This window comes from Manis javanica, chromosome 3, assembly GCF_040802235.1.
Source record: "Manis javanica isolate MJ-LG chromosome 3, MJ_LKY, whole genome shotgun sequence".
Classification (NCBI taxonomy): Eukaryota; Metazoa; Chordata; class Mammalia; order Pholidota; family Manidae; genus Manis; species Manis javanica.
The window spans coordinates 57658750-57780645 of record NC_133158.1 but is presented as its reverse complement, the minus strand read 5'-3'; the positions used below and the strand labels follow the sequence as shown (position 1 = coordinate 57780645).

General features: G+C 38.3%; 2 protein-coding genes and 1 long non-coding RNA gene across 9 annotated transcripts; 1 reads left to right on the top strand and 2 right to left on the bottom strand.

The window, feature by feature from the left end:
• Positions 1-3137: 3137 nt before the first annotated feature.
• Positions 3138-42807, bottom strand: CCDC14 (coiled-coil domain containing 14). 4 transcript variants are annotated; one of them, XM_017662398.3, is made up of 13 exons: positions 42682-42807; positions 36429-36475; positions 36038-36110; positions 35713-35782; positions 35497-35619; positions 28440-28661; positions 28234-28328; positions 26752-27250; positions 24750-24888; positions 17443-17525; positions 15166-15384; positions 14958-15090; positions 3138-4875 (listed from the first exon to the last, which is right to left on the bottom strand). In XM_017662398.3, the coding sequence occupies exons 1-13, from the start codon at positions 42709-42711 to the stop codon at positions 3954-3956; spliced, it is 2655 nt and encodes an 884-aa protein (XP_017517887.3). In that variant the 5' UTR covers positions 42712-42807; the 3' UTR covers positions 3138-3953. The 4 variants fall into 4 exon arrangements, with proteins under 4 accessions (XP_017517887.3, XP_036868999.2, XP_073087630.1 ...); XM_037013104.2 differs by having other exon boundaries at positions 15244-15384; XM_073231529.1 differs by having other exon boundaries at positions 24750-24825.
• A 31-nt stretch (positions 42808-42838) lies between these two features.
• LOC108398414 (uncharacterized) lies at positions 42839-72111 on the top strand. Its single transcript, XR_001853411.3, has 4 exons — positions 42839-42978; positions 46215-46281; positions 64119-64201; positions 71821-72111. It is a non-coding gene; the product is annotated as an uncharacterized lncRNA (long non-coding RNA).
• ROPN1 (rhophilin associated tail protein 1) lies at positions 62877-101359 on the bottom strand. 4 transcript variants are annotated; one of them, XM_073231531.1, is made up of 7 exons: positions 101158-101359; positions 92751-92859; positions 81118-81242; positions 77398-77515; positions 75932-76093; positions 64469-64644; positions 62893-63976 (listed from the first exon to the last, which is right to left on the bottom strand). In XM_073231531.1, the coding sequence occupies exons 3-7, from the start codon at positions 81228-81230 to the stop codon at positions 63910-63912; spliced, it is 636 nt and encodes a 211-aa protein (XP_073087632.1). In that variant the 5' UTR covers positions 81231-81242; positions 92751-92859; positions 101158-101359; the 3' UTR covers positions 62893-63909. The 4 variants fall into 4 exon arrangements, with proteins under 4 accessions (XP_073087633.1, XP_017517889.2, XP_073087632.1 ...); XM_017662400.3 differs by lacking the exon at positions 92751-92859 and having other exon boundaries at positions 62890-63976; positions 101143-101290; XM_017662399.3 differs by lacking the exon at positions 92751-92859 and having other exon boundaries at positions 63052-63976.
• Between the last annotated feature and the right edge of the window lie 20537 nt (positions 101360-121896).

The window sequence follows — 121896 nt, the reverse complement described above, 5'->3', positions numbered from 1 at the left end:
ATATTTGTCTTTAAATGCTCAGTATGTCGCACACAGTAGAGACATAATAAATTATAAATGAAGATTACAGAGAATATGAACACAGACTCACATGGACATCTGTTTGCTGATCCAGAGTTCTGGCTCTGGAGTTATTGAAATGAACTTTCCCACAGAATTAATGTCACTGACTGTTTAAGTGTCTTATATTCATCAATGGTTATCATGACCTCTTCTCAAACTTAGGCCAAAGATACAAAACTACAACTTAAATTCTTATACTCTTTATGGGTAAGGTAGGGGTGAAGAAGGGTTGCTTTATTTGTTAGTTGTCCATTATTACAGAAATCTGACTAGTCAGATTTTTAGGCTGGTTGGGATGGAGGAGGGAAGAGGTGGTGACAGTGGTTTGAGTCTCTGATGAAAAAAATGATCATTAGCTTTGTGATGGTGGAGGGTGATGTGGTGGCATCTAGGCCACTGCTCTAGTGAAGACCTACTTATTCAAATATTCATTTATTCACTTGCTCTAGCTTGTGTCTCTTCTTCACCAATCTATCTCCTTATCCTCAGATTGCAATGCTGTAATACTGACCTTAAAAAAAAAAAAAAAAAGAATTTGCTCCCGATCTATTGAGGCTCTTGGTTTGAAATTTTGTTTTTCCTTCACTCCTTTCTTCTCACCAAACCACAAGCAAACTACTCTCCAACCTCCAAGAAGGTCTGTTCTGCTTGTTTTGGAGCTGCTGACTTAAAATATTTAATTCTGGTCTCCTACCCCATTCTGAGCCTAGAGCTCACAGCCAAGTGCAGAATAATCTGGAAGGGATGGTGGAGTAGACATACCTTGGCTGTGTTCTTCCTACTGAGCAGTGGACAACATTCCCTGTTATAGATTTGAACAAATCTGCAAGTTTCCAGCTCCAAAGGGGGCCAAAATTTCCTCCAGAATAGCATGTGATACCTCTGCAGTCTCCTGAAGATCTCCATGGAGAAATGAGCTCTCTAACCCTCTGTGCTGAGCAGAAGACAGTACTCGGGTCCTGGAAATGTCAGAACTCACTGTGACTGTCAGTGTTGATAGGAGAAACACTCATGTAACTTCCTCAGTGTACTTTAAAGACAACTTTAAATGACTTTTGACAGAATTGGCCAAAATTGTTCTACTAGCATTGTACCACTGTGCTAAACAGAGATTTTAAGAACATTTGTATGCCTTTCACAAAAGTAAAACCTTGAGTGTCCAGTACAATACACACACCCACACCCATACCCACACACACACGTAGATCAATGATATGTAATCAGTGATCATTATCATCTATTTGGTGCTCATAGTTCACAAGACATTTTCACTTATTTAATCCTCAAAATAATCCCTTGTTATTAGACATGGTAGTAGAGAAAGAATGGCACACAGCTAGATTCTGGTGACAGACTTAAGCAATTCTGAACAGCAGGAAATCAAGAATGAACATATTTGAAAAATGATTGAGGGTTAGCTTGCAAATCAAATCCAGCTTTACGGTGGTACGCTTAAGTTCTGGACTCCTAAACATAATTTCTGAGAAAGAGCCTCTTGCCCTAATAATTAAAACTTAAGCCAATTCTGTCATTCTTTATTCCCTTACCGTTTACTGCATATAGCATCTATGTTCCTTGCTGTCCCACTGCAATGCAAGCTCTTTGAAGGCAGAGAGTGTGTCTTGTTGTATTCAGAGCCCATAATAGGAATTGACACCTATTGGAGATTTTATTAATTCATTGAATGAGTTAATGAATCTTTAGCTGAAGGGACAGCCCCACAATGTGAGCACGTGATACGTATTTGGCAGGTTACGATTTGGCTACATTCCCTTTCTAAACAGGCTTTGCAATTCTGCTCTACTTTCCATGGAGCTGAAGCAGGATTTTATAACTTCTAAGGCCCTTGACATAAAATGCCACCATTAGGGAAAAGAAAAGATTTCTGGAAGATTTACTAAAACTCCAGAGGTGGTAGGAATAAAGGAAAAATGTGTACTAAGCACTTCTTTGGCCCTTAGGATCTCTGCACTTGGTCAAACAGAATCAGATTCTTTCAGTCTGTCTTCAATGGTATTCACAAATATTGAATCCATTATAAAGTTTGTACATTACCTCCATACAGACAAGAAAAATCAGAATAGTGATAAAATGCTAAAGGATGGTTCTTTCCTGTTCTACACTCAGTATCATCAAGCAGGAGATACTAAATTCACTGTCAGGTTAGGGTGTAGTTTACTAATATGCTTTTCACACCCAGGGACATATGAAAAGGCTTTGTGAGAGGGCTGGAATTTGGAGCCTGACTGACCTTCTGAGACTATGATGAGGCAGTTATATTGACTTCTGGGGTGAATATTAAAGAGGACTACTGCAGTAGCTTTCTAAGTAATCTCTAGTTTCTCCCTCTCTAATCCTTCTTATGTACATTATGCTATGCAATTTTAAGTACCACTCACTATCATCTGGAGATCCTCAATTAAAAAAAACAAAAACACCACCAACAAAAATACCCAAACACCAAATAACTTCATTATGCTTACTGTTTATTCCTAAGCCTGGAGCTCAAGACATTCCACAGTTTGACTCTGATCTTGCATGTGACCATCTATTATTACTATTCTCCTGTAACAATCTTGACCTGTCTACTTGAGTCAGGTTGGTGTACCTACCATCCTCTAAACACACCACTCAACCTCTATGTTTTAGGACACTTTCTATGGTGTACACAGAATTTTTTTGTTAGAGGGTATTCAGAGGATAATTCAAATCCTATACATCTTTCCTTAAGATCCAACTGAAGTTTCTTCTTCTCTAGGTCTATTCCATCAATTTTTCTAGGTCATATTCCACCTTGAAATTTAACTTAATTCTTTCATGTTTCTATGTCATATGTGTGTCTTGTATCAAATAGTAAGCTCCTGGTAAAGGTACCCTAAGAATTATCCAGTTTCATTTGTTCTTCAAACTGTTAATCGTTTATTGAACCCCTATGTATTTAAAATTTTTCTTTGCACACAAGATGCCAGTCCTGTATCAACAGCAAAATAGTATAATCTTCTTGTATTGTCATATAATAATTTTAATAATTTACTTCTGCATATGAATCACAATTAAATATTTGGGAACAGAGATGACACAATCTTTTTCCTTGCTTTATTATTTTGTATTTCTGAACTGTACTTCTGAAGTCTTGAAAGGCAGAATTACAACCAGTTCAAGATTTGCAAACTCAATCATGTTCAAACATAACAAGGAAAAAAACCAAATAAACATTTCTTATTTATTAAAAAAACAAATTTCTAAAACTAGAACTCTCTGTTAGCATTTCTTTATCAGTCTGCCTTTATTTTTTAAAGATCTTAAACATGCATTTGGGATACAAATAATTAAAAATGCCCACATTTTAAGAAACCATATATTGATTTAAGGTGTTATCTATATTTTCTTGGACAAATCAATGTTTTCTTAAAAGGTGGAGATATTGGCTTAGAAGTTTACCAACACCACAGAGCATCCCATATAAAAACACATGCCATTAAGAAACAAACAGGAATCTTGAAAGAGAAAAGAAACTCTAGCCTGAATATAATAAATTGTATCCAGAAATTCCCTTCCCATTATCCTTTAGGACAACCACAGAATCCTTCTGACCTGCAACTTTAGCCTAAGTAGAGTAAGATAAGAACTCTAATTGCTAAGTACTAAAATAAAAATATGATTTACAAGACTTTCCTAGCTATCTACAACTTTATTAGCAAATGTCAATTTCATAAGATGCCTTGTTTTTATAAGCTCTTGTGTCAACATAGTTTAATAATAAATTTATTATTCATATAATTTTTTGACCCATAATTAGTATAAAACATTTCTCTAAAGAAACTAAAAATACGCATTCAAATGTAGCCAAGTTATTTTCTTAGAAAGAAGCTCTCAGTCCCCTTTGGAATTCACTTCTCCAGAAGACCTATCCTTAAGGACTTCTGGAGTCTAGCAATGTTGGCATCCAGTGCTGCAAGGCCATTACGGAAGTCTTGTTCATCATGGGAAGTGAAGGTTGAAAAAGAAGAGATGCTCCAGTCGGATATCAAGTCAGAATGTAAAAAGCTGCCATCGGAGACAACACTACTGTTCACTTGAATGCTGCTCCTCGGACAAAGGGAGGGGCCGGGAGGCTCAGCCAGTTCCGGTGGCTGCTCAGTGGCTGCGGGAATCTTGCAGATGGCTTCCTTTATTTTCTTGAGGAGCTTCCTGTCCTCTGTGTCGGGTGTTCGGGAATGTTTTTCAGGTGCATCTTCTGCTTCCTTTTTGGAAGGGCAACAAACTCCGGATGCACACAATTTATTTTCCTTTTCAGAGATGAGTCCATTGTTGCTGACCAGCTGTGGTGGAGCTACACTAACCTGTGGCTGGGGAGATAATCTCTTGGATAGTGGTGATTTCTTTTTACAAGTGCTTCTAGCAAACGGAATGTAAATTGTAGTATCCAAATTACACTCATCTTCTATTAATGTTGTCATTTCATTCTCATCAGAATCTTGTTTTGAAAGGGCAGAAGTGATTCCAGGGGCTACTGTTTCCTCCATGCTCCCAGTGTTACTATGTTGAGGGCCTTTGGAAGGCAGAGCATTTTCATAGGGTCTGCCTGGCACTATGTTTTCCTCATTGTTAATTGCAGAAAGTGTAAATATGTCATCTGTTTCTAACTTATTTAGGTAGCTCATTATGGAAGTGTGAGCAGGGATTGGGTCATGTTGAGGTTGTTTTTCATGAATGTTCAGAAGTGATTTGGTAAGATTATTCCCAGGCTTGCAGCGAGCATTGTCCATACTAAGATCTGAAAGAAGCTTTGCCATACTGTTCTGTAAAGTTCTGTTAAGAAGAATTTAGTACACTAATATTTTTTACTTCTTTTTCATTTATTTATATACACCTCATCTTTAAAAGAAAGGATTTGAGGCAAGTGCCTGGTTCTCAATACAGAAAAAAGAAACTGAAAGCACAAACTCACAGAATACACTCTGGAATGAGTAAATTAAAGTAACAAATGATAAAAAACTTTGGTCTGTATTAAATCTAATATTACATCTAAAAATAGAGGCTCATAAATTTTTTCTCTTAAGGTATAGAGATGCTTTTTCTTGAGCAACATTGAAAAATGATAAGTATAATTTATTTGTTAGGGGATTCTGTTCATAATTATTTCTCTCTACTCAAAACATATGTAAAGGACACTGGAACAATACTGGTAAAAAAAAGGATGGTCAGAAATAATCACCTGGCATAATTAAGTGTAGGCAACAGCTAGGAACCAAGAAAAGTGTGGATATAAGGAAAACCACACAGGATTTGAAGTCAGACAGAAATGGAATAAAACCTTAGCCTATTACTAGCTGTGATCTTGGGCAAGTCACTCATCCTTTCTGAAACTCAAGTTCCTCAGTTGCTAAATGAAGATACCTACTTCAGAATTAAAACAAACATTACATATAATAAAATAATAAAACATAAGGAAAAAATGCTTAGCCTGGCTTCAGGCTAACTGGGTAATCATTTGATGGCAGCTTTTATTGGTAGTCCTATTAAGGTCATTGTAAACCAAGCCTTAGTCTACTTCAATTGAATCATGTACGTTCTCACATATTGATAAGAAAAAGAATCACACCAATTTTTAAAAAGACATTAACATAACTTTAAAAGATTACAACTAGCCAATCAGAAAAATTCAAATTGTTAAAATGTGATTTTTTTTCCCTTATCAAAAAAATAATAATACACATTGCTAGAGAAGCTTGGAGAGGCAGGTTGCTAGTAGGACTGTGTACTGGTATAACTCTTCTGGAGAGCAAACTGGCAGTACATCTGAAGCCTTGAAGACCTATATTCCCACATGTTCTGACCCACCCTACTGATACAGAGGCTGTACCAAAAGATATATTTACAAAGATAAATTTACAATAGAAAATAGATAGACTCAGTATATTTATCTTCAAATACAGTGGATTGATTTAGGTAAATTATAGTATAATTACATTATAGCCACTTATGGTTATGTTGTAAAGAATATTTATTAATGGAGAAACGTTCATTATATAAGGTAAATTTAAAAGAATAGGCCATAAGTAACATTGATAAAATACTATTTTTGTAAAAACAGTCACACATATTCAAATAACACACTAAAAGGACATCTCTATACTAAACAGTGGTTATTGTAACTCTGGATACAGAATGATTTTTTCCTACAAAAAGGAAAATTTTTTTTTTCCAACCTGGCTTACACTATCATCTTAAACATGCTCTACTTTGAGTTCTGATTGCTCTTAAACAGCCATAGCTTCCTGCCACTTTTACTCATACCTCTTTCAGGAATCTACTGATATAATATTGTATATCAACTATATATATATATATTTTAAAAAGCTAATGAGCTATTAATAGACAAAAAGTACATTATCAGAAAATATTTTTGAAAAATTGCTCTAATGAATAATGACCCTGTTAATTAATTTGATCAGACTGCATACTGGAATTTTTATTTATTTTTAGAAAAGGAGTATTTATGTTGATATTTCTTTCCAATCTTAAATAAAAATATCTTTGCTGTGGAAAAAAATCAGTTACAAAGAAAAGAAGGGATAATGACATTATCTCTGGAAATTAATAGCAATCACTAGGCTTCTGATGTATAAAACAAAATGTGACTCATCATTATTGCCTCTGAAAAAAAAAAATCTCTGTAAGTAAAGAGACAAGAAGAAAATACAAAGTTGAGACAGTTTGCCAAAATTTAAAAGGAAGCAATACAAGCAACTAAATAGCTACAAAGTGGATGTATTTGTGTTTCAATTATATGGGATACAGCTAAACACATTGATATTTAATGCTTAGAAAACTGGCACACTTTCATAATAAAAATGCAAGATTCTTTCTGAGCTACTTTTAAAAATGTACTTATTTAACTATCTGTACTTTTAAGAGTGCTCTGGGAAGCTATTAGAAGAATATTTATCACTTATTTACTGAAAATATATTAATTCTCCACACATTAATGGTTTTATAATGTGTTGTAATAAAATCTGAAAAAAGTGATAAACATGTGTTTCAAAACTATTGAAGGTTGGAGAAGGGGGCAAGAGAGAGAGTCTAGGCTATTTACAGCTTGCATGTATACCTTCTAGTTGTTATCCCTCCTCCATAGTGTGAGAAAGGCATTCAGAAATTTTGTGCCATTTCTTCTAAGAGATTATTTTAAATGCATACAAAAAAACCTGACTGAGGTGTATGACTACAGGGAAGAGGGCCGGGTGGATGAACACGAAGATTTATCTGATGTTGTGGTTCTTCTACCATCAAGAGTAAAATGAAGGTGGTCATGATAGCCCAACTATAGTACTGGAGATGTTCCAAACACCATAAATCACCAACATGGGTGAATTTAGATACAATCAAGCTCAAAGACTATTTTGTTTTGTTTTGCTTTTTAATTTAAAGGATAAAACAAAAACTGCCATCAGTGGGTATACTTAGCATTTTGAAGCTGTTACTGAGGATTCAGGAAACATACACATAGTATTAAACCCTGTTACGTACGACTGTGCTAACTGCCCACTATGTTCCTAAAATCATTTAAAAAGACCAGTTAATCATACAAGAAGATATGTCAAAGAAATAATCAATCCTCCCATGTTTCCTTCATATGCTACATCTATAGCTTTTCTTCTTCCTTCCTAATTACAACCCTTAAATAGAATTCGTGCCTCATATCGAATTTACCGAGTATCATAATTCCTCCAGGTGGTAAAGATACCTCGAGACAAGTGCTGGGCATAGAAGCCACAGGGCATAAATCTGCAAAGAAGTAAAAAGCTAACCTTTGCAAACAATATGGCTTCTCTCTCACTTACCAACTTTACATTTCCCTGTATGGCCCCGGAAGATGACTGGTTAGCCAGAGACGGGTAAGATTCCTCAAGGGAGGAACAACCTAAGACAGGCACAGTCGCAGGGGGGCCATCAGGTGAGAATTTGGGGATCAACAGAGGTGAGGCTCAGAACCTCACCCCCCCTGCTTTGAGAGAAATCTTCTGCATCCGTGGATGTCTTGCTGCCCTTGTCTAGCCTGGATTAATACTTAGTCCATAGGCACACACCTGATCATCTGATCATCTACATTTGCCTTCTTACAGCACTAAACTATGTTTTCTACCTTTATCTTGCATCTACCTACCACTTCAGCATTTTATTAAAAATAAAAATAATAATAATAATAGGAGAAATGTGGGATCAATATATAAATCAAGTACAAAAATCAAACGAATATTCATATTTGACCTGATTGTTTATAGGTCATAATGCATGATCAAAACCGAAAGTTTCTGTGATGAATGCCCTTGTACTGTTCACCATGTAAGAATTTATTCACTATGTAAGAATTCGTTCACCATGTAAGAACTTGTTCGTTATGCTTCAGAAGATTGGAGACTGACGAGAATTAGGCTTGAGATGGATTAATGATTGTACATTGAGCGTTGACCCCCCTATACTGAATTTTATTGTTGTTAACAACCATTTGATCAATAAATATGAGAGATGCCCTCTCAAAAAAAAAAAAAGACCAGTTAATCTAACAGGTGAGCTAGTAGTCATGAGGCAGGATTTATGCCCAGCATAAAAGAGAGAAGATCCTTGACAACAATGGGAAAAAAACTGACAGGAAAATTCTTGAAAGTCTTAAGAAAAGGAGAAAACATCTATAGCTAATATTTTAGACATAGTCTTTTCAAAAAGCAAATGGTAGACAAGAATTAATAACCCTTTTCAGTTCCCATGCTTCTAGGTTAGGGTAAATGTTAAGAAAAGGCTCCACTTGCAAGTGAATCCCTTTTCATGCCTAATAAACCCTGAAAAAGGAAGACTGTGTGTTTTTTGAAAGAATGAGCAGGTACAACGGTATCTTCTAGAAGGGTAGAAAAATGTTTCAATAATGGGTCACCTTGTCTCTAATACAAGCTGTCTTCTATCTTTTTCCTAACAGAAAGGAAGCAAGGCTGAAGAGGGAATCCACAATCTTGGCTCAGTTCCCAGCAGAGGCACCAACTAGCTATGAAAGCCAAGCAAGTCCCTTCATTTCTTAGGGTCTCCAGGAATGGCAATTTCTAGATTTATACTGTTACTTACTCTGAAAACTGCTCTTACATTTTTGTTATCAATTTTCTTTGCAAATGCACCACACACGTTAGATAGATTTTAATGTAGTTTATCTTTTAACAAAGAAAGATTTATCTCCCTACATACATCATCAAAGCACTAGAATAAGCTTTTTGCTTGACAATGTATTTAGCAATTAAAATGATTAAATATTTTTGTGTTACTCTCTCACACACACACACATATTTTCTTGTAATGACTTTTTACCAACATCATATCAACTATTGACATTCCTGCATCCAAGGGGAGAAGATAAAAATTGCCATCCAAAATGCCCACTCAAGTGTGGTGAAAGATTTTATTTCTTCATTTATCACAGTGTTGAGTCCTTTGAGTACAGATGAGGCCTCAGAGCCAGATGTATGGATACTCAGCAGTGTAGAGGGTAGAATTTAGACACAGGGTATCGTAAAGAGGCCAGAGAAAACAAACTTCACACATTCTGCATCTCAAACTTGGTTCTGGGTGGCTGTCTGGAGTGCTCTCTGCCTGAGAAGCTTGAGAATACAGTAATTTAAGAACTGGGCCCAAAATAGAGATGTACAGGCTGAATTTAAAGCTGCTACAGGGTTCTAGTAGCAGATAGGTTTTTATGTAAAATAATAAAAAGTAAATTTAGTTTTTATACTGGAAGGTAACTTGGAAATTATCTGATTCAAGCTTGTATTTTTCAGGTGACTAACTCAAGGCCACACAGTAACTTAATGGCAGAACTGGGACTAGATCTGGGATTTCTAGGTCAAACTCAGGCCCTCTCTAGGCTGCTGCTTATGCTGTGTTGGGGCTCATTTGCTGGTGTATTAGGGTCTAGAATGTATGATTTGTTCTCTTTGGGCTGCCCCAGGTAGGAGTCCTGCTGCCTGGGACATTGCATCCTTGATAAGCTATTCTTGTTCAGCATTATATCTTCTTTGGGGGTGAGTTTACTCTGTTAAACTGAGAGTTTGCCTGACTCTACCAGCCAGCTCCGTGACAGGTGACATTGGTGAACGGACAAAACCATGGTTCTGGTTGTCAAATTACCCATTATCAATTAGTCTGGTAAAATCTTTCTCCTCAGAAAAGTTCATAAGTTAAAGTTATAACAAAAGATTGTACGTTTAAGGCTACCCTCCCTTGTTTTGTTTTGTTTTGTTTTTTAATTCTTAAAAATTTCCTATGCTATACTTTCACACATATACTTGGAACATAATGTAACAAAAATGTTTGTTGAATAAATGACTAAGTAAATGAGTCCATCCATTTATTCACCCATTTCCCAGGTAAAAAAAAATGCTAAGTCAAAAATACATCAAAAAGATCATCCATCATGATCAAGTAGGATTTATTCCAGGGATGCAAGGATGGTACAATATTCGAAAATTTATCAACATCATCCACCACATCAACAAAAAGAAAGACAAAAACCACATGATCATCTCCATAGATGCTGAAAAAGCATTTGACAAAATTCAACATCCATTCATGATAAAAAACTCTCAACAAAATGGGTATAGAGGGCAAGTACCTCAACATAATAAAGGCCATACATGACAAACCCACAATCAACATTATACTTAATAGCGAGGAGCTGAAAGCTTTTCCTTTAAGATCAGGAACAAGACAAGGATGCCCACTCTCCCCACTTTTATTCAACATAGTACTGGAGGTCCTAGCCACAGCAATCTGACAGCACAATGAAATAAAAGGTATCCAGATTGGCAACGAAGAAGTTAAACTGTCCCTGTTTGCAGATGACATGATGTTGTACATAGAAAACCCTAAAGAATCCACTCCAAAACTACTAGGTCTAATATCTGAATTCAGCAAAGTTGTACGATACAAAATTAATACACAGAAATCTGCTACATTCCTATGCACTAACGATGAACTAGCAGGAAGAGAAATCAGGAAAACAATTCCATTCACAATTGCATCAAAAAGAATAAAATACCTATAAATAAACCTAACCAAGGAAGTGAAAGCCCTATACTCTGAAAACTATAAGACACTCATGAGAGAAATTAAAGAAGATACCAATAAATGGAAACACATCCCGTGCTCATAGACAGGAAGAATTAATATTGTCAAAATGGCCATCTGGCCTAAAGCCATCTACAGATTTAGCGCAACCCCTATCAAACTACCAACAGCATTCTTCAACAAACTAGAGCTAATACTTCTAAAATTCATATGGAACCACAAAAGACCCCAAATAGCCAAAGCAATCCTGAGAAGGAAGAATAAAGCTGGAGGGATTATGCTCCCAGACTTCAAGCTCTACTACAAAGCCACAGTAATCAAGATAATTTGGTACTGGCACAAGAACAGACCCACAGACCAGTGGAACAGACCTGAGAGCCCAGATATAAACCCAAGCATATATGGTCAATTAGTATAAAATAAAGGAGCCATGGATATACAATGGGGAAATAACAGACTCTTCAACAACTTGTATTGGCAAAACTGGACAGCTACATGTAAGAGAATGAAACCAGATTGTTGTCTAAGCCCATACACAAAAATAAACTCAAAAATGGATCAAAGACCTGAATGTAAGTCATGAAACCATAAAACTCTTAGAAGACAACACAGGCAAAAATCTCCTGAATATAAACATGAGCAACTTTTTTCTGAATGCATCTCCTTGACCAAGAGAAACAAAAGGAAAATTGAACACATGAGACTATACCATGATAAAAAGCTTCTGTATACAGCAAAGGACACCATCAGCAGAACAAAAAGACATCCTATGGTATGGGAGAATATATTTGAAACGACATATCCAATAATGGGTTAACATCCAAAACACATAAAGAACTCACATGCCTCAACACCCAAAAGGCAAATAACCCTATTAAAAAATGGGCGGAGGATATGAACAGACACTTCTCCAAAGAAGAAATTCAGATGGCCAACAGGCACATGAAAAGATTCTCCACATAGCTAATTATCAGGGAATTGCAAATTAAAACCACAATGAGATATCACCTCACACCAGTTAAGATGGCCAACATAGAAAAGACTAGATACAACTAATGCTGATGAGGATGCAAAGAAAGGGGAACCCTCCTACACTGCTGGTGGGAATGTAAAATAGTTGATCCATTGTGGAAAGCAGTAGGGAAGTTCCTCAAAAAACTAAATATAGAAATACCACTTGACCCAGAAATCCCAGTCCTAGGAATTTATCCTAAAAATGCAGGATCCCAGTTTCAAAGAGACCTATGCACCTCTAGGTTTATTGCAGCACTATTTACAATAGCCAAGATATGGAAACAACCTAAGTGTCCATCAGTGGATGAATGGATAAAGAAGAAGTGGTACATATACACAATACAATATTATTCAGTCATAAGAAGAAACAAATCCTACCATTTGCAACAACATGGATGGAGCTAGAGGGTATTATGCTCTGTGAAATAAGCCAGGCGGAGAAAGACAAGTACCAAATGATTTCACTCATCTGTGGAGTATAGGAACAAAGAAAAATACTGAAGGAACAAAACAGCAGCAGACACACAGAACCCAAGAATGGACTAACAGTTGCCAAAGGGAATGGATTGGGGAGGGTGGGTGGGAAGGGAGGGATAAGAGGAATAAGGGGCGTTATGATTAGCACACATAACATGGGGGGGCACAGGGAAGGCAGTATAGCACAGAGTAGATAAGTAGTGACTCCATAGCATCTTACTAGGCTGATGGACAGTGACTGTAATGGGGTATGTGGTGGGGGCTTGATAATGGGGGAATCTAGTAAACACAATGTTGCTATGTGATTATATGTTAATGATACCAAAAAAAAATGCTAAGGTTTGCTCAAGACTAAATTAGACATGGAGTTGTTACCAGGAATAAACTATTTTAGCTAGGGCTATGCCATGTGTAACAGCAAAGAAAACTGGGCTAGGAATTAAGAGATATGAGTTCTAGTCCCAACTCTTTTAGGAACTTTCTATTACTATTTAACTTGCATGGCCCCAGTTTCCCTATTTATGAAAATGCAGGTATTAAAATCTTTCCTCCAAAGATGAAAATAAGTAAAATTACAGACATGGGAGAGAGAAGACTGAAAATAAATCAAAGTACTTTATAAATAAAAAATAACATCAGTTTCTGATTTCATGCTCATAAAGAAACTGGACTTAGTGGTAAAAAGAAAAATATTGTGAGAAAAAAGGTAAACTCCAGGGGAACTAGATCATTTGCTTCATTTCCTGCTTGAGGCAGAGAACTATGCCCCTCAGAATGAGGAGATATTACCAGTGACACCTAAGCAACTGCTTACGGAACTCAACCATGCTGACTACCTCTTTTATTTTTCAAATGGACTGTACACCATTTGTACTTAAAAGAAAAAAAGTTTATTGGGATATAACTTATATAAAATTCACTCTTTTAGATGTATAATTTAGTGGTTTTAGTATCCCCAGAGCTGCACCATCCTCACCTCTATCTAATTTCAGAACATTTCTGTCATCCTGAAAAGAAACTTTAGCACTCACTCCCCATTCTTCTTCCCCCAGGCCTTGGCAACCACTAATCTAACTTTTATTTCCGTGGGTTTGCCTATTCTGGACATTTCATATAAATAGAATCATATAGCATGTGGCCTTTGTGACTGCCTTCTTTTACCATAAATACTTGATAATAACAGTTTTCACCCCAAAATTATGCCTCCAAAATAACTTTACTTTGAATGACTGGTATATGCCAACATTTTAGAAATTCTGACTAGAGCATAAATTGTAACACTTCAATAATACAATAAGTGTATTTTGCTTTTCTCACCAGTTAATATGTTTGAATGAAATTGTTCCATGAAATATGAATGTGGTAAAAAAGCAGTATTTTTATATTAACATGGTTTATATAGTCATTTCAAATACTTATAAAACTAAACTAAATAAAATACTATGTATATATGCTATAAATATTATAAATATATATATGTAACTATTTCATCTATTTCCCTAAAAGTTTATAATTCAAAATGGGGGAAAAAGCAGTTTATAATTCAAACTGATTCTTCTTATTTGGAATCAAAGGAGATTGACTGATTGTTTTATATTCAGATTGTTTCATATTTGGAACTATGAACTTCTAAGATCATTGAAAGGAATAGTCAGATCAAATGATACTCAGGTTTAAGATAACTGACTTCTCTAGGATTTAAGGAAATAGTTGAAAATCTAAGTCTTAGCAAATGCCTCAAGAGAAAACTGAACTTCTTGAGTCAGGTGATTTTATTTGAGAGCAGATGTTTGAGGGAAAAAAGAGGTCTTAGGGGTTGTGGTCGGCTCCCTCACTTCACTGATGAAATAAATGAGGCTCAGAGGCTGAATGACTTACCCAAGATCACATAGCATGAGGGCTTACTGTGTTAAGTGCTTCTCATCAATTATTTCTTAGTGTTCCCATCAACAGTAATCATGTCTCCACTTTACTGCTGAGGCTTACAGAGGTTAAGTAACCTGCTCAGTTATACAGCTAATATGTGGCAGAGCTGGGATTTTATTTAGGTGTCTCCAGCTCATTTCGGCTCCTTTTCTGAGCCCTCTTCTTGGAAGCATATGGTTTAAACAAGCATTTAGTCAGGTTTGGAATTTCTGAACTTAATTGAAATAGAAGAAAACATTACAAATTAGCAAAAACACTGACAAAATAAAAGAAAAAGATAGGGGTAAGTGCAGGTCTGATATTATTTTGAAGTCTACAGTATATCTAATAAAAGGCCTAAGTTATTCAAATGAAGCCAATATTACCTGGTTAATTCTCTTAGTCGAGTCACCTCGGCATCTCGCTGTCGTAATGTTATTCCCAATATCTGATTTTCCTTTTCAGCAGCTTCTAACTTAAATCGGGAGCTTTTCACATTGACTAAGGCTTCCTCCAATTCTAAACAACAAAAAAACTTCAGTTTCCTTATTCCTTTGTACAAAATGTGACTATAACTACAGTTCAAATACATACCAATTTTTATTCTTGTTGTCTCAATGTCAAATTGCTGTTTGTTTTCAAGTAAACTTTGATCTTTCTCTTTAAACATACCAGCAAATTTTTTGTTTTCATCTTTCTGATTTTCAATCACTTGTAAAAGCTCTTCATTTTTACTCTGTAGTAATTCCTGGTTCTTTAGTGACTCCTGTAATTGATTTTGCAGTGACTTATTCAATGACTGAAGAGAAAACACTGTAAGACAAGACAGATTAAATAATTGTATCCCTAATTTAAAAAGCACAAGCTGGGAAAAAAATACTTATAAAAAAAAGAAAAGTCCCCAAATTTTTTGATTCTGCTTATAATCATATGCTTGAGCAGTTCTCTGTGAATACTAAATGTATTTTTTAAGTTTGACTGGCAGAAGTCATAGCTTTCTTCTCCAATTGATATCTTAGGCATTACATTTTTGTAAACCCTTTTTAATAGAAGAATATATGCACAAAGTAAAAAAAAATTCAAACACCACAGAATACCAATGACACCAAATGATTCTCAATTCCCATCTTTCTACTTGCCCTGCCCCTGCCAGAAGCAATCACTACACTATTATCTTCAGTATCTTTCTGGAAAATATTTTTGCATGTAACATCTATATTTAAATATAAAAGCCAATCATACTAATCCCCTAGTTTCTTACCTTGCCTCCCTCCTCCCCACGATTGTTAATGTATCAGCACATAGATTTATCATATCCTTTTTAATGACTATAAAAGTATATGGCACCATTTGTTTAACAAATGCAGTCCTGAGTGAAGGCTTATTAAGTGTGAAGCTCTGTATTAGAACCTGGGCATACAATGGTGAGAAAGAGATATGGTACCTGCTCTCAGGGAGCTGATAACAAGTAATTATAAATAGCAATAAATGCTCTTAAGGAAACAATAACATAAATGGGCAAAGACTGAAAGCATAACCTACTTAGAATGGCAATGCCAGGTCTCCCCACTTCTTGTCTTGGCCTCCTCTCTCCCACCCATCACCAGCTCCATTGTTTATTCATAGTGGAATCAGAGTGATCTTTTCCAAAATTACTCTGGTGAAGTTGAATACTTTTATGAAGTGTGTGTTCTGTTGGGTGCTCATATTTTTCTTATTGCTTTGTTAAGAGACATTTATATATTTAAAAAATTAAGCCTTTCAGTACAGCATGGAGAAGACAATGACTCTAAAGCAACTTACTGTGCTGATAGATAGTGACTGCAATGGGGTGAGAGGGCTTGATAATGTGGGTGAATGTTAAAACCACAATGTTACTTATGTGAAACCTTTGTAAGATTGTGTGTATCAATGATAGCTTAATAAAAAAAAATTAAGCCTTTGCTATATCATGTATTACAAAATATTTCCCCATTTTGTTGATGTATTTATCTATAATTTTGCTGTAGACAATGAAAACAAAAATTTCTGGGAATACTATGTATCAATCTTCTCCTTGGTGGCATCTGAGTTTTTGTCAAGCTTAGGAAAAGTTCCCAGAAATACAAAAAAACAGTTCTCATCTTTTCCTATGATACTATTAGTTTTTTTCCCTGTCCTTTTACTGTAAGCTCTGTGTTCCATAAGGACAATTTGGCACTATCTGTCAAAACTGCAACTATATATATATACCCTTTGACTCCTTAATTCTACTGTTATAATCTACAATAATGTTCACACATGTGCACAAAGACATGTACAAGATTTTCATTCCAGCAGTGTTTGCTTGGGAAAATGAGGAAAGTATCTAGGTATCTACTAGCAGAGAACTTTAAATACATTGTGCTAGAACTGCATAAGCAAAATATCTAAGTAGTTCTTAAATAGAAAGACACGTATTTATGTATTTTGATAGAGAAAAATGTCCACTACATGTTAAGTGAATAAATGAAAGCTGCAGAGAAGTAAATACAGTAAAATCTCATTTTTAAAAAAGAAAAAAATTATATAGCTCTATTAGTGTCTGGCACATAGTAGTAGCTTAGTAGGTGTCTGTGAAATAAATCAATTATATATGAACAGAAGATATGTGAAGGACATATAGCCTTTTTTTTCAAAAATGGGGCATATTATTGGGAAGTGATAGCATGATCTTTTATTTTTATGTTTCTGCATTATTTTTCAATTTTAATAAGGAGTATTCTTATTTTTTAATGTCAATTATAAAAAAAGTCCACTCAAGACAAAGTAATTAAGAAAGCTCAGTTCTATTATCAACATTTCCAGAGCCACAAAGAATTTATCATCAGTTCTTAAAGTTCTTTTACCTACATTCAAGGTTGCATTCCAGAGAACCAGATGCATTTTGAGTTTTTTTTTGTTCTCTACGTTGCTGGTTCAAAATTCTCAATTGCCTAAGGGAGATAATAAAGAGTAATGTAAAAATCTCAAGCTCATTTAACAGTGTATATGGGGACAGCCTATTAAAAAATAACATAAAAAGTGGCACCTACTAGGACAGAAGTTCATCTCAACCCCAAAAGACTAAAACCAAATAAAACAAAAACAAAATCATACTATTGCTATTATATACAGGGCCTGAGATAATTTTTAAAGGATTGCCTCAAACAGTGTAAAATCTCTCCTCCAGAAAAAGGTCAACTACTCTTATTTCTCCTCCTTCCTTTTTTGTTCTCTTTTCAGTAATTTCTGCATTTTTTTCTATTTCTTTCATTTCCTATCTCCTTGTACTATTTTTCTTCTGTCTTCCTTCTCTGTATTTCATAACTGTAGTAATGATTTACTGTTAAAAAGGTCTGTCATAACTATGAACTAGATTATCTGCAGGAACTGCTATCAGACATACACATGCTTGGTTTGCCATATGCTGAAAAAAACTGGGAAATGCGTATCTATGCTTCTAATAATTCTTTATTAGATGGAAAAGTTAATGGCCTTATTTAACTAAAGAGAACACTAATAAGCAGCAACTCTGTCCTACAATAAACTTCACAATACGTAGCTGCTTCACAAGCAGGAACATACAAAAGGAACGGCAGAAGTATTTTATTTTTATGAAGTTAATGCTAAAAAAAGCTACCTCTGGTATCTTTTCAGAATTACTTACCTGAAAATACTCTGCATTGAAGTATTTATTCTTGTTACTGAATCTAAATGATAGTTCCCTACCGCACATCATTTATGTTTTAATTCCAGATGAATTAAAGAGTTAACATAAAATATATAAACGAGATCAACCATGAAAGTTTTAGGTGGAAATCTACCTAAAGTGAAGTAGGGAAGGTATTCCTAAGCAAGACTCAAAATTCAGTAATCATTAAGGAAAAGAATGAAGGATTTAACTATATTAAAATCTGAAACTTGTTCTAGAATTAACAGTCTGGAAGAAAATGCCTACTACTTATTTAACAGGTAAAAGATCCATAACATTTAAAGAGCTCCTACAAATCAGTAAGAAAGGCAGTAAAAGGTGGCCAAGGATAAAAATGGGCAATTCATATAAGAAACAAAAATGGCCTAATAAACAGATATAAAATACTCAATCTCAATAACATGAAGAAATGCATATTTAAGAGAGGAGATATTTTATGGCACAGAATTGACAAAAATAAAAGGAAATATTATTTGTTTGCTGAGGGAAATGTGGTATAGGGAGATGAATGATCTTAATTGGTGGGAGTCAACATTTCCTTTCCCATGTGGCTGGCTTTTCTTTCTTTTCCCTATTGTACTAGTTAGAAACTCTAGCATAATACTGGCTTGAAATAATATAATCATTATTTGCTAGATACCATTCAGATAATTTTCTAGCACATACAAAGAGAAAAAATTAAACAGAACTTTAAAATAATGGGATGATATTACAAATACTATTTAGAAATATTAGAATTAAATTTAGAATTACATTAAATTAGAATTTTAACTGAACGAAAAATAACAAGTGAAACCAGAACTAATGAACTTTAGGCAAACATTTCTCTACTTAAAAAAATATTACTCCTAAGTAACCTAAAATAAAGGAAAAAGATATGAAAAACATAATTAAAATTTATACTGTCAAGATTACTAACATATTCTATTCTGTAACCATAATTCCCACCATTGTCTTAGATCTATGTACAGATTCAATGCTTATCTCTAAATCACGCCTTTATTTGAATTCATATCGTGGTCGAATGGACCCTGGAGTCCAAGGGTGCTATATTTCCTTAATTTTTGCACACTTGAGAATATGAGTGCTGCCTTTACACTGAAAGGACAGCTGAACCACATATGAGATTCTTGAGGCACACTTTCTTTCCCTTAGAACTTTGTAAATTATGTTCTATGATATTCAGGCAGAGAATATCAATGTGAAAAAGCTGACGCCATCCTGCTATTTTTTAATACATGATTTACTTTATCTTTTGAGTGTGTATGAAAGTTAATTTTATTTTGTCATTAAGGTGTAGTAACTTGACCAGCATTATGTCTTAGTGTTGATCATTGTATGCTGTTTTGTTCTTCTGACACAGATCTTTAGATTAGTAAATTTCCCTTTATTTAGCCAATTAAAAAATGGCAGAGGAGCTGAACAGACACTTCTCCAAAGAAGAAATTCAGATAGCCAACAGGCACATGAAAAGATGCTCCACATCATGCAAATTAAAACCACAATGAGGTATCACTTCACACCAGTTAGGATGGCCAACATCCAAAAGACAAACAACAACAAATATTGGGGAGGATATGGAGAAAGGGGAACGCTCTTACACTGCTGGTGGGAATGTAAATTAGTTCAACCATTGTGGAAAGCAGTATGGAGGTTCATCAAAATGCTCAAAATAGGAATACCATTTGACCCAGGAATTCCACTCCTAGGAATTTACCCTAAGAATGCAGCAGCCCAGTTTGAAAAAGATATATGCACCCCTATGTTTATTGCAGCACTATTTACAATAGCCAAGAAATGGAAGCAACTTAACTGTCGATCAGTAGATGAATGGATAAAGAAGTGGTACATATACACAATGGAATATTATTCAGCCATAAGAAGAAAACAAATCCTACCATTTGCAACAACATGGATGGAGCTAGAGGGTATTATGCTCAGTGAAAAAAGCCAGGCAGATAAAGACAAGTATCAAATGATTTCACTCATCTGTGGAGTATAGGAACAAAGCAAAAACTGAAGGAACAAAACAGCAGCAGACTCACAGAACCCAAGAATGGACTAACAGTTACCAAAGGGAAAGGGACTGGGGAGGATGTGTGGGAAGAGAGGGATAAGGGGGAAAAAGGGGCATTACGATTAGCACACATAATGTAGTGGGGGGCGGAGAGGGGGACACGGGAAAGGCAGTATATACAGAGAAGACAAGTAATGATTCTATAGCATCTTACTACACTGATGGACAGTGACTGTAATGGGGTCTGTGGGGGAGTCTTGATAATAGGGGGTCTAGTAACCATAATGTTGTTCAAGTAATTGTACATTAATGATAACAAAATTAAAAAAATAAAATACAAAATTTCCCTTTATTTTTATATCCTTCAATATCATCTTTAATCCATTCTGTTCTCTTTTTTTAGGAATACTAATTATGTGCATTGTTTGTTTCCACATGCATCCTCTTTGTAATTTTTAGATTATTCTCTTTCTATTCTGTATTATTTCTTCAAGCTTATCCACCATGCATTCAGACATTTAACAAAACTAATTAGTGAGTGGTAGGCATAATTCTCAGCACTGAAAATACAGTAGGAAATAAAAGAGACAAAAATTCAGCTTTTCAAATTATGGTGAAATATATATGACATACTGTTTATCATTTCAACCATTTGTAAGTACAGTTATCAGGGGCTAGAAGGAAGGGAGAAGGGGAATTACTGCTTAATGAGTAGAGTTCCTGTTGATAACTACTGAAATGTACACTTACAAATGGTTAAAATGATAAACAGTATGTCATATATATTTCACCATAATAAAAATAAATAATTTTTTTAAAGGGTTTGGGAAGAGAAATAGCTAAGGCTGGCAGAAGACACTGAATTATGAATTTAGTAGCAACTGAAAACAGGAAGATTTTGGGGAAAAAAGCAAAACCTAAAAGAACGACAAAGTTCAGCCTTCATATTGCTAAATTCTGATGGAATATTATAACCTAATGAAATGTAATATACCTGGCTTCAGGTTTGTTCATTTTTTTTATTTGTTTCTAACTGGGCTTTCATTTTTTGTAAATTTTGTGCTTTTTTATTTTCCTAAGCTCATCTAATTCACTTTTTACCTCCTTTTACTGTCTTTTCTTTTTAAAGCACTCTCACTATCTTTTTTTCTGCCTCTAAGAGGAAATTCTGTCTTTAATTTCCCTTCAGACCGTGGAGTGCTATTTCACATTTTCCTGGGTTTTCTTTGGGTGAGTCAACTTGGGATGCTTATTCCTGACCTACCTTGCTCCCTCTTGTCAGTCTGTTTATTGTGAATGCTATGCAAAGATCTCTCCTAAAATTTTTTCTTCCCTTAGCTTTTACGACAATAGCTCTCCCAGATTTCCTGCTACTTCCCTACTTGCTCCTTTACATATTTCTTTCACAGGCTCCTCTTACTGTGTTCTTTCCTTAAAAAGCTGTTATTCCCCAGCAAGTCACCCTGGCTGTGTTCACACTGTATACTTTCTTGGTGAATTTACCACTTAAATGCTGGTAACAAATCACTTGCTTTTAATCACCATTGATTGTCTCCAGTGCCTACACCAGTGCCAAATCTATAGTAAAAGCTCAATAAAAATGTGTTCAGTGAATTAATTCCCAAGTCTACATTTCTATCCTGGATCTTGTTTCTATTCTCCACTTATACCATACACATCTCCAGATTGTCTAAATGACACATTCAGCATGCTAAATCTTAATTCACTAGTTCTCCCATTACATCTTCTCACTAAAAAATAAAATGAAATAAAAAACAAATAATCTGTTCTTCCTCTAGTAGCTTCCAAATGGAAGAATTATCGTACCATCTGTCAAACTATCAAGCCAAAAGACTGAATGCCACCCCGGCTCCTCCCACTTACTCCCATTTCATTTTTTTGTTCTGCGTGAGTTCAATAATGACCTCCTGTTTGAGTCCAAAATCAGGAAGTGGTCATGAATTCTAAATTGTCTCATAAATATTAAGGACCTCTATAGCTTGATGGTTCCTAACTTGGAAGTAGTACCTCCTAATCCTCATCCAGGAAATCTGGGAATGTTCCAGGGTTTTTAGTGGTCACAGTGGATGGGGTACTATAGACATTTCATGGATAGTGACCAGGAAGGCTAAGTGTTGAATAATGCGGGAGGAGTCTCAAAACTGTCCAGTCCAAAATGCCAAAAATACCAAATGCCATAGAAACATTGCACCTAGTGATTTTTCTTTAAGCCACAAGATGGCAATAAACTCCAGGAAAGTCCGAAAGATCACTTTTCTGGCTAAAAAGAAACATGCAGTCTCTAAACATCCAAACAGGAGAAAAAATTTTTCAATCAAATATGCTGAAAAACAATTTCAAATGAACCTATGCATTCCAATTTTCGCTTGTAATGTAGATTATGGAGGTTTTCCCTCCAAATAAAGAGGCAAAATTTCCTAATAGTTTGCTGGAAACCTCATTCTGTTAAAAAGACATACTGACAAATTTTTCATGTTTCAATAATTTTATTTTTAGGTCAACTAAACAGATTACAATATCATACTATGTAATCTTTGTCATCCATGGACATAGATCCAAAAGCTCTGGTGCCATGTCTGAAGAATTAGGTTAGAGATCAAACTAATACCTTTTAAAAAATTAATCAATGACCAATAAAGTCTCATTTTCTTGAGTGCCTTATAAATTACCTTCAAAAGCAATTCTGAAATGTTTTAAGGAATGAAAATAAGTAAGAGCCACTGATATTTCCCATGGTCACAATGTTAAAATAGATATTTTGAGACTAAGTTCTGGTATGCTTATTTAAGAAACCAATTTTTTTTGATAGGCCTTTACAAATAGGCTTGCTTATTCCACACAGCTTAAATATATTCTTCGTTTCACAAAATACACCTAAATATTAAGGTACAAATAGGTTAGTTTCTATTTCCTAGCAGAGGCAATGCAGAAGTGTAGAAATTAAGAGCATTGTGTGTAGAAATCAAACTGTCTGTGTTTAGTCTCATCTTGTCACACATTTCATGGGTATATGACCCTGGGCAAGTTACAGAACCTCGCTGTGCCTTGGTTTCCTTATCTGTAAATGAGGATAATGTAACACCTACTTCATAGCGCTCTTATGATAATTTAAAGAGATGACACATATAAAGGACAATGGCCTGGCATATTAGTAAATGCTGGTAGCAATACTGCTTTTATCATTACTATTATTTATACTTGATTTTGACTTTGAAAAGCTAATGCTATTATAGGGATCCCTTAGGTCAGGACTGAAGACAGTATTATTAGTACCATCTTATATCACAGTATCTAGAGACTATTGATCTTTAGAGAAATAAGCCTAACCAAGTAAATCTTGGTAGGTATTGTGCCTTGGCTCCAGATCCATGAATTTAAGCTACTCCCCAAACAGGAATCCTATTTTATTGCTTTTCAGTTTCTTGAAAATGTTTGTGCAGGTCCTTGTAGTTCTTATCTGGTACAACTTCTGGAGCGTGTGCAACTGTAATACCCTCTCAGGGCACATTCACAATGCAGTGCTGCAGAAGCTCTGAAAATGGGCTCCACTGCTCTGCAGGAATACTGATAAATATACACCACTGGAGTGATGGCCTTGGTGGTCATCAGCGAAACATTCAAAGTTAAGATATTACAGATAACATGTAAGTGATTTCTACATTTCAAGATTAGACCTCCTGTTTATATCTTTCCTAAACAAATTAAGACTTCAATTTAAGATGAGCAAAAGAAAAAAATGCCTAAGAATTTAAGTGGGTTTTTTCCTGTGTCTGAGTATGGTGAAGTGTTCACCCACATTAGGTTCTTCTTTCTTTCTTTCCAGGGTGTCTGGGAAAGGTTTTGGCCCAGCTCTTTACATAAGGCAGGGCCATATGCCTCGACTTAGCTTAAAAAATGTAAGCAGAAGTGAGACTGTCACTTCTGGGCCAGGGAATGTAAGAGTTGGTATGCTATATCCATGTTCTCTTTTCCCTGAAAAAGATATGAAACAGTGACCTCATAAGATGGAGGGAACCTAAATCTTCAGGCACAGGATGAGAGCCTCAGATGACCCATGTTGGTCTTGGCATGACGGAGAAATAAACTTTTGCTGTGCTATGCTACAGAGATTTTAAGAGTTTGTTATTGCAGCACAGCCTAGACTAGCCTGCTAAATATCCCAAGGTACTTCATTTTCCTCTCTAGACACTACCAACCAAGCAACAACAGAGGTGTAAGAGGTGGGAGAAAATATGTACTAGTGGGCAGATGTAATGGAAGCGTTAAGTGAAGGCTGGCAATGTTTGGAGAATGGAGGAAAAAAGCAGAAACACAGTAAGAGAGTGAATCTATTTTCCTTGTGAATCCTAGATATTTCATCTGGCATCTTTGTTCTGGCCACGGAACATCTTTGCATAGAGACAAAAATATTCAAAGACCAATTCTTACCTGCGTAACTGAGCATTTTCACTTCTTAGTGGTTGCATGGCCAGTGCTATCTCAACTTGAATATTTGTGTTTCCACCTGTTGGAAGCAGAGATATACATGCCTCCAATTCTGTAATCAACCTCTGAATTTCTGAATCCTCTATAAAAAGCAGAAGAAATGAGTAAAAGTGATACTGTAAATTGTTTTTGGGTGAGATTATTCATGTTTATTATTAAAAAAGAAAAATGTTCAGTTATGAGATATGTATATAAACAATTCAATTATTTATAAATATACAAATTCTTTTTTTCCTCTTTCCTGTTGCCTGCATTTGTTAATTCAGAAAAATTCTAAAGAAATTAAATTCAGAAAACTGAGGACTGATCTTAAATCACAGGATTATTAGTGGTTTTTTTCAGTTAAAGAGTCTAGAAGGAAGAGAGTTCATGTTTCCTAGTTCATATTAACAAAGGGCTATTGGACTCCGATAACTGCTAAAGGTTTCCTATAATTGATTATATTATTACCACTTATAACACAACCCTTCAGCTTGCATAAGCAAATAATTCACTTTAAGTGATTCAATTTGGTAAAATATTAAGAAGTATATACTAAAATAAGGTTTTATTATTTAACTTTATAGATTTCATATAACCAGCCACACCTCATTTGATATAGCATCAAAAGCAGCACAATTTTTGCTATTAATTTTTGGGAGTGGTTGGTTTTGGAGGCAGCCAGACAGGTAGAAGATAGATTTTAGATGTGCTGTCCTTTCATTTTTGTCCCCTCATTTCCATTCAAATTTTCTGTAGACTGAAAACATTTAATAATTATAGTATTAACTGATAGCCAAAAGAGGTAAAAAGTATACTCTAAATTATAAAAATTCATTTAATCCCATGGGTATTTGAACCCCTTGATGAAAAGTACATATAACTGCTCCCAATTACTGAGCTGCCCTCTACCCATCGTTCATAAGTATTGGAGGCAGAGACCTGGGCTCTGCCATTTTCTAGCAACAGAACCTTAGTCAAATAACTCTTGATGCCTAGATTTCTTCATGATTAAATGGAGATAACAGTACCTCATAGGGTTTCTGAGAGGATTAAATAAGATAATACATACAAACACTTAACAGTGCCAGGTATGTGATAAGTGTTCAATAAATGATAGCTAATACTGTTACTGCTATTATTATTGCTACCATGAGAAAGCACTTTGTTAAAAATAGTAAGCTGAAGATCTGAAAACACAAGAGATTATAATATACTAAGCGTTTGGATCAAGAGTGCTATATTCACATAGACATATTTTAAGTTTGGTCAGTCTGCAAATATTAGGTATTCAATCAGTGCTTCCACAACCAATTACTGTGTTAAGATGACAAATCTGTAGCTCAGTCCAAGTGAAAGCCATTATTAAGAATATATACACATAATGAAAACTAATGAATACAATCTGGCTCAAATATCTCTTAACCCCACCTGAGACATTTTTCTTGATTTAATTTTAAAGAACAAAACAAAAGTAAACTGAAAAGGGCATAAAAAGGTTTGGGTTACTTCTCAAAGGGAGGTTTATTAGACACTGTTACAGTTGGTTATTAAAGAAATGACAGGAAAAAAAAAATCCCAGCATCTTTTTAAAGAAAGAAAAATTATCATCTATTCTAGGGAGTTTATCATCAATAGGAGTCCTCTACCCCCAAAAATTTATCTCTATGCATTCTCTTTAGTCGAATCTTTTCAAGGTCCCTTTGGATCAAGCAGAATGAATACACACTCACAAGAAAAAGACTGTTTGATATTCCCTAGCCTATTTCAAGTCCATAGGAAACAGGAAGGCTAAAAACCTACATAAGAATAAAACAGGCAGAACTCATTTCCTTGGTAGCTCAAGACATATTTCTATGGAAAATATCACAAATTTAATGTTGAATATTCTAAATCTAAATGATTGAATAATATGACACTGATATTTAGCATTAGTATCATGCTTAAGAAAATTATACTCATCTACCTTGCTCTGCTACTAGGGCCTTGAGCTCTCCCAACAAATATTTCATAGTTCTAACTTTTTCAGCACTCTGATTCACATTTTTTGCCCTCTGCACATCTTTTATTCTTGAATCTTCCACGTGTATGTTTAAATCCTTTCCTTCACTTGTGACCAATCCAATTTTTTCTTTGGCACATTTTTCTTCCTTGGTGGCCAAGAAAGCTGGCTGTGGTAGAGTGGGGTTTTCATGTGTCCGACCATCCAGAGGAGAATGTAACAGATTGATATATGTTTGGAAACACTTTAGGAGGTCTGGTTCCTTAGTAACTCCCTCCTGTGGCAGAATCCCATTAGCAAGACCCAGCTGCTGAAATGTCGGAAGAGCTGGTTTGTCAGTTTTGGGCAGGCTACATGTGACTCCAAGACCAGCCCTGAAGGAATTCCTTAGAACATCAGCACAGTTCACAGGAACTGTTTCAGCCTGTGATGCAAACTGGTTGTCAACATCAGTCTGAACTTCCTAAAGAAAGAAAAAATAAGTTAAGCCTTCACAAATGTGAAAGCTGACTTGAAGGCATTAACCATAATAAATTCTAACCAGAAATATTAGAAAATGACTTCTGAAGAATGGAGTTACAGATAGCTAGTGAGCGAGCTGCATTTCCCCTCAGCACAATATTCTAATTTTTTAAAGCTTAATTAGTTCACTATGCAATATGGGAACATTAGAAAGCCATGACTAAAATAGACGGTTTACAAGCATCACACATCTGTGTAGAGGCACCAAAAATTAGTCTACTTTGGGACTGAAACAAACCTTTACTTTGGGAAACTGCATTGTAAGAAAAAAAGATCAAACATACAAAAAGCTTTTATATAAACATATGCATTTATATATTTATAGAAATGTTGTAGTGGTAAAAAATTCTTACTTAAATGTCTAACTACAGCGGAGCAGTTACACAGACTATGGTATATCCACTAAATAGAGTATTAACAACTTATTAGAAATTTACCAAATGTATATATTAATAGAGAAACATGTTCACAATAAAATGTAAAGTGAAAGAAAATATTATATAAAACTGTATGAAATTTAATTGTATTTTTAAAAGAAAGCAAACTTAACAAATAAAATCAAAAACCAAACCTACACAGAGAATTCATTGACTGGCAAGCCCTCTATCGATGTGTTAACAGTAACTGTGCTTAGATGCTGGGTATGCAAGATTATTTTTTCTACTGAGTTCTCCCTCTTTTTCCCCTTCACCATTGTCCTTAATAAATATGTAAAACTTTTCTAATAAAAAATAACATGAAAAAATAATCAGTCTTTATATCCTAGGGTGTTAAGATATAATTAGTACATTCAATTTTCTCTCTCTCTTTTTTAAAATTTTATTTTGGTATCATTAATCTACAATTACATGAAGGCAATTTTCTCTTAAGATGGTAATTACTAAGAGCAAATAACTACTTTTATAGTGTATAAACTGTACCTACAGAATGAACCACTGGAGGGCAGGATGGCTGCTCAAGTAACTGGACTGGGGTTGAGGCAGATAAGCCATAAGTAGAATGTGTAACTGCCTGAGATTCTAAAAGGTAAAAGGGAGAAAAAGTTGTCATGTCTCATACAGCTTATACAATAACCAGGAAACTTAATTAAAGCTTATATTCATACTTTAAAAAATATCAATCATACTAACCAGAATCAGACATGGTGTGGCAAGGTACAGTAGGAATTCTATTAGGGCTGTTCTTTGAAGTCAAGTTATTCATCAGTGACATCTGAGTCTGCACATGCTCACAGAGGGCTTGGTATATTATGGGTGAATACATTCTGTAATGATCTTGCAATGACCAAGTTTGTGGTATGTCTCTTTCACTTCCAGCAGATTTATTAGATATCTGTTTCTTATCTGAAGATACTAATGTGGAAGAAGAAAAAAAAAGGTTCTTGATACACGATTTTTCAAAAACTTTTAAGATATTAGGATACTCAGAAGTAGCTCAGTTCATCATATACTTTACAGAAGGGCTTTACCATTCTCACTCCTAAAATAAAATCACATCAAATTCCTTTTTTAAAGTAGTTAATTAAGTTCTCCAGTCAAAAATTACTTATACTACATCTTTACAATCTATTAAATGCTGTTTGTAAAATCACTTTTTCAAATATAAGACCTCTCTTAAGGGCATTAGTTGCAAAATCCAATAAAACTCTTTCACCTTACTCTTTGTCCAGTTCATGCTCTGGTGGGGGACTGGAATAGGAAAGATAGAATATTTTGTAACAATGCTGATACTTTGAACATTAAAAAAAAATCAGAGTTTTGAGAGCAAGAATAAAAGTGGATATAATCTACACACTGGGCCGTCATACAAAATGTTACCTTGCGATTTAGTCTCCAAAGTTTGGTTACAATCTACTTTTCCAGATATTTTCCTATCAGCCCCAATCCAAACTTTTCATGCCTGTCAGGCCTATTTAGACACCCAAAAATCTTTCCTTACTTTCCTATAACATTACTCATGATGAACCATTCCTTACAGCTGAATTCTACCCACTAACCAAGGCTCATCTGAAGCCTTCCCTCTTTCATGAAGCCTTTTCCAATCATCCCAGTCCAGTGACTGGTCTTCATCATCCCAGTGTACACAGCCTACACAAATCATATGTCACGTGCACATTGCACACAACTTATCTTTCATTCTCTTGTCTATCTAACTAAACCCTAAGGTTCTTCAGGCAGGGTTGTACTTTACACTTCATTATTTTCTCCCATAGTCTCTTATAAGTCTACCTATAAAGTAGTATGTACTGTATAGAAAAAAGTAGAAACCTGGTATTAATAAACGAATACATGAAAAACATTTTCTACATAGCACTTTTCTATGGATCAGTATAAATATCTTTTCCCTGTCTAGTAAGATACCCTTACCAAATGTTCTTTAAAGACTATTGACAGAAATGACAATGTTCTTGGTAGGTCACTTGGTAGGTTATCAAAAACAAATATAGAAGAATATATAGCTTTTGGCAGTACCTACCAAAGGTCAATATATATTCTATGACACAGCAATTGTACTCCCAGGTATATATCTAATAGAAATGAGTGTTCATGTCTACGAAAAGATGTACACAGTAATATTCACAACAGCTTTATATGTAGTAGCCAAAAACTGAAAACACCCAAATAGCCATGAATAGCAGAAATGGATAAATTGTGGTATACTCATATGATGGAACACTATACAGCAATGGAAAAGAACAGATTATTGATAAACTCAACTACCTATATGAATTTAACAGACATGGTGTTGTGTGAAAGATGTTAGGCACAAGACTCTAGAGTGTACAACTGTATTTATATGAAGTTCAAAAATAGGTAAAACTATCCAAAGGAGACAAAAGTCAGAAAAGCAGTTACTTGAGGATGAGGGGATAGGGGTTGATGAAAATACTGATGGGGCAGGAACATAAAGTGCTGAAAATGCTATGTATCTTCATCTGGGTGGTGACTATATGGGTGTACACATATATAAAAGCTTATCAAGATTTATGTATTTCCTTTATGGAAGTTATTCCTTGTATTGTTTAAAAAGTGAAAACAGTAAAATTTTTTTAAATGATATGCAATTTCCAAAATATATAGATACACAGTTTATTAAAAATAAAAACATTGCTAAAAGCATAAAATATACATGTAAAAGCAAAAAGTTAAATATATAACCAATGAAAACAGAAAAAAAAATCTAAAGAAAATGACTACTAAGTTAATATTTGACTATGAAAATATTAGAGATATTAGATGCTTCCATTTTGATCTGGGTATGGTTCCCTTTGAGAGAATCTACTCCTATGAACCTACTTCCCAGGTCTGAATACAAGCTCTAACAGTTATTCGCTGAGCAACTTTTAGTAGATTACTTAACCTCTCTTGGCCTCCCCTTTCTCATCAAAAAATGATGAAAAGAGTATCACGCACTTCATGAGACTGTTATGAGAATGTATATGACATTTTTAACACTTGTAAAGTATCAATGACTAGCACATAGTAAGAACTCAATAAATGTTACATTTGTTACCAAATGGCTGCAAAGTCTTAAGAAAGATTTCACATTCACAAATCTTCCCATCGAATGTAAGTAATATACTTCTAAGCATGTCCCTTCTGAGACAATTAAAACCAAACACAGTAAGTCTTCACTATCTGAACAGATGAGCTACAACAAACTGGTTAATAAACATTCTGTAAAAAAAATATTTCTTATTGGAATACAAGCTTATAATAAATCAAATGGGAAAGTATTCTCTAAAAATTTAACCTTGTGATCCAAAATGATGAAAGGCAAGATCATGGGCAGCCATGGGCAGCCAGCACCTTGCTCTTCTTTTCCTCCCGATTCCTGCATCTCTTTTGCTCTTGCTTTTCTTTTGGTCCCATTAGGTAAGAATTATCTGATTTGAGGAATTTTGATTTTAAACTGACAGTCCCAAGTACTGGCTGTCATTCACCTTCTTTTCAAGGGATGTTTTTCACAATTTCTTATAAAGCTGAGCTATAATACTATGCCTTTGCCAGTAAATGTCATCATCTAACATAAATAAACCTCAAACATACTTCTTAAAAAAACATGAAAACCTTGGAATTAAAATGACTTACTGTGCTCCTTTATTAACAGTCTAAATAAAACTCTATTGATAATGTTGAGAAAAAAATCTTAAAGCAGATTATCCAAGTTAAAAGCCATAAATGTATATTAAAGACTGTATTTACATTACTATATAATTTAAAAACAAAACAAAAACCAAACCAATAAAATGAGGCTATTACTACATAAACACAAATAAAGTATGTATTTTCTTATTCGTGTTCTTTATACCAAAGTACCCTATATGAAAATGTTACCTAACAGATTAGGATGACAGTATGTCTAAGGCATGTCAGCTGATACATAGAATTCATGAAAGGAATGTATTCATTTATTCAGCTCACAAAACTTTTTCAGCCCTTGAATTCTAGCTGCTGTACAAACACTGCTACAAGTATTGCCTGACAAGTAAGATAATTTCTACCACCCAAATACAGGTTTACTGCAAGTTAGAGCTGCTGGATGCCTACTATAATTTGAAATATGTAAAAGAACAGCCTTGACAGGGGCAATCAATGCTCTGAATATTCTGCCTTAATGGTTTATTTCCCCTGGGTGAGGGCAGCAATATATGTATGTTACTGAGAGCAGAGTCATGTGCTCACAGCAATCAACACAGCTATCAATATAAAAAGTTGCTTATTAAAAAAATATTTCCCCCATAAATGTCAAGAGCACTCTTAAATAAGCTCAATGTACTCCTGGAACTGCCTATCTGCCTCCTTTCTGCCAATATGTATCAGAGTGAGTGAGCTCGACTCCACAGACACTCCGTGATAGGCAGATCCCAGACAGAAATTACATAAGGAAACCGTGCTCCAGAACACAGTTAATACAAAACAGTATGATAAGGTGTGTTAAAATTAAAATAATACATAATTATTATGTATTGTATAATATATAACAAATAGTTAACATGCTGTAATAGATTCCTTAAAGTTCTATTTATGATTACCTCACTTGTGAAGAGATGGAAAAGAGAACAAATGCTGAGCATGGTTTTTGTGCACTGCTGAGCCCTATCATAACACCAAACACCTTGTACTGGTTAAGAGCTGCCAACCACATACAAGAAAGGATGTCCTTTCTAGGTAGTGCTAAAATTGGATAAACTAAAAAAGATAGAGTAATTCAAACAAAGGGAAGGTGGCTTTTGATTCTATTGTCAACCTTAGGAGTAAATAATTCAACAAGAACCAATTTCTAATATTGCAACCCCAAAGGAAATGGTCCTGTGGGAAGTAAGTCCTTTCTTCTAATGACTGTGTAGAAGAAAGGACAGTAAGAATATTGTATCCTGACAACAGGCCAGAACTACTGGTCTGACTCTAACCCAACTAAGAATTAATGCTAGGGACCTTGAATACCAAATATCTCTCATCTGCTCCTCCAAATCCACCTACTGGTCTCTTCCCTGCTCTCCCTGTGATGTTGATCTACATGAACTACACAGTTAAGAGAGTCCTTCCTGGGTCTCTCCTGCTGCTACATGTCTTGCTGGGTATACCAAGAAAGTTAAGGCCTTGACCTAAGCTCTTTACCTGGGCCATTTCTCAGGACTGTGTTTATACTGAATAACCCTGATGGATAAGGTTAATATTTCCCCGAGGCAAGTACAGGCTCATTTACAGCTCACTACCGAAGTGATGGATTCTCCAGGCTCAGTGCTCCTCAGCGGAAACTTAAACATACATATAGCATGAGCAGCATCCACCTGGGTCCAACACAAATGTGCTGATGTACATGCTGCTTGCTTTATTACTGTCTGAGTAATAAACTCCTTTGTCTCTCACCTAGAACTTGTAAGAATAAAAATGAAATCCTAGAACTGATATACATCAACAGGGTTCCAGTGGAGTCCAATGCAATGGGAGTCTTGGCATTATCAGGAAAGAAAGCAGTATGTTCATCCCCAGCTCCTCTGAGGCAACCTTGGGCTGGCTTTGTTCCTTAAATGAGGCTCACTGCGCTTCTCAGGGTGGCCTACTCTACACAGCAGTATGAGTCCCTAACCTCTCTCAGGCCTCATCCCTCAAGGCCCAGGGATGATAACAGCTCTGTGCTAGCACTGGGCTAGCACAATCCCTTGGGGTTTTCCTATACCTCACTCACACCTTTGTAATGAGTTTCTCTGCAACCAGACCCTTCTTGAATTATATCTTAGTGCTGCCATCACTTTCCTGTTGGAACTGACTAACAAGCAGTTAAGCTGGGATCCAACAAGCTGCTACCACCACACCATTGTCAGCCATGTCCATGACAAAGGAGAGTTCCTTGAGAAAGGGTACCCTCAACAAGAAATAACCTGCCTTGAGAGAAAAGGTAGGAAACTAGAGGAAAAGGCAGCTGGTGCCACCACTCCTTTATTTCTTCATTGCGCCTCAGTAAACAGGCCTCTGCCTTCAGAGTGTAGACCAGAAGTTACCATGCTTTTTAAAAATAGGCTGAAGAATTTTAGGCTTAGCAGCATGATGGTCTCTGTTAATACTCAACTTTGCTGCTGTACTGCAAAAGCAGCCATAGAAAATACACTAATGAATTAGTACCGCTGTGCTCCGATACACTTTATTTACAAAATGAATAAAATAGCCAAACATTATTTAAAAAATAAAACTGGCTGTAGTATGCTGACACCTGGTTTAGACCAATGTTATCCAACAAAAATATAATGTAAACCATATATGCAATTAAAAATTTCCAGTAACCATACTAAAGAAGTAAACATAGGTAAAATTAATTTTCATGTTTTATTCAATTAACATATCCAAGAATTAACATTTCAACATGTAACTAATATAAAAAATCAAGATATTTTATTTTTTGTATTAAATCTTCTAAACCTAGTATATATTATACAAAGCACATCTCACTTTAATGTGAAATTTTCATCAGAAATACTTGACTTATATTTAGATTTAATAAAATTAACAGTTGAAAAAGTAGATTCCACCCAATTTATTCCAAACATATTTAAGTTTTCTAACAACTGGATCAAGTATCAATTTTCAAATTGAAATTTAAATCAATTAAAATTAATTAACACAATTCAGGACCTTGGTTCCACTAGTTATACTTAACAGTAAGTGCTCAATGGCCACACAAGTGGCTAGTGACTACCTTTTTACACAGCACAGGTCGGGATAACCTGAGGCTAAATGTGACTGGCTTCCAAGATGGGTTAGTAAGTTGTTTTCTCTGCCTTATTTTTCTAACTCAGGACCAAATGGAATATCAACCTCTGGTCCTACAAATGCTCTAAGCTTGTTTCCTTAGCCTCTTTGCCTGGATCCTGATCTGTTCATATCAAGGGCTACTGCTGTAGATGAATTTCTAGATTCACCCCTTGCCTAAGCTGAATCTAAGCATGTACCGCTATACTGACATTTTTGGCCCACCTGAAATGTCTTGTTCTGTGGAACTAGCTGGTCCCATTCTTGTCCATCTGAAATCCTACTGTGGACTTTTTCATCCCCATTTTGGGATATCTTGTATAAGCCTTCAAGGGACAACATAATAAAAACTTGCTTGTTCTAAACTGTCTGAATTATTATCACTAATGAAGTCAGCAACGTTAACTATTAGGGCATAAAATATCCTTGGCTACATTCACCTTCGTCAGTGGCAGGCCTTTTCCCCTTATCTATCCAACTTGGAATTTTACCTTCTTATGCACCATGTATTCTAATTGTGCAGCTCAAGAAGCTGAGCTACTGAACCTACTTAGGATATATACATATAAAATAATTTAAAAACAATTACTATCTATAGGTTCACACAAGAAATATAATCTATTAGTGATTATCTATGGAAGCAAGGAGAACAAAGATAATTCTATATACCTCCCAAATATCATTCAGAATTTGAAGATTTTCCTACAAAATCCAGTCAGTCAGTTTTCTTCTTTTTCTTCTTGGGAAAGTGATAGTAATCAAAGCAACTATTCAGCAATTAGAAGCTGAATAGAAGAAGAGAAGTATGAGCACACACATACACACCTCAATAACCAATATTTATTAAAGTGAAAGACAAACTGCATAATCCTTATAATTTATCAAAACTCTCAGAATTAAAGATTTTGCTTAAACAAATAAGAGAAAAAATACTTACAAATTTCTTTCCGGACGACTGAAGGAACAGGATGTTTTCCATGTCCTTTTTTTTTAGCTCTGTATCTTTTGGCTTCTAAAGGTCTGGGATTATATCTCTTTTCTGAATATGTTATTTCTGAACCTATTAATAATTAGAACAAAAATTCATCAGTATTAAGAGAACTACTTACTTGAGAAATGGTGATCAGCAATGAAGTGTTAAAAATTTTTAAACCTGAATCTTCATTTTTCATAATGTTCCGCAGCAAAGAAGCACAACCATCAAGTCCCTGTACAGTTTCTGTCTGTAAGGAGAAAGTCATTTAGAAATTCATGTATACAATTTTTGTGTAGGAAAAGTAAACAAACTACATAGTTTCAAAATTCCTTTATTTAGAGGCAATATATTCTTGGTAGTAAACATGTTTTAAAGCAAAAAGCTTTCATGCTTCCTTAGGGCAATTAATAATTTACCTCTGGATTTTTATTCTCACTTCTTAACTTTTACCTGAAGACTAATTAAGACAGCATATATTTTATCTATTCAGTTTTAATCTTACCTGACTTTCTAAATCAGAATGGGTGGGACAGCCAGAATCTGCATTAAGACAGGATATCTTTCTTAATGTGGTCCTAAAAAACAAATTAATATTTTTACAAATAACAGAAACATTTTTTCTCCAAAATGTATCATTAAGTATCATTTTTTTTCCAGAAGGTTGTGTAAGAAAGCTTGTCCAGCCATGTATAAGATGGATTTATACAGGACTTTATGAAGATTGTAAAGATTATTAAACACTAAAATGATCAACATGGGTAAACAAGCTCACCAGAGTTTGTGCAGGTAGGGACCCATCTAGTTTCCTGGGGTAGGCTAAACTCAGTCTAGCCCAAACACCTGAAAAACCTGTTGAGATTTTTCTGAAGTTAGAGATATCTGTAGGTACTTACCCTTTCTTTAATTTAGCAGGTCCAGTGTGCTTTCCTGAAGATAACATCTATAACAGAATGCATTATGTTATAGTAAATATACAAATATTTTTCTAGTACAGTCTCAGTATGCTGTCTTGACAAAACCTGATTGTTTCCTTTTTTGTTGCTGCTGTGGTAAAACATACATAAAATTTACCACTTTAGCTATTTTTAAGTGTATGATTCTGTAGCATAAAGTACATTCACAATGTTGTTCAACCATCACCATCCATCACCAGAACATTTTCATCATTCAAACTGAAATTCTGTACCCATTAAACATTAGCTTTCTATCCCCTTCTTCCTCCAACCCCTGGCAAACACTGTTCTACTTTCTGTCTCTATGAATCTGATTACTCTAGGAACCCCAAAATCTAAGTGGAATCATACAGTACTTGTCCTTTTGTGACTGGCTTATTATTTCACTAAGTGTAATCTTCAAGCTTCATCCATGTTGTAGCATGTGTCAAAATTTCCTTCCTTTTTAAGACTAATATTCCATTTTATGTATGTACCATGTTATTTTTTTTATAAATGCCACATATCCTAAAAATCTACAATTACAACTGAGCTCTTACAAATGTTCTACATAAATGCCAAGCAATTCATACAAGTTTATCTATTTAAGATCCTTGTCTACTTAAGATGAAAATGAAGTTGATATGTCAACCAAAAGTACTTAAATTTGGACTATACTCAAAAATCTCTGATAATGTTCTACATTCCCCAAATCTTCAAAACATGTAAGTTAATTGAAGGTATAGCATAGAGTTCAAAACTCTGATTGTATCTATCCACATTCTTTAGAATGCCTGACAAGACCAGCACATGAAAACTCTACCATTCCTCTTTATCTACATTTTATTCTCTCAATCTCTCTTTTTAGAAACTCACATAACAATGCTATTTTAAAAAAATTATATTAAAAGTAAAGTAAGTGGGCTATGATTTGTGTAGAAGGAAGAAAAATCACGCATTTAACATGCACCCAGTATCTTGAGTTATGCAAGAAACAGTTAACTGTAGTCTCTGGGGAGGGAAACTGAGAATCTGGGGTCAGAGCCAGAAGGGAAACTTACCATGGTACATCTTTTTATATCTTGGTATATTATTTATATCAGATAAGTACTGGCATACACTTTTATGTCAGAAGTATAATCTCTCCTTTAACTGTAAATTTTAGAAGACATGAGTTTTCCCCTACTCACTCCCACACTGCACCCTTAAGTAGTCGTCACTGTTGGCAGTTACAGTTATGATTATTCTCAACATGTTTACATATTTCATCCCAAGGTAACTTTGAGCAGTAACTATTAAACTTTCTGGAATTATATAATACTGTACTATTTGCTTGAATAGTCCCTCTTCCTAAAAATGCTGAAATACATTTTAAAAAAATGGCTTGACAGAATTAGACTTCTCCACTTGGAATATGAAGTCTTGAAGCCAGCAATGAGAACCGGTATCTCAGGAAATAGGATCCCACGGAATGTAGCTCTGCTGGACCCTGCATAGCATCTTCAGTCTTTCCCTTCAGTATATATATGTTGGTGTTCAGTCTAGAACCCTAATAAATACCAAACTGTAGTGCTGCTATGCCCTGGACCAAGTCCAAAACAACTACCATAATTATTCTCTTTCAAAATTAAAAAAGTATACTATCTGAGATAAATGTATGGCCTAATTGGAAGATTATATATGATATTTCTCCAAAAAATACATGTGGCCATATACAGAAAATCATAAAATTACCCAGGAAAAAAGCACCCTGCTCCAGTAACTATCATATTGCCACACTTCCTTTTTTTTCTATTTTTTATTTTGAAATAATATTACAAAGAACTTCTAAAGATACATCACCCAGATTCCCCAACTATTCACATTTTATTACATATGCCATGTTCTCTTCCAGAATATATACATAATATTATTTTTTTGTCTGAATCACTTTAGGATAAGTTACAGATATGGTACCCCTTTGTATTTAAATATTCACTCCTAAATACTTCCTAAAACAAGCCACTCTCTCACATAACCATGGTATAATGATCAAAATCAGAAAATTGACATTCATACTATACGATAACCTTATCTACAAGGCCTTATTCACATTGTACAATTATCTGAATGTCCTTTATAGAAAAAAAATTCTGACCCATGTCCAATTTGGGATCATGTTGCATTAAGTTGTCCTATCTCTTCAGTCTCTAATCTGAAACAGTTCCTCCGGTTGTCTATCACTCATTGTCTTTTATAACCTTGACAAATTTAAAGAGTGCAACCAGTTGTTGTAGAATGTCCCACTGGCCATTTAGACTTGTCTGATGTTTCCTCCTGATTAGATTCAGGTTGTGCATTTTTGGCAAGAATACCACAAAAGGGGAGTTGTTGTGCTCTCAATGAGTAAGCACATGGTATCAGTTTGTCCCATTACTAGTAATTTGGACTTTATTTAGATGGAATCTGCCAGGTTTTTCACTTTGTGGGGAGATACTTTGAGATTATACAGATATCCTGTTCATCAAACTTTCACCCACTAGTTTTAGCATCCACTGATGATTCTTGCCTTATTTGTCAAATGGTGATTTTTCTAACATCATTCCTTCTACATTAGTTGGCATTCAACTTCTTAGATAAGCACTTTTCTTTCATTGTTAGTGTGGACTCACTGAATCCCACTTTATTCAATGGGTTATGATCCATTATCATCATTATTTATTTAAAAGCTCCAATTGTCCCTGATCCCCGATTCTGTCAGTATGAGTCTCTTCAAACTGACTTCTGTGTTATTTTCACCTCATTATTTTTTTAGCTATTCTTTACTTTCTGAGCTCTAGGCTCATCTCGGTTTTTTTTCTCTATTGTAGTAAGGACACTTAACATGGGCTCTACCTTCTTAACAAATTTTTAAGTGTAAAATACAGTACTGTGAACTGTAAGTATGGTGGTGTACAGATCTCTAGAACTTAATCTTGCACAACTGAAACTTTATACACATTGAATAGCAACTCATCTCACTCTCCCTCTAGCCCCTGGCATCTACCATTCTGCCCTCTGCTTCTGTTAGTTTTAGATCCCTTATATAAGTGGAATGACGAGATATCTGTCCTTCTGTGACTGGCTTATTTCACTTAGTAATATTCTTAGGGTTCATCCATGTACCACATGGTATGATTTCTTTCTTTTTTTTTAAGTCTGAATACTCCATTGTGTTTTATAGCACATTTTCTTTATGCATTCATCCATTACTGGACATGTGGTTGTTTGCACATCTTGGCTATTGTGAATAATGCTGCAATGAATATGAGAGTGTAATATTTCTTCAAGATCCTATTTCTCAATTCTTTTGGTTTCTTCAAGATCCTATTTCTCAATTCTTTTGGTTAAACACCCAGAAATAGAATTGCTAGATCATATTAATTGTACTTTTAATTTTTTGTGGAACCTTCATATTGGTTTTCATATTACTGTACCATTTTACATTCCTACCAAAACTATACAAGGGTTCCAATTTTTCCACATACTTGCTAACACTTTTTTTGATAATTAGCCATCCTAAGTGGTGGGAGGTGATACCTCTTTGTGGTTTTGATTTGTATTTCTCTGATGAACAGTAATGTTGAACATTTTTTCATGTGCTTATTGGCCATTTCTGTCTTCTTTGAAGAAATGTCTACTCAGTCCTTTGCCCATTTTTTAATCAGGTTGTTTGATTTTTTTACCAGAGTCAGAAAACTTCCTTATATGTTTTGGATATTAACCCTTTATCAGATATATAGCTTACAAATATTTTTTCCCATTCTAATAAATTGCCTTTTCAGTCTGTTGTTTCCTTCGCTGTGCAGATATTTTTATTTTGATGTATCTTGGCTTATCTTACAATTTCTTTGCCATGGCCTTGGAATTTACCATTTCTTCAAGAAGCCATGGTTCCTTTAAGTGGGACAAGAAACCAAGATCTAGACACTAGATGTACTCTTTGCTACTGGGACTTCCAACCTTTTCAAAATGGATTATTTACTTAGTCATAACTAGATAGTTGCAATTTTGAATCTTGTGTTTTTAAGTATTTTTCCATATTAACTTATCTTCAAACTTTTTTAATGGTCATACACTATTTCCTTGAGAGGAGGTAACGTAACACACCCTTGATTTGCTTTGTATTTTTCACCATTGAAAAAAACCCCTGAAATACACCTTTCTAACATACTGAAAAATAGTCTTTTTATATTAAGGATTAAAAGCTTATTTTATTCAGTGAAAGGCTATTAGTCATTTAAAGGCCCTTGATACAAACTGCAAAAACACTGTCCAACAGGAGTGCCCCTAATCAGAGTGTATGACAATTTGCCTTATCTCATGTTTATATCCACTGGATATTATTATAAAGCTTTTTTCTTTGCTATTTGAGAATTTAAGCATTTGTGGGAAGTTTTACCTCCTACCAAGAAGTGCAAGATAAAATTAATTTGCAGAATGACTTAGAGTGTACTAAATAAAGACGTTCACTTCCACTTAATCCTCACCCAAAGAGTTGGTATTATTTCTGTGAGTAGGAACCTAAATTTCAGAAAGGTGGGCTGTTCAAAGTCAGCCATTTAACTAAACACAGAATAATGTTTAAAAGAATGGACTCTGGCACAAGATATGTGGGTCTGAGTCCTATCTCCACTAACTGGTTGTGTAACAGCAGGGAAATTATTTGAAGTCTTCATCCTTCAGTTTCCTCATCTATAAAATGGGAGATGATAAGACTGTCTACTCATTAAGCTATTGTGAAGATTAAATGAAAAATTTTATGTACTACACAAAAGTGCTTCAGTAGTACTTGCCATGCAAGTGCTATGTAAATGTTAGCTATTATTATCATTAAGATGGATAAACCAAGTGTTTTTAAGGGGACTAAACTGTTACACATTTATGCCAAGAGAAGTAAAATGTACTTTGCTTACTGTCACTACAGTAATAGTGGCAGAATTAGAATCGAATCTGTAGATGACTGTGATTACAAAAGCCATGTTTCCCTCCCTTGATGAATGCACATATTCTAACTTGATTCAATACAAGAGAAAGCTCTTATAAGGGTGAGAATGGTCTGTAAGTACTCACAAACGAAGTCTTGAGCCAGGTCTTGAAAAAAGTTTAAGATTCACATTAATAAGAAAGCATGTACAGGTGAGTTGATCAATAAAGACATTCCCCAAAAAGGTGGATATACTTAGAGAGTAAGGTCACTCTAAGTAGTCTGTGTGAGGAATAGTTGATTCATTCTCTGAAAACCTATTGTATGCCAGGTGCTGTCCTTGACCTTGAAGCTATAAATTGTGCAGCAAGAGAGGTAGAAAGATTAGCAATGTCTCTAGCCTGAAAAGTGGTTTGATAAAGTTTAGTACAGAGCACCAAAGGGGTGCCAAGGGGCACCCAAACATTAACGATGTTAGAGTTGTAGGCAAGGCTTCTAGAAGAGGCCTCTGAGCTGAAGGGCAGGATGGAAAGTGGATATATCTGGGATAGAAGGGAATTTTAGGCAGGACAGAAAGTGCAGACAGGGAAGCATACAAGAGCATCATGCATCCAGGACACCGCACAACAAATGGCTGAACAGTGCTGGGTATTACTGGAATGGGCGCGGGGGCTGGTAAGGAATGCAAAGCCCCGACAAAAAAAAATGGCTGTACCAACAGGCCAAGAACTGAGATTTTTATCTTGAAAAATAAGTGTTCCATTGCCGGAATTTAAGCAGAAAAGAGAATCATTTAGTTACAATGAGGGGCACGCATTTGGGAGGGATAAGGCTAAAAGCAGGGTCACTAATTGGGAGACATTTTAAACTATTATTAAAATACCAGCGTTTGTGACAGAAGATCAGATAACAGCGGCACTTGGTGGAAGGGCCGAAAAGTTGGATTCGATGCAACAATGTACTGAACCTTGGAGAAGTTAGGTCGCACGACCCAGCGGCGGAGGCTGCACTCGAACCCGGGCCAGCCCCGCAGCCAGGGCTCCGGAAGGCTACAGCGATTAAATCAGAATATACATCTACCTCAGAATACACTGAGCTGCTGGGTTCCGAAGTTGAGATTAGGCGTCCCAACTCCCCTTTCACAACAGTTTTAATGCCGCTGCATTTTCTTTGTTCTTTTTTTCAAATCGTTTTGTACTTTTCCCGGCCCGCGAATCTCCTCAGTCCCTCTCCACCCCACAGCGAACGCCTCAGGTGCGCAGCCCTCACCTGGCCCGGGCGAGATCCAGGCCTGACCATCTCCCGCGGCCTCTGAGGAGCGCAGACGCAGGGAAGCAAAACCGCACGATAAAAGGAATTAACCGCCGTGCACGACCGGGCCCCCCTCGGCCCGCCCCCCAAGCTTCCGCTTCCGGGAAGGAGCCCGCCGAACGCCGCGCCTCACAGTCTCCAGCGCGCCGCGGAGGCCTCTTCCCTACTCTCAGCCTGGCTTCCTGGGCTTGCGCAACAGACCCCTCCGTGCCTCCAGCTCTCCACCTACTGGCTCCCCGGGAGGGGTGCCCAAGGGTACGCGAGAGGGGCGGTGCCTGGCGGGGAGGGCGCCGCGAGGAGCCGCGGCACTGGGTCTCCGAGAGCAGGGTTTCTGAACCCCTCGGAGAGCCAAGTTCGCTGTCCTGTTGACAGTGCTTTCCGGTGGCGGATCGCTGCCCTGAATCAGCTGGGGGAAGTCGCGACATGGACGCGCCAGAAACCTAGGAATGGACTAGGGTAGAGGGCGGATCGGTGTCAGAAGGAATTGTGCTGGGCTCGTGGGTTTATTTTAGGTCCTGTATTTTTAGTTCGGTGTTTTGTGTGCCATTTTGGATGATTTTTGTTCTTCATAGTCAATAAAAATCAATCCTCTGTCTCGTTATCTTTGCCTAATTCTGAGGGCGATTTCAAAATTATTCACTGTGGCTCTTAATCTCAGAATGATGCTCGTTAGATTTTTGTTTTACTTCAATGCATAGTTGTTTGCTCTTCAGCCGAAGTAATTACTGTTTATAAAGAATGTCTCGGTATTCCTACCATTGGGGCTGCACGAATTTTAATAGGAATTAGTCTTTGGTTTTAAGGTATTGAGTTTTGGACTAATGTTTTAAGTCCAGTTGGGGAGAAGGTAGATAACCCAATTGATCCAATTTTTTTAAATAGGAAAAAATTACTTTTTGGAACTCGCCATTATCATTAAAGACCCAGAAACTAAATCTGTCCACCAATGTATTGCACACTCATACTGAATGATTTTGGGAGACTAGATATTTAATAAACTTAGCTTTGAATTCGATTACACTGAAAGCCTCTCCCTCCTTTCTTCTTCCCCTTTCTATAAGTGTTTAACATATTCACCTGAGGTTAAAGATTTTTTTCGTAGTTGACTTGATTTTTTAAAATATACTAATTTTTCTTAAGTAATACATGCTTATTTTAGAAAATGTAGATAAACAAGAAATCAAAATCACCTAAAATCCCACTACCCAGGGAATACTACTCTTAACAGTTTAGTGCATTCCCTTCTAGACTTTTCCAACTGTGTATATATGTGTGAATACATTACAACAACATGACAATATGATACATATTACTGTAACACGAATATTTTATCTTAATATCTCATCAGCATTGTTTTTCTTTACAATTACAAAATTAATGCTTGTTCCATTTCTCTACTGTTTAAAATTTTATGCTCCTCTCTACCTTTTTATGTTTGTTTTCCTCTTTTTTAATTTTTAAGATAATAGCTTCAGGTAGTTTTTTATTTTTACATTTTTTTCCAAATTTTTTATTGTGGTAAAACAGACAACAAAATTCACCATCATAACCACTTTTAAATATACATTTCAGTGATAATAAATACATTCATAATGTGCAACCATCATCACCACAATCTGTCTCCAGAACTCTTTTCATCTTGTAAAACTGAAACTGTAAGCCCATAAAACAGTAACTTCCTATTCTGCCTTTCTCCCAGCTCCTGGCAACCACCATTCTACTTTTTGTTTCTGTGATTTTTGATTACTTTAGTTCCTCATGTAAGTGGAATAAGACAGTATTTGTCCTTTTGTGACTGGCTTATTTCATTGTTCTTTAAAGTTCATCTATGTTGTAGCATCTGTCAAAATTCCCATTCTTTTTAAGGCTAAATAATACTCCATGGTATGTATATACCATATTTTATCATTTTTCTGTTAATGGACACCTGGGTTTGTTTCCACATTTTAGCAATGTGAATATTGCTGATATGAACATGGGTGTACCAATATCTTTGCTTTCAATTCTCTTGGGCAAATACCTAGAATTCCTTGATCTTGTGGTAAATCTACTTTTATATTTGTTAAAAACCACCATACTCTCTTCCACAAGGGCTGTACCATTCCCACCAACAGTGTGCACAAGGGTTCCATTGTCTCCACATCCTCACCAGCGATTATTTTTCTGGTTTTTTGATAGCAGCCATCCTAATGAGTGTGAGGTGGCATTTCTTTGTAATTTTCATTTGCATTCCCCTAGTGATTAATGATGGTGGCATCTTTTCATGTGCTTACTGATCATTCATATATCTTTGGAGAAATGTCTCTTCAAGTCTTTTGCCCATTTTTTAATTGGTTGGTTGTATTTTTGTTTTTGAGTTCTAGGAGTTCTCTATATATTCTGAATATTAATCTCTTATTAGGTACATGATTTGCAAACATTTTCTCCCTTTCAGTGAGTGGTCTTTTACTCTGTTGATATTTTCTCTTGATGTACAAAAATTTTTTTTTTATGAAGTTTCCAACTTGTCTATTTTTTCTTTTGTTGCCTGTATCTTTGGGGTCATAGCCAAGAAATCATTGGGAAATCCACTGTCTTGAAGCTTTTGCCCTATGTTTTCTTTTAAGATTTTTACATTTAAGACTTTGATTCATTTTTTGTTAATTTTTTATTATGCTGCAAGGTAATGGTGAAACTTCATTGTTTTGCATGTGGATATCCAATTTTCCCATCATCATTTATTGTAAAGACTGTCCTTTAACCATCGAAATGGTCTTAGCACTCTTATAAAAAATAATTTGACCATATATGTGAAGGTTTATTTCTGGGCTATCTATTCCATTGGTCTATATGTTTGCTATTTTTATTACAGTCACTATATAAGTTTGAAATCAAGAAGTGTGAATCCTTCAGCTTTGTTCTTTTAAGATTATTTTGGTTATTCAAGGTCTCTTGAGATCCCATATGAATTTCAGCATGAGTTTTTCTATTTTTGCAAAAACTGTCACTGGATTGTGATAACAATCGAACTGTAAATTGCATTGGGTAATACTGACATCTTAACAATGTTAAGTATTTCAATCCATGAATATGGGGTGTGTTTGCTTTCATTTATGTTTTCTTTATTTCATCATTGTTTTGAAGGAAGTTTTCATTGTCCAAGTCTTTCACCTCCTTAGTTAAGCTAATTGCTAAGTATTTTATTCTTTTTGATGCTGTTATAAATGAAATCTTAATTTTCTTAAAATTAAGATTTTCTTAAATGTGGTTTTCTTAATTTCCTTTCAGATTGTTCATTGTTAGTTGTATAGAAATGCAGCCAATTTATGTGTGTTGACTTTGTATCCTGTTACTTTGTTGAATTCATTTAGTAGTTCTAACAGTTCTTTTGGTGAAATGTTTAGCATTTTCCACATATAAGGTCATATACTCTGTGAACAAAGATAATTTAACTTCTTCCTTTCTAATGTGAATGACTTCTATTTCTTTTTCTTGTTTATTTCTCTGGCTAGAACTTCCAGGATCATGTTGAATGGAAGGGCTAAAATGGGTATCCTTGTCTTGTTCCTGATCTTAGAGGTAAAACTTTCAGTCTTTCACCATTAAGTAACGATGTTCACTGTGGGGTTTTTGTAGATGGCTTTTATTTTTATTTATTTATTTATTTATTTAAAGATTTTTAAAATTAAGGTATCATTGATATACCTCTTACGAAGGTTTCACATGAAAAACAATTTGGTTGCTACATTCATCCATATTATCGAGTCGCCCCCCCCATACCCCATTGCAGTCACTGTCCATCAGTGTAGTAAGATGCCACAGTCACTACTTGTCTTCTCTGTGCTACACTGTCTTCCCCATGATCCCCCCACACCATGTGTACTAATCATAATATCCCTCAATCCCCTTATCCCTCCCTACCTGCCCTCCCCCAACCCTCCACTTTGGTAACTGCTAGCCCCTTCTTGGAGTCTGTGAGTCTACTGCTGTTTTGTTCCTTCTGTTTTGTTTTGTTGTTATACTTCACAAATGAGGGAAATCATTTGGCATTTATCTTTCTCCACCTGACTTATTTCACTGAGAATAATACCCTTTAGCTCCATCCATGTTGTTGCATGGGAGGATTTGTTTCTTTCTTATGGCTGAATAGTATTCCATTGTGTATATGTACCACCTCTTCTTTATCCATTCATCTACTGATGGACACTTAGGTTGCTTCCATATCTTGGCTATTATAAATAGTGCTGCAATAAACATAGGGGTGCATATTTCTTTTTGTATCTGAGAACTTGTTTTCTTTGGGTAAATTCCTAGGGGTGGAATTCCCAGGTGAAATGGTATGTGTATTTTTAAATTTTTGAGGAACCTCCATATTGCTTTCCACAATGGTTGAACTAGCTTACATTCCCACCAGCAGTGCAGGAGGGTTCCCCTTTCTCTGTTTCCTTGCCAGCATTTGTTGTTCCTCGTCTTTTCTATGTTGACCATCCTAACTGATGTGAGGTTATATCTCATTGTGGTTTTAATTTGCATTTCCCTGATAATTAGTGATGTGGAGCATCTTTTCATGTGCCTGTTGGCCATCTGAATTTCTTCTTTGGAGAATTGTCTTTTCATATCCTCTGTTAGATGGCTTTTATTATGTTGAAGTACTTTTCTTCTTTTTTATTATACTGAAGAAGAAACTACTTATTTTGTTGAGTGTTTTTATAATGGAAGTGTGTTGAATTTTGTCAAATGCTTTTTCTACATCAATTGAGATGAACATGTGTTTTTTTTCCCCTTCATTCTATAAATGTAGTGTGTTACATTGACCATTTTATATTGAACTATCCCTCCATCTTAGGAAAAAACTATATAAAATAAAAAATATTTTGTTGTGGTATATAATCCTTTCAATACACTGCTGAATTCAGTTTCCTGGTATTTTATTGAGGATTTTTATATCAATATTCATAAGGCAAATTGGTTTGTAGTTTTCTTGTAGTGTCTTTGGCTTTGATATCAGGGTAATAATACTGGTCTTAAAGAGTGCATTATGGAAGGTTCCCTCCTCTTTGATTTTTTGGAAAAGTTTAAGAAGGATCTATATTAGTTATTTAAATGTTTGGTAGAATTCACTAATGAAGCTGTCAGGTGCAGGCATTTTCTCAGTCAGGAGTTTTTGGATTACTGATTCAATCTCCTTACTATTTTTTTTTCCTACACAACAATAATAGTATACACAGCAGTAATAGTACAGCTCCTTTTGGGTTCCCAGATCTGATTCCAGTGCATGTGTGTGTGGGAGAGGGGTCTTTCCATGCCCAACACCAAGTAATTCTTGAACACCAGCAGAGTGTCTGAGAACTCAACTCAGTTCTGAGGCTACCTGCCTGGCGACAGCACCAGATTCCCCAGGTTAAGTGCTCCATCTTACAAGACTTCCCTCCACCCACCTCCCACTCCAAATGCCAGACACAAGGCCTGGGAAGTTACCTGTGCTTCTGACCAACTGGCTACAGATAGAAGGTTCCCATGACCTCCCCCTTAGGTTTGACTAATTTTCTAGAGTGGCTCAGAACTCACGAATACACCTTTACCATTTTAATGAAGGATACTTTAAAGGATACAAGTTAGCAGCCAGATGAAGAGCTACATAGAGCAAGGTCCCAAATAAAGGAGTTTCTATCTTTGTGGAGCTTGGGGCCTGGCTTGGTGACATGTGGAACATTCTGGTTCCCCAAGAGTGGAAGCTGTCTTCAACAGAGAAGCAGGTTCCAATAGGGCAATATGCTCCTCTCCTGGGTTTTTGTGAGGGCTTCATTGCATAGTCATGATTGACTAAATCACTGGCCACTGACTGATTCAACCTCTACCCTTGGGTGGGGTTCAGAAGTCTCTCATTAACATGACAGGACACCCATTTCACCTTTAAAACTCTGAAGTATTTTCAGGAACCATGGATGAATACCAAATATACCTGGAAAATATATATTTAGTTATCTGAATGACCAAATATGTATTTCTTATGACTCATTATATTGCATAGGCCTATTCAAATTTTTTGTTCATGGTTTAGTCTAGGTAAGTTTTGATTTCCAGGAATTTTTCCTAATGTAGGTTATCCAATTTATTTATAGTATTCTCTTTAGTACTTTTCTGTAGAATCAGTAGTAACATCCCACTTTAATTTCCAATTTTAGTAATTTCAGTCTTTTCTCTTTTTTTTCATAGTCCATCTAGCTAAAGGTTTGTCCATTTAGTTGATCTTTCAGAGAATCAACTGCTGGTTTTATTGAATTTCTCTACTGTTTTTCTATTTTTTATCTCTGCTATATTTTTTTTCCTTCTGCTAAATATTGGAGTTTGCTTCTTTTTTAGTTCCTTAAATTAAAAATTTAGCTTGTTGATTTGTGATCTCTTTTATTTTTAATGAAAGCATTTATAGCTATAAATTTCCCCTTAGCTCTATTGCTACAACCCATAAGCTTTGGTAAATTCTGCTTTTTTCATTCATCTCTCAGTATTTTCTAATTTCCCTTGTGACTTCTTTGATACATTAGTTGTTTAAGAGTGTGTTGCTTAATTTCCACAAACTTGTGTGTGTGTGTGATTGATTTTTCATTTTTATTTTGTTATTAATTTCTAATTTCACCCTATTGACATTGCAGAAGATACTTTGGTAATAATTTATCTTTTAAAATCTATTGAGACCTGATTTTTGACTTAACATATGGTCTATGGAAAATGTCCTATGTGCATTTGAGAAGAATTTGTATTCTGTTGTGTTGGGTAGAGTGTTCTGGATATGTATTAGATTTATGGTGTTTATCATGTTTAAGTCCTCTGTTTCCTTACTTACCTTCTGTCTGGTTGTTGTATCCATTACTGAGAAGAGAGCATTATTGAAATCTCCAACTATTATTACGTATTTGTTTATCCCTGCCTTCAGGTTTGTCAGTTTTGCTTTAGTCAGTTTCACCACTAGACAGTGTCCCACTGGTCCCTTAGTCTCTGTTTACTTCACTCTTTTTACTGTTTCTTAGATTCAATAGTTTACACTGTATTGTCTTTCAATTTGATTCTTTCTCCTGCTTGCTCAGATATGTCTTTCAATCTCTCTCATGAGTTTTTCATTTCAGTTATCATACTTCTTATATCCAGAATTTCAGATTCCCAATATTCAAAGGACAGGGACATTTTTGCTCACCTTAGCTTCCCCAGGCTGTGTGCAAGCTGCTCCCAGAAACTATGTATGGCTGCCTGATATTGGGAGTGGAGGACTGTTACTGCTACTGTGCTAAGAGCTGAAATTGACTGAAATTAACTGTAATTTACCTTCCCTTGGAAGTTGCAAGTCTTCAATAAACTCCAGATTTCCAAAATAATTACATCAGACAGATTTTGCCAGTGCAATTATTGTCTAGATAAGGAGACAAATTTCTGGTGTTTCCTATTCTACCATATTCCAAGAATCCTCTCTTTTTGTTTGTTTGGCTATTGTAAGTGATGCTACAGTGAGCTGAGATATGAAGAATGAACTAGATAAAGAGGAGAGATAACAATATTCTAAACATGTGGAGAAAGCATGATGATGAGTAAGAAAGATCTAGAGAGGCCCTTGTGGTTCCTGTATTAACAGTGGGGGTGGAAATATATGTAGGGATCAGACTACAGTTCTCATAGATAACATTAAGGATTTGGGTTATTATCTTAAGGGCAAAGGGGATGTGTAAAAGTTTAAGGTGAGAAGTAAGGGACTGGTATTTCACAAACATCATTGGCTTCAGTGTAGAGCAGGAGTCCATAATCTACGGTTTCTGGCCAAATCTATCCTGCTGCTTTTTTTTTCTATTGCTATGAGCAGTTTTTACACTTTAAAGGTTTTAAAATATCAAAAGAATAATATTTTATGGCATGTGAAAGTTACATATTTCAGTGTCATAAATAAAGTTTTATTAGGACATAGTTAGACTCATTATTTATGTACTATCTATGGCTGTTTTTCTGTTATAATTTCAGAATTGAGTAGCTGACAGAGACCCTAAGTCCTGCAAAGCCTAAAACATTTACCATTATTCCTTTTATAGAAAAAGTTTGCCAATCCCTAGTAAAGACATTGGAAAAGTGAAGCGTGGATGTAGGTACACCTTACCTCACCCTCAATACATTCTCTGCTCTCCTTCATGCTCCAGGGACTAACACTTAAGGTTGGCATCACTCAGACTTGCTTTCAGCTTTGGGTTTTGTTTAGTCAATAGGAATCACCCGGCAGAAGATGGGGAAAAAGAAAGAGATGGGGTATTCCTCCCTCTTAGTATCATTAGCTCAGAGGAACCCCGGGGCCTCCATTTCTGTCCAGGGTCCAATAAAACATTTCCTCCCCTTGTCCATTCAGACTTAAAGATGATAATGGCCTGCTAATCCTTGGGTTCATCAACACTCTTTATTGGTTTCCTTGTTCACATCTCTGTAAACATTTTAAAAATTATCTTTTTTTAAATTTTCCTCAATGCAATTTTTTCCTTTATTTTTACAAGTATAACTATATATATTAGAATTCATAACTGTTAGAAACCATGATTTTTTTTTGAGAGGTTATCTCTCATATTTATTGATCAAATAGTTGTTAACAACAATAAAATTCTGTATAGGGGAGTCAATGCTCAATGCACAATCATTAATCCACCCCAAGCCTAATTCTCGTCAGTCTCCAATCTTCTGAAGCATAATGAACAAGTTCTTACATGGTGAACAAATTCTTAGGAAGTGAATAAGTTCTTACATGGTGAACAGTACAAGGGCAGTCATCACAGAAACTTTCGGTTTTGATCATGCATTATGAACTATAATCAGGTCAAATATGAATATTCGTTTGATTTTTATACTTGATTTATATGTGGATCCCACATTTCTCCCTTTATTATTATTATTATTATTTTTAATAAAATGCTGAAGTGGTAGTAGATGCAAGATAAAGGTAGAAAACATAGTTTAGTGTTGTAAGAGAGCAAATGTAGATGATCAGGTGTGTGCCTGTAGACTATGTGTTAATCCAAGCTAGACAAGGGCATTAAAACATCCACAGATGCAGAAGATTTCTCTCAAAACAGGGGGGGTGAGGTTCTAACCCTCACCACTGTTGATCCCCAATTTCTCACCTGATGGCCCCCCTGCGACTGTGCCTGTCTTAGGTTGTTCCTCCCTTGAGGAATCTTACCTGTCTCTGGCTAACCAGTCATCTTCCGGGACCATACAGGGAGATGTAAAGTTGGTAAGTGAGAGAGAAGCCATATTGCTTGAAAAGGTTAGTTTTTTACTTCTTCGCAGATTTATGCCCTGTGGCTTCTATGCCCAGCATTTGTCTTGAGGTATCTTTACCACTTGGAGGAATTATGATACTCAGTAAATTCTATATGAGGCACGAATTCTATTTAAGGGTTGTAATTAGAAAGGAAGAAGAAAAGCTATAGAGGTAGCAGATGGAAGAAAACATGGGAGGATTGATTCTTTCTTTGACATATCTTCTTGTAGAGTAACTTAAGCATGTATAGGTTTTAAGCTACTAATTAAATTGCGCACACACATTAAAATAATAGGAATACAGTTACATAACCAAAGCAGATCTATAATTACCAGCCATCTCCAGTGAAGCCAAGAAAACCAGTTAGGCACCCTAGGCATTTGTGAAAATTTGTCTATGATATGATGGATATTGTCCAACTGTACTTGAACAGTCTGAGAGAAATCAGACAAATTAAAACAACCTATTCCTGGGAACTGTTCACATCCCATATGTTCTTTTAACAGTAGATAGTCTGTAGTTGTAAGATTTTGGAGTGCTACAACTTGCACTTCTCCTAATTCTTGGTTGAGTTCCAACAGTATAGATCCAGTCAAATTTGTTGTTTTACTGAAAGCACAGGCCAGCTTAGATATCTCCTTCTTCATTCCAATGGCAAGTCCAGGAACCAGTGGGATGGATGCAGCTACAACTGCAGCATTGCCTGGATCTTTGTTGAGGTTTTTTGATGATCATCTTCTGGTATGACTCTTCCAGAGAGTGCTGATGTTGGAAGTTCTTCTTCATATCGTATCTTAGTTCATTTTCTGGGCAGCCAAATTAGGCTTTGATCCTCTGTATAAACACAAACAGACCCTTTGCCCACACTTTGATATGCCCTTTATACTATTGTGTAGAACTCATTGGAGGTCACCACATAGGAACTGCTTTTTTTTTTTTAAGAAAGGAATATTATCAGAAAAGTGTATCTCCATAGCGGATCATCTTGCACCCTTTAAGTGATCAAAATTAAGGATATTTAAAGCATGCATTAATCGTTGATTTACAGTTAGTTTTATCCTATCAAGGAGTAATACCCATTTTCTTTCTTTTTTTTCTTTAATCTACACTTACATGGATAATATTATGTTTACTAGGCTCTCCCCTATACCAGGTCCCCCCTATAAACCACTTTACAGTCACTGTCCATCAGCATAGCAAAATGTTGTAGAATCACTACTTGTCTTCTTTGTGTTGTACAGCCCTCCCCTTTCTCCCTCCCCCCCATGCATGCTAATCTTAATACTCCCTTTCCTCTTCCCCCCCTTATCCCTCCCTACCCACCCATCCTCCCCAGTCCCTTTCCCTTTGGTACCTGTTAGTCCATTTTTGGGTTCTGTAATTCTGCTGCTGTTTTGTTCCTTCAGTTTTTCCTTTGTTCTTATACTCCACAGATGAGTGAAATCATTTGGTATTTCTCTTTCTCCCCTTGGCTTATTTCACTGAGCATAATACCCTCCAGCTCCATCCATGTTGCTGCAAATGGTAGGATTTGCCCTCTTCTTATGGCTGAGTAGTATTCCATTGTGTATATGTACCACATCTTCTTTATCCATTCATCTACCGATGGACATTTAGGTTGCTTCCAATTCTTGGCTATTGTAAATAGTGCAGCGATAAACATAGGGGTGCATCTGTCTTTCTCAAACTTGATTGCTGTGTTCTTAGGGTAAATTCCTAGGAGTGGAATTCCTGGGTCAAATGGTAGGTCTGTTTTGAGCATTTTGATGAACCTCCATACGGCTTTCCACAATGGTTGAACTAATTTACATTCCCACCAGCAGTGTAGGAGGGTTCCCCTTTCTCCACAGCCTCGCCAACATTTGTTGTTGTTTGTCTTTTGGATGGTGGCAGTCCTTACTGGTGTGAGGTGATATCTCATTGTGGTTTTAATTTGCATTTCTCTGATAATTAGCGATGTGGAGCATCTTTTCATGTGTCTGTTGGCCATCTATATTTCTTTTTTGGAGAACTGTCTGTTCAGTTCCTCTGCCCATTTTTTAATTGGATTATTTGTTTTTTGTTTGTTGAGGCGTGTGAGCTCTTTATATATTTTGGATGTCAAGCCTTTATCGGATCTGTCATTTTCAAATATATTCTCCCATACTGTAGGGTTCCTTTTTGTTCTATTGATGGTGTCTTTTGCTGTACAGAAGCTTTTCAGCTTAATATAGTCCCACTTGTTCATTTTTGCTGTTGTTTTCCTAGCCCGGAGAGATATGTTCAAGAAGAGGTCACTCATGTTTATGTCTAAGAGGTTTTTGCCTATGTTTTTTTCTAAGAGTTTTATGGTTTCATGACTTACATTCAGGTCTTTGATCCATTTTGAATTTACTTTTGTGTATGGGGTTAGACAGTGGCCCAGTTTCATTCTCCTACATGTGGTTGTCCAGTTTTGCCAGCACCATCTGTTGAAGAGACTGTCATTTTGCCATTGTATGTCCATGGCTCCTTTATCAAATATTCATTGACCATATATGTTTGGGTTAATGTCTGGAGTCTCTAATCTGTTCCACTGGTCTGTGGCTCTGTTCTTGTGCCAGTACCAAATTGTCTTGATTACTATGGCTTTGTAGTAGAGCTTGAAGTCGGGGTGTGAGATCCCCCCCACTTTATTCTTCTTTCTCAGGATTGCTTTGGCTATTCAGGGTCTTTGGTGTTTCCATATGAATTTTTGAATTATTTGTTCCAGTTCATTGAAGAATATTGCTGGTAATTTGATAGGGATTGCATCAAATCAGTATATTGCTTTGGGCAGGATGGCCATTTTGATGATATTAATTCTTCCTAGCCATGAGCATGGGATGAGTTTCCATTTGTTAGTGTCCCCTTTAATTTCTCTTAAGAGTGACTTGTAGTTTTCAGGGTATAGGTCTTTCACTTCTTTGGTTAGGTTTATTCCTAGGTATTTTATTCTTTTTGATGCAATGGTGAATGGAATTGTTTTCCTGATTTCTCTTTCTATTGGTTCATTGTTAGTGTATAGGAAAACTACAGATTTCTGTGTCTTAATTTTGTATCCGGCAACTTTGCTGTATTCCGATATCAGTTCTAGTAGTTTTGGAGTGGAGTCTTTAGGGTTTTTTATGTACAATATCATGTCATCTGCAAATAGTGACAGTTTAACTTCTTCTTTACCAATCCGGATTCCTTGTATTTCTTTGTTTTGTCTGATTGCCATGGCTAGGACCTCTAGTACTATGTTAAATGACAGTGGGGAGAGTGGGCATCCCTGTCTAGTTCCCGATCTCAGAGGAAAAGCTTTCAGCTTCTCGCTGTTCAGTATTATGTTGGCTGTGGGTTTATCATATATGGCCTTTATTATGTTGAGGTACTTGCCCTCTATTCCCATTTTGCTGAGAGTTTTTATCATGAATGGATGTTGAATTTTGTCAAATTCTTTTTCAGCATCTATGGAGATGATCATGTGGTTTTTGTCTTTCTTTTTGTTGATGTGGTGGATGATGTTGATGGATTTGCGAATGTTGTACCATCCTTGCATCCCTGGGATGAATCCCACTTGGTCATGGTGTATGATCCTTTTGATATGCTGTTGAATTCTGTTTGCTAATATTTTATTGAGTATTTTTGCATCTACATTCATCAGGGATATTGGTCTGTAATTTTCTTTTTTGGTGGAGTCTTTGCCTGGTTTTGGTATTAGGGTGATGTTGGCTTCATAGAATGAGTTTGGGAGTATTCCCTCCTCTTCTATTTTTTGGAAAACTTTAAGGAGAATGGGTATTATGTCTTCTCTGTGTGTCTGATAAAATTCCAAGGTAAATCCATTTGGCCCCGGGGTTTTGTTCTTGGTAGTTTTTTGATTGCCGTTTCAATTTCTTTGCTTGTAATTGGTTTGTTTAACTTTTGTGTTTCTTCCTTGGTCAGTCTTGGAAGGTTGTATTTTTCTAGGAAGTTGTCCATTTTTCTAGGTTTTCCAGCTTGTTGGCATATAGGTTTTCATAGTAGTCTTTAATAATTCTTTGTATTTCTGTGGAGTCTGTCGTGATTTTTCCATTCTCATTTCTGATTCTGTTGATTTGTGTTGATTCTCTTTTTCTCTTAATAAGTTTGGCTAGAGGCTTATCTATTTCGTTTGTTTTCTCAAAGAACCAGCTCTTGGTTTCATTGATTTTTGCTATTGTTTTATTCTTCTCTATTTTGTTTATTTCTTCTCTGATCTTTATTATGTCCCTCCTTCTGCTGACTTTAGGCCTCATTTGTTCTTCTTTTTCCAGTTTTGATAATTGTGATGTTAGATTATTCATTTGTGATTGTTCTTGCTTCTTCAAGTGTGCCTGGATTGCTATATACTTTCCTCTTAAAACTGCTTTTGCTGCGTCCCACAGAAGTTGGGGCTTTGTGTTGTTGTTGTCATTTGTTTCTATATATTCCTTGATCTCTATTTTGGTTTGTTCATTGATCCTTTTGTTATTTAGAAGCATGTTGTTAAGCCTCCATGTGTTTGTGAGCCTTTTTGTTTTTTTTGTAGAATTTATTTCTAGTTTTATACCTTTGTGGTCTGAAAAATTGGTTGGTAGAATTTCAATATTTTGGAATTTACTGAGGCTCTTTTTGTGGGCTAGTATGTGGTCTATTCTGGAGAATGTTCCATGTGCACTTGAGAAGAATGTATATCCTGTTGCTTTTGGATGTAGAGTTCTATAGATGTCTATTAGGTCCACCTGTTCTAGTGTGTTGTTCAGTGCCTCTGTGTCCGTACTTATTTTCTGCCCGGTGGACCTATCCTTTGGGGTGAGTGGTGTGTTGAAGTCTCCTAAAATGAATGCACTACAGTCATTTCCCTCTTTAGTTCTGTTAGTATTTGTTTCACATATGCTGGTGCTCCTGTGTTGGGTGCATATATATTTAGAATGGTTATATCCTCTTGTTGGACAGAGCCCTTTATCATTATGTAGTGTCCTTCTTTATCTCTAGTACTTTCTTTGTTTTGAAGTCTATTTTGTCTGTTATTAGTACTGCAACCCCTGCTTTCTTCTCTCTATTGTTTGCCTGAAATATGTTTTTCCATCCCTTGACTTTTAGTCTGTGCATGTTTTTGGGTTTGAGGTGAGTTTCTTGTAAGCAGCATATAGATGGGTCTTGCTTTTTTATCCATTCTATTACTCTGTGTCTTTTGATTGGTGCATTAAGTCCATTTACATTTAGGGTGACTATTGAGAGATATGTACTTATTGCCATTGCAGGCTTTAAATTCGTGGTTACCAAAGGTTCAAGGTTAGCCTCTTTAGTATCTCACTGCCTAACTTAGCTCCCTTATTGAGCTGTTATATACACTGTCTGGAGATTCTTTTCTTCTCTCCCTTCTTATTCCTCCTCCTCCATTCTTCATATGTTGTGTGTTTTGTTCTGCACTCTTTTTAGGAGTGCTCCCATCTAGAGCAGTCCCTGTAGGATACCCTGTAGAGGTGGTTTGTGGGAAGCAAATTCCCTCAGCTTTTGCTTGTCTGGGAATTGTTTAATCCCGCCATCATATTTAAATGATAGTCGTGCTGGATACAGTATCTTTGGTTCTAGGCCCTTCTGTTTCATTGTATTAAATATATTATGCAATTCTCTTCTGGCCTGTAGGGTTTCTGTCAAGAAATCTGATGATAGCCTGATTCCTTTATAGGTGACCTTTTTCTGTCTAGCTGCCTTTAAAACTCTTTCCTTGTCCTTGATCCTTGCCATTTTAATTATCATGTGTCTTGGTGTTGTCCTCCTTGGATCCTTTCTGTTTGGGGTTCTGTGTATTTCCGTGGTCTGTTTGATTATTTCCTCCCCCAGTTTGGGGAAGTTTTCAGCAATTATTTCTTCAAGGACACTTTCTATCCCTTTTCCTCTCTCTTCTTCTTCTGGTACCCCTATAATACAGATATTGTTCCTTTTGGATTGGTCACATAGTTCTCTTAGTATTGTTTTGTTCCTGGAGATCCTTTTATCTCTCTCTATGTCAGCTTCTATACGTTCCTGTTCTCTGGTTTCTATTCCTTCAATGGCCTCTTGCATCGTATCCATTCTGCTTATAAATGCTTCCAGGGTTTGTTTCACTTCTGTGATCTCCTTCCTGACATCTGTGATCTCCCTCTGGACTTCATCCCATTGCTCTTGCATTTTTCTCTGCATCTCCATCAGCATGTTCATGATTTTTATTTTAAATTCTTTTTCAGGAAGAATGGTTAGGTCTGTCTCCTTCTCAGATGTTGACTCTGTGATCTTTGCCTGTAGTTTTGCCTTTTCATGGTGATAGAGATAGTTTGCAGAGCTGGAGGAGCTTTCCTTCTTGTTGGTTTGTGGGCTGCCTCTCCTGGGAGAATAGCGACCTCTAGTGTCTTGTGCTGGGCAGCTGTGCGCAGACAGGGCTTCTGCTTCCTGCCCGGCTGCTATGGAGTTTATCTCCGCTGTTGCCATGGGCGTGGCCTTGCTCAGGCTGCTGCTCCAAAATGGTGGAGCCCCATTGGAGGGGGAGCGGCTGGGAGGCTATTTATCTCCATAAGGCGCCTCCGTGCTCCCTGATGCCCAGGGGGTTGGAGTGCCCAGAGATCCCCAGATTCCCTGCCTCTGGACTAAGTGTCCTGCCCTGCCCCTTTAAGACTTCCAAAAAGCACTCTCCAAACCAAAACAACAGCAGCAACAACAACAACAAAAGAGTAAATAAATAATTAAAAAAAAAAAAGAAAAACACACGATTTTCTTTGTCCTCAGTCGCCGGTCTCAGGCACCTGCTCACTGGTCTTGCTGCCTTGTTTCCCTAGTATTGGGTTCCCTGTCCCTTTAATTCTTCCAAAAAGCACTCGCCAAAAAAAAAAAAAAAAAATGGCCGTTCCCGTTTCTTTGTTCTCCAGCGTCAGCCTCAGGCAGCCGCTCACCAGTCCTGCCACCCTGTTTCCCTAGTATCCAGGGCCCCGCGCATGCACTGTGTCTCCGCTCTGGTCCGGATGGCTGGGGCTGGGTGTTCAGCAGTCCTGGGCTCCTTCTCCCTCCCGCTTGGATCTCTCTCTTCCTGCTGGGAGCTGGGGGGAGGGGCGCTCGGGTCCCGCCAGGCCGGGGCTTGTATCTTACCCCCTTCGCGAGGCGCGCTGGGTTCTCACAGGTGTGGATGTGGTCTGGATGTTGTCCTGTGTCCTCTGGTCTCTATTGTAGGAAGAGTTGTCTTTGTTATATTTTCATAGATATATGTGGTTTTGGGAGGAGATTTCTGCTCCTCTACTCACGCCGCCATCTTGGCTCCCGCCTCCTAAAAATTATCTGTAAAATCTCAGTTAAGAGTGTCTTCTGTTTTCTACCATGGTAAGACAGAAAGCTACCATATTGTTCAGAGGAAGAGTATAGGGTGAGATGAGAGAAGATGAGAGGACTGATATGAGAAAGGCATAGGAAGTAAAATAGACAAGACTTGGTGGAATGGGAAGTAAGAGTAGGGGGAGTTTTTCCATTGGTCTTAGTTTCTTGGTTTTGTATCTAGATGGCTAATGGGAGCAATCCATATTTAGGAGGGAAATTTATGAACTCATTTTCACCTAATTTTACTATGGAAAAAATGTGAACTAGGAACTAGTTTCTGGGCATGTTTATTAGGAGTGCTTTGGAGTCATCCAAGAGATGATATTAAGTAGGCTACTGGATGTTTGAGCCTGGAGCTTGGTGAAGAGAGATGGGCTACAAGATACACATTTCTGAGCCATGTGTGGTGTCTGAAGCCGTAGGTTTCTGACTTTGCTTTTGAGTTACTTACTCAAGAAAGTCTTTCCTTAATCTCTCTATCCCACTTCTGCAAACCAAATTGTGGGCCCCTATACTGTGATGGCATAACCCCACTTTTCACTTGTGTGATTAGTTATTTAATGTCTGTCTTCCCAAGTAGAATTTAATCTCTATGAAAGCAAGACCGTTATTTTATTCAGTGTAGCATCCTCAGTACTGAGCACAATGACTTTAACATAGTAGGGATTTTTAAATTGTTGAGTAAATAAATGAACCAACCAGCGTTTGGACTGCTATGGTACACTGAAGCTGACTTGAGTACTCTGAGACTCAGGATTGTACAGGACTCAGCCAGGAAGTTTGGATCCCTCTGGTATCATGATTAATGACTCTGCTTGGTCTAGGCAGTGTTTTATAGTTTAGCGCATTGGACCAATGGCTTTTCCAATTGGTTCACCTCCAAAGTGTGAAAAATCTCTGTTCATGTTCACTCGTGTTCCAATTCATAGGAAACAACTGAAGTTGCAAAGTATATGAAAATATAAACTAAAAACACAGTTAAGATTTATAGCTAGGATACAAGATTTAAAAAGTAAGAAGCTGTGGATTAGATAATAAATCCTGGGAAGGGTATGAGGCTGCCTTGTTGCTTTTCCGCAAGCCATTTTATGCCCTATGAAATTATTTCTAACCCAAAGTCATTCTTTTTCTTTTTCTTTTTAAAATAATTTTTTATATTGAGGTACACACAATAAAATGCACAAATCTTAGTGTACAGCTTGATGAATTTTAACATACATATACACTCATGTTTCAATCAAAATCCAAGGGTTCTTAAATTTTTATGGTCATATACAATTTTAAGAACTTGCCAAAAGCTTTGTATTTTTTTCATTGGAAAAATGCTAATATGCACGTTTTGGAAATATTTATATACACAGTGTTTTCAGAGGCATTCAGGAGTCTTTCCAAGGATTCCAGCCAAGAATCCTGTTCTTACCTACTTTAAAACCAGCTTTCCACACTTGAGTGTTCAGCTCCTCCTGTTGCAGGGCCCCGGTGGTCTAGGAAGTTGCTTAACTAGGGGTATAAGGTGCCTGATTGAATAGCATCAAGGAGAGAGAAGGCATGGAGCACAAAGAAAATGAAACTGAGCCGTAATCTTTGCATTTTCCACTGAAGCTTTAAATGTATTTGCATCCTTCACTTTAATCCAAATAGCTTAATTTAGGAAAGAAAGAGCCCACTTCTTTTTCTTTATAAAATCCTGATTTTATTGCTTCCTGAATGTTTTTCTTTTTAAAGGAGAAACACAAACCATATGTTACAGGGATCTTAGTTTGACAGCTTAACTGGGGTCATGCTAGGATTCAGATATTTCTGGTCATGATAAGAAGACCAGTGGAATGAATCTGGCAAGGGTCTGTTGGCAGCAAGGACCAAGCATTGTCCCTTTGCAACAATCTCATGACAAGGAAGAAACAGTTGATTTTGGCACAATATTCCAGGTTTGGGGGTCAAGTGGGATTTTAATACAACACAGCATCAGTCACTTACTTGATGTCAGCTGATGGCCTTGCAGCCCCTATGGACTGTGCCTGACCAAAGGAGAGAAACCATAGTGACTGAAATGCCAAGGGTTTGTTTACTGAAATCCCTGTAAGGCATTTTGACACATGTTGGCATGCCCCACTCCCATGCCTTCAAAGGCTGCTTATTGTGAAGACCTGTGACTTCCTAACTGAGAGATTTTTTTTTTTCTCTGGAGCAAAAGGACAAGCTCAGGGCCTGAAGCAGGCAAGCTGAAGGGAGAAGGTTAATGCCTTGGAGGCAGCCCTCAATCAGGGACAAATGGGACTTTAGTGAGGTCGCACCCTTCAGCCGATGAGTGTGAAGAGCTTCCTCAAACCTCAGGCAGGGGTGGCTCTGAGGCCTGTTCTGTACTGTCTCCCAGAGGCCTGCAGCCTGACTGGCTTGACGACACGCCCTCCACTGGCTTTCTTCGAATCCCTTTTCCTTCCCCCTCTCCACTGGTCCTGGGGTTGTTGCCCAAATAAACTACTTGCACTGACATCCTTGTCTCAGAGGAGGGGATGCTCCACAGTAAGACAGGAATTAAGTATGTGAGGCAGCACAAGTTTGGAGTCAGACAGACCTGGATTCAAACTCCTCATCAGTTACAGTGACTTACTGCCTTAATTTCTCTAAGACTGTTTCTTCATCTATAATTGGTGAAAACAGTACTGACTTCATAGGTTTGAAAATATGTGTAAAGAACTGTGCATAGTGGCTTGCATGTAGTAAGGGCTTAATACATGTTGGCTATTATTGTCAGTATAGTATTTATAATGTTGTCAATATAGCATCATGCAGCTGGAGGGCAAAGCTGTTTTGCACCCTTGGGGTGACTGTTGGTTAGGGCAGATGTGCGGTACAGGCTGCGTCTCTGATGCGTATCTGTGACTTGGCAGTATCCATGGCTTAGAGGAAGCACTGCCACAGAGAGCCAGAGCAGGAGGGGAGGAAAATGGCAGACACCATGTGGCAGCTTGGAAGATGAGCAAATGGCCATGCCACAGTGGTCTTGCCAATTGTGCTTGGTGCCAGCCGATGGCTAACAGTGCCATCAATGACTTCATATCTGTGTCTGGTATTCACTCTGATGGCTGGGGTTTCACTGGCCTCACTCTTGAAGGATTATGCTCAGGGGTTCTGAACTTTAGTTTCAAATTTCACTGGTTTCTCGAAGGTACAAAGGACCCTTTTGCTTTCATTATGTTTATGAACTTAACTTTGTTGTCTTAGGGGCTTTCAAACTGGAGCTGTTCCCTCTGTTCCCCTTCATTCCCTACTTCCAGGCGGGATCATATTTAAATCCTTTGATCACAGTGAAACAGAAACCCGGAGACTGAGGCAGGTGAAAGATTTCACTCATTCTCTACTTCTGATTAATTACGGTGTCAGGTTTCAACTGCAGTGCCTCAGCCTCTTCAAACTGCCCAAGATCCCAGAGTGGCTCTGAGTGAGGGGCCACGTGGGCAAAGCTGGCAGACAGCAGGGACCATTAGTCTTTGCACAGCCCCTGAAGGTGGAGCTGGGTCACTGGGGGGTACAATTTGTTTCAGCTCTTTTTACTGTTTCACTGTGGGTGAAAATCAAGGACCTATGTTGAACTCCCATCACAATTTTTTACTTATTTCAACACAAATAGACAAATTTCTCCCCAATTCAGTAGGGAGATATAGGTATATCAAAAAAGCAAACCAACGTTTTTATACAAAAACAACTTTTAAGATCATATAGCAGACAGACAGGTTCCAGCCACCTTGGCACACCTGGCTTCAAGAATAATAACCACTAGCAACAATAATTTCATCTGCTTTCTGGGAGAAAGAAAAATCTTTTGTTGACCTTGTCAGAAGGTCTTAAGCTCATGCAGGGGACCCTTCCAAGAGTGTCCCATTTATCTAATCTATACATGCTATCAGAAAAATCTGTTGACATTGACACTTTAATACTGATCTCTGCAGCACTTTATTAGTGCCTCTTGGGGCCACTTGCAATAAAGTGTTGGGCTGTGAGCTCCTTGAGGGTGGAATTCAGATATATGTCCAGAAGCCAATCTAGTTCTTGGCAGGTTTAGCAAAACAAACAAAAAAAACTAAAAAAGTATCTTTTTACACAAAATTCGAATTTAGCTGGGTGTCTTGTATTTTATCTGGCAATCCTACACCTGGCATATAGCTAACATGATAAACATTGGTGAGTGAGTAAATGAATGAATGTCTAGCATCGTACAGACAAATGGAGAAATGAATTAGTAAAAATGTAGATTGACATGTAAAAGATACTCTTCTAAGTTATGCCCAACAATCACAAAATATTGAAACTGCCTGGTATTAGCATTCTACCTCTGAAAATCTGACATGCTTCATCAGCCACTTTTACTCAGTGTCCATTTGGGAAAAATACTAATCTTCTGTTGATGTAGGTGTTTCATTCCAACAGTTTTACATCTTAACTCCACACATTTCTGATGCCATATATTTGGTTAATTGTTTATTAGTGTGTGCCAGTTGTACAAAGAAATTGATACTGGCTGGTGTATGGTGTTCAGTTATTATGAAGAATGATCATCTCTGTATCTTACTGTAAAATTGCCAAAACTTGTGCTTTTACTCCAGCCGAACCTTGGGGTTTTGGGTAAAGTCATCCACCTTGATTAAACCATCAGGACCAATTCTGTTTGTGAAGAATGTATGTCTGGGGTTAGTTTGTTTAATAATCAAACTTAAGGATGACAATATTTAAACAGCTCTCTCACTCCAAATGAATTCTGCTGTGGCTCCTGCCCTCACCATCTTCTTTTTCTCCACCCTTTCAGACTGGCCCTGAGCTGAACCTGAGTCACCTGGTGGGCTTGCTGAAACACTGATGCCTGGGCTTGGCCCCCAAAGTTTCTGATTGGTAGGTTCAGGCGACAGCCTAAGAAGTGGCAACTCCAACATTTCCCCAGGTGCTGTGGCCCCAGGAGTCTCAGTAGCACTCTAGGAATCACTGTCCTATACCACTCTTCCCTTCCCTTCTCCCTTCTCTTTCAGATCCTTATTCCTTGTTCCTTGTAGCATTTCTCTGTTCCCAGACCAGTATAATATAACAGCCTTGCTATATCATGGCCCACTAGATTTGTTTTCCCAATATTCTTTCCCTTCCAACTGGTAAAAGTTTACTTACACTTCCTGTTCAATGTAGTTCAGCATTTGGCTGACGTGTGATGCAGAGATCTCCCCATCCATTTCAGCAATATATGTGTAGAGAAACTGGAAGGTGCTAAAAGGGATCCGGGCAGGCCCACCACTGTGGTCAGATGATAAAACTTCGCACACTATCTTGAGTGTTTTGGCAATGGTCTGTAAAGCAGTAAGATCAAATGAGGAGAAACTCATTATTCTACACTAGAGTCCTAAGACCAGTTAAGTACAAGAAAGAAGATAAAAATATTGCCCTTATAAAATGAAGTAGGAATGATGAAATGTTCTGGAAATCTTGAGTTTTTTTACACCCAAAGGTCATTTAATTCAATCTAAAAAAATACTGATGTACTGTGTGTCTTTTTCCCTTTCCTGTCTTTGTTGGAGGGATATAGTCAGGGAATTAGGTTTATAAACAGTTGAGTACTTTAAGATATTTCTTACTTTAATCAGAATAACCTCATTAAAATCAAAGGAGAATGTGATTTTACATTCTGTAAAATTAAAATTATTTCTTATTCTTATTGCTCTCTAGTCTTACCTCCAAAGGGTTGAGGTGATTAGTCTAGCTTATATCCTCCAGCAGGAACTTGGAGCAATGCCATAGCAGGGAGGAGGAGGTAAGGCAAGGGTAATGTGCCCAGAAAGATGGGGTCCCAGGTACAGGAAAAGTGACAGTGAACATTCAGATGAAATCCAGTTCTTTTACAACATGTGGATCAATCTGATCAAAACCACCCAGTACTTTATATGACATAACACTAACCTCATTGTCACTGTGGAAAAATAAATGGATGATGAACACCACATTTTAATGGGAGGGTTGCTACAGAAGCAAACACTCCTTAACAATGAAAACTGGGTTTTAAAGGATTATGTTCAGAACAGGTTTCATTTACCTGCCTTTAAACAAATCTACCTTTGAATAAATTTCACAAGTAAAAGAGAAGTGTAATGGTGGGATAAAGGAAAGAAATGATTCAAAGAAAGGACTGCTGAGAGGGATTAAAGATGGTGGCATGAGAGGTGAGACAGAAGCCTCCTCCCAAAACCACATATAATATGAAAATTTAATTAATACAACTAATCCTGAAAGAGCAACAGAAAAGAAGGCTGGGACAGACTGCATACACCTGGAAAAAAGAACAGACCTCATAGAACAGGGTAAGGTACCAAAGCCATGATCCGGCAGGACCCAAGCCTTTCCCTACCCCAACTCACTGGTGGGAGGCAGAGAAATGGAGTGGGGAGGGAGTGGAGGCCTGGGACTGCTGAACACCTATCCCTGGAGATCTTCTCTGAGAGCACAAACCTATATTGTATGGTGCTCTGGTGATTAGTGGGGTTGGAAAGCTAAGACAGGTGGAATACCAGGAGAGATGGAGATTCCAGCTGCTTGTGGGAAACAGACTCATATCTGGTTGACCTGGGTGGGCAGTCTGAGAGACTTCCTAACAGCGAGAGGGCTCCTAAAGGGGCAAGGATTGCACAGAACTTACTGCTCAGGAGAAAGGATAGGTAGACAAAATTGTTTGGATGCACTCTCCCCACCAGGTTGGGAACTTTCAGGAGCTTCGGGCGGTCCATCCCACCAGCTGGCTATGTAACTCCAAGGCTTCCCCCATGATACACAGCCTCCTGCGCATTTCTCTCAGCCAGCCTACATCTGGCTCACAAACTGGCAGCCCCTGCCCCAGTGTCAGACCAGCCAGAGGGAAGCCCCACCTACAGAGGCTACAAATGCAAAGCATAGAGGCTTACACCTGTGTGTTCAACCCACTGGTTCTGGCAGTGGAAACAGGCATAGCAGCTGGGAAGCAGGAAACAGTCCTTTCCTCCCCACAGGCACCAAAACTGCTGCCCTGCAACCTCTGACATCAATCCAGAGACTGAGCAGCTCCAGAGAGTAGAGTTTCAGAGCACTAGGGGTGCCATATACAAATATGAAACATCAAAGAAACCTGGATCAAACCCAAATCTGACAAACACCACAAAAAAGGGTCAAATAAAATGGAATTCCTCAATCTTCCTGAAAGAGATTTCAAAATAAAAATCATAAACATGCTCATGGAGGTACAGAAAAATATTCAAGAACTCAGGAATGAATTCAAGGTGGAGATCCAATCATTGTGGAATACAATGGAGGGATTTAAAAGCAGATTAGATATGGTGGAGGAGAAAATAAATGAAAAAAGAAATTAGAGAAGAGGAATACAAAGAAGCTGAGGCACAGAGAGAAAATAGGATCCCTAGGAATGAAAGAATGTTTAGAGAACTGTGTGAGCAGTCCAAACAGAAGAATATTCATATTAAAGGGGTACCAAAAGAAGAAGAGAGAGAAGAGGGGATAGAAAGTGTCTTTGAGGAAGTAATTGCTGAAAACTTTCCCAATCTGGGGAAGGAGATAGTCTCTCAGGCAATGGAGGTGCACAGATCTCCAAACACAAGGGACCCAAGGAAGACAACAACAAAACATATAATAATTAAAATAGCAAAGATCAAGGATAAGGACAGACTATTAAAAGCAGCCAGAGAGAAAAAAAATATTACATACAAAGCAAATCCCATCAGGCTATCATTACACTTCTCAGCAGAAACCTTGTAGGCCAGAAGGGAGTGGCATGATATATTTAATGCAATGAAGCAGAAGGGCCTCAAACAAAGAATACTCTACCCAGAAAGATTATCATTTAAATTTGAAGAAGGGATTAAACAATTTCCAGATAAGCAATAGCTGAGAGAATTTACCTCCAACAAACCATCTCTACAGTGTATTTTGGAGGGACTGCTTGCTATAGATGGAAGTATTCCTAAGGTTTAATAGCTGTCACCAGAGGAAATAAGACCACAGTAAAGAAAGAACAATTAATTATGAAGCAAATGCAAAATTAAATCAACTACCCCCAAAGTCAGTCAAGGGATAGACAGAGAGTACAGAATATGATACCTAATATATAAAGAATGGAGGAGGAAGAGAAAGAAGGAGAAAAAAGAACCTTTAGATTGTGTTTGTAATAGCATATATACTAAGTGAGTTAAGTTAGACTCTTAGATAGTAAGGAAGTTACCCTTGAACCTTTGGTAACCACGATTCTAAAGCCTACAATGGCAATAAGTACATACCTGTTGATAATCATCCTAAATGTAAATGGTCAGAATGCACCAATCAAAAGACATAGAGTCACTGAATGGATAAAAAAAACAAGACCTATCTATATGCTGCCTACAAGAGACTCACTTCAAACCCAAAGACATACACAGACTAAAAGTGAAGGGATGGAAAAAGATATTGCATACAACTAATAGGGAGATAAAAGCAGGAGTTGCAGTTCTTGAATCAGACAAAATAAACTTCAAAACAAAGAAAGTCACAAGAGACAAAAAAGTACATTACATAATGATAAAGGGGTCAATCCAACAAGAGGATATAACCATTAGAAATATCTATGCATCCAACGCAGGAGCACCTACATATGTGAAACAAATACTAACATAATTAAAAGGGGAAATAGAATGCAATGCATTAATTTTAGGAGACTTCAACACTCCACTCACTTCAAAGGACAGATCAACTAGAAAGAAAATGAGTAAGGAGACAGAAGCATTGAACAACACATTAGAGCAGATGGATCTAACAGACATCTACAGAACTCTACACACAAAAGTAGGAGGATACACATTCTTCTCAAGTGCACATGGAACATTTTGAAGAATAGATCATATACTAGGCCAACAAAACAGCCTCAGTAAATTAAAAAAGACTGAAATTATACCAACCAGCTTCTCAGACCACAAAGGTATGAAACTGGAAATAAATAATGCAAAGAAAGCAAACAATCTCATGAACACATGGGGGCTTAACAACATGCTCCTAAATAACCAATGGATCAATAACCAAATAAAAACACAGATCAAGCAATATATGGAGACGAATGACAACAATAATTCAACACCACAAAAATCTGTGGGATACAGTGAAGGCCATGCTAACAGGGAAGTATATTGCAATACAAACCTACCACAGGAAAGAAGAACAATCCCATATGAACAGTCCAAACTTAAAAATAACAAAACTAGAAAAAGAACAAATGAGGCCCAAAGTCAGTAGAAGTAGGGACATAATAAAGATTAGAGCAGAAATAAATAAAATTGAGAAGAATAAAGCAATAGAAAGAATCAATGAAAGCAGGAGCTGGTTCTTTGAGAAAATAAACAAAATAGATAAGCCCCTAGCCAGACTTATAAAGAAAAAAAGAGTGTCTACACACGTAAACAGAATCAGAAATGAGAAAGGAAAATTCACTACGGACACCATAGAAATACAAAGAATTATAAGAGAATACTATGAAAAATTATATGCTAACAAACTGAATAACCTAGAAGAAATGGACAACTTTCTAGGAAGATACAACCTTCCAAGGCTGACCCAGAAAGAAACAGAAAATCTGAACAGACCCATTACCAGCAATGAAATTGAATGGGTAATAAAAAAATTACCTAAGAAAAAAACTCCTGGACCAGATGGCTTCACCGCTAAATATTATCAAACATTTTATGAAGACCTAATACCCATTCTCCTTAAAGTTTTCCAAAAAGTAGAAGAGGAGGGAATACTTCCAAACTCATTCTATGAGGCCAGCATCACTCCAATAGCAAAACCAGGCAAAGACACCAAAAAAAAGGCAAATTACAGGCCAATATCTCTGATGAACATAGATGCAAAAACTCAACAAAATATCAGCAAACCAAATTCAAAAATACATCAAAAAGATCATCCATCATGATCAAGCAGAATTTTTTCCAGGGATGCAAGGATGGTACAACATTCAAAAATCCATCAACATCATCCACCACATCAACAAAAAGAAGAACAAAAACCACATAATCATCTCCATAGATGCTGAAAAAGCATTTGACAAAATTCAACATCCATTCATGATAAAAACTCTCAACAAACAAAATGGGTATAGAGGGCAAGTACCTCAACATAATAAAGGCCATATATGACAAACCCACAGTCAACATCATATTTAACAGTGAGAAGCTGAAAGAGTTTCCTTTAAGATTAGGAACAAGACAAGGATGTTCACTCACTCCACTTTTATAAAACATAGTACTGGATGTCCTCGCCATGGCAATCAGACAACACAAAGAAATAAAAGGCATCCAGATTGGTTAAGAAGAAGTTAAACTGTCACTGCTTGCAGATGACATGATGTTGTACATAAAAAACCCTAAAGACTCCACTCCAAAACTACTAGATCTAATATCTGAATTTATCAAAGTTGCAAGATACAAAATTAATACATAGAAATCTGTTGCATTCCTATACACTAACAATGAACTAGCAGAAAGAGAAATCAGGAAAACAATTCCATTCACAATTGCATAAAAAAGAAAAAAATACCTAGGAATAAACCTAACCAAGTAAGTGAAAAACCTATACTCTGAAAACTACAAGACCTTCATGAGAGAAATTAAAGAAGATACCAATAAATGGAAACACATTCCATGCTCATGGATAGGGAGAATTAATACCATCAAAATGTCCATCCTGCCCAAAGCAATATACAGATTTGATGCAATCCCTATCAAATTACCAACAGAATTCTTCAACGAACTGGAACAAATACTTCTAAAATTCATATGGAACCACCAAAGACCCCGAATAGCCAAAGCAATCCTAAGAAGGAAGAATAAACCTGGGGGGATTACACTCCCCAATTTCAAGCTCTACTACAAAGCCACAGTAATCAAGACAATTTGGTCCTGGCACAAGAACAGACCCATAGACCAATGGAATAGACTAGAGAGCCCAGATATAAACCCAACCATATATGGTCAATTAATATATGATAAAGGAGCCATGGATATACAATGGGGAAATGACAGCCTCTTCAAAAACTGGTATTGGCAAAACTAACAGCTACATGCAAGAGAACAAAACTGGATTATTGTTTAACCCCATACACAAAAGTAAACTCGAAATAAATCAAAGATCTGAATGTAAGTCATAAAACCATAAAACTCCTGGAAGACAATATAGGCAAAAATCTCCTAAATATAAACATGAGCAACTTTTTCCTGAACTCATCTCCTCAACGAAGGGAAACAAAAGCAAAAATGAACACATGGGACTACATCAAACTAAAAAGTTTTTGTATGGCAAAGGACACCATCAACAGAACAAAAGGCATCCTACAGGATGGGAGAATATATTTGTAAACAACATATCTGACAAGAGGTTAACATCCAAAATATATAAAGAACTCACATGCCTCAACACCCAAAAGCAAATAACCCAATTAAACAATGAGTGGAGGATATGAACAATTCTCCAAAGAAGAAATTCAGATGGCCAACAGGAAATATGCTCCACGTCACTAATCATCAGGGAAATGCAAATAAAAACCACAATGAGATATCACCTCACACCAGTAAGGATGGCCAGCATCAAAAAGACTGAGAACAGCAAATGCTGGCGAGAATGCAGAGAAAGGGGAACCTTCCTACACTGCCAGTGGGAATGTAAGCTAGTTCAACCATTGTGGAAAGCAATATGGAGATTCCTCAAAAAACTAAAAATAGAAATACCATTTGACTGGGGAATTCCACTCCTAGGAATTTACCCAAAGTATACAAGTTCTCAGATTTAAAAAGACATATGCACCCTTATGTTTATTGCACCACTATTTATAATAGCCAAGGAATGGAAACAATCTAAGAGAACATTAGTAGATGAATGGATAAAGAAGAGGTGGTACATATACACAATGGAATACTATTCAGCCATAAGAAAGAAACAAATCCTACCATTTGCAACAACATGGATGGAGCTGGAGGACATTATTCTCAGTGAAATAAGCCAGGTGGAGAAAGACAGGTACTAAATGATTTCCCTCATTTGTGGAGTATAACAAGCAAGCAAAACTGAAGGAACAAAACAGCAGCAGACTTAGACTCCAAGAGGAACTAGCAGTTACCAAAGGGGAGGGGTGGGGAGGGCAGTTGTAGATGGAAGGAGAAGAGGATTCAGAGGTGGTATGATTGGCACACATGGTGTGTGGGGGATCATGGGTAAGACAGTGTAGCACAGAGAAGGCAAATAGTGACTCTGTGGAATCTTACTGCAGGACGGTGATTACAGTGGGTTGTACTGGGTGACTCGGTGGTGTGGGTAAATGTAGTAAGCACATTGGTTTTCATGTGAAACCTTCATAAGTGTATATCAATAATACCTTAATAAAAATAAAAAAGTAAAAAAAAGAAAGGATTGCTTAGCTCTGAATTAGCAAAGAGAAGTCAGCATATATTTTTGTTTGTTTACTAAAACAGGTGATGCGCAGATTTTCCAACACGTCCCAGGGATCAGTGAAAAACCGTCGTGAGTGGTGACCTGGGTGTGCCTGGGTGAAGAGCCAAGCAGCTGCCCTACCTCCCCAATTGACTGGCCAGCAGTGTTCTCCCTTTGCAGTTGATGCTTGCTGCTCTGCTCCCTTCCTGTCCTAGAATGGGCTGGGTGTCTACATGGTGCTTCTTTAACTGTGATGTGTGTTGCCCAGGGGCATAAATCTGTATGTCAGGAGTTAATGAGGATTCTGAATAAACTTGGCTTATCTTCCTGGAGTGACAGTTTTACCTGATGGCAAGTGATTTAAACATTTGCATTAATTAATTATTGATTTTAAGTGGTTTAATATTTCAATTTTGTTTCTTTACAAACACTGCTATTTTATGAAATGAAATCATCAGTATACATGAATTTTAAAATGACAAACCGCATTATGTGTCAAAGAAATTTTGGGTTTGCAGCAGGCCACTTAAATTCATTCTCCCGGGCCCTTGGGAGCCCTCTCCTGGAAATTGCTGTGAAGCACTGCATAAGGTGGTGTTCCAGGCACTTCCAGCAAGGAGGATGGGAGAGCAGGCAGACAGGACGCTGGTAAGAGGCTGACAGTGAGGATGGAAGGGCATTTGTGTGAGATGAGGTCAGCATGACAATGGTTTGGGGTAGATTTGCAAGCATGTGTGAACTTAATAATATCCATAGGTCATCATCTCTGCCTTTAAAAAAACAACACAAAACCCTACTCCTCTACTGCCTTTGTTCTGTTGTCCTGTTCTTGCAGTCTCATCCCAGTCGGGGTGCCGTTATGGACTGAATGGTGCTTGCCCAAAATTCCTAAACTGAAGCCCTAAACCCTCATACCTCACAATGTGACTATTTTTTTAAGATAGGGCCATTAAAGAAGTAGTTAATTAAAATGAGGTCATTAGAGTGGGCCCTAATCCAATAGGACTTCTGTCCTAAAATGAGGAGATTAGGACAGAGAGAGAGAGACCAGACCTATACATGCTCCCAGGGACAACCAGGCGAAGAAACAGGGCTATTTACATGCCAAGGAGAGAGGCCTCAGACACCTTGATCTTAGACATCCAGCGTTCAAAACTGTAAGAAAATAAATTCTGTTGTGTAAGCCCTTCAGCTTGTGGTACTGTGTTGTGCAGCCCTAGTCCTAGCTGACTAATACAGGTGCTTCCTACTCCAAACATTGTCTTTTATTGATCATCTAAACACAAACCTTCAGATTCTATTGTCCTCATAAAACTTGAAAATATTTTAAAAGATTTAAAAAGATTTAATAAAGGATGGATAAAGAACTCTCTGGACTGGACTGTAGCTTTTTGTAAAACTTACGTCGAAAGTAAACAGCTTTGCATTCTGTCGCATAAACCTTTCTGGTCAGATGGGTCCCTAACTGAGCTTTTAGGCATCGTATGAGTCTCATTTTCAAACTCAGAGGGGAAAGGCTCAGAAAGTGAATGATTTCTAACAAAGATGTCATTCCTTCCAGCGACCACGATCCCTTCCTTTCATATCATCAGCCTCAGTGGAACAGGAGGTGGGATGGGCTAGTCTAGGGGAAGGAATACTGAGATGTCTGCAGGCCACAGCATTTTCAATCATGCGGGCAGACCCAGGAAGCTCAGGACTGGAGTAAATGTACCTGCTACCTCAAATTCCTGCCGTTAGACTCCTCCTCAAGGAGGGAATGTGTTTTTTAAAATGGCACAAAGACCATGGCTAGCTGTATTGTATTGGCAAAGAAAGGAGGAAATCCCTGGGCTCTCCTCTAGGGCTATGACTAGAATGCAAAGCCTCCACCAGATGGTGACCCCTGACACTTTCACATTTAAGTTCCTAGCAATAGTCCAATATGAAACAAATGGGTATAATTGGTCTGGTTCCTGGATTCACAGGACACCCTTTATTTAGGGACTAGCCCTCCAGGCTGATTCTACCTCTAGGTGTTCTTTGACATAGGGATCATGAAGGTCAGTCAGATACCTCAGGACCTCTTGAAATTGGAGGGGCACATTGTTATGCAGAGCCAGGACTGAGGGTGTCTCAGTGGAAGCACAGAAGGGGAACAGGATCACAGAATGTTAGAGAGGAAGGAACCTCATGGAACACCTAATCCAACCTCCTCATTTTAGGAGGGAGGTAGAAAGATACAATTCACCTCATGGTTTCCCCTGCAATTTGGGAGACAACCACACCAAAGTAAGCCTCGCAGCTGCACAGGGAGCCAAGCAGAGGGAGGGTTGCGGTTTGGCCTTCCAAAGTCACTCTTGGTGACTGTGAGCGATGTGGACTCACATCTCACAAGGTGGTGAGGGGCTGTTAAACAGGGGTTAAAAGAGGTAGAACCAGACCAATTATACCCATTTGTTTCATATTGGACCATAAACCAGGGGACAGACGAGGGCGAGCCCCAGGAGGCTCTCAGCACCAGGGAGAGTGCGGATGAGCTGGCGGGGAACTACTGTGCTGTAAGAGGGAAGAGACCAGGGACCTAAGCTGCAAGCAACTGGCCATTGGATGAGTACTTTTTTCCATGGAGATCAGCTGTGCCACTGAGGACCAAGAGATGTGGGAAGCCCTTCCCTTGGCTGCTCGGAGGTCCGGAGTCACCCCTTCCCCTGTACACTCAGCTGCCATCTTAAAGAGAGGAGCAGTGTGGAGAAGTCTGAGACTAGGCAAGCTACTTTAAAGTGTTTCAGTGATGATATCAGTCTAAAACTCCCGGACTGGATTGTATCTATTTATTTTCTTACTCTACCCTTTGTGGGTGGAGTAGATCAGGAAGATCAGAATTAACTACAGAGAAAATAAAAAATAAGGGGGAGTGAGACCTTAATAAAAGACCGTATGAGAACTTAATAAAATGTGTCAATATTTTATTTTCCTTCTTGTGATTTTCCCCAGTCCTTGGGGTTATTTTCATAGAAGTGTGATGGTGGGGATAGGCAGCTCACCTTCCCCTGCTGCATTTTTCTTTCATCATTAGAGTTCTAGTAATTTATTCATTGTATAATGTTGTGATAAGGACAACCAAGACAAAAAAGCAAAAAACACAACTGGCCTCTCTTCTCCTTTCTTCAGAGGTGATTGCATGATTATGATGAAAATTGCAGGGAAAGCTCATAGGAAAATTGACCTACAATATGTCTGGTAACTTTCCTCAGAAACAATATATCAAATATACATTCCAAGCATATTAAGGAAGGAAGAATAAGATCATGTTTAGGTATGACAAATTATTCTAATTACCTTTCTGTACCATTTGGTTTCAGCAGAAGCAATAATTTTCTCATTAGTTTTTAAACTTGTCTATTTCAGGGATTTTTAAAAAACCATGCTTCAGATTCATTTTCATTTAAGTTCAGATTCATTTTTATTTAAGTTGCAAAAGGGAGTCCACACATATGATGATAACTAAAGCTTTTAAATATGCATATGAACTGGCTGCAGTATCTTATACTTTAAAACAGGAAAACGGCTTTTCCAATTGTAAATCAAGTCAAAATTGGAAAATGCATGAATTTGTATGAGCATCCTGCATCCATGGTAATGTCATGACTATAAATCTAGAAATAGCCTCATCTCCCCTTTCCTGCTCTCTCATCTCTGATTTTTGCATCCAATTATGCATATCAAACAGTAGTTTCCTGTAAGGCTGCATCTCTTTTTAAAAGTCTCTGTTGGTATATCTTCTAGGTATCTGGAACTCAAGTATAAGCAAATCTTATTTTACAGCTGGCTCTTGGTTATCTTTGGGAATATGAATGGGGGGAGTGCAGTGGTGATAGAAATAAATCTGAGTGCAATGACTGAAATTAAAGAATTATCAAAAGCCACATTTTAGTCAGCCTCTCCCCAGAGCCTGATGACAGTTTTCCCCTCTCTTTCCCTCCTAGCTTCTGCTTCTGGCCGATGAGCAGATAAATTACCTAATTCAGAGAAGAGAAAGAGTAGACAAGAAGAAGCATACTTATCATCAGCCCTGGAGACTTGACTATTGACCATGGCTATAGATGTACTGCCCTTCCAGGCCCAGAGAGTTTTTCCCTTAAGGAAGAAAAAGCATTAAAGCTAACTTACAACTCCAAGAGAGCTGCAAGCAAGGGTTAAAAACTTAAGCCACTCGATCTCCTCTGTGAAGCAGCCCACATTCATCATACTATTAAACAGATCTGTTGGGAGACTCAGCACCTTCCACATGTGGGCCAGTTCATCTACATGGATGATCAGTCTGCCAGCAACCTGCAAGGCAGAAGAGAGACACAAGACAGAGAATGAGGGGTGAGAGAATGCCCTGAGAGACACCTGCCCAAGCAAGGCCCCATGTTCTCCCAAAACGCAGCAAGGGTGTGGACAGAGGTGGATGTTAGGGGAGGACTCTGGCAGCTATCTTTGCAAGGGTAGAGAAATATTCAGCTTAGTGAAAAGCATGGTGAGATATAATTTAATAATTTTAACTTCAGCTGTCAGAATTATGGGGAAATAATACATTTATATTGCATTGTAATGTTTTTCTGATGCTTTTGTTATCTGCTGTAGTATCCCTAAGTTGTTCCTATTAGGCAGTTAGGGCAGCCTGAAAATGAAACCAAAAGGCAGAGGACTTGTCTGAAACCACTAATGAGTGGTGAAACTAGAACTGGATGTTAAGTCTCTTGCTTCTAGATTCCATGGAATTCTTTGCATTGGACCTCACATGCATCCCTCATGCTTTCCAAGGAATAATATGGGATCTGTGGTCTGGTTGCCTAATGTTTCTTGGTCCCAGATACCTCAGATCTCTGCCATGTCCGCTGTACAAGATGGTTGGTGGTTAGGAGGAGAAAGGGAATGAATAACCAAAATAACAATGCAATAAGGGTACAGATGCCCCAGTGAAGCACTGCTACACTTTCTCCGGCCCTCTGATCCTAGTGAAATGCTAAGCCTCTGGGAGCAAAGTAGTTGGCTAATTCAGTCCTGAAACACCCGAAACTTCTCTATCCTGGATCCTAAAGCAGAGTATGGTGGTACTAAACCACATTTTCTGGGAACTGGCCAAATTGGAAGCTTTTTCAAACCAGACCTTTCTCATTCATTCACTGGATCTCAGAATGATAGGGCTATGAAAAGAGCTGGGGTTTTTCCTGAAAGCTAGGTTATGTCTGCACCAGGGCTAACTGGGGAACAAAATTATGCCTTTGCCTACACTGTGACTGGCATCATATTGCAGTCTTGCTTATTAGTATGGGAGATATTTATTGTCAAGGGACTGTGGCCCTGCACTTTCATGGGAAGAAGGAATTAGCATTGCACTGAGCCTCTGGACATTCTGCCAGCTTCAGGAAAATCTGAGATGACCCCACTGACAAGTCAGCTTACAGCCTATTTCAACATCATCCCTATTTCCCCAGGAGAAGATGTACCTTCAGTGCATGGTTTAGTGAATTTTAAGATGATGCTGAATGGGCAGGTGACTGGCAGGGGGATGGTGGGCTTTTGTTTGTCCACACCCGGCCTGGACGCTGTCCCCACATTCTCCCTTGATGCCGCAGTGTGGCCTTTACCCGAAAATGCAGGATCTTTAACAGCTCAGGTGTAAGCTCTGCCCAGTTGGACAAAGCAACTCGCTCAGTCTCCTCTCTCACTGGAGGGATTTCTCCACGGGACACAGCCCCAAAATAACTAGAAGAAAAAGAGTTGGAGAGTGAAGGGAACATCCTATATTCCAGTGGCCTCTGGCTGCTTTGGGCATCCCCTCCCCACTTTCTTTAAAGGGAAGGGGGTGGAGGAAATAACATTTGTTGAGTGACCTCTATATGCCAGACACTGTTTTGTTCATTTATGTACAGGAAAGGTCTTAATATGTTACTTTCCACTTTAGGTGTAGAGAACACTAGGGAATAACAAGACTTGTTTCTCTCTAAGGATGAGGAATAACCAATAAAAATTTTGGCATGGAATTCCTTGAAGCATATTGGGTCTGGGTTTTTTTCCAGTCACCCCTCCTAAGTGTTTTATATATGCACATGCACACATACACATAACACATGTGTGCACACACACACATACATAGATGTATATTATAGTAAATATATATGTATTACACATTATATATAATATATTGTATATATTATATGTATTTGTGTATCATATAATATATGGAACATAATAAAACAATTTGTTTTTCTCTGTCCTATTATATATATTATATAATATGTATACTATATATAATAGATACATATGCATCCATGTATACATATTATGCATTGTACACACATATAAACAATTCATATATATAAATATATAATTTATATAATATATAATTGGAGAGATTGTTATATTAAATCCCCCACTCTCTGTTTTGGGGAGGGATCTTAGTACCTAGAGGGCCTGTTTTTCAAACATAAAATCTTTGTGTTTAGTGCAATGGCTATTGACATTAAGTTGGGATTAGGTAGAGGGTAGGGGTATGTAATCTTGGAAAGAGAATTCAGAAGAGAACTAAAGCACCTTCTTTAAGAAAGGGGGAGAGGTGGAGGTGCTCTAGGATGAGCCAGGAAAGGTTGCCAGCTGGAGGTGGCATGAGGCTTGGCTTCAAGGAGTGAAGGGAAAGAAGGTTGGCAAGGTGATCAGGTGAGAAGACAAACCAAAGAAGGGTTTGAGACCACCATATGTGTAAAACTCTCTACTATCTTCGCTCAGGAATTTCAGCCAAGTCTGCCTGCTCATCAATCCTTTGTGGAGTGGACTACGTTTTGGTGCAATGTGGAAAAAATGTGAGTCCTGTTTCAGAATTGGCATAGGATGAATGGACATGAGCAGTTGATACGTGGTCACTGATGCTACATGGAAGGGTCTCTCTCCATCAAAAGCCTCGTTATTTGCTATCCCTGGATCCCATACCTTCTCTGCTTTATTTTTCTTAGTTTTTTCCAGATCCAGGTAGTATAAAAACAATACAGAGATAATTTTGTACAATCCCATTTTAGGGTCAAGCCATACAATGATAGGGTGAACCATTGCTTGTCTCTAAGCCATAGAGCTAAGCTGTCTTTAAGCAGAGCTAAAGCTGTAAGGATGGATTAGAACAACAGTTTTCAGGCACCCCTTGGGGTCATCAGCAGGAGGGCAGAAGAAATACCTTCAGGCTATTTTTTAGAATGTGCCTGGTCAGTCTCTGCAGACAGATCCGTGTGGGGGTACATGTGAGTTCAGGGTGACAACAGGAGTGGGATGTGGCCTCAGGCTATAGAACCAGCCTTAGATGACATAAACAGGAGAGGCGGAGACACAGCACCTCATTTGACAGAAGTTCCTGCCCAGCTAGAGTGTGACACTCAGCAGCCCCATCTTCAGACTTTCAGCTGGTTGGTTAGAGAATGCAGAAATGAGTCTGCAGTCGTGGATTTAGTCCTCTATGGGTTATTCAGCTTCATTTGCAGTGAGCAATTCCATGGCTAGTCACGTATATTACAAACCCATGTTATCATACAAACCACAAGACAAGTTTATGTCCTGCTGATGTCTGGTAAGTAGTTTCTTCATTGACAGCATATATGCAGGAAAATTCTTGCTTGCAATGAATTAAATACATATTTTATCTTGGAAATACTTCATGGAGTTTTATCTTCTAAAATACTACAGGTTTGTAGGTCACATAAAACCATCTGTTAGGTGCTTTTCATATCTGAATAGACAGCTCTTAGGTCATGCTCTCCTCTTTCTTTGTAGTTAAACTACCAATTTTTTCTTCACAGATATCTAAAAAATTTATAGCACATGATACAATATGGGAACAAGCAGCCTACAACAGTGGAATGCTCTCTCACATAAAAATGTCAGGGACAATACCAAGAAATGTCATTTTTCTTACTATAAAGCAGTAGAGCAAAAACAATAAAATGGGGTTTTAAACTATTGTATAAAACAAAGTCTGTCTGAGTATGCCAAAGGAAATTAGTCTTCTCATGCTAAAGTTCAATCTTAGAGGTAATATATAAAATTTAGAATGGAAAACTAAACAGGCTCATTACTAGCAAAGCAATCCCATTTATGTCTCTTTTTATGAGCACCATTGGCTTATTTTCCTTCTTTTGTAAAAGCTTCATCCTGACCCAACCTAGGAGCATGAGCTCATGGACTCATAGACTCTGTAACACTCATCTTTGATTACATGTTGTGTCTCCAAGGTGTCACCTTCTTTCTACTCCGGCTAAATATACCTCCTCATCCTCGTGCTGAGGACATTCGCCCTTCCCCCAACTCATCAGCTTACTCAACAGCCTCTCTGAATCCCCCATCCCACTGAAACTCTACTAAGGAGGTCACCATCAAACAGTAAAAATAGCCTGAAAATGGTCCTGGAGGTCTAGTTAGCTCCTGACTCCTGCCCAAAGCCTCGGTTCCCCAGTTTCATACGGGCACGTTTGTCTTAGAAGCAATTTCACAGTTGAGAGGCTTTCTGTGGAAAGCTGTTTCAATCTGGGCCAGCAGCTCTTGTACAAACTTCCATTGAGCAGCATTTGGAGGTCTCTCCTGAAAGAGGCACCTGTGTTCGAAGCACAGTGTTTTCAGCCAGGCAGATACTCCTGCCCTCACCACTGGTTTTCCTCCTTTCTCTGGAATGCTTGTGGACATGTGGACAGCTTTATGTTGCCGGACACATTAGCTCAAAGAAACACCAAAGCAAAAAACAATTTCCCCAAAGACAAGATACAAAGTGTCTTTGGTTGGTCTCAAGAATGAGTTTTAACAGCAGCAGAGGATGGGGTCTCACTGAGGGAGGAAACTCAGGAGTGAACCAGCTTGGACCCATCTCATACAACCCATCCCGCGGGCTCAGTGCATCGCTCCCCTCTAGAGGCGAGGCCCTGGTTTACACCAGTGAAAGGCAGGCTAACCCTGCGGGATTCCGAACCTTTCTTTCCACTGGGACCTGGAAAGGGGGTGCAGGGACCGGGTGGAGTGTGCTGTTGTGATGTAGTACTCTAACTCTTGTTGATTGCCCCGGGACACTTTGCTTATTGCCCTGGCATCCTATTCCTCAAGTCTAGTTCGCACAGGGGACTGCAACCCATCCTCTCCCAATTTGATCTATTTGTGTGGATCTGACAGCACCAAAGCAATGGGAGAGCTGCACTGCGCAAAGATTATGCTAATTAGTCCGACTCCCAGGCTGCAGCGCCTGACAACCTCCCCACAGTTTTCCAAGACCTTCCCTTCTCCACCCGTGTCCTCCACCTCCCGTGGGAACCATGGGCTGGAGGAGGTCAAGGAGTACGTACTCCGCAGCCCACGGGATGAGATCCGGAGGCTGAGTTCGAATGGCGGCCTTGGTAAATTGCTTCAGCAGTTCTGGCAGTTCCGAGGGGATGCATATTTGCTTATCTGTCGGCATTGATTGGTTGACCTATTAGCAGGGGAAAGAAAGGAAATGTGAATCTTTGAGTCATAAAATGATAGGAATCCTGGACAGGTCTTCGCCCAGCCTCTGTCTGATACTCTTACTATTGGGGAGTTCACTCTCCCACAAGATAGATGCATTCTACTGTTACACAACTCCAAGGTTAGAAGGTGTGGTTACGAAGTTAGGTTTACTAATCCTGGCTTTTTGTTGTTTTAAATAATTCTGTCTTTTAATAAAAACAAACAAAAACCCAGAATAGTTACTCATACAAAAAGTAGAAATCAACAAGTAAGCTAAAATAACCCCTCATGATGTCACCCCAAAATATTGGATGTCTCCTGCCATACTTTTTTCAATGTAACTATATAAGCTATATAAATAAAAATGGTGTCATACAAAAACAGCTTATTTACTCAACTGCATATCATGAACATCTTCCAGTCACACAGCTCTTACTAAGAGTTGTAGCAAAATTGACTCTGTGAATCCTCTATTCATTGACATTAGGTTCCGTCCAAATAAAATTCATCATTAACAGCCATTTGATGAACACCTCTCTTTATATCTGTATGCACTTACCTACTCTAATTGTAAAAGAGAACACTTGTATATTTCACTCAAAAATTTCCAGGACAAATTGAAAAAAAACATGAAAATCCATAAATGGTATACAACTCTGTGCACAAAAAACAGATTAAAAAAGAAAAAAAAAGATTTTGTCTGCTTTCAGCAGAGAAGGCCCAGACACTTTGAAAAGCCCTCCCTCTTCAAACATTTAGATGTTAGACAAATCCCAGTGGACACACCTTTCAAATTGCCTTGCTAAAGTTTTGAGAAAGTGGGAGAAATCCTCAAGTCCTAAATAAAGTGAATAAAGAAGAAACCAGAGTGGTAAACAAATGAATAAATTAGGGGGCAAATGTAGATGCCAGGAATTTGAACCTTTCAGATGAATGGCCAGGCAAGTTGCAAACAGATTGGGTGTGGGGCCCACAAAAAGTAACAGCTAAATTGAAGGACTCACTTAGCCCCTCTAAATCTGGGACCCTCCATGGGTTTCACACTGATACCTTGAAAGGATGAGACTAAAAGTGTCTGCCTACTGGCTTGGAGAACCACACAGCTTCCTGTTATTCTGGTCAAGGCAAGATGGTCTCCTGTAAGTTTGTAGCGTGAACTAGGTCTAAGTTTAAAATTTTTACCACTAGCCTTGTTGGGAAATACCCAGACAAACAATTAAAACGATCTCATTGGTGGTACTCCATTATCTTTTACTTTATGTCCTTTTATCTGGAGGAAGAAGAGGATAAAGAAATGGTTATTTTTAGACTTTGTAATAGTTGACTATGCAAGTATGTATGGTAAAATTTCAAAGGTAATTACTATAAAAGTAATATAACCACCAAACCAGTAGAGAGGAGAAAAAGAATTAAAAACAGCAAACCAACTTGATCAATCCACAAATAGACAAGAAAGAAGGGGGGGAAGGAAGCACAGGAAAAATGGATAAATAACATGATAGAAAAAGAATCCATTTATATCAGTTGTCACAATAAAAAGTAATTATCTTGACTATGCCAGTTAAAACACAGAAATTATCAGACCAGATTTAAATAAAAAATCCAACTGTAGGTACATCTTATAGGTATAAGGGCAAGAAAGAGCGAAGGACATATGGGTAAACAGGCAAATAATAAATGAAAGAAAGTTGATGTAGACATGTTAATACCAGACAAAAGAGACTTTAAGGCAAAATGCATTATTAGGAATAAAGAAGGTCACTATATAATGATAAAAGCTTTCATTCATCAAGAAGATATCACAGTTCTCAATGAGTAGGCTATAGCTATCACCATGGATGAATCTCATGATACTGGGTGGAATGGCAATTTATTGTTTAGGATTTTTTATATGTACATATATGTATAATTTATATATATAATATATCATAACATCATAATAAAGAGCAAGGGATGATAAAACTTCAGAATGGCAGTTATCCTCTGCTGGGGAGGGAGGGGACTGTCTGTCATCAGGGAGGTGCAATGGGGACCCAACACTAATAGTGATATTCTGTGTGTTTTCAGCTGGATAGTGGTTGCCTAGATGTTTGTTGCATTATTTTTATGCCTATAGTTTCATTATGCATTTCATTTTGTATTTATGAAATATTTCATAATTTAACAAGTCATTGTTACAAGCTGATTGTTTCTGATAACTATTCAATCCATTTTATCTAGCAAAGGGCAATGTCTTATTTTACTCATATTGTCTGTATATCTAAAGCATATATATATTTCTTATTGTGGTAAAAACTGCAAGACATAAAATTCACCATCTTAACCACTTTTAAGTGCATAGTTCAGTGGCACTAAGTATCTTCACATTGTTGTGAATCCATCCATTTCCAGAACTTTGTCTTTTGAAACTGACACTCTATACCTATTAAACAATAACTCATCATTTCCCCCTCCCCCTGAGCTCCTGGCAACCACCATTCTGCTTTTTGTCTTCATGAATTTGACTACTCAAGGTACCTCATGTAAGTGAATCCTGTAATATTCATCCTTTTGTATCTGGCTTATTTCACTTGGCATAATTTCCTCAAGTTTCATCCATTTTGTAGTATGTGTCAGAATTTCCTTCCTTTTTAAGGCTGAATAATATTCCATTGTATGTCTATATTATATTTTCTTTATCCATTCATCTACTGAACATTTGGGTTGTTTCCATCTTTGGCTATTGGGAATAATGCTGCTATGAAATAGGTGTACCAGTATCCGTTTAAGTCCCTGATTTCCATTCTTTTGGGTATATATATATACCCAGAGGGGGATTGCTGGATTAGTTGGTAATTCTAAGTTTAATTTTTTGAGGGACCACCATACTGTTTTCCATAGAGGCTGCACCATTTTGCTATTTATGTATATTTGACAGGATCTGTTAGTTGTTCAATTGTTTGACTTCTATTCTGAAGGCTCAAATGGCCTCATGTAAATGAAGAGATGGCCCAACCCTAATTAAATAGGCTTCCAGTGACAATAACGGTGGTAAGACTTGGTCAGTATGGAACAAACTTAAGCAAAGCCTTTACTTGAGCCCACTGCCTCATCTAACACCTGTCATCTCCATTTTTGGCTAAAGAATCCCTAGTAAGTTCTCTATACCTACTGTCTTTTCTCAGTGCTCAGCCCTTCTTTACCCTCTTGCAATGTTTTCTTCTCTCACTGTCCTATTGCTCCCTTCAAAGTCATCAATTACACTTAATAATGTATTATTTGTGCCAGATACCATGGTAAGTATTCTGTATACATTTTCTCAATCCTCAAAATATCCCTATGGGGTGGATTGTATGATCACCATTTACAGATGATGAGACTGAGGGAATAAAACTTTGAAATGACATGTAAATAATAAATGACAGAGGCAGGATTCGAGCACAGCGAGTCTGATGCGGGAGGTGGCCTGCTGAATGTGACTATCTTTACTTGAGGCTTTCTCTTTGATGGCAAATGACCTTCTTGTTTTTTCTGTTTTCCTCAGCACTTTTCTGTTACAATAACTCTTCCTCCCTGCTAAGAAAGAGTTTGCAGTCTTCCCAAAGCTCAGTCTTCAGTATCCAAGCTGTCTTTTGGCCGCTCTTGAGAGCTCACATCCTCTCATGGCTGTACCTGCCCCAGAACTATGCTCCTTGTCCACCCCTGACCTCTCATCTGTGCTTCTATTCCACACTTCCTACTGCTGCCAGGACGCATCTCCACTAAAATTCATTCTCCACGTCCCAGATAAGTCCCTTTTCTAGATTTGTTTCTGAACATGATGCCACCATTTTCTCAGTCATTTAGGCTCAAAACCATCCACACTCTTTAATCTATTGAATCTGTCACTAAATCCCACTATCTCTTTTGAAATGTGTCTCCAGTTCATCCCTTCCCCTCTTTTTCCACTAGTGGTTCGGCCCCTCACCATCTGTGTGCAGCCTCCTAGCTGGGGTCCCTGTCTCAGGTCATTCTCTGGCCTATATTGTGCAGTGTGTCTAGACCTACTACACTGATGTTAATAGGTCAGTGAGCCCTGCTCATAGAATGGCAGTCAAATTCTGACTTGCAACTTTTTCCATGATTTATGCACACAGTTATAAATCTTCTGCCAGTATTTACTAACACAAATTTTTAATATGGTCTACTCTGGCCCCTTTTCAAGTCATGGTATACCCAAAGGCTAACACTTTCTCACCTATTATTAACAGAACTCTACCCTGCTTTTCTCCTTCCCTCAATACGTTGCTAATTCTTGATGGTTTACCTCCCTCTTCCTTTTCATCTGTTCAAAGCCCACACATCCCTAAGGTTCATCCTGAATTCTGCTATGCCATAGGCCTTCCTCAAAAACTTAGGTACCATCAAATATTATTTATAAGACACATTTTACCATTTCATCCCATTCTGCCTTTAATAGATCTCTAAAACCGAGCTTTCCACAAGTGGTCACAGCAGAATGGGTTATAGGTGTGCCACCTGAGATTGACAGCTATAAACTTTTTATAGTGATTCAAAATTTATAGCCATTTTACAACCACTCACAAATTTATAACAGTTGAAATTATATTTGGAAACTGTCTGGCTCTGTCAGTACACTTCCAGATTTAGCACTTAAGGTTTTTTGCTTAGCACTTGCCTGCAGGCATGGCTGCATAGGGTCTTCCCTTTTCACCATCATGTTAAAACTAGTTCCATAAATCTGATTAATACTGCTTTCATTGCAATGTATTTATTATCAATGATGATCATTTGTGCATATGTGTTTCACATACTCGGTTCTTCCTTTGATTTAATTTGATTTTATTTTTCACATTTTCTCCCAATAAAGAAGGCATGTATGTTTCATCATCATCATCACGTCTTCCTAATAAAACATAATTGATTTTGCTCACTTTTAAAAATTGTGACTTGATTTATATGGTTTTTATTCTTGGTTTGGATGTAAAATATTCAAAATCTGATTCTTAATGGAATTTATTAATGACACTGTTTGTTTACAGAAATAAAACAATGCTTCTTAAAAACAAATAATGGAAAATAATTTAATTGGTTTAGTGAAGGGGACTGAAGGCCTTTAATACCTTATGAAAAATATGTCAAAATATTTTTACTTAATTATAAGTTCTATTTATGTTTTAGAAAATCTAACTCTTTAATTATTAAATTAAATGATTTTATGAAATTCCTGCTTTACTTATCAAATACTTAATTTTTCAAAAAGCTTATGTGATTTTAAGATATTCCTAAGAAAATAGACAACCTTTTTTGTTAGAAAATTGACTTGTATGCAAAAAGGCCTATAGTCTCCTTAATTCTTTAAATATATCATTTATTTATCACTATAAAATATAATTTAAAATTAAATATTAATCATTTTTATTAATATAATTTAATACTTCTTACAGAGTTCCAAGACATACAGCAGCCAAAAATATAAATGAAAGTCATTTATTAGGAAACATAGTAAGGATTATTTCAAATATGGATTTGTTTGCCCTGATACTTTTTCTTTCTTTTTCTACCTAAATATCTTATTTACATGAAATAGTGATTAGATGAAAAAAATGATGTCAGGACTTTAATAGAAATTATGTAAATTATGCCAGGACCTTAATAGAAAATATCTGTATTATACAGATAGTCTCTTAAGAGAGTAATTCTTAAAGTTTCTGATCCTATGACCACTTAAAAGTTATTGAAGACCCCAAAGAAGTTTTGTTTATGTGGGTTATATCTGTCAATATTTATCATTAGAAATAAAACAATTTTTAAATATTTATTGCAAAATAAAAATACATATTAACATATTTATGTGAAGAATAAGTATAGTTTCCAGAAACAAAAGAACCCTTAGTGAGAAGAGTGGCATTGTTTTATGTATTTTGCATATCCCTTAATGTTTGATTTAATAGAAGATAGCTAGATTTTAATACGTACTTTGCATTCAATCTTTTGTGATATCATACTTCATGAGTTTCTGGAAAGCTCTACTGTCCTAGTATTAGTACAAAAATAGTTTTAACTTCAAGACTCCTTGTACCAAAGTCTCAAGGCTCCTCAGATGTCCCCAAAACCATACTTTGAAAACCACTATTTTATGAAACTGTTTAGAACAGTATTTACAACTGCAACAGTTTACATCTGATTTTCTTCAAGAAACTAGTTAAACATTCACATAATTAATAACTAAGGCCCAAATGTCTCCCACAGATACAGATCACTCCACTCATTTTACTAACCTGCCTGGGAAATGACCATATGTTTGGGACCAAATGAAACAAAGAAAGTATAAGAAGTGCTACTCTGGAGTAATACTACCAGAGGACACACTGAAGTCTCTCTTCACCAGACTAATTAAGCAAAGCATTCCCTTGCAGAGTGGTGAACCTATAAATGTAAGTAACAATGTTCAGTTAATAACACTACTTAGAATTCCTGGGGAGGAATGCTTAGAAGAATATTAATTTTTTTGCTAAAAATTACCAAAACAAACTATTTAGGATGACATATTTGGATAGTAAGTAAATAGGTTAAATAGAATTTTCTAGATTATGCAAGCAGAATAGTCTGTACCAGTGGGAAAGCTGTTAGGAAAGTGGGAAGGCTTGGTGCCATACCTGTTCTCCATGTTTTGAACACATGAGATGCAAGTAAGACATGGTTTTGCTCACAGTGAGCTCCTGTCTATATGTCCTCTTGTAGATGTGAATTCCACATTAAAGGATGTTACTAATAAAATCCAAGCCACTATGGTTCTGTCTGTTTTCAGTTTTACGTGAAGAAACAGTCTGCTGTTTCCTACCAAGGTTAACTATCAAAGGAAAAGTATTTTTCTGAATGTTAGGAGCTAAAAGAGAAATTGAAAAAAAAAGTCAATGATCCTTATTGCAGAGTTGTTGAGGAGAGTTTATTGTCTTTAGAAAATTGGCTTACTTGACATTTTTGAGCACCAGCATGAATTTAATCAAAATTGCAAGGAATGTGTGAAAATATAATGAAGTAGACCAATGATGCTTATGGATTCAAAGGAAGTGTGAGGTTAGAAGTGGCTAAGTTGGGAGTTTGATGTTATAACTTCAATCCTAAGGACTAGTAGCAAAACATGAGGTAAGTGTCACATTATTTGGAAATACATGACATGGAAACATGCAATTGAATTTTATTACTTAGAATTTCGGTGAAAGAAAGAGGAAATTAAGTGATTCAAATTCTGGTTAATCATCAGAAAGAGGTTTCTGTCAGTTGGAGAAAAAGCAATACATACCCTGCTATAGTTTGCTACAACCCATCTGTGAGGCAAGCTTTCTCACTGGTGGTGATTGTAAGAATCTGAAGAGAATGTCATTAAAATTTTTTCATCAGGAACTGCAAGTAGTTATTTCAAACACAAAACTTCATATAAGCAAATCCATGATAAGAAAGCAAGCTTGATTTTTTTCTTTTTATTATTTTTATTTTGGTATCATTAATCTACAATTACATGAGGAACATTATGTTTACTAGACTCCCCCCATCACCAAGTCCCCCCGACATACCACATTACAGTCTCTGTCCATCAAGCTTGATTTCTTTTTAAAAAGTTTTAAAATGTTCATTTGGAAGCCTTATTCAAATTAATATCCTCACTCTTGCTCTATATTTTACTTTTTGTTATTACATCATAAAAATATATTGCATTTTTTAATATGTGCCATATAAACTTTCCAGTATCCTACAGTTTATCCCAGTATGCTTTACAAATAGTGTAAATGTGTGTGTGTGCCATGCCCTGAGAAAGTTTGGGGAAGCTCTGCTGTGAAGTTAAGCGTCAAGTACTTCTGTTGAAAAACTTTTAAATTTTATTTCAATGTTTTAAGATTATGTGTTACAGAGGAGATTCTGGTGATGATTGAAACCAATTTCCAGTAAAAGCTGAGCTTTATGTAACTTAAAAAGAATGTTCTTTAGAAAGTACACAGTAAAAATACTGTTGGGAACAATTAGTTTCTAATTTATTCAACTGAAGTATTAATTAGAGTCAGCAAGAGAGTTTGAGACAAATTAGCAAAGCAGAGAAACTTCCTTTGACTGCAGTGAAATAGCACTCATAGAATATCACACAGACCAAAGACATTTGATACTTTCTAAAGAAAACAGGAGCCAAGAGAAAAAATAGGAACATCTAACTAACTATGGGCAGAAACTTCCTAAGACAGCATTCTAAGGCAGTGTAACTGCACTAGTTTAAAAGAGGCAGCTGGGATTCCCTCATGAGAATTAGAGTTACTTGCTGGGGTTGAGTTGGGGGGTCTTTAAGATTTACAACACTTATAAAATACCAAAGCATGAACAAATTTTAAGATGGTCATGTTATTCGAAGATTGAGGTAAACTAAGTTTGAAAGGACCAGAAAAGCAGGCTTTTATGAAGTTAGGCTTATTCTAATCATTCTAAATCATTACATTATGTTTTAGGCCTCACTCTATTTTTATTGTCAAATAATAGCATACTAATAATCTTTACAATACCATTCAGTGCCCCACACTCTAACCATGCGCCATCTCTACTCTTTAGCTCCTTCACTCCTGCTTCCTCACTCATCTTTGACATTCCACAGCAACACAATTCTATTTACTTAATCTCCAGTGAATCACTTTCCCCTCAAGCCTGCATCCCACCCAACTATTCTCCTCACTTGAGTAGATGAAGTCGTTTTCCACCTGCTTGAGATCAAGGATGTCAGAATTAATTCACACTGCCATTCTTTGCCTACCCAGATCCACCTCACTGATCTCATATTCTTTCCTCTACCACTTGAGCTCTTTTTATCTTCTCAAAGACCTGAAGAACCAGCATTTGACCTTTACCCCCCTACATTTTCCAGAAAATTTAATCTTTTCCACCTCCCTGGCACCTTTTCTATCAAGTAAATATATTCAGGCTTTTTCTTTAAAAAAGAAATTTTTTTACCTTGCTATCTTTTCAGTGACCTGATAAGTCTCTTTTTTACTGTCAAACTTGTAAGCACCCTAAGGACTGACCCTTTCCTTTCCACATGGCCCCTCCTCTCTTCTTATAAAGCTTCAATCTTGATTATAATTATTGTCCCGAAATTGCTTTCACCAATATAAATGTCACCAAAGTCTCCCTGGCTTCTAAATCTAGTGATTTTTCTCACAACACTTATTCTTTGTGACTTCTGTATTGCATTTGAAAAATTGATCACTCTCTCATGGAACATCTTGCTCCATTGGGTAATGGTTATAGAGTCTTGCTTTTCTACCTCTGCTCTTTCCTTTTCATTTTTTTTTTCATTTCTCACTTTTGTCTCTACCATCACTTTTTAGAAGTATTTCCTAAGACCTAATCCCTGGCTGTTTTTGTCTTATATAATCTCTACAAGCATACCTCATTTCATTAGGCTTCATTTTATTGTGCTTTGCAGATACTGTTTTTTTCACAAATTGAAGGTTTGTGGAAAACCTGTCAAGCATGTCTACTGGCACCATTTTCTCAACAGTGTTGGCTTACTTCTTGTCTCTGTGTCACATTTTGGTAGTTCTTGCAATATTTCAAACTTTTTCATTATTATTATATTTGTTATGGTGATCTGGGATAAGTGATCTTTGATGGTACTATTGTAATTCTTTTGGGGTACCACAAACTGTGCCCATATAAGATAGAAACTTAATAGATAAATGTTGTGTGTGTTCTGACCACACTGCTCCACTGACCAGCTGTCCTCCACCTCTCTTCCTTTCCTTGGGCCTCTCTATTTCCTAACATACAGCAATATTGAAATTAGGCCAGTTAATAACCCCACAATGACCTCTAAGTGTTCAAGTGAAAGGAAGGGTCACACATCTTTCACTTTAAACAAAAAGCTAGAAATGATGAAGTGTAGTTAGGAAGGCAAATTGAAAGCCAAGACAGGCTGAAAGCCAGGCTTATTGTGTCAAACAGTTAGCCAAGTTGTGAATGTAAAGGAAAAATTCTTGAAGGAAATTAAAGTGCTACTCCAGTGAACATACAATGATAAGAAAGCAATATAGACTTTTTGCTGATATGGAGAAAATTTTCATGGTCTGAAGAGATCAAACTAGGCAAAACATTCCCTTAAACCAAAGCATAACCCAGAGTTAGGTCCTAGCTCTTGTTAATCCTATGAAGGCTGAGAGAGGTAAAGAGGCTGCAGAGTAAAAGTTGGAAGATAGCAGAGGTTGGCTCATGAGGTTTAAGGAAAGAAACTATCTCCATAACATGAAAGTGCAAGGTGAAACAGGAAGTGCTGATGTAGAAGCTACAAGTTATCCAGAACATCTAGCTCAGATAATTAATGAAGGTGGCTACACTAAGCAATGTATTTTCATATGCTAAACAATGTATTTTCAATGTAAACAAAACAGCCTTAGATTGGAAGAAGATGCCATCTGGGATTTTCATAACTAGAGATGAGAAGTCAATGCCTGCCTTCAAAGGTTCAAAGGATAGGCCGACTATCTTGTTAGGGGCTAATGCAGCTGGTGATCTTAAGTTGAAGCCAATGCTCATCTGCCATCATGAAAATCACAGGGCCCTTAAAAATTATGCTCAAACTACTCTGCCTGTGCTCTGTAAGTGGAACAACAAAGGCTGAATGACAGCGCATCTATTTACAACATGGTTTAATCAATCTTCTAAGCTCACTGTTGAGACCTATAGCTCAGGAATAAAAGCTTCTTTTCAAAATATGACTGACTGCTCATTGACAATGCACTTGGTCACCCAAGAGCTCTGGTGGAGACATACAATGAGATTAAAGTCATTTTCATGCCTGCTAACACATCTAGTCTGCTGCCCATGGTTCAAGGAGTAATTTTGACTTTCAAGTCTTATTAAGAAATTTATTTCATAAGGCTATAGCTGCCATATATAGTGATTCCTCTGTTGGATGTGGGTAAAGTAAGTTGAAAACCTTCTGGGAAGGATTCACTATTCTAGATGCTCTTAAGAACTTTCATGATTCATAGGAATAGGTCAAAATATCAACATAAAAAGGAGTTTGGAAGAAGTTGATTCCACCATCATGGATGACTTTGAGGGGTTCAAGACTTCAGTGGAGGAAATAACTGCAGATATGGTAAAAATAACAAGAAAACTAGAAATAGAAAGGGAGCCCAAAGATGTGGCTGAATTGCTCCAATCTCTTGATAAAACTTGAATGGATGAGGAGTTGCCTTTTATGGATGAGCAAAGAAAGTAGTTTCTTGACGTGGAATCTACTCTTGGTGAAGATGTTGTGAAGACTGTTGAAATGACAACAAAGGATTTAGAATATTACATATGCATATCCTTGGTTAATAAACTAGTGGCAGAGTCTGGGAGGATTGACTCCAAGTCTGAAAGAAGCCCTGCTGTGGGTAAAATGCTATCAAATAGCATTGTATGCTACAGGGAAATCATTTGTGGAAGGAAGAGTCCATTGATGCAGCAACCTTCATTTTTGTCTTACTTTAAGAAATTGCCACAGCTACTCCAGCCTTCAGTTACCACCACCTTGATCAGTCTGTAGCCATCAACATCAAGGCAGGACTCTCCAAGAGCAGAAGGATTACATCTTTCTGAAAGCTCAGATAATTGTTAGCATTTTTTAGCTATAAAATATTAAGATATATACCTTGTTTTTTAAGACATAATGCTATTGCACACTTAATAGTCTACATAAGTTTTATATGCACTGGGAAATGAAAAAATTCACTTGACTCACTTTATTGCAATATTGGCTCTATTGTGGTTATCTGGAACCAAACCTGCAATATCTCTGAGGTATGCTGTACTTTTTTTTTTTTGTCAAATAGCTTATTTGTTTTTATAAATTTTGGTAAATATTCCATATGCACCTGAAAAGAATATCCTGCAGTTGTTGGGTGTAATAGTCTATTATGTTAATACATTTGATCATGTATTTCAAATCTTCTATATCCTTTACTCCTTTGTCTGCTTTTTCTCTCAGTTACTGAGAGAGGCATGTTAAAATCTGCATCTATGGAGTGGTTTTGTCTACTTTTTCTTTTAGTTCCGTCAATTTTTGCTTGATAAATTTTCAAGTTCTTTTATTAGTTGAATACATATTAATATTTCAAACTTTCTATTGATCTTTTTATCATCATGAAATGCCCCTCTTTATGTATAGTTTTACTTGTCTTAAAGTCAACTGTCTGCCAGCTTTTTTCTGTCTAATATTTGTAAGATACACATTTTCCCAAACTTTTCCTTTCAATTTTTTGGTGTCCTTTTGTTCAAAGCGTGTATTTTGTAAACAGCTTAAAAAATACTCTGAAAATTTTATCAATTTGATCATTGTCTATTTACATTAATAAAATTACTGATATAATTATTTTCACCATTTTGTTTTGTTATCTGTTTATTTTTTCTTGCCCTTTTAAAGCAATCAAATATATTTTAGGATTTTAATTTTTCTCCTCTACTAGTTTTTTAGTTATATATTCTTTTATTATTCCTTTACTGTTTATTCTAAAACAATGTGTATCTTTGATTTATTGTCTACCCTAATACTTTTACTTTGTGAATAATGAAATCACCTTGTAACAATTTAATTTATATCCTTCTCCCATCCTTTGTACTATTATCACTTATTTTATTTCTATATATATTTTATTATTGTTGACATATGAAATTATTACTTTTAAATAGTCAATATTCAATTATTTTATCCATTTATTTAAGCCCATGTGTTCAATACCCTGCTTCTCTCTGGGATCATTTTCTTTCAGTCTGAAGAACTCTGTTTTCTATTGTGTAGGTTTGCTGAGGAAGAAGTCTATCATTTTTGGTTTATCTGAAATGAACTTATTTTGACTTCCTTTTTTAAGGACATATTTACTGATTATACAATTTCTAGGTCAGCAACTTTTTCCTTTTAGCACTTTAAGTATGAAATCCCATTGCCCTTTTTTTATTTTTATTAAGGTATATACACTCTTATGAAGGTTTCACATGAAAAAACAATATGGTTACTATATTTACCCATATTACCGAGTCCCCACCCATACCCCAATGCAGTCACTGTCCATCAGTGTAATAAGATGCCACAGATTCACTGTTTGCCCTCTTTGTGCTACACTGTTTTCCCCATGATCCCCCACACCATGTGTACTAAACATAATACCCCTCAATCCTCTTCTTCCTCCCTCCCACACCCCTCCCCTTTGGTAACCACTAGTTCCTTCTTGGAGTCTCTGAGTCTGCTGCCATTTTGTTCCTTCAATTTTGCTTCATTGTTATACTCTACAAATGAGGGAAATCATTTGGCATTTGTCCTTCTCCACCTGGCTTATTTCACTGAGCATAATGTCCTCCAGCTCCATCCATGTTGTTGCAAATGGTAGGATTTGTTTCTTTTTTATGGCTGAATAGTATTCCATTGTGTATATGTACCACCTCTTCTTTATCCATTCTTCTACTGATGGACACTTAGGTTGCTTCCATATCTTGACTGTTGTAAAAACTGCTGTGATAAACAGGGATGTGTATGTCTTTTTGAATCTGAGAAGTTGTATTCTTTGGGTAAATTCCAAGAAGTGGGATTCCTGGGTCAAATGGTATTTCTATTTTTAGTTTTTTGAGGAACCTCCGTATTGCTCTCCACAATGGCTGAAGTAGCTTACATTCCCATCAGCAGTGTAGGAGGGTTCCCCTTTCTCCACATCCTTGCCAGCACTTGTTGTTCTTAGTCTTTTTGATACTGGCCATTCTTACTGGTGTGAGGTGATATCTCATTGTGGTTTTAGTTTGCATTTCCCTGATGATTAGTGATGTGGAGCATCTTTTCATGTGTCTGTTGACCATCTGAATTTCTTCTTTGGAGAACTGTCTCTTCATATCCTCTGCCCAATTGGTAATTGGGTTATTTGCTTTTTGGGTGTTGAGGCATGTAAGTTCTTTATATATTTTGGAAATCCCATTGTCTTTTGATTTCCATAGTTTGCTAAAGAATAAGCCAAATGTCTTTTTGTTGCTCCTTTGGAGATAATGTAAAACTTATTACCTCTCTGAATTTCCCCTTCTGGCTGTTTTATGATTTTTCTCATTATCTTTGATTCTCAGTAGTTTAATTAATTATGATATGCCCAGGTGTAATGTTCTTTCATTTATCTTGCTTGGGGTTTGATGAGATTCTTGGATCTGTGGGTTTATGTCTTTCATCTGTTTTGAAAGGTCTTAAGCATTACCTCTCTAAATATTGACTATGCCTTTGCCTTCTAGGATGTAATTCTCTCTCTCCCTACCTTCTGGAACTCTAATCATATCTATTTGGGCCATACACTGTTTTTTACTACCTTTGATTCAGTTTGGATATTTTCTAGACATGTCTTTGAGTTCACTAACTGTATTTTTTGCTGTCCAGGCTGCTATTAAACCATTCAATGAATTATTAATTACAGAGATTGTATTTTGTGTTCCAGAATATTTGGTGTTTATATAGATGCAATTTCTGTGTTGAAATTCTCCACTTTCATCCACTTAAGCATTTTCCCCCTTATTTTTCCTGAATGTAATGTTTATAGTTTAGAGTCAATATCTGATAACCCCAATGGCTGACTCTACCCATGGATCTCTAATACCTATTTTTCTGCTTGATTTTTAGACACATTTTCATGCTTCTTTGCATGCCTAGTATTTTTTAAATTGTATGTCAGCCATTGTGTAAAAATTAAAGTGTGTTTGAAGTGCCTCAAATTTCTAACCTGTCATGCCAGTGATGTTTGTCTACCCAAAGCCTTGTGGGTTTCTATTTTGCCCAGTTTCTCTGCAAGGGCTTAACACAATCCTTAGTCTATCTCCAAAGTTGGCATATGTCCCCTGTGAAAAAAATTGCCTTTTGACCATCATCAGCTTACCTTGGGAGAGCTCTACACCCTCCAGAAATTTTAATTAATCTAGTCCTCATTGCTTCTAAAGATCTTGATGTCTTAAAATGTTTTTAAAAATATTTTTTCTACATTTTAAAAAAGTTGTTACAATAGGAATCCTGAGCTGCTGCAACCTATTATATTGTAGTTGGAAGTAGAGACCCATCTTCAGCTTTAACCTGGGCTCTGTGCTGTCTCCCAAATCTCCAGCTGTAAGCTATCACCTTGCTATAGTCATATACACCAGCTGCCTACTGTATAGTTCCCCTTTCCCTTAAAAGCATCCAAAACAAACTTCTCTTATTCTTTCAGTTGCCTTGTCTGAGATATCATGGCCATTTTTAATACATCCTTCTCTTTCAGTCCTCACTTCAGTCCCTTATGGGTTTTTTTCCTTTTAATTTGTCAGTTAGGAAAATAAAAAAGATTACCTTTTCAAAAAGTGGAAGGAGTTTACTTTGACTTACAATGCAGTTCAATATTTTCAATTTACCTATGAGAAAATTGATGTACAGAGAGGTGAAATGATTGGCACAAGGTAACAGTTTATATTGGAGTTGAATCAAGGACCCAGGTCTATGTCATTGCTCTTTCCACAGTCGACTACTTCCCTCTATCTCTAATGTGATTACACTTCATGGATTTTCTCTAGGACAACTCCAGTCACAAATGTTATGTCCTAAAAACTGTCCCCCTAAATCATTGAAATATCTTGGATTTTCATTGGCATTATGAAAAGTATATATATATTTTCAGCACTTTGAAGTGGAGCAAAAATTATTTGTCAGAGTATGTACTAATATTTGTCCTGAAAATATGGTAATTGTCTCTTTAACCATATTCCATACAGTTGCAAAGAATGGAAGGATGCCCAGCATAAGACAGGTTTCAAAATAGTCACTGCACATTCCTTATTTCATTGAATCTTTACAACAAGCTGGGGGTAGGTAAGTTCTAATATTACAATCATTTTTCCATACCAGGAAACTGAGACTTGGTTTCCTAGATAACATGTCTTATCCACTCATATTATTGTCATTCTCAAAAACCTTTAGTGAATCTTCATTTCATTCACCGTTAAAATGATACCCTGTCTGACTTTCAAGCTCTTTAAAATTTGTCTTATTCATGTTAGCTTTGCCTTGCCAACTTAATTTCACAGAGGTCTGGATCTTTTTCTATCTTGGGTCAAGCCAATCCAGCATTTGGATGCCAACAACAATATTGTTAAAAGAAGTCCTATCTGACCTTGTGCTTTTTTTTTTTTTGAGCAGTAGTTTTTGGCTATGTTATTAGCAAATTTCCCAAAATTGCTTATATATCATGCTGGTATTACCTCTTGGAAGCTATGAATTCCACATGTTTATTATTCAACAAATGAATAGATACCTCTCTTGATTTATCTTAGTCATGCTCATATTTCAAATGTTTTCCCTATCATGGTCCATAAGCCCAGGGACAGACTGCAACATTAACTGTGGTGAAGTCGTGCAAAGTGTCCCCTGATTTTGGGATCAGGGGGACAAACCTGTGGTCACTTCAACCTTGTCTTTCATAAGTTTATTAGTCTTCATTTTTTCCGAATGAAGTGTCAGAATACTCCCCCATCATTTACATCTTTTCACTTGTCCTCCCTACTTCTGATTTCATTATAGCATTCCTGTGATTCAAGGACTCAATTATATAAGAGCCCTGGGGGATGAATGCACCATAGTTTTCAATATAAAATCAGGGCTCTGTTCCTTTCCTGTTTCCATTACCATTCCTAATGATATTCAACATTGCACTTGTCTATTCCAACACAAAACCCAGGACTGCTGTCTTCCATAGCTCTGGCTCAGCACCTATAGGGCAGAGCAAGCGCTGGGATAGTGCTACTCCTGACTGTGAGGCAGGAGACCAGGATTCTGGGCCTCAGATTATCTTTGACTAATGAGGTAGTCCTGGGCAAATGATTAATCCAATAAAGCCTTATGTATCAGGAATAATGCTGAATACTGGGATACAGAAATAAATGAATCACACATCCTGCCCTCAGAGAGCTGTTAGGCTAGTGGAAGAGCCTGATAGGAAAATCAGTGATTAAAATGGGGTATGATACATGTCAAGAAGTCTGCACTAGATATAGGAGAACAGATCTCCTAAATGAGGCCTCTAACTCATATGGAGATAGGAGAAGGAGCTCAGAAAATACTTCTCAGAGAGTGGTGAAATTTGAACAGACTTGCGGAAGCCTGGCTTGTTCATTGCTGCTGTATTCCCAGCCCTCGGAACAGTGCTGGGTATAAAGTAGGTAATTAATAAGCATCTGTTTATTCATGAAAGCAAGGAGGGATTTTTTTTCTCTTTCCTTTCTTTTTCTTTCTCCTCTTCTTTCTTTTTTTCTTTCGTGGTTAGGATAACTTAGACAAAGGTGTGGGTGTATCAGAGAACATGGTGGATTCAGGGGACTTAGAGTAATTATGGAGGGTTACAGTGGACAAAGGGGGAGCAGTTGGGCCTAAGCTTGGAACTATAGCCCAGGACCAGAATATAAAAGGCCTGCAATGCTGTTCTAAGGCTTTTGAACGTTATCTTGAAGGCAACAGGGACCCACTAGAGAATTTAAGCACGGGAGTCACACAATCATATTTTTCTGTTAGCTTAATGTGCCAATTATCAATTTATTGCCTCTCAGCTCCAAGTTCATGCTGCAAATATGGAACTAGGTCCTTTAAATAGTTCTCCATTGTCAGCTGGCATGATGTTAAACTTTGTCAGTAGAGGACAATGAAAGGATATTGAAGGAGGAAAGGGGTTCTCCAGCAGGTTCCATATGCTCCGCTTGCTAGGCTCCAGGAGCCTGCAGTTTCTGAGGTGCCGGGAATCCTGCAGCGCGCAGATTCTCCAGCATCTGGCTCCTGCAGCGTGTCAGCTCTGAGTGCCCAACTGCTGCAGTGTATGGCAGCCAGCAGTACCCCTGGCTAGCAGCTTCCCCTGGCACCTCTCCTGGGAAACTTTGTAGCAGAGTGCTGCCAGGAGGTTACTTTTTCATGAGGTCTTCTTTGGCATCCCAGACTGGATTTCTGCCTGCCTGGCATCCCAGCGATTTCTCTGCCATCCAATGAGCTGTGGCTGCACCCTTTGCCCCAAGCTTTTGGGAGGTCAGCTCTTTCTTGGGTGGTCTATCTCAAGGGTAGTGGTTGCTCCTTCTATCTGTGATTTCTGTAAAGTTTAGATCTCTTTTTACATCTTACTAGCCAATCTTCCATTACTCCAATCCCATTATGGTTAAAAGTTCTTTGTATTGACTTTCTTTGTTAAATTTATTATATCATTTCTTTCACTTGTTGGATTCTGAAACATGCATTGACTGACAGCTGTGTAAATGGGCTGAAGCAAGTGGAGTGAAGCTTCAGGCAAAGAGCCTGATTAGGAGAATATGGTAGCACCTTTGGCCACAACTCTCATTGCCTTGAAAAGTGGTTGCAATGGGGAAAGATGGGAGACACAGGAGCTACAGGACTTGGTAACCACTGGGGGAGGAGGAGGAGAGAAGAGTTTACGGTGATTCCCCATTTTTCAAGCTTGGATGACTGGATAGATGGCATCATAGTTGAAATGGAAAACACCAAAGGAGGGGAAGGTCATATTCTTCTCTCATGTTTCTCATTTACTCTCAGGAGTTCCAAGTACTTCTGAGTCACAGGAACTTAGAATCATAGACTCCTTAGGTTGGAGAGGCAGCAAAGCCCAATTTTTTTCTGCCTTTGAGGAATATGGCCCATTTGTTCACATCAGATGAAAGAAGTGGGGGAAGGTTCATTTGATATTAATACTCCATGATTCCAGTGTTTTGTAAAGTTCTTTTCCATTCTGAAGATCTCAGTATGGTAGGCCCCCCTCAGTTATCCACTCCAGCTCTGCACAACTCTTAAAATTCAACAGATTCAAACCTCCATGCCTCCCAGTGCAGAAGCAGGCCAGCACCTATGTACTGAGTGCTGAAGAATATAGATCTTATCAAACATGGAATATTTATTTCTGGAATTTCTCATTTGGTTTTATTAGTGTGGGCTAAATAGTTTCATTATATAAATGAAAAGCCCATTACATGAATTAAACACTCCAGACACCAGAATCTGAGAGGCAGTTTCTATAAATAGCTCTTGAAACCAAGGACCAGGCAACTGTATGTACTTGCTTGGGTTTGGAATCCGAGGTAGTGGGTTTTGGGCATATGATTACCCTTGCTTGGATTGTACTACCCACCTTTCCACAGGTTTTTCAGATCTCAGCTCAGCTTTCCCTGACCTCTCTGTTCCATTATACCTTCTCAGATCACCACTTATCCACCTCTCCTTGGCAGCACTTTTCTCAGATCTGATTTTACAGTATTGAGTGATTTTTTTTATTAACACCTGCCTCCCCCAACAGAATGTTAAGTTGAGGATGGGGACAGTCAGTTTTTGTTCATTAGAGAATCCCCAGTGCCTAGCCAGATGCCTGAAATACAGTCAGAGCTCAGATGATTAGGAAAATGACTTAATTAATTAGAAAATCCTAATTAGTTAATTAAGAATCCTCAATTAGGAAAATGAATGACTGACAGCAGTTTATAAAGTGCTAGTCATGCCCATTTGTCCTCAAGACAATCCCCCAGTAGGGATTCTTATATTTATGAGACAGATGAAAAGGCAGAGGTTTGGCTAGCCGGTGGGGGGCTCTGATCCCAGATTCCGTTGTGTTTCCAAATCACTGTCCTCTCCATAAGAAATCATAAAATAGGTGCAAAATACACATAGTTTGGGCAGAGTGCAATAATCACCCATGATCTTATTCTTTTAAAGATCACAGCCCCCTCCTCTTGCTCTGTGAACAGGGAGTTCAGAAGCCATGTGGCCCATCCACGACTCTTCCCTCAGACCCGCGCAGCCATGTGATGCTGCTCTCCCTGCACTTGCCCCCCGCCCCCCACCCCGGGTTTGCTACCTGAAGCTTGCTCACCAGGTGACACCTCGCGCCTGGCCTCAGGCGGGAGGTAAGGGGGAAGATCCGGGGCCTCGCACCCTTCAGCTGGAGGAAAGGAGCAGAACCTGGTGGGAAGGGGGGGACGGGCCTCGGCCGGCCGGGAGAGACAGACTAAGTGGCGCGCAACTCGGCTTTGTTAGCGCTTCTCCTTCGCCTGGCAACGCGCACACCGGCCGCGCTACCCGGCAACCGCCGCGGAGGGGCGGGGCCGAGACGTCACAGAGCCGCCCTCCCCCGCGCCGCGCCCCGTCGCGTTGGGCCGCGTCCTCCTGCCGTGGCTGGGTTCCCAAAGTGCCCGCAGGGAGGCGCTGGGAGAGACTGAGCTGCTGCAGGGTTTGCGTGTCGGGGAGCGCCAGATGGCCTGGTTGTTTAAGGATGGGGTTGAGGGCGCCAAAAACCTGGCGGAACGTGTGGCAGTGTACAGTGGGCTTTTGTGTATTAGCGAGCGGAAGTGGAGAAGCTTAAAATGGCCTTTCGACGGGTGGAAAGTGGGCAAGTGAGGGGAGCCCTTGGAGTAACAGTGTCAGCGCCACTTGCTGTGCTTGCTTCGTGCCAGAAAGATTCCTAAACGCATGAAATATATTCTCACTTAATCCTTACAGCCGCCCCACGAGGCAAGTACTGTTATCTCCTTTTTACTGCTGGGGAAACAGCACAGAGGGGTCAAGTAACTTGCCCAAGAACACAGCAAGTGGTAGAGTTAGTATTTGAACCCACCTTACGTGGTTCAGATTTCTCACTCCTAATCTCTATAATGCTAAGAAAGGGGGACTGAGTTCATGTGGATTGGAACAGAAACCGAGATGCCAAAGGCAACAGGGAAAGAACAACATTCACTATGTAGAATGGCATCAAAGTCTCACATTAACCCTGGAGAAAGGTATTATCCTCCTTTTAGAAATAAGAAATAGGCTCAGAACTTACACTATGGTCAAACAACTGGAAGTAGGGCCAAATTTCACTTCAGGTCTTCTGATTTCAAGATTTTTCTTTTTTAAACTACAAGGGAGGCAAGAAAAGCCTCATCTTTGCTACACCCCTTGTGACTTCACACCCATTTCTTCTCACTCATTGCATCATCCAGCCTTTCAGTACATTTATACAGTAGAGTATGCTAGTCTAAATCAACGATTTAGTTTGTCCAGGGCCTTCAAAAGTTGCTGTCGCTGTAAAATGAAAGCTGTTGTCTCTCCTTAGAGCAATTTCAAGCATCAGTGAGCAAGTGGGTTTTGGTTTATGTATGCATAGGGTTATTCAGAGCCTGCTGTCATCCATTGTAAAGGGCCCAGTCTTTTGGTATTTGTCAAAGTTTCGCAGATCCTTGCACACCTGGAGAATTCTGACTGATCTGGGGATGGCCACTTCCCCACAGGCGGTTTGGGAATAAAAGATACCTAACCACTGGCTATCACCTGCCTTCCTGAGCTCTCTGTGGAGGGGTCACTAGCTATTGGTATAGGTAACTTGCCCAGGAAGGTGACCCTTAGGACTGGGGGGCTTGCGGAGGCTGGAGATTTGAGGGCTATAGGTGTATCTTCCAGGAGAAAAAGAATGCTATGGCCACTGAGGTCTGTTCTGTGTGTGCGTGAGCGAGCAAGTGTGCTGGTCTCTCCTTGTTTTCAGGAGGAGTAAAAGAGAGAGATAAATGAATAATAATGATCTTCAGATAGAAGATGGGGTGTTTCTGGCCAAGCAGTAGCTGGCTGGAGATGAAGATGAAGAATGTGGCAGGTTAACAGCAGGAGAGGAATCGCCTGATACTATCAGCCTGAAGTGGTCTGATGTCTGTCTGCAGGAGGCCAGGTTGAGGGCCAGAGGTGAGGTTATCCTTGACCTATCAGTCAATAAATACAACAGAACATAGTGAAGGGAATATGACTTTACAAGGAAGTGGTAACCACAAAATTCAGGAAAGTTGATTTCTTCTGAGAGGCAGGCGGCTGGGAAAAGCAGGGCCACAGGGATAGATGTGACTGGCAGTGGTCTAGCTCTTGGTGTGTATGGTGGTTTTGTGGGTGTTTGTTATGTTCAGAGCTTCTGTATATTCTTATATGTTTTATATGTTACACAAAATCTTTTTAATTCATCCAATTGGTCCCACTATTTCTATTTTTGTGTGTAATTAAGAATTGACACTATGTTTTCAGCACTTCATTTTCCTCTCATTCCCCTCAACATACAAACATGCTCTGATTTTTCCTATCATATTTCTCTCCAACTTTGCCCCACTTCTCTGCTGCCCTTTACTGCAAAGCTCTTTAACTCTTTTAAAAGGGTTGCCTGTGCCTGCTCCCTCTAGTTTCTCTCCTCCCAGGCTCTGTTGAATCCTCTTGAATCAGTTTTTGATTCTCATCACTCCACTGAAACTCCTCTTTGTCAAGATCCTGACTGATATGGTGCTAAATCAAAGGTTGTCTCTGAGAGACTCAACTCAACCATTCTGCAGCCTTCGGCCCTGCTGATCAGTCTCTCAGCCTTGAAACTCTGTCCTTGGCTTCCAGGACGGGACATGCCTTTGGGTTTTCTCCTTCCTCACTGGCTCTTCCTCCTCAGTCTTTTTTTCTGGTTGCTGTGTTCTGAATGTTTGTGTCCCTCCCAAATGTATATGTTGAAGCCTTAAATCCCAGTGTGATCATATTTGGAGGTAGGGCCTTTGGGAGTTGATTAGGTTTGGATGAGATCATGTGGACAGAGTCTCCATGATGGGATTTGTGCCCTTAGAAGAGGAAGAGATCAGAGCTCGCTTTCTCTGGTGTGTGAGGGTACAGCAAGACCTTGCTGAGGGCCCTCACAGAAACCAGGCCTGCAAGCGTTTTGATCTTGGATTTCCCAGCTTCCAGAATTGTGAAAAAAATATTTTCTGTTGCTTAAGCCGCCCAGTCCGGTATTTTGTTGGAGTCACCTGCCCTGAGACACTTGTCCTTCCTTTTCTCCCTGGTACCTTAACGTTCGTGTTGTCACAGGATTTACCACTGGACTTTTCTCTGTCTACATTCACTCCCCCTTTTTAGCTCATCTGGTCTCATGTTTTAGATCTCCAGCCCCAGTTCTTCCCCAAACTCCACACTAGAATATCCATCTATTTACTTGATAGCACCTTTGGGTGTCTGATAGACTTCTCAAACTTCACACGCCCAAACTGAGCTCCTGATACTCCTTTTCTAACCAGCATCTCTAGGCTTCCCCAGATCAGCCAATGGCAACTGAATCCTTTCAGTTGCTCATGCTAAAAACCTTGGCATTACCTGGACTGCTTTTCCCCCTCACACCTTACTTACATCCAATCAGAGCAAATACTGCTGACTCTGTCCTCAAAAGAGACCCAGAATCTAAGCACTTCTGTCCACCTCCACCTCTACCACCCTGGTTCTCACCTGGAGCCCTGCAACGGCATCCTAACTCATCTCTGTTTCTGCGCTTGCCCTCCTAAAGTCTATTCTCAACACAGCTACCAGAGCAGTCCTCTAAAACCTGAGTGATTATGTCACTCCTCTGTTCAGAATCCTCAGCGGCTCCCACTTTGCTCAGAGTAAAAGACAAAGTGATCTGCAAGGCCCTTAAAGTCTCTGAACTTACCATTTTTCTCTTTCTTCCTTCCTCACTTTCCTCCAGTCATATTGGCTGTCTTGCTATTCCCTAGAAAGGCAAGGTCCTCTTCCTGTCTCAGGACCTTTGCACTTGCATTTCCTTTTTGCCTGTAACATGATTTCCTCTGATAGCCACATGACTCAGTCCTCAACTCCTTCAGATCTATGTTCAAATGTCACCTTTTGAGGGAGACTTCACTGACCCCTCTATTTGAAATTGAACATCAGCTTCCCTTCCAACTCCTCCTTTGCTTTACTATCCCTACATACTATGTATTTTAAAAATTGGTTATATTAATTTGCCTATATTCTCACACTGGCGTGCACAGGCTTGTATTTTCTTTACTGTGTATTACTGGGATCTAGGACAGGGCTGCACACATAATGGGCATCATAAACATTTGTTTACTGAATAAAATTCTCCTTTTTTCTCTCCCCATCCACCTTTCTTCCTCTTCCTTCCTGCTTCCAAGAGGCCCTCCTGAGAAGTGATACTTCCATGTCCATTCAGCTTTACTAGCTCAGTATCTTAGGGGCTAAAGCTGCATTTGGTCAGGTAAGGACAGGTATGACACCAGGATTAGGAATCCTGACCAGTCTTAGTTCCACCACCATCTCAGCTCAGAAAGTAACTTCTACCTATCCTGTGTGACTTACATTGTGGTTTGCTTTCCCAGATCTCATTTGCCATTTCAGAGGAAGAAATGAGACATGACCCCATCCTAGGGGCTGCTTGGTCATGATGAGGCTGGGATGGAGGAGCTGACAGTCCCACCACAGTTGGGGCCCAGACCCTGCACACTTCTGGGGCTCAGCTGGGTGGTGCAGTCGTCAGTTCCCTCAGGAGCCAATTCACCCTGTGAACACATCTCTCTTCGAATATGCATTAGTTTTATTTTACTGCATAAGAAATTAACACAAACTTGGCAGCTAAAAACAGCACTATTTATCATCTTAGTGTCCACGGGGCAGGATCCTCCACTAAGGGTCTCACCAGGCTAAAATCTAGGAGTCAGCTGGGACTGCAATCTTGTACGAGGCTTGGCGTCCTTTCCTGTGCTCACTGGTTGTGGGCAGAATTCAGTTCCTTGCTATGTAAGGTTGAGGTTCCTGTTTTCTTGCTGGCTGTTGGCCAGGGATTGCTCTCCGTTCCAAGCCACCCTCAGGTCCCAGCGATGCGGCTCTCGCATAGCAGTTTGCAACATGGTGTGTGCTTTCTTCTGGCCAGCAGAGGGCGTCTGCTGTTGCCTGTCTGGTCTAAATACTTACCTGATTAGGTTGGGCCCACCCAGGACAGTCTCCTTTTTGGTGAACTCAGAGTCAACCAATTAGGGACATTAATTACATCTGAAAATTCCCTTTGGCCACATAATGTTAATCATGGAAGTGACATCCCATCACATTGAGAGGTCCCACCTACACTCAAAGAGATGAGATCATACAGTGCATATACACAAAGTTTCCAGAATCTTGGGGGCCATCTTAGAATTCTCAAATTGCCTATCTCAAAATGCATCTTTGTGAGGGAAGAAAACAAGAAGATCTATCATCTTTTTTTAGAAAGAACCACAGAGACAGACAAGCTACCCGTTGTGGTTCGGGATCCCCTCCTCCTCCTGCTACCTCTGTGTAACCTCGTCTTCGGAGCTCTAGGGGAGCAGACCTCCTATAACCAGTCACTTATAAAGAACAAACTGTTTATTCCACATAAGTCAAAATGTCCACCTAAGCAAAGTCTGCTTTAAAGATTTGTGTGATTTTTTAAAAAAAAGAATCATTCACCACTGTAGGGTGGGGAACAGACAAGGCTCCTCACTTCTTGATGTTCTTGGCTTCTGTGGTGGTTTTGATTCTCTGAAGGGCTGCCTCTGGCCTACATGACCCCTTTGTGTATGTTAGAATAAGGTGGTCTCCCATAGCAGACATAGCCCCTCAGGCACATGGACTGGCAAGTGCGGCAGGAGCAAGGCTTCAGCCTACTGCCCCCCTCAGAAAATTGCCTGGTTCTCCTGCTCCAGGGCCTTCTATTTCCACCTCACATTGTTCTTCTTCTAAACATGCATGCCATTCCCCAAGCTCTCATCTTCTCCCCACCCCACCGAAAAAAAAAAATAGCACTTGAGTCCTTGGTTTTCTCCACCTTCCCTGCATGAAAACTTCTCTCCATAGAAGTATAGGGGTCTGTCTGTCTGTATGGATGACTCACATCTAAACCTCTAGTCCCACCTCCCTCCTTAACTCAGTCCCTTCTTTAAACATCCTAGGCTTCCTTCAAACAAGATCACAAAAGACACATCCTCTTTCCCCAAGGCCAGCCTCAGACATTCTAGCCCTGTCAGTGAAGAGAACATTCTCCTTTTTATGCAGCCTACAGACCCAGACATCAAGCTCCACCACTCCCTCTGCCCCTCCTCGCACAGCCTGCCTGCTGCTCATTTGCAGGGTCTGTGTCAGTCATTCTTTTCTTGTCCGTCTCCCTGTTCCACTCTGGTCTGAGCCCTGGGCATCTCCCATCTGCACTGTGTTTCAACAGGTTTCTGCTTAAGGTCTCTTTCCTTTCCTCCCCCAGTGGTTCTCAATTGGGAGCAATTTTGTGCCCCCCAGAGGACATTTGGCAATGTCTGAAACGCTGAGTTATCACAACTGGGAGCGGGATGCATCTATTGCATAGAGGCCAGGCATGCAGTGAAACATCCTGCAATGCACAGGACAGTCCCCAAAACAAAGAATGATCCAGAAATAGTGCTGAGACTGAGAAACCCTGTTCTGTGTCTCTTCTACCAAGCTTCCTAAATGTCACAGTCTGACTCTTAAGAAAATGTACATTGTACACATTACCTCCTGGCTGGAGAAAAATTATTTCCCATTTCCTGTATATATGCATGTCTACCTCTGCCCAAGATGCCTTCCCTCCTTCCATTTTTATGCTTAAAGCCCACAGCAAGGTGTTCAACCTGTGTGCTGGGCTAGCCTCCATTTGTCCCTGTAGTTCACTCTCCACTCTTCTCTTCCTGATCTGTGCCCCAGGCCTGTGCCTCCCGTTTCTGGGTGTTTGGCCTGGGAGACATCAGCAGGTGACCAGAGGTTGAGTGTTTACTCCCCAAACTCAGTGGAGCTTCGTGCTCAGCCTCTATAGCCTCAGCTCCTGTTGAGCATCCTCTCTTCCCTGGCACCAGCTCTCAGTGGGGTTCCAGGGACACTGTTCCTTGCCTTGTCCTCAGGCAAGAGCGCTGAGGGCTTCCCATCTGTGCTAGTCCCCAAGTTCACCGCTGTGTTCAGTTGGCTTAACTCCACCCATGTCTCAGTCAGTATTTCCTTAAACTCTGTTTGGTTAAATCCTTTGAGTGTGCCTTCTGCTTCCTGCTAGATCCTCAGTGACACATGCGTCACATGAGGATGTGCCTTTCCCATGGCTCCACACGGAACATACATTTGGGGCCATTCCCATGTCCTTCGGGCTGGACACTGTGATACTGTATATGTAAATAGTTCTGATCCATTTACACCTAGTACTTTCCACGTTTCCAAATGCATTGTAAACTCCTGCAGGTTAGGGCTATTTGATGCCTTGTGTACTCTCTTGTTGTAGTGCTTTGCTCCATAAATGTTTACTAATGTCAACTGTGATAAAATGTATTTGTCATAGTTTAAGACTAAATGAAAATTCATCTGATTTTAGAAACAAAATGTTCTGAATTTAAATTACATATTCTCTTTTGGACCAGAGGTTTGTGGGGTGACTTGAACTCAGTAACTTTTCCACAATGTTTTAAAATTGACTAAGGCATGGGTTTTCTGACCTGAGGCTGGCTGCTCAGCTGCTTTGTTCTGCTTGCTTCCCAGTTCCTGGTGGCATTCTGTGAATTTGTGGCTGCTGAATAAAGGACACAAAGTAAAGTTGGGGTTTCTGTACTGGCTTCCTCCCTTGAAACCAATATTCTCTCCTTTCAAAACTCTTTGCTGGGTTATTCTATTGCAGGTCTGTAGAGACCAAATGTTCTACTTGATCCCTAAATCTGAAGCTTGGTGCTCTGTTGTGCCCAAACATGTGCTTCATAAATGCCTTTTTGTCTCACAATTCACCTCGAAGTTTTATTTAAATATTTAATGATGCAAAAATTGGTGTAAGTGCCTCCTTTGGGAATCTTGGGAAAGTACAGGGATGTAATCAAATGGTTTGCAAATTGCATTTATTTATTTATAACTCTAATTTGAAAAGAAGGACTAGAGTTATTAAAGAGGATGTCCACATTTCACAGAAACCTTATATTAAAGAATGAGGGGTCATCAGTCAAGAAAAGGGGGAAATGCCAAGTCATTTCCTAGAGTTATTGCTTCTTATCCTTCCTGTGTTGTAATGGTTGTTTGTGCGGGCAATTAAAAAAGCTATTTCTTCTGTTCTCTGCTAAATACGTCTCCATCTGCCGAATTCTGCTGCGGGATCTCAGTGTGATCTCATGGGTCTGGTTATTCTCATGCCAAAATCCACACCTAAGTTCTGTTTCCTCTGTGCAAGAAGGATGAAGAAGATGAACAGACAGGGTTGGTAGGCATTTTGATCCACAATCCACTTGGATGATTTCACAGTAGGGCTTGGAAAATATGAAGCTGACCCGGGCTGAGCAGAGTCCACATTATGACTTAAATGGGTCTTAGGTACATTTTGCCCTCATGGGCCCTTCCTCCATTAAAAATATGAGAACATATTTTACAACTGTGTTGGCATAATGACAAAAACATTAACATTGTATATTAAGGCATCTTTGTGGACTTCCAAAAGTACTTTGATTCCTAGACACTGTGTCTCTTATGCCTAATGAATAAGTTAGTCCTGCAGATTAGCAACGGGAAAAGAAGGTAGCTTGATTCCTTCTTTCAGGGTCTAAAGATACCGAGTTCCAGTCTGTTCTCAATGATGCCTAAGTTGGGAGGTTTTCATCCTACATAAGGTGAATTAATGTTCTTCTCAGAGGCTTGAGTGTCTTTGGAGGGTTGAGCATCTGTGGATCATGAGCTCAGCTACCTCCCAGATAGGGGCTGCTTATCTCTTCATCTTATCTGGGGGTGATGTCACCTTCTCTATAGGATATAGATAGTGTTATGGTCTCTACTCTGGGGGATGCCGATATGATTGTCCCATTTCACAGATTAGGCACCTCATGTACTGTGAGATGAGCCTGGATGGCTTGCCTTTCTGCAGTCATTCTGTCTATTCTGATTCTAATGCCTTGCTACTTCCCTGGCAGCAGAAAGAGGAAACATTTAAAATAATTTTTCTGACTATAAAAGTGAAATTGGTTTATTATGAAATTTAGGAAATAAAATGAAAGAAGGCCTTTTAAAAAGTCCTGTAATCCTACATCCTGGAGCTAATCACTGCCTACTGCCCCTTAAATGGGTGAACCATAACACTGGTGGGCCAGGACTATCGAGCTCCCAGGAGCTGACCCAGCAGTGCTGCTTGTTGCTGCTGTTTCTGCCTGATGTCCCCCTCAGCGGTAAAATGGCTGGATCTTACCAACCTCTCCTTGCCCTACTCCAACGTGTATAAGCTACTGTGTTAACTGAAAAGGGCAGATTGCAAAATTTATATACAGGCTGAACTCAATTGCATAGAAACATGCATAAAAATCAAGGAAGGCAACAGATAATTATGTCAAGAATGGTATTAGTTCATGGAAGCTCCTGTGTGGGTGAGGGACAGCTTTTTGGGCGAATGGCAGCTTTTCAGGGTCACATAAACCCTCCACTGAAGACAATTTCCTGCGCATAGGGAATTTCCTGTGCAATTTCTAGGCAGTTTGCTTTGAATAACATTGCTGATGATCCCTCTATGCATAAACCCTGAACCTTCAGAAGTAGCTGCCCACCCCCTTTTCCCTGTGCCCACTATGAAGCAGCAGTTTCCACAGGGTCCTATTTGTATTCGAGTCCAGCAGTGGGTTTTCCCAGCTATCCTCTTGGGAACAGATTTTGTTCTCTGCATAAAAGCAAGAATACAATTAAAGCTACGCATCAGAGAGCAATCAAGGGAACTAACAACTCTGCATTACTGTGAAGAGGATGCCATTGCACAGAGCGGTTTCTGCAGAAGCCTTTTCTTACTGTTACCACAAATGCAGAAGAACAGCTCCTGGTGCCTCTGCAGACCATCAGAAGCAGTGCCTCCCCAGCAGGCAGGAACTGGACTCATCCCAAAGAGAGGAGGATCTGCACACAAAGTATGCCTTCTCAGTGGCCTGGCCTGGTGTCTTCCAGTGTTTCCCTTAGTTCTAACCTAATCCTGCTTCATCCCATGTCTGTTTTCCTTGATGAAAAGAGAGAACATTGGCTCATGCGTCCCCATTAGATAACTTTCTGAGGTTGGTTGCTGGGTTTCTTCTGAAGTGTCTACATCAAGCCTGGAATGTTAGAATAATAATCATGATAAGAAACTGAGTCTAAATGGTACATTTACAATTTAATTCAACACATATTTCTTTGGGCACCTACAATGTGCCAAGTAGGAAAGAAATAGGCAAGGGAACACAGATTGAACCAGAGGCCATCAGCATGCACTACCTCAGATGCTATGTTCAAAGGTCCCAAGTCATCTTTTGGTTTCTAAAGTGAGCTTCAAAGGCATCTAGACTTGGGTCGGATCCACTTATTCTTTTTGTTACCTAGGGCAACTACTCTCTGACCTGAATCTCAGTTTTGTTACCCATCAAATGGGAATAATAATACTTATTTCAGAGGTTATAGAGTAAGTGAAATCATTTAAGAAAGCACAATTCCTAATAGTGGAAGGTGCTCTGTAAATGTTGCTCCTCCATTCAGGGTTTATAACGATTTGGTGATGGGAACATCAGAGATATTAGATATTACAAAATGGATTTTATTTTTAAAACGTGAATTTTTATATCTATTGTTCACATTGTGGATCGGCTCTGACTCCAAATTGGCTACCTACAAACTCAGTTAATACCTATAACTGATATACCAACATTCATCTACCCAACAAGTATTTCTTAAGTATCATTTTTTGAATAGTCAATGTACTCTAGGAGAATAAAAACCACCTTTAGTATAAGCTTGGTCCAGACATAATCAGAAAGGGAAATCTGCAGGAAGAAAATCCTATGTGGAAGGAGTTTCCAGGACAGCGGACGATGGGCTCAGAGAAGCACAGCTGCCAGCAGATACACCTCTCAAATGCTGGCAGAAAAACTCCTAACAAATGCTTGACTGCAGTAGAATCCTGGGAGCCTGGACTTGCCTCTCATTCTTGAGTTGCATTTATTCTGGGAACCAAGCAGAGTGCTGTGTCAATCTTCTAAGAAGGAGGCAGAGCTATAAATAGGATACGTGCTGAAAATAGGAAAGGAGATAAAAGATGGCATTTGGGGCTTTCACGGCTCTTCCCCCTTAAGCAGAGGGAGAAAAGCCATCTAGTTCTGCTGGGGGGCAAAAAATCCAGGAGCCACTATTACACGAGAAGTGGAAGGGAAAGAAGAAGGGGGCAGTATGCAAGTGGTGTAAAGTGGAGAGCTGGGAGGAACTGAGTGAGATGTGAACAGACTGGTGGGAAGGTAAGCTGGCCTCCCAGGCAGATGAGACAAAATCCAAGAGAAAGACCCAGTGCTAGGATGAAGAATGAAGATTTACCCCACAGGAGAGGAACTTGAAATAGCAAGACAGTCATCGCACAAGGCCAGAAAGAGGGATTAGGTAGGAAAAGAATTAAAAAGCTTTCGCCATAAAAATAGAATTAGGTGGGGAGGCTGATATGACCGTGAGATGAATGTCCAGACCCCATCAGTAGCTCCCTTAACCCTTTCCCTCAGCCGTACCTTGACTTCTGGCCTTCGAGGTGAACATCTTCAAAGGTATTAGTGAATCCATAATGGGGTGCTCTTTTCTCTGGGGTGGGAAAGGGTGCTTTAGCTATGGTACAGGGAAGCTGTAATGGGAAAAAGTCTTGGCGTTAGAGGTGGGTTCTAGTTCCAGTGTTGCCATCAACTAGACATATGACCTTGAGCAAGTCACCCGACCTCTGTGAGCTGGGTTTGAGTATAGAAACTCTGCCATGAACAGCCCATTTGATCTTGATCTATTTACTTCCCTTACTTAGACTTTCTTTTCTTTATCCATGCAGTGATGGATGTTCGACAGCAGTTAAAAGCTGCTGGTAGATGTAAAATTCTCAATTTGGATGAATGCTTAGGGAGGGAGAGAAAGTGACCCCTAATTTAATTTGCCCTTCAATGGAGCAGCTCTCCTAGAGAATACCCAGCTTCAGTGCTGGATGAATGGGTAGCCTTAAGTCCTGGTGTAGCCAGCATAGGGTCTCCTTTTTGTATTGCAGAGATTTGGGCCTTCTTCCATATCTCTATTGGAGAAGCACCTAGTTTGGGTCTTTGCTGTTTGAGCCAGGGACTCCAGCAATGGTAGGCCATATAAGAGAGTTTTTAGCAACCACCCACCCAGGATAAGGTGGGAAGGAGGTTATAGACAGCATAAAATAGAGGCTCCTTAAGGAGGCCTTAAGGGAACCAGTGTAACAGCACTCTGCCATGGATTTACCTAGTTATCTTGCAAATAGAAGGTATGGAACCTTACAAGTAGAAGGAAGGTATGAAACGGTGGTTATGTTCTGCTTCATTTCCCTCTTCATTTCTTTTCCTGATTTGGGGAAGTCATAGGTCAGACTACACCCAAGTACATCAGTGTTCAGAAATACACTATGAAGTGGCTTTGCCCAAACTCAATGATCAGTAATAGCATGTGGTATATATATATGAACTTGCCTTCTTTTACCTTACAAATAATGTAATCAATTCACCTTGATGCCGTAATGAGTCCTCCCATTGGTCCCTGAGCTTCACTAAGGTGTTTCACTGGCCAGAGGTCCTTATATAAAGATGATCTAGATCACCTGTAGAGATTCTGTTGCTTTTGCTCTGCCCATCTGCTCATCTCAACCCTTCACCCCATAAAGAAGTTTGTATGTAAAACCCCATACCCATTCGAGAGATGAGGTTGAGCCTTACCAGCCTTTATTACCTTGTCTAGTAGGGGAATCCTCAAATAGCTCAAACCTTACAGATTTCCAATAATAGGTATGAATCCAGGTTCTGGGCCACCGAGTCACTGTCCGGGGGATGTAAACCTTGGATGCTAGCCTAGGAGTCCTTGCCTAGGAGACAGGAGACACATTATTATATTAAGGATTATAAAAAATACACTCTCTATGTGGGAATGAATGTGGGTATTAGTCAGAAACTGTCCTGGTAGGAAACCATCACCAGTAGGCAGAGTGTCCTCTCTGCTACAAGTGTTTTGTCCCAGTGACAAAGTGTGTTGTTTTGGCAAACTGATTGAACACCATAACCTCTTAGAAGGAGGCAAAGCCTTCTTATGATGGACTGGTGGCAGGGTCAGACTGAGCGCTGCTTAGGACTCAGACTTTGAGTTAGGGCTGTGCTCCTCCAGCAGGGATCTGGGACAGGCGGCATTTGCGACACCTAGAGCTTGTCAGAAAAGCAGAGTCAGGCCCCACACCAGACTTACTAGATCAAAATTGCATTTGACAAGGTTCCCAGGTGATTTGTATGCCCATTAAAGGCTAAGGTACACTGGGTTATGGTGGTCCTTTAAAAAGGAATGTAGATGTCTCTTCTAGAATGTTCCCATAGGCCAGTCATTTCATGCAATGAGAACAGTTTAATCTGATTACTTGTCATTTATCTTTTAGCTAAAATAAGTCAGAACGGGAATTTTGTCTGAAAGGGGAGGAAAAATTACCAACTCCCCAATCCTTGACCCCTGTGGTAACCTCAGCTCTTATCACAGGGATCTGTCACATAGTGGGACTCAACATGTTTTTTGTTATTTGGCTGATTAACTGATTCACAATAAGAAAGAATATGTTGTTTTGTGTTTGTCACGCTTTACCATATACCCAGGTGTGGTGGGTAGAATAATGACCCCAAAATGTCCGTGTACGAATCCCTGCAACCTGTGCCTATATTACCATACATGGCCAAGGAGAAGGAAGGAACTGATTTTAACAAAGTGGGGGTTAGCCTGGATCATCCAGGTGGGACCAATGTAATTATAAGAGTCCTTAAAAGGGGAGGAGGGAGGCAGAAAGATAGACCAGTCGGAGGAGATATGAGAAGAACTAGACCTGTCCTTGTTGGCTGCGAAGATGGAGGAAGGGGGCCCTGAGTGGAGACTGGGTGGTCTCCAGGAGGGAGAAAGGTGCAGAAATGGAGTTCACCCGAGCCTCCAGAAAGGAGTGCAGCCCTCCTGACGCTTAGGTTTTTCCCAGAGAGACCCATGTTGGACTTCTTACCTACAGAAGTGTCTGGCAAAAAATCTGTGTTGTTCAGTGACTGTGAAGGGGTATATGGGGGGGGACTTGGTGAAGGGGGGAACCTAGTAAACATAATGTTCTTTCTGTAATTGTAGATTAATGATACCAAAATAAAAGAGAAAAAAAAATCTGTGTTGTTGTAGGCAAAAATTTTGTGGTGCTTTGTTATAGCATCAATAGGAAATTAATACAATATACCAGGAAACAGTTAGTTAATTCATCTGAATGTGAAAAACAGACAAACATAAAAACTATGTAAGTGTGTTTATATGTATCACCTATCTATAATTTTTTTTCTGTTTTGTATCTTTGAAATTCAGATGTACATGCTTGAGTTAATCCCATTCTCAGTTTATGGAGTATCATCATTTTTCCATGGAAGGACCTTCTCTCTCTTTAAGAAAATTTTTTATTTTATTGTTTTTTCCCTTCATCCAGCATTCCCAATTCCACTGCCCTCCTCCCATAGGCATCCACTATAATATATTTAATACAACCCTTTCAATCTTTATTTAGGTATATGAACACCCTTACAAAAATTTACAAGGCCGTTTCATGTGTGTGTGTGTGTATAATACATAAATGGAATTGTGCTATGTATCTCATTCTGTTTTTACTTTTTTCTCTCAAGTCTGTGCTTGAGATTGATCCAGATTGCTGTGTGGAAATCTAGGTCATTATTCTATTTATAAATATATATATATCAAGTTGAGATATGCATATATGATATCACATATATGATGTCCATTCTTTAGAGATGGACACCTTGGTTGCCCACAACAGCATGTCAGTGAACTTCCTTAGATACATCTCCTTGTGTTCCCTAGGAAGGATTTCCTTGGGTATATACCCAGAGGTTGGCTTGCTGGATTTTAAAATACTTGGTTGTCCTTCAGAAGGCTGCACCAGCATGGATGAGGGTACTATTTCCCCATCTCCTTGCCAATGCTTGGTGTTATCTAACCCAGAAGGTGCATATAGCTGTGGGCAACAACTAGCTGTGAAAAGAAGTACAGAATGACTTAGTGGAAACCATGCTGTGAATACACAATGGGTAGGGATAAATAAGAAATAATTCTTGGTGAAGGAGACTCTTACATGAAGTGAGAGATGTGGCTGGGAAGGGGAAAATCTTCCAGGCAAGATGTGTGCAGGGCTCATGGGGGCCCAGAGGGATCACTGTTGAGTAATCTTTATGGGCAGGGGAGATCTCTCTTCTTCTGACTAGGGCTATCTGGCTCTCAGTCTGCTCTGATTCCAGCCTCCCACTTACCCTACAACCCAAGGAAAGAGGTCTTTCCTGAACTTCCTGGAGATATGAGGGGCTCTCAGTTTCCAGTTCTCTTTTCTTTACCTCTTTCTTTGCCATTTTGCAAATTAACTAATTTTATGAAATTTTTAAAATTGATGAGTTTTGACTGATGCACACCTTTGGGAAACCACTACCACAATCAACACATGAACCATTTTCCATCGTCCCCCCAATTTTCCTTTTCCATGTTTGTAGTCCATCTTTCCCTCTGCTCCCAGCCCCATGGAACCACTGATCTGCTTTCTGTCACTATTGAATTCTGCATGAATACAACTTTATAGTGCATGCTCTTCTGCGTCTGGCTTTTTTCATTTAGCATAATTATTTTGAGATGCATTTTCCTTGCCTTGTCAGTGTATCAATAATTTATTCTTTTTTATCATTGAATAGTATTTCATTGTATGAACATACAACATTTTGACTATTCACTTTTGGAGGAACATTCTAGTTGTTTTCTGTTTGGGGTTATTATGATTAAAGCTGCTATGAATATCATGTATGAACTTTGGTGTTTGCTTTAATTCTTTTGAATAAATAGGAGTTCAATGACTGGATCTAATGACAGGTATAAGTTTAACACTTAAAAATAACTGGCACACTCTTTTGTAAAGTGGCTGTACCATCTTACATTCTCAACAACATTGTTGGAGTGTTCCAGTTGATCCTCATGCTTGCCAGCAGTTGCCAATGTGGTAAGCCTTTTTAATTTTTTGTTTTTCTAGTAGGTGTGTAATGGTGTTTCAGAGTGGTTTTAATTAGCATAATGGCTAATGCTCAACTCCAACTAATGATACTGAGCTTTTCTAATGTGCTTATTGGCCATTCATTTGTCTTCTTTGGTGAACTGTCAATTCAAATGTTTCGCCCATTTTAAGATTGCATTGCTTGTATTTTTAATTTTGAGCTTTAAGAGTATTTTATATATATTAGATATAAGTCCTTTGCCAGATTTGTGTATTGCAAAGATTTCTTCCATTCTGTGGCATGACTTTCATTTTTTAAACAGCATCTTTCAAAGAGCAACATTTTGGTTAGGTCCAATTTATCAACTTTTTGTTATTCATGTTATTTGTATACTAAGAAATTTTTGCCTACCATAAGGTTAAAATTTTTCTATGTTTTATTCTAGAAATTGTATAGTTTTAGATTTTATACCCCTTGTGATAATTTTAACTTTCTTCTTTGATCTCTGAGATCTTTGAGTCCATGAGTTTTTTCCTGGAAGGATCAGTAATAACTCTTTTTATCCATAATGGGAATAAACCTTAAGACATTCCTCTAATTCCTTGATTACATCATCAATCATCTGAGCTCATGGGCCCATCAACAGATAGAAGAAAATTTAAAAATTCCACTGAGTAATTCTTACCTACTTAGGTGCTATAATGTAAATATGACTAGTTGTCCCATCTGGGGCCTAAATGAGATTCATATCCCTCTGAAGTAAAGTGGGATGGGGTTCCAGGAGCTGATTTGGCTAAAGGAAGAGGGAAGGTGTTTTGTTCAGGTATGTGAGGAAAAGGGGGATCAGGAGAGAGCAGTGTGTCTGTCCTGGATATTTATGGTGAGCCAGGCTCTAGCAGTTCAAGCAGAAAACTGAAGGGTATGATTTCACAACTGGCATTCTGAGCAGAGGAGCACAAACAGAAGTGCTACCTTGGCACCAGGGGGAGAAGTGCCCTATGGAGGGAAAGAAGACCCTTTTCTCCACCTCACATAGATTCAGTATGGTTTTAACCAGGGAAGACTCTGGAGAGTATAGGGCCATTTGCCCCATGGGGCTGCAGCTCTGGGATCTCCAAGAGCTACCAACCTTGGCACAGATACCAGTATGGTCACAGAAAAAATAAGTAGGGACAGAGATGAGAAACAAGAGAGAGGCTCTGGCAGTGCATGAAAGACTTCCCTTGGGAACTTAAAAAAAAATTCAGTAGAGGAGTTTTGCCAGTAACTAGACTGGAAATGAGACCTTGGTAAGCTGTAGATACAGTTCAATGGAAATGTCTGGCCCATGTGAGTGCTACCTACAGCCATTAGAAAGGAGAATCAGAGGTGAGTGCAAGGGTGGGGTGCGCGAGGGCAGGCACGGCATGTTTCCTGCCTGCTGCAGCCACCAAAGAGTCGAGGGTGCCATCTGAACCACAGTAGGAGCCCCATTTTCCATTTGTACCAGAGTGCCCAGGAATTCCAATTTCTCCACATCCTTACTAACATTTATTTTCTGTTTTTTTAACAACAGCCATCCAAATTGGTGTGATATCACTGTGGTTTTGATTTTCATTTCCCTAATGACTAGTGATGCTGAACATCTTTTCATGAGCATTTATTAACTATTTGTATAACTTCTTTAGAGAAATGTCTATTGAGGTCTTCTGCCCATTTTTTATCTAGTTGTATTTTTTTGTATTTTATGTGTATATTTTCTAGGTAGCCTAGAGCATGTGCCCTAGACCAGAGGCTTACCTCTGCCTCTTCTTCCTCTAAACATAAACCCAAGTTTGTGGACCTTCTTCATGGGTCATGACCTCAAAGAGGTGATCATATTGCAGCATAAAAGAAAACCATGAGTCAAATGCTCTCTTCAGCAATGGAAAGAGAAGAGGAAGACCCCATCCTTTACCGAGTGGTGCCCACTCAGTGTGCTAGGATCTCTCCATCACTTTGATGTGACCTATTCTCAGAGTACAGAGGTGAGGGACTGAGAGGAAGTGAAGGTGGCTTGAGTTCTTCTTCCCACAGGCAAAGAATGTCCTTAGACAGTCAATATCTGAAGGCCACCCTCCCACCCCATAAATATCTCTAGCAGCATGAATGGTGTGCAGGTCATTGTCTTGAAAGCAGTTCCGACACTGGGAAGTTCCAGCTTGGTGAGGTCAGAATGAGCCGAAGTGGTACTGTTGTCACCTTCCCTGAAGGTGTGTCCAGCAACAAGGATGTCAACCAGAAGAGAAGGTACCTTGAGTTAAAATTCTTAGGAGCCTGTATAGAAAATTGAAAGTACCAATGATGACTTTTATTAAAGGTCAAAGAATCATATGATATAAAAGAAACACAACTTACCTGGAGGAATCATCTCCCAACCCTCATAAAATGCTACCTTTCCTTCTCTTCAATTTATCCTCCATAACCTCACAAAACAGAGGTTCAGACCATAAGTATAATTCAGGTCCTCTAATTTGGAACACTGTGGAGACAAAGTAATTGGGTTCTCTTTGGTACAAATTATTGCCATTATTGCTCAATTTATCCACATTTGTAAACATTTTATAATAGAGATGAGCTCAGGGAAAGAGGAGAAAGAGGAAGGGTAGCAGGTGAGATTTCGGGAAAAGGGAAAAGAAGGTAGTAATCCTTTGAAGCAAAACAGGGGACCTCTGACCTCCAACTTAACTGGGCATTGAATGATGGTCTCAGGTTGAACCACCACAAGTTTAGTTAATTACAACATTCTTGCCGCTTCCCCCAAACTCTGGTCTTCTGTCAACTTTCTGAAACACTCAAACCATCTTTAACTCACAGTGAAAACATCTTCCTTTGATGCCTCACTGTATCTTTTCTTAAATGGTTAGAAAAAAGGCAATGCCTTTTGCTGAAATGGTTGTTTGTTTCAGAGGCACATTGACTTAGTTTGTCTGATCAGAAACTAGTTCATCCTAAATCCCTGTCACCACTCCTCTGAATGAACTGGCCTCCAGGGACTTGGCATGGTGAGGGAGTGAGGCAGTTGTAAATAAGTATTTTAAACACAGGCTCTGTGCTCCCCTGGATTCTCATGTACCACGTCTGGGGGAATTTGGTTTCCTCCTCACCTTCAACTGTTGAGACTCACTACTTGTAACAAGAAATATTACTGATGTGGAGCTGGAAAATCTGGCAGCCACTGCATCTGGGGGAAGAGAAGGTGGTGTTATCTTGTTGGCCTGGGACTATAAACTCAAGGTCATATTCAGCACAGCCCTGCACCTCAAAAATACCTGGAGCAGTTGCTCAGGGAATAGGGATATACTGAATTTCCTTCCAACTTAGTTTTCTGATCTGGAGATTTGGAGCAAGTATGAGAGACACTGAAGCAGACCTACATTCCTCAGGCCTTACTATCTCAGGGTGCTTCAGACATCTTTCAACTGCCATTTATCTGCATCTTGGTGCTTGAGGACTTTATCTGGAGCCCTGGAAGGTCACAAGGCCCAATGTACATGGAAGTTTAGAAGTTCTGAAAGATTAACTGATTTCACCCCCTGGCTCCCACCCCCCGCCTGCCCCAAGCATCCTTCAACAAATGAGTGATGGACGATGATGTATAAATATCCCAGCAACCTCATCCCTTGGGTAAAATAATTCTGAGGTGTGTGTTTTACACTGTTTCCCAACAGGATTAAGCTATAGTTGTCCACTGTGCAGTTGGCTTAATAATTCATTTTTTATTGGCTGTCTTCCTCTCCCTGACTCATTTCCTCACTCTCTTGCTGGTATTTCTTTGGATTAACTCCCAAATAAACTACTTGCTCTCAAATCCTTGTTTCAAGGTCAGCTTCTGGAGGACCGCAAGCTAAGACAATTTTCCAGTATAAATCAGCATCACTAAACACTTCTGGAAAGCTGGGGAAAACATTTCTGGGGAGCTCTAAATGAGAGACACATCTCTCTTTCTCCTCCTTTTTTTTTTTTTAGAGCAACCAGCAAACCTCTTTTAATGAATGAAGAGAGAAAGCTCCTGCCACCCAAGAGGGGCTCCAAGGAAGGATCTCCCTTTCTCCTCTTATTGCTCTGTTCTCATCTGAGGTAGTGGGGCCTATAGCCAGAGATTTTTGGGTTGTATGGCATGTCCTCTACTCTGTGTAGCATTGTAAAAACATGCTCATACACACTGGGGAGTCTCCTCATGGCAATGTGAATTGTTAAGTGAAGGAACATTGATCAGAATGGGAAGAGAGTAGATCAGACAGTGTACTGATGGTGGGTGAGAGAAGCTATCTTTTTTTGAGAGTGGTTTCTCCTAAACGGTGTTCCCTGGTGTTCTGGGAGATGCTCAGTGGATGGAAAGCCACAATTCAAGTTCTTATGGTCATGTGTTTGGATTTGCTGAATTAAACAGAGGCTATTTTATGGTAGCACTTCTCAGGACCTTTGGTAAGAAAGTGCACTGTGATTCTCTTAGGCATCACACATCTGGTGTTCTCCAAGTCTTTCTGACCATAGACCTTTTGAAGAAACATCTATTAATACCCTATGGAAAATATTTTGGGAAGTGATAATACAGAGATGTGTATTTTCCCTCTTCCAATGCAGGTCTTTCAATCGTGAGTGTTTTTGAAATGAGTTCCCGCCTCTCTCCTGTTGTTGAAATATCTTCTCTCTTCTCCTCTGTGGAGAGAATGGTATTTAAGGCACCATAAGAGCCAACAATTGCCTGGCCTCTGCAGTCTCCTGACTGTGTTCCCACACATTTATCCTCA

What these genes read in the sequence shown, in the direction of transcription:
- ROPN1 (XM_073231531.1), bottom strand. Translation starts at nt 81,230, where the DNA reads ATGCCGACAGATAAGCAAATATGCATCCCCTCGGAACTGCCAGAACTG. An exon ending in CTTGCAGCTCTCTTGGAGTT is followed by an intron (nt 64,645 to 75,931) that starts GTAAGTTAGCTT and finishes ACTGCTTTACAG; the next exon opens with ACCATTGCCAAAACACTCAA. An exon ending in AACTACATTGAACAGGAAGT is followed by an intron (nt 63,977 to 64,468) that starts GTAAGTAAACTT and finishes CTTCACAAACAG; the next exon opens with AATTGGTCCTGATGGTTTAA.
- CCDC14 (XM_017662398.3), bottom strand. Translation starts at nt 42,711, where the DNA reads ATGGTCAGGCCTGGATCTCGCCCGGGCCAG. An exon ending in CCTGCTAAATTAAAGAAAGG is followed by an intron (nt 36,111 to 36,428) that starts GTAAGTACCTAC and finishes TTTGTTTTTTAG; the next exon opens with GACCACATTAAGAAAGATAT. An exon ending in AGTCGTCCGGAAAGAAATTT is followed by an intron (nt 28,662 to 35,496) that starts GTAAGTATTTTT and finishes CTTCCACATTAG; the next exon opens with TATCTTCAGATAAGAAACAG.